We start from the raw sequence: 121,896 nt of genomic DNA, 5'->3' as shown, positions 1-121,896 counted from the left end.
ATATATTCTGGCACTATAATTTTGTCAGATATTTTTGATTTGCAAATATTTTCTCTCATTCTGTAGGTTGTGTTTTCACTCTGTTGATAGTGTACTTTTATGCACCATTTACAAGAAATTTGGTGAAGTCTAATTAATCTACTCTTTTCTTCCGTTGCTTGTGTTTTTGGTGTCAAATCTAAGAAATATCATTGCCAAACCCAGGGTCATAAAGATTGATGCCTGTGTTTTCCTCTAAAAGTTTTAGAGTTTTAGTTCTTATATTCAGCTGTTTGATTCATTTTGAGTTAATTTTTGTGTATCATGTAATTTTGTATATGGTATTGGTAAGAGTCCAATTTCTTATTCTTCTTCCTTTTTTTTTTTTTGGAGACAGGGTTTTGCTCTGTCGCCCAGGCTGGTGTGTAGTGGCGTGATCTCAGCTCACTGCAACCTCCGCCTCCTGGGCTCAAGCGATCCTCCCATCTCAGCTTCCCACGTAGTTGAGACTACAGGTGCAAGCCACCACATCTGGCTAATTTTTCTATTTTTAGTAGAGACGGGGTTTCACCATGTTGCCCAGTTGGGTCTGGAATTCCTGAGCTCAAGTGATCTACCTATGTTGGCCTCCCAAAGTATTGAAATTACAGGCATGAGCTACCGCTCCAGGCCTCAGTTTCATTCTTTTGCATGTAGATATCCAGTTCTCCCAGTACCATTTGCTGAGGAAACTTCTGTCTCCATTGAAAGATCTTGACTATAGATGCATAATTTTATTTCTAGACTCTCAAGTCTATTCCACTCATCTATATGTCTTTATATAAATACCATAGGTTTTTTTTTTTTGTTTTAAAATTACTGTACCTTTGTAGTACATTTTGAAATCGGGAAGCATGAGCTTTTTAAATTTTTGAGTCCTGTGCAATTTCATATGCATTTTAGCATATGCTTTTCCATTTCTTCGAAAATGTTGTTGATTCAAAAATTTCCCAGATGGCTATCTGGGAAATATAGCCACCTTCACAATATTATGTGTTTGAATCCGTGAACATTAAATGTCTTTTCTTTTCTTTTTTTGTTTTTGTCTGAGGAGTTTCACTCATCCCCCAAGCTGGAGTGCAGCGGCGCGATCTCGGCTCACTGCAACCTCCACCTCCCGGGTTCAAGCAATTCTCCGGCGTCGACCACCCGAGTAGCTGGGATTACAGGCACCCACCACCATGCCCAGCTAAGTTTTGTATTTTTAGTAGAGACAGGGTTTCGCTAGGTTGGCCAGGCTGGTCTCAAACTCCTGACCTCAGGTAATCCACCCGCCTCAGCCTCCCAAAGTGCTGGGATTACAAGTGTGAGCCACTGCACCTGGCCATGTCTTTTCATTTATTTAGATTTTCTTTAATTTTTTTCCAGTAGTGGTTTGTGGTTTTCAATCTATAAATCCTGCACCTTCTTGGTTAAATTTATGCCTAGGTATTTTATTCTTTTTGATATTATTGTAAACGGAACTTTTAAAGTTTCCTTTTCAATTGTTCATTTCTAATACGTTGAAATGCAACTGATTTTTGTGTGTTGATCTAGTATCTTGCATCTTTGCTTATTTCATTTATTAGCACTAATAGTTTTTTTTTATTTAGGATTTTCCATATATAATATCATGTAATTGGTTCCTTTTGTTGGAAAGGGATATTAAGAAATCAAGATCCAGGTGCTAAGTGTACTCATAGCTACTTTGATATAATTGCTTCTAGGACCTCTTAGCAGACAGAGCTAGATAATACATACATATACACATACTTATATCTATTTTTATATATTAAAATCCATGAATTCTTACTGATTCGGCCAACTTTAATTCTATTAGGAAAACTGGAGGCGGAACTCTCCATGTTGCAAGTAGCAGTGTCAGAAAAGCCCCAGGGTGGGAAGCAAGAGGTATACTGTGATCGATTCTGTGGCTGGAGTAAGAAGTGGCGTAGAGATGACTTTGAACTGGCACAGGAGATGTGTTCAGTATACTTAGTTTCTGTAATAACACTCTCCTTGTTTTCTTCCTACCTCTCTGGATACTCTTTTTTTGGATTCCTTTTTGAACTTCTGTTGCTCATGCCTTAAATGCTGGGTGTTCATCTGGGTTCTGTAACAAGCCTATTGCCCTCTCAGCTCACTTTCTAGATTAGCTCATTGATTCTAATGCCTTCCAGTACCTTTTCGGTAATAGCTACAGCACATGTTTTCTGTGCCTCAGATAGGCCTGTTTGACTATATACTAAACAGCTTCACTTGGATATTCTGTTGGTGCTAGTGTGTCAAAATGGAAATGTCCTAAACTCATCACTATGGCCTGTTTCACCCTTCCTCCTGGTTGCAACTAGGTTTTCTTCCTATTGCTTAATGGTTTCTTGTTGCCTAAACCAGAAACTGGGCATCCCCATGGACTCCTGCCTCTCTTTCACACCCCCACATCCCAGTCCTCTTGATTCACTCTCCTAAATATGTCAAATATGTCCATTCATCTCCATCCTTATGGCCACTGCCGTAATCAGATCGCTATTATCCCTCACTTGGATTACAGCGTGCTAATTGACCTCTCAAACCCATTCTTAGTCTTAGAACCATTAACAACATGAGTTCTGAGTTTTAGGCCTGGCTGTGCCACTTATTAGCTACATGATCTTGGTCAGACTGCTTAATCGCTTTAGGACTCAGTTTCCTCATCTGTAATACAGAGGCAAGAATAGTACCTACTTCATAAAGTAGTTGTAAGACACATATGAGGTGATGTAGTCAAAACTATTAGCATATTGGCTGACTCATAGTAAATGATCAAGAAATGTTAGTTATTATCATGATCATCATTGCAGGGTTATTCACCGCACAGCCTCTGTTATTTCTCCAATTTCTTTTCTGATTGCTTTCAGTCTTTCAGCTTTTCTGAACCTCTTCCTGTTGCTCCAGTGTTGAATGCTATCTTTTGCTTCCAGGCCTTCCCTCTGCTCCCTTTTCTTGGAATTCTCTTCTCCTTTGCCCCTTGCCCTCATTCATTCTAAGTTTATCCGTAACTTTCTCTTGATTTGGTGTCATTTATCTGTGCTCCAATAACACTCTTTAACTTCCTTTATTGAGGCTCTTATCTCACTACTGGAGTTGCCTACTTATTCGTTGGTCTCTCAAGTAAGTCCTGAGGTCAGGGACCAGTTTACCTTGTTTACTAATAAGGTGCCTGACTTGATGAATGAGTGAATGAATAGGTGATGAATGGGCCATAGCACCATCCTAGGTTTTCTGATCTCCTGTCTGGTATACTCCTGGTGGGAGCCCTGCCTGGCCACAGGAGTGGGGAAAGCTGAAGGGGGGCTTTCCCTGTGCCATATCAGCCGTTAGCAATTACTACATTATTGGTTTCCCAGATTTTAGCTCATCAGTGATTCCCAGGACTATTCCTCTGGACATGAACATGAGGCTACTTTTTCCCTTTTTTTTTTTTTTTTGAGACAGAGTCTCGCTCTGTCGCCCAGGCTGGAGTGCAGTGGCGCCATCTCGGCTCACTGCAACCTCCACCTCTCGGGTTCAAGCGATTTTCCTGCCCTCAGCCTCCTAAGTAGCTGAGACTACAGGCGCGTGCCACCATGCCCGGCTAATTTTTTGTATTTTTAGTAGAGACGGGGTTTCACCGTGTTAGCCAGGATGGTCTCGATCTCCTGACTTCGTGATCTGCCCGCCTCGGGCTCCCAAAGTGCTGGGATTACAGGCGTGAGCCACCTAACCCGGCCTTTTTCTCTCTTAACCTCACCAACAGTCTGATGGCCCTTCTCTCACACAGGAACAGCTCTTGAAGTTATCAACCTGTTATGACATCTGTTATCTCTAAACCCGAGTTTACTGTGTTATGTTTGCCTGGAAATGTTATATGAAATGTATGAAATTGCCCACTGTTGGTAATTTCATATGGTTCATCCTATATGTGATTTTGTAAATTGGACCCACCTGAGAAGCTAACTGCTGTAATGCAAACTGTGAGTAGCTACAGACTGGAAAGGTGATGGAGTTGGCCCGGTGGGCCTGCGACAGCTGGAATTTGCGGTGGAGGTAGACACAAGTTAGCGAGACGGCTTAGAAGGCAGAAGAGAAGCTGAACTAAGGCCTTTCAACATTTTACTCTGCTTTGAAGTGGAAACATTTGGTTCAAAGGGCCTTTGCCTTAGACTCCACAGGGGCATTCCCAAAGGCTGCTGTTCACACCTCCTGGCCACTGAGATGGATGAACTTGGCTGCCTCTGAGTGGGAACCACGAGGCCTGACCCCCTAGGCAGTCCCAGGTTCACTACCTCGAAGGCCCGAGCGACACCGTCGGCGTTGGGAGAAGAGAGCCGCTGGGTGGCAGCAAAGGCGCGCAGGTTTCTTCCGACAGAGGCGGTTCCTTAACATACTGTAGTTTTCTTCTTTTTGAACTCCTTGCTCTAACACTCTTAGAAATTTACAGTGGTTTTATATTCTTGAATTAGACAGTGTGAGCAGAGACTCCGTTTGCCATTTCCTCTCAGAATTACAGTGATTTTTTTTCTGCGAAATTTTTTACTTATTTTTCTCCATATTATTTCCAGGAATCCTGGACTTTCCCTTGCCCCGGAAAGGCCGTGTCCAGGCCGACCTAAGCCAGGAGCCGCAGGGGCGGGAAGCCGGGGGCAGGGCCAGGCCTGGGACGCCGCCTCAAGAGCCGCGCGGACTCGGGAACCTCGGGCGGGGCCGGCGTGAGTGCGCCCGACACCTCCGGCTGCTACGGTGGCGACCGTGAACTGATGCCCTGGAAAACACCTTTAGAACATGGCTTTTTGGGGAGGTGAATAGGGGAGAGTCCCCAAACGACACCTCGCCGCGTACCGGTCCTTGGTGCGGTTTGTAAATGTCCCTCCTGTGTTCCAAAACGAAAACACTCCTTTATCTTCTAGGGCCTTCCAGAATGGGGCAGTGGAAACTAGTGTTGGGACAAAGGAGGCGAGTGGGGCCTTTTCAGGGCTCACAGAGGACCCCTCGGAGGCGCGGCCGCCGGGGGGAGCGCGACAGCACCCCGCCCCCCGCCAGCCGGGTAGGAGCCGCTCCCGAGGTGACAGGAGGCGGCGGGAGGTGGAGGAGAGAAGGTCCCGCCCCACCTCGCTCTCCTTTACGGGAAGTGATGTGGGGCCAGGCGGAAAATACCCGCCAACGACCCAAAAAAGGCCGGCGGCGGGTGGACGCGGCGCGCGGGGACCCGAGCCAGGCGGGGACAGGACGGCGGGGCGAGCCAGGTGAGGGGGCCTGAGAAGCGGGAGGCGCGCAGCGGATCCGGTCCCTCCGGGAGGGCTGAGCGAGGCGTCCCCTTGGGGCCGTCCTAGGGTTGGGGTCGGAGGCTGCGCCGCCCTTCCTCCCCGCCTCCTGGCGCCCGAGCCCGCCTGAAAAGTGGCTTCTCTCCCATGCCCTCAGCGCAGACCCCAGTGATGGCAACTGCCTGGTGCTGGCCAGGTGCGGTCCCAGGTCCGGCCAGGGTCTCAGGTCGCCTCCGGGTTGCATCCAGGTGCGAGGGTGCCCATCAGTGTTAGGAAACTTTCCAGGAGGGAAAGGAGGAAAGTCTCCGACCTCCCGCACGCCCCCCGGTTCATTCCTCCCTCTCTTGCTTTCAGTTTAACTGTTTAACCTGGTTGCCCTCCGGTTGGTGAGGGTCTGGACTGCAGACTAGCTGCGAGGGAGGGGCTCTCCCTTCTCCTGTCAGACTGAAAACTCTACCCGGCAGCCAGGCCCTCCGGTCGGGACTGGTGGTGGGGCAGATATGATGACAGGCTTTGGTAACTATTGCCAAAGCCTGTCTCTGTCCCAATAGATCACCAGTTCAGCAAAGTCAGGCCTGAAGCGAAGGGAATCTTATGAGCCCTGGACTGAGGAGCCTTCCCAGCCTTTCTGCTCCTGCTGGCCACCTGGGCCCACATGGCCTCAGGGTCTTCTGCCACAGGGTCCTCTTCCTTACCCCTACAGCTTAACAGTTGTTCTTTCCTTCTGGATGGATTCTCACTTTTTATGGTTGGTTGATCAGTCAGATGTTGGAGTTGGGGGTAGAGGGATTATAGAGTTGTGCTATGTAAGTTTTCTGTAATCATTGCTAATTAAATTTGTTGATTCTCCACTCACTGTTCTTGTTCTTTTTTTTTTTTTTTCGGCCTTCTTAAAAACTTGCTTTAGAGGGAAAACACAATCTGGAAAACAGTTTCTGCAGATGGTTAGAAGTGAAGAAAGATTAACATAATGCTGAAGGAACTTGACTGATGATCATTATTTTCTGTATTTTATGTTGGTTGATGTTGTTTTATGTTTTCATTCCTACTTTTTTCTTCCTTCCTTCCTACCATTCTCTCTTCCTCCCTCCCTCCCTTTTTTCCTTCCTTAATTTCTGTGACCTGCCTTGATTTTAAATTTTGTTGAAGTATATTTAATCTATTTTTCCTTTTTTTTTTTTTTTTTTGAGACAGAGTCTCACTCTGTCGCCCAGGTTGGAGTGCAGTGGTATGATCTTGGCTCACAGCAACCTCTGCTTGCTGAGTTGAAGTGATTCTTTTGCTTCAGACTCCAGAGTAGTTGGAATTACAGGCATGCGCCACCATGCTTGGCTAATTTTTGTATTTTTAGTAGAGGCGGGGTTTTGCTATGTTGGCCAGGCTGGTCTCGAACTCCTGACCTCAAGTGATCAACCTGTGTCAGCCTCCCAAAGTGCTGGGATTATAGGCTTGAGCCACCGCACCCAGCCTATTTTTCCTTTTGTTGTTTGTGCTTTTGATGTCAAATTTAAGAAAACATTGTCAAATTCAAGATCATGAAGATTTATACTTATGTTTTCTTCTAAAAGTTTTATCGTTTTAGCTCTTACATTTCATTCTTTGACCCATTTTAAGTTAATTTTTAAATATGGTGTGAGGTAGGGGGTCTAACTTCAACCTTTTGCGTGTGGATATCCAGTTCTCTCAGCACCATTTGTTTAAAACACTGTTCCTCTTTGAATAGTTTTGGCACCTCTGTTGAGATAAATTGACCATGAATGTAAAGGTTTATTTCTGGACTGTCAATTCTATTCCACTGATCTGTATGTCTGTCCTCAGGCTAGTATCATACTACCTTGATTATTGTAGCTACATAGTGTTTTGAAATCAGGATATGTGAGTCCTCCAACCTTGTTCTTTTTCAAGATTGTTTTGACTATCCAGTCCCTTGAATTTCCATATGAAATTTTTTTTTTTTTTGAGACGGAGTTTTGCTCTTATTTCCCAGGCTGGAGTGCAATGGCACGATCTCAGCTCACTGCAACCTCCGCCTCCCAGGTTCAAGTGATTCTCCTGCCTCATCCTCCTGAGAAGCTGGGATTACAGGCATGGTGCCACCATGCCTGGCTAATTTTATATTTTTAGTAGAGACAGGGTTTCTCCACGTTGGTCAGGCTGGTCTCGGACTCCTGATCTCAGGTGATCTGTCTGCCTCAGCCTCCCAAAGTGCTGCGATCATAGGCATGAGCCACCGCGCCTGGCCTTCCACATGAAATTTAAAGTCAGCTTCTCAATTTCTGTTGTTTTGGTTCTAGAAAGATGTAAGGGTTTTGAAGTGAGCAACAATCTCTAGGAGCCAGACTTTTGAGTTTTCTCTCCCAAAGCTGCTTTTCCCTCCCAAAGCTGCTTTTCCCTAATCTTCTCCATCTTAGTGAATGGCAACTTCACTCTTCCAGATGCTCACACCAAACACCCTGAAATCATTCTTGATTCTTTGTCTTATACCCCACATTAAATTCCTCAGCAGGCCGGGTGCGGTGGCTCATGCCTGTAATCCCAGCACTTTGGGAGACAGGCGGGTGGATCACAAGGTCAGGAGATCAAGACCATCTGGCTAACACGGTGAAATCCCATCTCTACTAAAATACAAAAAATTAGCCGGGTGTGGTGGTACGTGCCTGTAGTCCCAGCTACTTGGGAGGCTGAGGCAGGAGAATTGCTTGCAGCCAGGAGGCAGAGGTTGCAGTGAGCTGAGATCACGCCGCTGCACTCTAGCCTTGGCAACCTAGTGAGACTCCATCTCAAAAAAAAAAAAAAAAAGAAATTCCTCAGCAAATCTCACTGATTCTACTTTAAGAATATATCTGGCTGGGCGCGGTGGCTCATGCCTGTAATCCCAGCACTTTGGGAGGCTGAGACAGGTGGATCACCTGAGGTCAGGAGTTCAAGACCAGGCTGGCCAATATGGTGAAACCCTGTCTCTACTAAAAATACAAAAATTAGCCATTTGTGGTCGTGTGTGCCTGTAATCACAGCTACTCAGGAGGCTGAGGCAGGAGAATGGCTTGAACCCAGGAGGCGGAGGTTGCAGTGAGCTAAGATCATGCCATGCACTCCAGCCTGGGCGACAGAGTGAGAGTCTGTCTCAACAAAAAAAAAAAAAAGAGAGAGTATGTCTAGGATGATAACCATTTCTCACCACTTGTACTGCTTCCACCAAGTTCTATCATCTCCATCACCTGGATTACTGCAAAAGCCTCCTGAAGGGCTTCCCTGCTTCCACCCTTATTGCTCCACACTCTATTCTTAACACAGCAGCCAGAGTCTATTATGTCACTCTGCTTGAAACTCTCCAATAACTTTTTATCTCAGAAGAGACGGAGTCCTCACCATGGTCTATACAGCCCTTGCATGGAGTGTGGCTTCATCTGCTATCACTCTTCCTTTTTTGACTCTGCTCCAGCCATACCTCAGGACCTTTGCACTTGTTTCCTCTGCCTGGAATGTGTTTCCCCTCAGATGTCTGCATGGCTTTCTTATTTATTTCATTCAGGTGAAAAGTTATTTTTCTGGAGAGGCCTTCTTTGACCACCCTATCTAAAATAGTATCCCTCACCCATTCCATCATTTTCTGCCCCCTTACCTTGCCTTGTTTTCTTTAGAGTATTTATAGAACTGTCATACACAAACCAGCACACACACACAACATTTGTCTTTCACTGGTAGAAGACAAGCTCCAAGATGGCCAGTAATCTGCCTTGTTCACTGTGATGTCCATAGCACATAGAATGGTTTCTGACATATATTAAGCACTCAAAAAGATATGTGTTGAACTAATGAAAAGGGAATGGAAGATGGAGCAATAGGGATCATTCTGCCATTTCTCCCATCCAAGTACTAACCAGGCCCAACCCTGCTTAGCTTCCAAGATCAGAGGAGATCGGGCACATTCAGGATGGTATGTCTGTAGAGTGTTCTGCTATTTCTTTCCCACTATTCCATCCATTTTTTTCTAAGAGAAGCAATGTCTATAGATACACCAACATCTCCTAAGTCTCTCATCTTCTGTCCTACTTTCCCAAAAATAATAGTCTTATCTTCCTTAAAAAGGGAAAGGTCAAATAAGTAGAAAGGTGAGGCTTTTGGTCCTTCCCACAGTGGCAGACCGGAGCCCTCTGTCTGTATCCTGGGCAAACTGGACAGGGCCATTCAGTGCCTATCTCCAGGGTGTTGGCCTCTTGTGCTGCTTTAAGAAGAGTGATGTTTTTTGGGAATTTAAGAAACTGGAAATTCATTTCTTATTTATTTATTCAATAGAAACGGGGTTTCACCATGTTGGCCAGGCCCCTAAGAAGGGAAATTGTCTTGCCATTGCTAAAACAAGATTGGTTCTTAAAGAGAGTAATTTTTCCCTTCTATAGCCTTCACTTTTTATGCCGCTTACAGATTTTGCTTGGGCCATATTTGTTCTTCTGCCTCTTGGTCAGGAAGTTTGAGTTTATGATTTGGTTTCCCTTAAGCTAGGTGCAGACATGAGCCCTGAGCTGGAGGCAGAGATAAAGGGTTTGTAATTTACTATGTTCGTAGGGTAAGGTGTGTAGAGTAGAGAGCATTCAGCTCTGTTTGGACTCTCTGGTTGTGCAGGTACTTGTATGATTGAGGTCTAGTAACACTCATATTTTATTTAGTGTCAAGTAAAATTAGATGCCTCTCTTACTCAAGAGGAATGCTGGAAGTTTTGTTCCTCCTTTCCTGTTTTCATTTGTTTGTTTGTTTGTTTTTTCCTCTGTATATGTTGCCCTTAAACAGAAGTTTACTGTGTAGTGCTTTAGTCAGCCAACCTCCCATGTGTGTGGAGTGAGAGTTTTGATTCTAATGTGGGGATGGAGGTGGGGTGCCAGATTTAGCAAACTAAAAAAAAGTTAAATTTGCATTGCAGATAAACACTGAATAATTGTTTCCTATATCTTATGCATTATTTGGGACATACTTTTACTAAAAAATTGTTCTTTATCCAAAATGCACATTTAACTGGGTGTCTTGTTTTGTGTCTGGCAGCCCTAGCTGGAGGTTATGCTTATGCATAGGAAATGCATCGATTGTGAAAATGTTGAAAGAATGATTGAGCCATGGCTGATTTTTGGTGATTGTGCATGTATCCAAAAGAGAGGATTTGTAAACCCAAGGAGTATTAGAATTAGAAGGAAGTTAGAGAACATTTCATTTTACTCTAGTCTTTTATAGTTAAGGGAATTTACTCCAGAGAGGTTAAGTCACTTTGTCAAAGTCACATTGAGTTAGTGGCAGAGCTGGAAGTGGGACTCTGGGACCAGCGGTTGTTCTGCTGCATAATCCCTTCCCTTAAGAGGTCATGAAAAAGTTGCTTATGTTTTCATGTTGACCTTTAGTCACATCTCTAGCCATCCACTCAAGATCACCTCATTATCATACTGTCCTTCAGTCCCCAGATCCAACATGTGGCAGCCAAAGCCATTCTCATGAGACACCTTGACTTTTCTCTGAGAGCCGCATGACTGTTGAAAGCCGCATGTGGTTCTTGTCCCTGCTGTTATGCCAGAAAGCCTGTAGTTCAATGTGGTTTTTTTTTTTTATGGTTTTGTTAACACTTTTGACTCTCTGGAGTATTTATTGTAAGGTGCTTTGATTAAGGTGGTCTTACTGAGTATAATTCCACAACAACTAAGTGTTGTCTTATGGAAAGCCTGCTTGCTTTGAGTGGCCTATTCCCACAAAATTCCTCACCCCTTTTTATTTTGGTAGAACAAATATGGAAGATATACATATGACAAGGACCAAGGTAGATAGACAGGTGTATGTGACTTGCTCACTAGAGATCTGTTCTTTTTAAACAAGATTTTATTATTTTTTATCGTAATTATTTGTACCTATTTAAAAGAAAGCAGCCTTGAAAATGAACTGCTTTCTCTAACTGCTGTTTGAATACCATATTTCAGAACCACTAATCTTGTTTTTTCATAGTCTCATTGGTTAATTCATATAAAGTCTTACCAGCTGCCAGGTCAAAGCATAATAATAAAATTGGTTGCCAAGAGACTGAAAAGTCTGTTCATTCTTATTTGCTACAGTTTATCTACCTTGGCCTGATCCCACCACCTGGGAGGCTGGTCAAGTCCTATCAGGGTATGGCTAAATACTAATCTGCTGTGTATTTGTATCGTTAAAAGCAAAGTCAAGGTCTAAATCAGCTAGTTGAACACAATAATAGGATACTTTTATTCTTGCTGTACTAGCCCTAATAAGGGGGGAAATGAAACATACAGAAATAGGTCATGACTTAAATGTTCATTTGCAAAACTAAAGAATTTTAAAATATAACCTATGATTGTGGTCAGGATTTCTTTGTTTCTTGCTAAGAAATCATTATGAAAATAGTGATTTTCATAATAAATCTCATCATTACAAGGAAACAACTCCAAGAATGAGTGAAGAGGTGTAACATTCCTTGAAAAGATAAGACATTGTCCTCACAGTCAAATACTGGAGACCTAATGTGGCTTTTCTCATTAGGGACAAGGTCAGTTGTCCCAGGTCCCACAGCTGCCCTAGGCTGTGTAGTGAAGTGGGTTGTGTAGTGAAGTGGGTTGTGGTATTTCCTCAGGCGGTGGCTCATTCCTGTGTTCCAGAGCTCCTGCTTGAGTGTGGAAGAATCAACACAGTCAGGAATCAGTAGGTCGGTTTTTAGTCTCCATATTCCTGATTATTAACTATGTGATATCACACCAGTGTATGTCAGTTGGGGGTGATTTTCTTCCCTGCCCCACCCCACATAGGACATTTAGCAATGCCTGGAGACATTTTTGACTGTCACAACTGGGGAGTTACTCCTGGCATTTAGTGGGTGGAGGCCAGGGATGCTGCAAAACATTCTCAGTACACAGGACAGCCCCCAACAAAGGATTGTCCTGCCTAAAATGTCAACAGTGCCGAGGCTAAGAAACCCTGCATTAGACAACTCATTCAACCTCTTTGGCTTGCAGTTTCCCAAGTGACATGTGCTCTCCATCATGTAAAACTAACTAAGCCTAACTCTACCACTGTTGTCTTTCTAACCTCTCCCTCACCCCAATTCTAAGTCAGTAAATGTGGGGTAGGGCTCAGGCTGTTATTTATTTATTTATTTATTTATTTATTGTCTCCACACGGGATTCTGATGGGCAGTTGCAGTTGAGGCTGAGAACCACTGCCCCCAGGGATCATGCGAAATGGGGTTCTCGTGGAGGTGCGAGGTTGGCCATAGGAGAGGAGTGGACCCTTTGGGAACAGCCTACCAGCAGGAGGAAGTGACAGGCTGGTCTTCAGTGCCTGTCTCTTGTGTGCTTCCACATGAGAGCAGGGGACCACAGAGAACGTGTACCTGAAGGGTTACACAGGGACTTGGGTTCTCAGTCTCTGCACGATAAGCTCTCAGCTGCCAGGAATATCTACTTCCCAGATTTCCAGCTGACCACCATACCCTGGAAAGGAAATAATAAAACTGGACAGTTTCTTTATTAACACCCTGATTCTAGCTTCCCTAGAGCTTCTCTGGGAGGTTGAAAATCTGTAACAAAAAACCTTACCCTGAGTCATCAGCCCATTTTGCCACCCAGATAAGGAAACCACATTTGTTACACTTACAGAATTGTGTAATTTAAGAGCTAGTAGGGACCTTGGAAATTGTAGCCCAGGCTCCCCTCCCAGAAATCCAGAGCTGTGCCTCAGGTCACATAGCTAATTGATGGCAGGGATGGTTCCAGAAGCCCGGTCTGATGGTTCCCTGGTATGTTCTTTTTATGTTCTTATTCTAATACTTCTTGATTGGAGCCAGTTGTACTGTGGACAATCCAAAATTGTATGTGTTGTTCAAAAGAAGTGACATCTAGATGGAACTTTGCTAACACCCAGAGTCTCTTCCTTGAACTCCTCTGAAATACATTAGGAGGTGAAACAAGTATATTATGATTTCCCTATGTTAAAGCAGTGCAGAAATATCCAAGTGCCTGCTCTGTGCCAGCTGCTGGTTAAAGGCCTGTACTGCTACTTTTCTGTTCCAATTCTTGCCCCTCCCCGCCATAGCCCATTCTTCACACAAAGCCAGTGATGTCCAAAAAAAGGAATTCACACTCTTGAGGAGCATGAGACAAAATTTTAAAAATTAAAGGAATTCAGATCATATCTTTCTGCTTAAAATCCCCTAGTTGCTTTCATTGTAATAGGTATAAGATCCAAATATGTAGCTGTGGTCTGTAAGGGCCTTTGGTTTCTTTTTTTTTCCTTCTCCTTTCCTTTCCTACCTTCCTTTCTCCCTTCCATTCCCCCTTCCTTTCTCTTCTTCCTTCCCTTCCCTTCTTTCTTGTCTTTGTCACCCAGCTCACTGCAACCTCAACATCCTGGGCTCAAGTGGATCCTCCTACCTCAGCCTCCCAAGTAACTAGGACCACAGGAGCGTGTCACCATGCTGGGTTAATTTTTGTATTTTTAGTAGAGATGGGGTTTTACTATGTTGGCCAGGCTGGTCTCGAACTCCTGACCTCAAGTGATCTGCCTGCCTTGGCCTCCCAAAGTGCTGAGATTACAGGCGTGAGCCACTGTGCCTATCCTGGACTTTATTTTTTAAATGAAACCAGAATGCCAGTTTATTGATATATGAGAAATGGAACTGCTAAGCAGAGTAGATTCCTTTCTTTGAGGACAGTGTATGCTTCCTTTAGGAAGAATAGCCAGGTGAAGCAAATATAAAAGGAGAAGGCTACTGGATAAGTATAGACTCAGGACTCTGTGAATTGGAAATCAAAAAGACCCAAGAGCTTTAATGCTGGAGAAAGATTACCATGTTAATGCTTCCTCAAAACTGGCTATACATGAAAATCACACAGGGAGCTTTTGTTTAAAACATGCTCACAAGAGAGTGTAAATTGGTTCAACCATTGTGGAAGACAGTGTGGCGATTCCTCAAGGATCTAGAACTAGAATTACCATTTGACCCAGCAATCCCATTACTGGGTATATGCCCAAAGGATTATAAATCATGCTACTATAAAGACACATGCACACGTATGTTTATTGCGGCACTGTTCACAATAGCAAAGACTTGGAACCAACCCAAATGTCCATCAGTGATAGACTGGATTAAGAAAATGTGGCACATATACACCATGGAATACTATGCAGCCATAAAAAAGGATGAGTTCATGTCCTTTGCAGGGACATGGATGAAGCTGGAAACCATCATTCTGAGCAAACTATCGCAAGGACAGAAAACCAAACACCACATGTTCTGACTCATAGGTGGGAACTGAACAATGAGATTACTTGGATACAGGAAGGGGAACATCACACACTGGGGCCTCTAAGGGGGCAGGGGCTGGGGGAGGGATAGCATTAGGAGAAATACCTAATGTAAATTATGAGTTGATGGGTGCAGCAAACCAACATGGCACATGTATACCTGTGTATGAGGCCTGCACATTGTGCACATGTACCCTAGAACTTAAAGTATATATATATATATAAAAAAACCCACACCCACAGGAAACAACAACACATTTTTCAGTCTCTCCTTTGGTGATTCTAATTTATTAGGTTTGTGGCTAGGGCTTGGGAATCTATATTTTATTTTAAATACTGCTCTAGTGATTGTTGGTGGACAACCTGGTTTGGGAACCAGTGCCTAGCTCACCTTTACTCCCAGCCTGAGTAAACTCAGGCTGGAAGAGATCATATGTCTCATACAGAGTCAGACAGCAAGTGAGTGGGAAGATAGAACTCAAATCTCCCTGTCCTCTCTATGCATTGTTCAAACAACATAGTAAGATTCTCAGGGACAGAGGCAGCACAGCCTCAGAAATTGTTGGTTTCTTGGTTTTTTTCTCTATTTACATGAAACTAACCAGTCTAGTGGCAAACAGGAAATATACACAGCATAGTTTTTCTTTTTTTATTGCAAAGTGTCAGATTAGGACCAGTAACATCAGCACCACCTGGGAACTTAGAAATGCAGATTTTCAGCCCCACTCCAGACATACTGAATCTGAAACTCTGGTGGGGCCTAGAGTCTGTGTTTTAAAACCATCTAGGTGACTCTGATGCACCCCAAAGCTTGAGAACCACTGCTACAAGTACATTTCATGACTCAATCGCTGGTTAAGGCTGCTGACCTCGGCCTTTGTAGTTGATGAGTCATTAACATTGAGGTCTTAACTTTCCTAGCCATCTGCTTTCCTTGGTGATATTTATTCAAAACGGGTGATATTTATTCAAAAACTATTGTTGTAAGTCTTCATTAGAATGCCATACACAAGCGAGGGAATAGACTTTTATTGAGCACCTGCTGTATGTGAGACAGTGTGTGTGAGGCTATTACTTATTTCATTTGATTCTCACAACCACCTTGCTAGGTCAGTATTATTATCCCTATTTTACAGATTTGGTATCTGAGGCTAGTAGAAGTTAAATATGATCTTGATGTACAGGCTATTTGCCTAACTATAGTTGTACATTTTTGCCATCTGTTGTCTCCCTAGAACAGTGGCTTACAAACTTGATTGTGTATAACCAGAAAGCCCCTGGGAAGCTTGTTATAAATGCAAATTCCCTAGGCCTGCCTTGCAGAGATCCTAATTCAGAGGCCTGAATGGGACCCAGAATTTTGCATTTTCATCACATACCCTAGGTGATTCTGCTGCCAGTCCTGGATCCATTTTCACCTGCCCTAATTGGTTGACCAGTTGCCCCTCAAGGCTTCTCTGAGGTTCTGTGTTCTCCTGTGTTTTGTGGTCACAGGCCTTGGACACTGGGTGGAGAAGAAATATGAGTATGGGAGGACAGGCCATGGGAGCCTTTATTAAGAGTCTTACCTGTCTGGTTCTTTCTGCTGTCTCTACTGCTTCTTAGAGGGTTCCTAGGCCATATTTTGGCTTTGAGTAACTTGTGATTCTTTCCATTATCTATCCCAAAGTTTGGAACTGTTCTTTTAGCAATTGTGCCCTTTTGTCTGTGGGGTGCATAGATGTGAGCAATTTCCTTCAGGCTGTAATTAATAACTGTGGAGTAGGGAGTTGCTTCAGCTTTTGAGTTCAGAAATGGTATTTCATCTGTTTGGTGATAAAAGCTCTTATTTTTCAGGGATATAATTGACATATTTAGTGAATGACTTGGTTTAGAACTTAGAAATGCAGATTTTCAGCCCCACACCAACATACTGAATTCACTAAATAATTAGAAGACTGGGTCAGGTGCGGTGGCTTACGCCTGTAATCCCAGCACTTTGGGAGGCCGAGGCGGGCAGATCACGAGGTCAGGAGATCGAGACCATCCTGGCTAACATGGTGAAACCCTGTCTCTACTAAAAATACAAAAAATTAGCCAGACGTGGTGGCAGGCGCCTATAGTCCTAGCTACTTGGGAGGCTGAGGCAGAAGAATGGCGTGAACCCGGGAGGCGGAGCTTGCAGTGAGCTGAGATCGTGCCACTGCACTCCAGCCTGGGTGGCAGAGTGCGACTCCATCTCAAAAAAAAAAAAAAAAATAATAATAATTAGAAGACTGAATAATCTGGTGCTATTATGAAGGAAATAAGTGAAATGGAAATTAAAAACAAATTTCAGATATGATGCCTCTTCTTTGTGAGGTGGCAGGCTGATTTCTGTTCACAAGTTTAGAAGCGGCTACTGACATAAATACCCCAGGGCTCCCATAGTGTAAAAGGGTCATGTCTATGAAAATATAGTGGAAACCTGCCAGGCATTTGTCCGGTAGAGAAATCAGAAATGTTGAACTATTAAATTTCTTTAATATGTTTTAGTCCCTGAAACAAAATGTGTGTAACGAAATGGGAAGGAAATTCATAAAAGCAAACATTGCAGCTTCCTGAAGTCTACTATATATAAAGCAAATTACAGGTTATGTTTCTAAGAATACTTTCTTTTTCTACCTGATATTAGGGTTGATAATAACAATATGCAAGTGACTATAATAGCTACAGCTACCATACGTGTCAAGAATTATATAAACATTTTCTCATTTAATCCTCAACAATCTTTCAAAGCAGATATTATCTTTCATTTTACAGATGATGAAACAAGTTGAAGAAGATGAAGTAATTTGCCCAATGCTGGGATGCATGACTTTCAGCGCTATAACTCAGTCCCCACTAAACTGGGATGGTTGGTCCCACTAAGTGTCACCCAGCCTACTGACCCATAGTTGATAGTAAGGCCAAAGGGTTCTGAGTTGGACAGATGGTTAATGTATTGAAAATTGCCAACCTGCATCACAGAGCAACTTTCAGAACATTTTTTGGTGCCCATTTTTCTTCATTTTATACATAGTTCTAATAAGCTTGGTTATTTGGTTTCCAGGTGCCTTGTCAATTAAAAACAGTGCATCGGAAGGGGTAGGGGTTGTCACAGGAAGGCACACTGATTACTGTGGTGAGGGATAGCTGCCTGACAGCAAAGGTGAGGGGAGGGAGAAGGAAATATAAATTAACAAAAGACACGAAATCAATACAGCGGTCAGGAGCCATTTATTATGGAGGCAAACAGGCTGGTCTCGAATTCCTGGCCTCAAGTGACCTGCCCGCCTCTGCCTCCCAAAGTTCTGGGATTACAAGTATGAGCCATCATGCCCCGCCAAATTTACCAAAGTTATATGTGGACATTGTTCTACAAGGGCTGTTACAAAAAACCAGTAGACTCCTCTCCCCCAGCCCATTTCCTGCTCCCCAGAGTTAACCACTGAAGTCTTGCAGTAGTTTACACATCTAGTCTCTAAATGACACATTTATATTTCTGTGGTCAGTTTTTCAGTTTTAGTCATTATCTATTGATACTTTATTACAGAAGAAGAGAATTTAGCTCATTCCTCCATCCACCCCTGCCACAAGTATGCCATTTTCATCTCCTTTTTCTTACCTGAGTTTGTTCATTTGTTCCTATGTTTGTTTGTTCGTTCTTTCCTTCCCCTACTTAACAATTTATTTTTAAAAAACTACTTTATGGGAGGTATTATTGACAGATAAAAGGCTGTACATGTTTAATGTATACATCTGGATGAATCTGGGGATATTCACCCATGAAACCATCGCCACCATCAAGGCCATAAACGTATCCATCACCTCCCAAAGTTTTATCCTGCTTCCTTTATTATTATTATTGCACTTTTCTGTGTGTGTAGTAAGAACAATTAACACTGGTTCTATCTTCTTAGCAGATTTTCAGTATATAATAATACAGTATTATTAGCTATAGACACTATACTGTATAATAGCTTTTCAGAACTTATTTATTTTGCATAACTGAAACTTGTTCTCTTTAACTATGACCTTCCCATTTCCCCCTCCTCCCAGTCCCTGGCAACCAGCATTCTGCTCTCTGCTTCTGGGAGTTTGAGTACTTTTTTTTAAATTAAAATTTTTTCTTTTAGAAACAAGATCTTGCTCTGCTGCCCAGGCTGGAGTGCAGTGACGTGATCATAGCTCACTGCAGCCTTGAAGTCATGGGCTCAAGCAATTGTCATGCCTCAGCCTCTTGAGTAGCTGGGGCTACAGGAGTGGCCACCATGCTTGGAGAGTTTGACATTTTAGATTCTATATATTAAATATATGGGAGATCACATAGTATTTTTATGTGTCTGGCTTATTTAACTTAGTATAATATCTTCCACCTATCCGTATTGTCACAGGTGGCAGGATTTCTTTCTTTTTTAAGGCTGAATACTTTTTCATTGTATGTATAGACCACATTTTCTTCATTCATTCATTGTCAATGGACATTGAGGTTGTTTCTAAGTCTTGGCTATTGTGAATAATGCTGCAGTGAACGTGGGAGTACAGATATCACTTAGAAGTCCTGATTTCAATTCTTTCAGATGTATTATACCCAGAAGTAGGATTGCCAAATCCTATGGTATTCTATTTTAAAATTTTTGAAAACATTTTTTTAAAGAAGCTCCATAATGTTTTTCATAGTGGCTGTACCAATTTGTATTCCCACCAACAGTGTACAAGGTTCCCGTTTCTCCATATCCTTGCCAACACTTATCTCTTGTTTTTGTTTTTTAAAATTAGCCATCCCAGCAGATGTGAGGTAATCAAAATCATTGTGGTTTTGATTTGCATTTCTCTGATGATTAGTGATGTGGAGGACTTTTTCATATACTTGTTGACCATTTTTTATATATTCTTTGAAAAAATGTCTATTCAGGTCTTTTGCCCATTAAATTTTTTTTTCTTTTGGGGGGTGTTTTATTGGTATTCAGTAGTATGAGGTTCTTGTATATTTTGGATATTAACCCCTTATCAGATTTACATTTTTTTTCCCTCTATAGGTTGCCTTTTCTTTCTTTTTTTTTTTTTTGAGGTGGAGTGTCATTCTGTCACCTGGCTGGAGTTCAGTGGCACAACCTCTGTTCACTGCAACCTCTGCCTCCCGGGTTCAAGAAATTCTCATGCCTCAGCCTCCCTAGTGGCTGGGATTACAGGTGCTCTCCACCACGCCTGGATAATTTTTTTGTATTTTTAGTAGAGATGGAGTTTCACCATGTTGACTAGGCTGGTTTTGAACTTCTGACCTCAAGTGATCTGCCCGCCTTGGCCTCCCAAAGTGCTAGGATTACAGGCGTGAGCCACCGTGCCCAACCTCTATGTCTTTTAATTGGAGAATGTAATACATTTACATTTAAAGTAATTATCGATAGATACGGACTTACTATGCCATTTTGTTCATTATTTTCTATTTGGTAGTTCGTTCTTTCTTTTCTTCTTCTCTTGGTGTGCTGAGCTGCTTTTTAAGCAGATGACCACCATTCTGTCTGTTTTGAGTCCCTATTTTACTGTCCCCCAAATTCCAGAAGTTTTGGGGTTCTGAATCCCTGAGACTTTCTGGAGATTCTGTGATGAGTTCCTTCTTGGATTTCCCTACTGGCAGATGAAGAGTCAGCTTTCCGAGGTCTGCTAATCAGTTACCTCTAGTCCATCTACTCTCTAGCTTCTACCATTCTGTTGCTTCCACTACCTGATCTTTGTCCTTGTGAGTTTATGTCTAAAAGAAATAAAACATTCTTTATTGTTATATTAGTGAGATTTTGGGAGGCAGCAGAACCACATGTACATGTTGAGCATGCCATCTTTATTCTGAAGTCTGAAAGATATTTTAGAAAGCTTTCAATACAAAAGCATCCAAAAAAGGTTTTGTTGCTTTAAGCCGACTGTGAAAAATGGTATTGTCATAATTTTACTTGCCATTCAAATTATAGTTCCAGAGTTAGGAATGTTAGTATTACCTGGGCATCACCTGGGTGCTTACTAGGAGAAATACAGACTCCTGAGCCCCCTACAGGATTTTTTTGTTTGTTTTTGTTTTTTGAGACGGAGTCTTGCTCTGTCACCCAAGCTAGAGTGCAGTGGCGCGATCTCGGCCCACTGCAAGCTCTGCCTCCTGGGTTCACGCCATTCTCCTGCCTCAGCCTCCCGGGTAGCTGGGACTACAGGCGCCCGCCACCACACCCTGCTAATTTTTTGTATTTTTAGTAGAGACGGGGTTTCACCGTGTTAGCCAGGATGGTCTCAATCTCCCCCTACATGAATATTGGATCAGAATTAGCATTTTGAAAGATCCCTAGGAGATTCCTATATATCCTGAGGGTTGAGAAGTGCTAATATGAACTTGTAATTAAAGGAAGCTAACTCTGATGAATTTTAATCTGGGATTTAAAAATCTTGATACATTTTCTTACTAAATTGTTCTCAAAATTCTCGAGGTTGCTGTGTGATATAAAAGAGAAAGGGGTGCATTTTCATGAGATTTTCGTCAAGTGTGAAACAAAAATTCCATTTCATTTACCGTGAGAAGAGATGTCAGACTGGTTGTGCTCAGACTTTTCTTAGTTGCCCACAGTTCTTGAGGCCAGTGGTGGTTTTTTTAGATTGGACAGATTGAGTCTTCAGTCACACTTTGAGCTGCCAAAATGAAAGCGTAGCTTCTCCTAGAGGCAAGGGTTAGATTGATTAGTTCTATGTCCAACATTTCACCCAATAATTCATAAGTGCTCAATAAGTGATTGTGGGGTGAATGAATAAAAAACAAGATACAACCCCTGTCTTCAAGATTGTCACAAAACAACAACAAAGACCAAGAAATAAATTGAATAATTAGCATACGGGGTGACCAGTTCTAGAAACAGTAAGCACAGGGAAGGTGTATCCAGCTCAGCATTGCTGGCACAAGGAGCTAAGGAGCTGATTCTCTTAGTAAACAGAGCTTGGTGGATTTAGAGCAGCAGCTCCCACACTTTAGTGTTTATCAGAATCACCTGGAGTGCTTGTTGAACCACAGACAGCTGTGCCCTGTCTTCAGAATTTCTGATTCAGTGGGGTGGGCCCAAGAATGTGCAAATCTAATAAGTTCCTAGAAGATGCTGATAATACTGGTCTTGGAACCACAGTTTGAGAACCGCTTAACTTAGAGAATTATAAAAAGTACTGATGGCTGGACTCTAGCAGCTAATAGGAAGGAGGCAGGTGATACTGAAGGCAGAAGCTTAAGGAGTAGGGATTTTATTGTGGAGATTGTGGGGAGCCATTAACAGGAGAGTAATGGACTCTCATTTGCCTTTTGGAAAGATCACTTTGGGTGTGGTGTGGAGAATGGATCAGAGTCAAGAATACGTGGGGACCAGAAAACCAAATAAGTGGTTTATTATAGCCATCCAAGAAATAATGAAAACTTGGAGTAAGAGCAAGAAGATGAATATCCTTAGGACTTGGTGGTCAATTGGCAGTGGGAGGGGCAGAGAGGGAGGAGTTAATGAGAACCATCAGATTTCTGGCTGTGTTGGGATTGTGTGATTCAAGACACAGGAAGAGAAGTGGGTTTGAAGCAAGGTTGTGGAGAAAAGCAAAGGAGGTGAGTACAGGACATGTTGGATTTGAGATGCCAGAAAGATATCTGGGTGGACTCCCTTGTAGGCAGTTTTACTTATGAAATTGGAGGCCAGCTGCAAGTAATCTAGCCCCATCCCTCCTGCCACTTCCATTTGATCTCCCATATTGTTTGTTTGGATCAGGCATTGTATTTGTAAGCAACAATACGAATATAACCTTTAAGGGCCTTGAGAATATAATACTTTTCTAAATGTTTTCTCAAGAAAACAAATGTCCTACTTTTTTGATTCACGGGGTAGGTGGGCGGAAGAAAGAGCTGAAGTGCGAGTCTTCTAACACCAGAAGAGGTTAATAAAGCCACCCTCTGAGTGGCCAGTCGAATTGGAACTTGGTAAGCTTGAAAGGGGCAAAAATCACTTGACTGGTCTGCAGTGCCATATGACAAACAGCTGAGACTAATTAGCTGGATTGTGGGTTTTTACAGCGATGCCTGTTTTGAAAGTTGATGGAGCGAACTGCTTTTCCAAAGACTCTTGAAAAACTTTTTAAGTAGGCCATTCTGACTTTAACATTTCTCTTTGTCTTAACATTAGACAAAAAGTAACCTTCCCGAAGAGGACATGTGATTGGAAGTTTTCAATTGTTGAAGCATTGGTAACTCCAGTCTCTAACGTTTTAGAAAATAATAACAAGCGGTTCTCTGCCCTGTAAAGGTATGGTTTTGTATTTATCTTTTTTTTTTTTTTTTTGGTAGTGGTTTTGAGCTCTGTCATGTCAATTTTCATGCACTTAAATTATGTGCAATATAACATACAATACCATTGCACGTACTGTTTTTAAACTAAAGACTTAATGATGTCTACTAAATTTCTTGGGATTAGTTTGAAAAGTGCATTTTCAGTGACCAGGGAGTGGGTATGAATACTGACTCCATTCTTCCTTTCTTTTCTGTACTTGAATAAAGAAACATAGGTGTTTACTTTCAGGAAATTGTTGAATATGAGAGCTGATTAGGAAATTGAATTATTCTGAGAGTCTTGCTTATCCTCTGAGGGTTGTTTGAGAAAATTCAAGCTTATTGGTGTTTTGTTTTTGATAGTGTTAATAGCTTTTTTTTTTTTTTTAATTTGAGACAGAGTCTTGCTCTGTCGCCCAGGCTTGAGTGCAGTGGTGCAATCTCGGGTCACTGCAACCTCTGCCTCCCAGGATCAAGTGATTCTCCTGCCTCAGCGTCCTGAGTAGCTGGGACCCCATGCTACCATGCCTGGCTAATTTTTGTATTTTTAGTAGAGATGGGGTTTCACCATGTTAGCCAGCCTGCTCTCTAACTCCTGACCCCAAGTGATCTTCCCGCCTGGGCGTCCCAAAGTGCTGGGATTACAGGCATGAGTCACCGTGCCCGGCCTAATAGTGTTAATAGTTTTAATAGAGGAATGTAAGTGTGTGTTTTAGTATAAGGTTTATTTCTTCTGGGAATTAAATCTGCTTTTAAATTAGTGTTAATTCTGTTAGGTTTGATAAGGGTATTGTTATGTAAGGAAATGTCCATATATTTTAGAAATACAAAATGAAGTATGCCAGAGTGAAAGATCTGGGTGTTGAGTGTGATGGGAGATTTCATTATATAATTCTACTTCTGGATATTGTATTAGTTTACTAGAGCTGCCGTAACAAAGTACCATAAACTGGGTGGCTTTAAAACTGTGTGATTTCAAAAACAGAAATTTATTGCCTCACAGTTCTGGAGCCTGAAAGTCTAAGATCAAGATGTCAGCGGGGTTGGTCCCTTTTGAGGACTGTGAGGGAGAATCCGTTCCAGGCCTTTCTGCTTAGCTGTGGATGGCTGTCTTCTCCCTATGTCTCTTCATGCCATCCTCCCTGTGTTCATATCTGTGATCCCAGTTCCTTTCTTGTAAAGAGACCATGAGGGTGGATTAGGACCCACCCTAATGACCTCTTTTTAACTTGATTCCCTCTATAAAGGTCCTAGCTCCAAAAAACATTGTATTCTGAGGTACTGGGAGTTAGGGCTTCAACACGTGAATTTTAGGGGGACACAATTCAATCCATAACCGACATGTCTGAAAAGCTTCATAATATGACATTTTAAAGATTTGCCTCAAAATGCATGCAGTAAACATTTGTTAAGCCCAGTGCCTGGACTGGGCTGGATTTTGAGTGTGTGAAGATGCATAAGATATGGTTCCTGTCTACTAACCCATGGTTTAATTAAATATAGGGATCTAACTTTGTGAGTGTGTATGTGTTTACTTATTGCTTCCATTGAGTTGTAGCCACTCTCACACTTGTGTGTCTCTAGGGGCACAATCAGGGTCCTGACACATGGACAGCCTAACCACAAGAGACACCTGGAAGGGTTCCCATGCTCTGAGCACCCATAAGCATAGGTTAAGAGAGTGGAAGGACTTCATATTCACTCAGTCCATTCTTCTCATTTTACAGATGAAGAAATTGAGGCTCAGAAGTGCTAAAGTCATTTGCTAATTTGTATTAGTGCCAAGGCATCCTTCAGAATATCCTGGCTTCCATTCCAGTGTGGTGACCAAACAATACTGTTTTCTTTGCCACAAACTCATGCTTTTCACCTGGGAATGAACCCCAACCCCCATTATCAGAAGTCACTGTGGGAAAGAGCCTTGAGAAAAAGCTGACATTCTCTGTCAAGGTTCTTGGATTATAAATACCAAAACAACAAAAAAAAGATGTTTTGGGGATGAGTGTTTATTCATGAGGGCATTTTATCCATAGAATGAAGTTGGATTTAATACATTGCAAAGGAGTTTACCCCCATCTTGGCTGCTTTCTCTGTCTCTTACCACTTTCTCCTTGTCACTTGTAGAAATAGTTAAGTCACAGAGATATGACCCTGCAGCCATAAGAATACAAACAACCATTTTTCTTCTTTCTTGGTGCTTCTGCTGCCCACAAGACAGGAACTGTGGCAGAAAGGGAACGGTCTGGTGAAACCTTGCTGGCTGGCAGGATGGCACCATGGTAACTAGGCTGCCTCTCTCTGTGGCTGTTTCAGCTTCCGCCCTCTCTGGACCCTCGGTACCTGAGTGCTCAAAGGGGAAACTGTCTTCTTCCTGCCTCCATTTCTGTTTTTCCTCAGTAGGATTAAGGCTTCTTGAGCTATCTGCTCATCTTTTGCTATTATTCCTTTCTTCCTCCCTTTGAACTTGTTTGATTTAGAGCCAGAGCTCAGGCTATAGCATACATGATAGCTGATGAGTCATGTGAAGCCCATTAAAAACAAAAGCTGATTATCACAAGAGCCATTATTTATTTGCGCTGTCTATGCAACAGCATGTTTTCCTGTGCGCTTCTGGTGTTGCTGCAGTGTGGCTGGAGCCCTGCCCTCTTGGCAGAGCAGAGGTCCCATGGTGTAGGCTGGGGGGGCAGGTAGGGGAAGTGGGTGATGGATGAGATGGGGTGCTGCTTGAGAAATCAGCTAGCTTTGCTGCTGCTTCTCTGAAGGCAGAATCTGCTTTGCTCAAACACTGGTATAAATCATCCTTTCAAGAGCTGAGAGCATCCATTTTTGTTTGTTTTTCTTGTTTTCCCCATTTCATGCTCTATCAGGCCTCCTTTCTTGATGACATAGTCTAAGCTGGAGTCTTTTAGCTATCTTTTAGCTAGATGGTAAATCCAGCAAATAGCTCGATGATAAGTCCATTCATCCAGCAAACAGTGAATGGATTTGCCATTTTCACATGGAGAAGGTCCAGACCACTTCAAGTTTGTACCTCTGTGGTGTGGCAACTGAGCCAGCCTGTGGACAATCACTGCTTGAAAAATCTCCTTCCTAGTGTCCTTCTTGTATCTGTCTTGCTGCTCCTTACATTTTTGTTCTCTCTTCACTCTAAATGTCCATCTCATTTTTCCCATGGCCTCAAGAAATACAATTATGTTGATGACACTAAAATTCATAGCCATATTCTTCTTGTGAGCCCTAGGTCTGTTTTCCAAATGCAAATTAAACACAACTCCCTTGATGTCCCTCAGACATGAGAGATGTTTAACTGGTTGTGTACCATACAGTGTAATGTGGTAGTTGAGAGTGTGTCTGAGTTCACATCTTGGTTCTGCCATTTCTGGCTGTGTGACCTTGGGCAAATTTATTAACCTTTCTGTGCATTGGTTTTTTTCATCTGTAGATTTAGGGACCTTAGACAGTTGTTGTGAAGACTAAATGAGTTAGTGCTTTAAAGGATTTAGTATAGTGCTCAGTGTTAGTTATAATAATTATCACCTTCTCAAACCATCTTTTCCTTTTTCAGTTAATGATATACCATTTATTTACCAAACTAAAAGTTTCGGTTATCTTTAATTTCTATACTAGTCTTTTAAGAAGTTATATTGATTTCTACCTTCTAAATATATCTCAAATTAATCACTTCTTTTTCATCCCTACTGTCACCAACACAATTCAAACCCTCAAAATCTCTCTCCATATGTCTTAGCCAGTTCAAACTGTTATAACAAAGTACCATAGACCGGATAGCTTGCAAACAACAGAAATTTATTCCTCACTGTTCTAGAGGCTGAAAGTCTGAGATCAGGGTGTCAGCATGCTCAGATTTTGGTGAGAGCTCTCTTCCAGGTTGCAGACACTTGACTTTTCACTGTATTCTCACAACGCAGAAAGGTAGCTCTCTGGCCTCTTCTTATAGGGGCACTAATCCCCTTCATGAAGGATCTATCCTCAAAACCTAATTACTTCCCAAAGACCTGCCTCCTTATACCATCACATTAGGGGTTAGATTTCAACATACAAATTTTGGGGAGGCACAAACATTCAGTCGGTAACATTAGAGCCTCCTGATGCTCTGTGTATTTCCAGTCTCCATGTGGCTGCCATAGAGATCTTTCTAAGGCACACATCTCATGGTCCTCTCCTGCATAAAGAGCCCTTGGTGGCCTTCCGTTGCCCAGAGGATAACACACAAACTTTTTAATGCCATGTCACAGTCCTTTTAGGCCCAGGTCTCAAACACTTTCCCATGTTTTCAGCCTCTGTTCTGGATACATTCTCCCCTACCTCCATGCATCCCTTCAGCCACGTCCACTGCTGAAGGCCTTTAATGCATCCTAAGTAACCTTAGCCCCTTATACCTTTGCAAATGCAAACCCTCAAACCCTTACCTGCCCGCATCAGTTAGCCCAAGGTGTGTTCCCTCCTGACGGATTTAAACCTGGTCTATTTTTTTTTTTTTAATTTTGAGCCTCAGGCATTCCTTACCAAATTCCATCAAAACTCAGTTACATGTTTTGGATTGGCATCAAGAATTATTTGCTTATAGTTTCTGTTAGCTTGAAAGGATAATGCTTATTTGGCTGACATGTGAGGTAAAGTCGTTCCCCACATTATCTAGTGCACTGTGTAATTTTTGTCCATTCACATTTGTCATTTGTCCTTCTGTGTGCCTGGACACTCACATTCTGACTTTAGTCCTTGGCTCAGATGCTCCTATGTGAAGTTTTCCTGATTCTCTCCTTAGACATCGTGGGCTCCTTCTCCTCCCTCTCGTGCTATCTCCCCAGCCCTCCCATCTCCCCAACGGCTTGCGTATACTTCTGTTAGAGTTCTTTTTTTTTTTTTTTTTTTGAGACAGAGTTTCACTCTTGTCGTCCAGGCTGGAGTGCAATGCGCGATCTCGGCTGACTGCAACCTCCACCTCCTGGGTTCAAATGTTTCTCCTGCCTCAGCCTCCCAAGTAGCTGGGATTACAGGCATGCGCCATCACACCCAGCTAATTTTGTATTTTTAGTAGAGACAGGATTTCTCCATGTTGGTCAGGCTGGTCTTGAACTCTCAACCTCAGGTGATCCGCCCACCTCGGCCTCCCAAAGTGCTAGGATTACAGGCATGAGCCACCATGCCGGGCCCTATAGTTCTTTCCATGCATTTTCCTTGGGCATTTCCACAAACAGCTTACCCATTAGACTGTTGCTCTTCTAGAGCCACATTCTTGGTGCTTAACATAGTGGCACGTCCACAATTCTTGTTTGTTAGATGTTTAATTGATGTGCTCATAAGCTACTGCTTAAATGACTGAATGAATTTCAGTCATTTAAACCAGGCTGTCTCCCTCCTCAGTGGCATCAAGCTTTACTAGTATATCTTTGGATTATTGGTGGAGGCCAATTTACTTATCAAACCTCATTTAAAATTATTAACAGATTTTGGAGAGGTATATGTATGCTATTCTGCATTTAACTTCTGTTATATTTGAAGTACATTTAATATATATTTTTTGGGAAATAGTTTCCTGTGTGTTGTGAGCACTACAGCCCTTTCCCACATCCTTCTATGCTTCGTAATTTTGATAATTTCACATTTGTCATTTGAGCCAAGTTTATTTTTCTCTAAAACAGCTTAAAATTTCTGTTAAAAAACAGATCCCCATCTATTCTAGCTTATAGATGTTGGAAAAATGTTTAAAATCTAAAAGTGATTAAAGGTTTGTAGAAATCACAAAATAAAGATTTTGGCCGGGCACAGTGGCTCACACCTGTAATCCCAGTACTTTGGGAGGCCAAGGCCGGCTGGTCACCTAAAGTCAAGAGTTTGAGACCAGCCTGGGCAACATGGCGAAACCCTGTCTATACTAAAAATAGAAAAATTAGCCGGATGTGGTGGTGCATGCCTGTACTCCCAGCTACTTGGGAGGCTGAGGCACAAGAATCACCTGAATCCAGTAAGCAGAGGTTGCAATGAGCCGAGATCGTACCACTGCACTCCAACTCCAGCCTGGGCAACAGAGCGAGACTCTTGTCTCAAAAAAAGAAAAAAAAGAGTAACCCTGGCTATAGTTGAGGGACTCTTTAGAGTCAGGTGTGGACTAAATGTTGTATTCTCTTATGATGTTTAATATGGTTTTTTGTAAGACTAAAGACTCCAGAATTCTGTTACAGAGTTGTTTGCTGATTTGTTTCTTTTGTGTAAGTGCCCTTTTCATTTCTAGATCATAGTTACTCTAACATCTTCCCTCAAATATATGCATTTTATGGAATTAAATGAAGTACAGACTTTAGGACAATTAAATATAGACTAATGAAAAAAACTTGGCAAAGTTTTTTTAAGTGGGTCCTAAATTATTAGCTAGAATTCAGAAATTTGGGTTCGGCTTCTTTAATTTTAAAATTAAGAAGAGACATGGGCTGGCCTCTTTAACATACAGTGTTGAATTACAGAATGCATAAACGTTATTCCTTGTCTCTCTTAAGATACTTGGCATTTTTATAATCTAGTACCCTACTTTCTAGGTATTAAATGGGGGAACCCAAGTGCTAGTAGTTAAATATAGTACTGTGTTCAAAAGAAAATTCGGATGATAGCTAATGCATTTTCCATGTTTCTCTAGAGGATGAAACACCATTTCTGTTTAAAGCATTCTACTATAATTCTTCCTCTAGTGACTGCATCTTAAGGAACTTTTTTTTTTTTTTTTAAGCCCAAGATAGGAACGACTTATATAAATGTAATATGGCACATTTGAAGACTGGTTTTGGGTAAGGTCACCTCAAGGACCTGGCACCTGTTAGGTATTTTACTTTTTAGCCATTCAAATATTTATTGATTACCCTGAGAACTACCTCCCTTTGATCTCCCCTACCCCCGGTGAATACAAAAGGAAGAAACAGAATTACTTTGAAAGAGAAATTCTAGGTAGAAAGTATGAGAAAAGAGCAGAAACCAGGAAAGTGAGAGAAGAAGCTAGAAGAAAGGAAAGAAAAATATCAAAGGCGGAATAAATATAAAAGCTGGTAAATTAACAGATTAAGGGGAAAAAGTAGCAGTCTCCCTGATACATGCTGAAACAAAATGTGATAAAGTTGACCCCCATTCATAATACTCATATTTAGCAAACTAGGATAGATGAACTTCCTTAACCTGATAAAAATATGTACCAAAAATCTACAGCAAATGTTATTCTTAACAGTGAAACGTTAGAATCAAGACGTGACGAGACTGGGCTGGGCGTGGTGGCTCACACCTATAATCCCAGCACTTTGGAAGGCTGAGGCAGGTGGGTGGCTTGAGCCCAGGAGTTCCAGACCAGCTTGGACAAGGGAGGCTGGGGCGGGACAGTCACCTGAGCCTGCGAGGCCGAGGCTGCAGTGAGCTGTGATTGTGCCATTGCGCTCCAGCATGGACAACAGAGTGAGATCTTGTCTCAAAAAAAAAAAACAAAAAAAAAGAAAAAAAAGAGATAAGACTACCTGTATCACCATGTCTATTCACTGTTTTTTGTTTTTTTTTTTTGACCTTTTTTTTTTTTTTTTTTCTTTGAGTCGGAGTCTCACTCTGTCGCCCAGGCTGGAGTGCAGTGGCGCGATCTCGGCTCACTGCAAGCTCCACCTCCCAGGTTCACGCCATTCTCCTGCCTCAGCCTCCCGAGTACCTGAGACTACAGGTGCCTACCACCACGCCCAGCTAATTTTTTTGTATTTTGAGTAGAGACGAGGTTTCACTGTGTTAGCCAGGATGGTCTGGATCTCCTGACATTGTGATTCGCCCACCTTGGCCTCCCAAATTGCTAGGATTACATGCATGAGCCACCGCGCCTGGCTGACTTTTTATAATTAGACTAAAAGGTAAGATTAGAAAGGAAGAAGTAATTTATTTTTACCTAATATGTTTAACAAATTGCTGGAATTAATATGGCTATGTAAGAAATAGAAGATACATGTTTAAAAGTTATCACAGTAGTGACAAAAACAAAGTATCAATAAGTTGAAAGATGTACAAGATCTTCATGAAAAGAGTTTATTGAAAACTTTTTTTTTTTTTTGGGGGGATGGAGTCTCGCCCTGTCACCCAGGCCGCAGTGCAATTGGGCATTTTTGGCTCACTGCAACCTCTGTCTCCTGAGTTCAAGCAATTCTTCTGCCTCAGCCTCCTGAGTAGCTGGGATTACAGGTGCATGCCACCATGCCCAGCTAATTTTGTATCTTTAGTAGAGATGGGATTTCACCATGTTGGCCAGGCTGGTTTCGAACTCCTGACCTCATGATCCACCCACCTCAGCCTTCCAAAGTGCTGGGATTACAGGCATAAGCCACCGCGCCTGGCCCGAAAACTTTTCAAAAAGATGCTTTTCTCTTTGTTTTTTTTGAGACACAGTGAGCGATCTCGGCTCACTGCAACCTCGCCTCCTGGGTTCAAGCTATTCTTCTACCTTAGCCTCCCAAGTAGCTGGGACTATGGGCACACGCCCCCAAGCCTAGCTAACTTTTTTTTTTTTTTTTTTGGTATTTTTAGGAGAGACGGGTTTCACCGTGTTGGCCAAGCTGGTCTTGAACTCCTGACCTCATAATCCGGCTGCCTTGGCTTCCCAAAGTGCTGGGGTTACAGGTGTAAGCCACAGCACCCAGCCAAAAATATGCTTTTCTTAGAGTTTATTTATTATTTTAATTTTTTTTGAGACAGAGTCTCACTCTGTCACCCAGGCTGGAGTACAGTGGCACGATCTTGACTCACTGAAACCTCTGCTCCCCGGGTTCCAGCAATTCTGCCTCAGCCTCCTGAGTAGCTGGGATTACAGGTGTCTGCCACCGTGCCTGGCTGATTTTTATATTTTAGTAGAGACGGGAGTTTCAACTTCTTGGCCAAGCTGGTTTTGAACTCCTGACTTTGTGATCCACCTGCCTCTGCCTCCCAAAGTGCTGGGATTACAGGCCACCATGAGCCACCATGCCTGGCCGAGTTTATTTTTTAGAGCAGTTTTAGGTTCACAGTAATACTGAGTAGAAAGTACAGTTTTCATATATTCCCTTCCCTCTCAAACCCCCCAACATGCACAGCCTCCCCCACTATCAACATCCCATACCAGCATGGTACGTTTGTTACACATGATGAACCTCTATTGACACATTATCATCCAAAGTCCATAGTTTAGATTGGAGTTCACTCTTGGTGTTGTACATTCTATGGGTATGTATACAAATGTATAATGACATCTATGTTATAGTGTCACACAAAATAGTTTCACTGCCCTAAAAATCGTCTGTTCTCTGCCTATTCATCTCTTTCACTTCCCCCACTCCAACCCCTAATAACCACTGATCTTTGTACTATCTCCATAGTTTAGCCTTTCCTAGAATGCCACGTGGTTGGAATCATACAGATTGGCTTCTTTCAGATAGTAATATGCATTTAAGTTTCTTCCATGTTTTTTCATGGCTTGATAGCTCATTTCTTTTTAGTGCTGAATAATTTTCCATTGTCCACAGGAAGGGGAACATCACACTCTGGGGACTGTGGTGGGGTGGGGGGAGGTGGGGAGGGATAACATTGGGAGAGATACCTAATGCTAGATGACGAGTTAGTGGGTGCAGCGCACCAGCATGGCACATGTATACGTATGTAACTAACCTGCACATTGCGCACATGTACCCTAAAACCTAAAGTATAATAATAATAAATAAAGAAAAAAATAATTTTCCATTGTCTGGATGTACCACAGTTTATTTATCCATTCACCTACTGAAGAACATCTTGTTGCTCCTGAGTTCTGGCAATTATGGATAAAGCTGCTATAATAAATATCAGTGTGCAGGTTTTTGTGTGGGCATGAGTTCTGCCTTCATTTGGGTAAATACCAAAGAATGTGATTGGATTGTACGGCAAGAGTAAGTTTAGCTTTGTAAACAACTGCCAAACTGTCTATAACAAAGGGCTTGTACCATTTTGCATTCCTACCAGCAATGAAGGAGAGTTCCGGGTTTCCACATCCTCACCAGCATTTGATGTTGTCAGTGTTTTGGATTTTGGTCATTCTGATAGGTATATAGTGATATCTCATTCTTGTTTTAATTTGCAGTTCTCTAATAACATATGATGTTGAACATCTTCTCATATGCTTATTTGCCATTTGTATATCTTCTTTTGTGAGATTTGAGAATATTTTTAAAGGCACTAAAAATACATAAATAGATGGAGAAATATGCATGTACTTAGGTAGGTAAATTAAACATCATGAACATGTCAATCTTCTTAATTTGATCTATAGATTCATGCAATCCCAATGCAATGCAATTCCAATAAAAATCCCCATATGGTTTTTGAGGAACTCAGATGGAAATGTGAAGGGTCCATGTCCTTGGTAAGGTGGGTACCAGTCTTACCAGATATGAAGTTATATTTTAGGGTCATAGTGATTAAGGCATTGTGGCACTGGCCCAGGGATGGTCAAAATGACCAATGAAACCAAATGTAAAGCCCTGAAACAGATCCATTCATTTATTGCATATCACTCAGCAAAAGATAATTTTACACAATACATGGTGCTATGACAATTGTATATACTTAAGGGAAAAATAATGAAATTGGATCCCTCATATACCTTGAATTCTCGGTGTATTAAAGACTTAAATAAAAAGGCAGTATCTTTATAAACATAATATAAAATAATATCTTTATTGCTTTAGATAAGAATTTTTTGGCTGGGCATGGTGGCTCACACCTGTAATCCTAGCACTTTGGGAGGCTGAGGTGGGAGGATCACTTGAGACTAGGAGTTCAAGACTAGCTTGGGCAACATAGTGAGACCCCCATCTCTACAAAAAAGAAAATTAGCTGGGCATGGCGACTCATGCCTGTAGTCCCAGTTACTTGGGAGGCTGAGGTGGGAGGATCACTTGAGCCTGAGAAGTTGAGGCTGTAGTGAGCTATGATTGTGCCATTGCACTGGAGTGAGACCCTGTCTCCATTAAAAAAGAGACTTTCTTGATATGATATAAAATAAATAACTATAAAAAAGAATAAATTTGACTATTTTAAGATTAAGAGCCACTAAAAAAGTGAAAAGACAAACCAAAAACAGTAAAAATATATTTGCAGCTTACGTAACTGATAAATAATATCCAGAATATATGAAGAACTGCACATCCATAGAAAAAGAACCTGGCTGGGCGTGGTGGCTTATGTCTATAATCCCAGCACTTTGGATGGCCAAGGTGGGCGGATCACTTGCCGCTAGGAGTTCGAGACCAGCCTGGCCAACATGGGAAAACCCCATCTCTACAAAAATTAGCCAGGTATGGTGGTGCGTGCTTGTAGCCCCAGCTACTTGGGAGGCTGAGGGATGAGAATCACTTGAATGCAGGAGGCGGAGGTTGCAGTGAGATGAGATTGTGCCATTGCACACCAGCCTGGGCAACGGAGCAAGACTCTGTCTTAAAGAAAAAGAACCCAATAGAAAAATAGGAGAAAGATAAAAATGTGCATTTTAATAAGAGGAAACTAGATGGCCAAGAAACTAATAAAAGATGCTCACACTCATTAGCACTTAGAGAAATGTGAATTTAGATCACAATGTGTTACCATTTTGAGAAGTCTGACAACAAGCACCAAATGTTGGTGAAGATATGAAGTTGGGAGTGTAAAACAACTATATTGGACAGCAATTTGACATTATCTTGTATTACTGAATATGTGTGCATAGGTATAGCCCAGGAATTTCATGCTTTGACGCCTACCCTAGAGGAGGTGATCTCCCCCCTGGTGTGCACTGAATTGATTCAGATGTGTTGAGATGTTGCACCCTTTGTCCCTCAGGGTGGCTGGACAGGGCCTGGCCTTTCTGGGGCCCTCAAACCTATTGCCTTTGATCAAGAGCATATGCCCTGGTAGGTCATACAAATATCATGAACAAGGTTGGAAAGCAATTTTCTAGAGAAACTCTTGCTGGTGTGCATTAGTAGACATGCACATACATATAGCAGTGTTAAGTGAGACCAAAAACAGGATAGACCTGGTATAGGTAGTGAATTCTCCTTCTAGGAAAACACAGAGACATTAAGTAATTAGATAAGGGTAATAAGAGAAGGGTTCTAACCTCTTATTTCTTAGTGTCAGTGGTTTCAAGGAGAGTGAGAGGGGCAGAGAAGGAGCTGGAGGAAAATGATACTACAACTCCTCTTCACTGTGTGTTTCCTTTTTTTTTTTTTATACTGAGTCTCGCTGTATCACCCAGGCTGGAGTGCAGTGGCACAATCTCAGCTCACTGCAACCTCCGCCTCCCAGGTTCGAGCAATTCTCGTGCCTCAGCCTGGAGTGCAGTGGCATGATCTCAGCTCACTGTAACCTCTGCCTCCCAGGTTCAAGCAATTCTCGTGCCTTAGCCTCCTGAGTAGCTGGGATTATAGGTGCCCACCTGCACACCTGGCTAACTTTTGTATTTTTAGTAGAGACAGGGTTTCACCATGTTGGCCAGGCTGGTCTCGATCTCTTGACCTCAGGTGATCTGCCAGCTTTGGCCTGCCAAAGTGCTGGGATTACAGGCGTGAGCCACCATGCCCAGCCAGTGTGTGTTTTCATTGAGATACATTCAGATGGGTGGTGGATGATGATGGGCAAGGCTTAAGTTTGGAATCTGAGGTGCCTATTGCAGGCTCCTAGGAGGAGTGAATGCTGTGCAGGACATCTAGCTGTCTTCCCTGACATTTCCTTTTTACTCACTGCCATATAAAGAACTTTACAACAGTGAGATAGTATCTGGAAACCAAGTTTAATCAGAGCAGCAGGGACTGCCCATCATGTCCTGTGTAATTGAGTTTGGCTGAGAGCACCCTGCTGTTATCCTTGGTCTTGTTCATCCTGAACTAACAGCATGTTCCCTCTTCTGTGGCTTGTACAGTCATGGCCCTCTTTTTGGAGCTTTCACTGTTGGCCACTCTGCCTCTGTCTCAAGGACAGAGGTAAATGTGGGCCACAGGGAATGGGGATGATTTTCAAGCATTTCTCGTTCATGTGGCTTTGATGATCTCTCACACTGAACCTGCCCCGATCCAATCTCATCATCCTTCCCTTCCAAAAATCTGATACCACCCACAAACACCTTATGCCCATTCCAACTCTTTCCCTTCCCCACTTCAAATGTCCTGCTTCTGTTGGCAACATTAGTTTGGCCTCCTGGCCCCCTAGGCTTTATTCTTTGGTGTTCTCTTTGCTGTGTCCTTTTCCACCTGATGTGGAACTCTGTTCTATTATTTTAAAATTAGTGTATCTTGGATCCCCTTGTTCCCATTCCTATGCGGCTGCCCTCATCTAGGCTCTCATCTGCAAGGAGTGAGAGGTGATAGAAGGGACAACTGTCACCATGACTCCACTTAAATTTCTCATGGCTAAGCTTTGAACTTTGAACCTGGAATCATACAGCATAGAATGTCTGTGTTGGAAAGAGACCATTGAGGTCAAACCTCTTATTTCATATTTGATAAAACAAGGCCTGCAGAGGGATGGTGACCTATCCTGGGTCTACACAGATGGTGGCAGAGGAACCCCATATACCAATGGATTAGTCGTCCTGCTCTCCTCAACTTGCCACATTACCTCATAAGCATTCCTTTGAGTTTACAGCCAGTTTTGTACTTAGAGGATTATATCTTAGGCACGTTTGTATCCTTTGAAATGATTAGCAAGCCTCCTTAATACTCGTTAAATTGAAGTCAAAACATGCCTTTGCGTGAAACATGCTGTGTATCCTATTCTTCACTATCTAGCTAAATCTTGCCTGGCTTTGAAGAAGGTGCTCAGCTCAGGTCCTGGCTCTTGCTTTGAGTCATGGTCAGATTGCTCCCTCTTTCTTTCTTTTTTTGAGACAGGGTCTCACTCTGTCACCCAGGCTGCAGTGTGGTGACACAGTCATGGCTCACTGCAGCCTTGAACCCTTGGGCTCAAGTGATCCTCCCACCTCAGCCTTCTGAGTAGCTGGGACTACTGGCACAGGCCACCTCACCTTGCTAATTAAAATAATTTTTGTACAACAGCATCTCATTATGTTGCCCAGGTTGGTTTTGATCTCTTGGGCTCAAGTGATCCTCCTACCTCAGTCCCTTGAATAGGTGGGATTACAGGTATGAGTCACCATGCCCGACAGATTGCTCCCCTTTTCTGACCTCCCAGGCTCTACTTGACTTCTAAAACAATGATCTTACATGTACCCGGTAGTTTACAGTTTATAAAATGCATTTCACATAATGTACCCTTTAATCCTTCCAATAATCTTGCTAGATAAATATTCCCATATTGAGGAAACAGTGTGAGAAAGCTGTCTGGCTCACCACAGGACACATAGCTAGGAAGGAAGTAGCAGAGTTCAGGTATTTTGACTTGAAGCCCCTTTCACTTTTGATTTCTTGTGCTGGCTGGTGCACATGGTGTACCAGACGTTTTTCTCCCTGATAATATGTCTTATCCGTCCTTTTTTGTAAATGAGTACATCATTCCACCTCACCCTGATTACCAACTTCTTGAAGGGAGCAGTTGGATCATGTGTTTCTTTCATGCCATTCGTAGTTGCTAGCACAGTACTGGAAAGGTAGTAATTGCTTACCAAATACTGTTGAATTGGATGTAAATATGGTTTAATTATCAAAAAAGCACAGCTATCAGTGAAGTCCCCAAACACTTTTTGAAGCACTCCTAAATAAAATTGGCAGGGAATAGAGGGAACCAGCGGAAGGAAAAGGCTATTAGAGAAAGCAGATGGTAGACACAATTAGCATTTGAGTGACAGCTGGCCAGTTGTCTGTCCAGTGGTGAGGGGTAGTGGAGAAGCAATACACAAAATGAGACTCTTCAGGAAATATGCAACTGTACCAAAGAGATGAAGCACACCCATGAGGTGGGAATGGGGTACTTAAAAGTGGCAGATGACCTGTACGAGTTAGCCAAAGCATTCATTCATATTAATAAACATTGATTAAAGGAATACCCCGAGGAGGATGGATTTATGAGAACAGGCTTCCAGCGTGAGAGTGGAAGGGATAAAGGTGCAGTTTGGTTTCAGTTTATGACCATTCTGTTAATTACTGGAGCCATGAGAAAAGAGACATAAGTAGGTGAGGATGTTGCCGTTGAAATAACTTCTCTTCCCTTTCTTCTACTATGTACAGTCAATAGGACCTCAGCCCTGAGCCCCGGCAGTCAGAAGTGAAGGAAAGACAAATAATTGCTCATGTCATCTGTGCATAGAGGTGTGTAGTGATGAGCAACTTGTTGGATTTTCTGGTACTGCCTCCTTTAACATATTTTTGTGCATTTTCTTCATAAATCAAAGAGATGCTTTAAAAGTTCTAATACTTGGACAACTAAATTGTGTTTCCAACTCTGCCTTTTCCCAAAAGGGTCACAAAAATCCATAGACATAAGCCCCATATTTTGGTTTGGAAAGTCATGCTGCATTTTATCTTTATGTTTGGGCTGCTCCTGAGTTCATAAATATTTTGTGCCTGAAAGAAATGTAAAACCCCTTCCACTGTAATATATGTGAAAAATGTCCAATTTCTTAATAGTAGAAGCCAAACATTTTCTTTTGTGAGTTTCTGTCTCCTACAGAGAACATAAGATGGAGGGCTTTTAGATTAGAAGTAATAGAATTTTAATATCTGTTCCTTCCTGTGTCAGAATTTTTCACAGTTTATAAGTATATTATAAGAGCTAAAGGAATGTATATCTAAAATGCTTACAAGCATCAGAAATTAATGGAAATTATTTCAAATTAATTAAAAATTATAATTTTTATGCAGAATAATTTTATCATGTTGTATGCTTTAGATTCTAAAAGAAAAATAAAAAACTTTTATTTCTTGGACATTCATATATGGTTTTAAAGTGATATATCTAGGAAAATAGATTAGTACCATGAGGCCTATTGTTAGATGTGTTGGTTTATTTTTAATGCTTGATGGCTATATAGCAATTATATTTTTTATGTGATAAGCTAGTATATATAGGAAAGTAATAAAAGGAATATCATTTTAATATTTCTTTCTTTAAAAAATAGGAAGGTATTTCTCGAGGTCAAAACTCAACTTACAAACCTTGCAGCCAAATTTGTTGGTAAATAAAGTCTAACTTTATACTTTAAAATGGGGACATACTAAAATGTGATTGTAGAATTATGAGATTGATTTTCATGTGTGGCTTCTGAAACCTTTTTTACTACTTTACAGTTATCTCTCATGCAGAATCTCATTTCACCCTCATTTAAAAAATTAAGTGTAATGTTACTTGTTTTTGTGATTTCCCCTGAACACTCAGACGTAGTTTCTAAAGACTTACTTATTACTTATCAATTATCCATGTTATAAACATGTGGATACTTACATCTTCATGGTTTATGCTCCTCTTGTCTACAATTTCCTTTATCCTCTTGTGTTGTTCTCTTGGTGATTCATAGTCTCTTTGCTAACACAAAGTCTTTATTTCTGTGTTAGTAAATCTGTATTGAGGTTTATTCCCCGAGTCTTTTTTTTTTTTTTTTAAACAAGGCTCTTGTTCTTTCTGAGTCACCCTCTTGCCTGCTTATTTTAGCCCTTATGTTCTTAACCTCTAGGCTTCAAATATCTTTCTCAGAGGCATGTTAAGAAAATAGGAGCTTTGTTTCCATAGATGGCCTTATCCTGGGCTTAGCTGAGGACAGAGACAAGGTATGGCCTTGGGGGACTAAGTTCTAACCTGGATGCTTGGCTTTCCATCTGCCTAGGCAGGAAAAGGAAACCTAGTGAAGGAACCTAGTTGGAATAGTTAGGGAGCCTTTCTTTTTTTTTCCTTTGAGATGGAGTCTCGCTCTGTCACCCAGGCTGGAGTACGGTGGCACGATCTTGGCTCACTGCAACCTCTGCCTCCCCAGTTCAAGTGATTCTCCTGCCTTAGCCTCTGGGGTAGCTGGGATTATAGGCGCCCACCACCATGCCTGGCTAATTTTTGTATTTTTAGTAGAGACGGGTTTCACCATGTTGGCCAGGCTGGTCTTGAATACCTGACCTCAGGTGATCTGTCAGCCTTGGCTTTCCAAAGTGCTGGGATTATAGGCATGAGCCACCATGCCTGGCCATTAGGGAGCCTTTCTTTCTTTCTTTTTTTTTTTTTTTTTGAGAGACAGAGTCTCGCTCTGTCACCCAGGCTGGAGTACAGTGGCACAATCTTGGCTCACTGCAACCTCCGCCTCCTGGGTTCAAGCGATTCTACTGCCTCAGCCTCCTAAGTAGCTGGGATTACAGGCACACGCCACCATGCCCAGCTAATTTTTGTAATTTTAGTAGAGCTGGGGTTTCACCATGTTGGCCAGCTGGTCTCGATCTCTTGACCTCGTGATCCGTCCGCCTTGGCCTCCTAAAGTGCTGGGATTACAAGTGTGAGCCACTGTGCCCAGCCACTTGGATGAATAATATAGTGGTAAATTCTGAGATTTTAGTGCACCCATCACCTGAATAGTGTACATTGTACACAATATGTAGTTTTTATATCCCTCACCACCCTCCCCCGGTCTTTTCCAGCTACTGTTACTTTGGGATCTAATGAACTGTGTTGTCTGCCCAGATGTCCTCTTGAATTCTTGGAATGCTGACCTCCAAGACTCCCAGATCCATAAACTACTCTTCCCCTTTGTTGACCTGCTCCTTAGTCTCTTGGTGTTTGACCTTGATATGACTTTGAACACCTGTCTGAAAACTCCCTTTGTACTTAATCCCTGTGGGTTGGAGTTGATTTTGTGCTGCCTTGACATGAAGCCAGGTAGGGAATGCTAGGGGTTTCTCTGTCCCCTCTACCTCATGCTGCTTTCTCCTTCCCTGGAACTTTGTAATGGTTTTAAGCAAGGGTACTTTCATATAAAACACTCCTCGTGACGCAGCCATTAGCTGAGCCTAATACTAGAAATTTCTTCTGAATTCATAGAAAGAAAATGAAGTTAGAAGAGAAAATCTGAACTTTTACTTAGATCAGTATTTAAAAAAATTTTTGTACCTCTTTATTCTCTCTTGTGCTATAATTTAGTATGAAGTGGCTTCTGATCCAGCACAAAATAATATATTCTCAGTTATCTTAAAGTGGCTATACCAACATTTCATTGTGTTCTTCAAACCATATCTTGACTTTTGAGGGTTCCATCCAGATATAGATTTTTGAGCCCATCAGGACTAATCTGGTCATATTTTCTGATGGCCTCAAAGTGTCCATTTAGATACAAGAAAGGATCACCAATGTAGCTGGTTACAAATATCCTCCCTGAAGTTTTCTCTCTTGCCCCTTTAAGGACACCAGTTTCCTATCCCATGGTCGATGCTGCTTCTTTGGTTCCCTTTTGGGCAGTTTGGCCTTGATTTTTCCAGGACTCATTTCCAGGACCCTTTCCCCAGGAATGACCCAATGATGGTTGTTCTCAAGACTCTTCCTATGGTCTCGTTTCATTTTCTCAAGCTTTAAATAGCTCCTCTTGCAGTTCTCACCAGGGACACCCAAAGCATTTCAAATGCCTCCCAGATAAGAAGTGTGTTAAGGTGATATCTGAGAGGTGGCATCTTTAGGAGACACTGAATAAAAGAGTGTGGCAGACCTTACAAATGAGCTGTCAACTGAAGTGGTTAGGCAGAGAGGAAGTGTTTAGGGACAAAGCCAAAGGCAAATGAGATGATTCAGAGCTGCATTGTAGGTAGACCTTTCTGCAATGATTTTCCAAATGTGTACAGTGAGATTCTTCTTATGTCCTTGTTGGGTCTATGGGCGTTGGTGTCTTAACCTTCACTCCTTTCATTAGAATCATTCTGCTGCCATCTATTTTATATGTTGGGGTGCCATGTAAGATTTTATTTGAAGAAACAGTTTTATTGCTAAAGAAAGTTTGCAACCAGCTGGGCCAGAGCAGTTTTCTGAGGCAATGAAAGGTTTGTTGCAATGACATTATGTAGGTTTCCTATGCAGGAACTGACTGTGAAGACACTGATCTGCTATGAAAAAGAAGTAGCCGAAACCTAGAATAGCCCTTTCATGCTTCTAGAAGTCAGACAACAAGCTTCCCAAAGAATAATCTCTATAGTGATCTGTAATAAAATGTTATGATGCAACATGTTGTGTTCATTCTTTATTGCTCAATTGACTGTTGTAACAGGATGAAAGCAAACATCTGCTGAAACATGTGCCTGAGCCTTGACTGCCGTTTATTGAATGTAGTTCACGTGTGCTTCCTTAAATAATTTCACAATAGACAAATTAATCCATTCTGATTAAGAAAAGGAGAGAAGTCTAGTGCAAAGTACGGTCTTCTCAACTAATAATTATAGGAATTCCAAATAACATGTATACATTAAAGGCAGCCATAAATAGCTTAACAAAGTAGCATAAGTAAATAACTTGGAAGTCTCTAAATTTGGTATATAATTTATTTGACTATATACTTCTTTTTATTCCAGTTTTTAAAAAACATAATAGAAGGAGTCCAGGCATGGTGGCTCACGTCTGTAATCCCAGCACCTTGGAAGGCTGAGGTAGGCAGATCACTTGAGGTCAGGAGTTTGAGACCAGCCTGGCCAACATGGTGAAACGCCATCTCTACTAAAAAATACAAAAATTAGCTGGGCGTGGTTGCGCAGGCCTTTAGTCGCGGCCACTCGGGAGGCTGAGGCATGCGAATTGCTTAAACCCGGGAGGTGGTGGTTTCAGCCCGGGCATGGTGGCTCATGCCTGTAATTTCACCACTTTGGGAGGCTGAGACAGGAGGATCACTTGAGCCCAGGAATTCAAGACCAGCCTGGGCAGCAACATAGTGACACCTTGTCTTCCAAAAAGAATTAAAAAGAATTATCCATTTTTGGTGGTGCATACCTGTGATCCCAGCTACTTAGGAGGCTGAGGTGAGAGGATTGCTTAAGCTGGGGAGGTCAAGGCTGCGGTGAGACATAATTGCGCCAGTGCACTCCAGCCTGGGTGACAGAGTGAGACCCTGTCTCTAAATAAATACACTTAATTCCTCTTAAATTCCACCAAATTTGATGTTATGCAGACCACATTTAGTGATCACAATGCAATAAAATTAGAGATGGACAACAATAATAGCAAAAAAGCCAACTGTAATCTGACAGGCTGAGTTAGAAGCTGGCTGGATGGCTGTGCATTGTTGTTCCTCAGTCATTTTGCATAAGCAAACGCAAGTCACACCCCATTCTATAAACAGCTGCTGATAGAAATGCAAACAGTCAGTTCTGAGACTGCATACTGAATAATAGGTGAAATAAGGAAAGACTTTGAGAAGCAATAAGAAGTATATCTGATTTGACCTTGTCCATTAGGTGAGTTTCCTTTCTTTTTTTTTTTGTTCAGTTAAAGAATATGATATTTAGGGAACATTTAAACATGTGTTGTAAATATATATTAATGGAGACAGTAGACTTGACAAATACCAGAAAGATCTATATATAGCTGGCTGTCTACAGCTTATTGACAACAAATGGAAGAAGCTAAGAATCCTGGCATCATTGATTTAGTGGTATGAAAACATCAGGAAAAGCCTTGATTTTTCTGAGCCTAGTTTAATGTTTTTAAAAGAACTAAGTTGGTATATAATAAACATATTTATAGATACTAATATTTTAAACACGTGACCTATTTGTATCAGAATGCTACCTTTTCATTAACATTATGGTGAAACCCAAACTGGCATAGTATTAAGAAACACTTGGTTTTCCAGAGTGGCTCTTTTCCCAGACTTTGCAGGGGAAAAGCTCTTCCTGATTGGAAAAGTGGGAGTCCCTGAAGACACAGCAGCATTATGAATTTATTGAGGAGGGTTGAACACCTTGAAGTTGATATAGCAACTCAGTGTGTTACAAGAAAAGCACTAGTATTGTTAGTTTCATGTCACTTTTTGCACATGCAAACTGGAGTTTGGCAACAGTACCTGGAGATGAGGGACAGGAAAGCTAGAAGAGGAAGAAGACTGTAGAGAGGCTATGGCACCCAGATGATGGTTGGAAGTGAGGCTGTTGGAATACAGCATGGGGTGTGGTAGGGTGGATGTTTGACTATGGAAATGAAAATCAGCTGTGAAGAGATGGAAGTCCTGTGTGCTTTAGCATGCCACTGTGTACCTGAAGAACATATTCCTGTGGGCAGAGAATGTAGCTGCTTAAATGTGGTTAGTGCCTGTAGTCCGGGTGAGGTGGCGGGTGCCTAGAGTCCCAGCTGCTTGGGAGGCTGAGGCAGGAGAATGGCGTGAACCCCGGAGGCGGAGCTTGCAGTGAGCAGAGATTGCGCCACTGCACTCCAGCCTGGGCCACAGAGTGAGAGTCTCAAAAAAAAAAAAAAAAAAAATGTGGTTAGTGAGGAAGAGGTTGTTGGGTAGGCAGGACAAGGGAGGCATGAAGCCATACCTGGTGCCTCTTAGTAGTCTTTGTAAGTATCTATGTGTCAAACTGATGGTACTCACATTCTCATTTTTTACAAAGTCAATGATAAATGCGCCCCTCTCTTCCCCAGTTACTGCCAACTCATGGATATTTGTCTAATTGTTTTTATTATTTGGACAGTCATCTTTAACACGTCTGGCTGCTGCTAATTCATCATTTTTCTTGGAAGGAAAGAAGTATCATTGCTCCTTCAGAAAGCAAAGGGTTTGCTTTTTGAATTGGTGCATTTCCCTAAAAGATTAACATCTTTCCTGTGTTGCAGCAAACAGAAAACCTGAGGAAGGTGAGATGCAAGAGGGTAGTCAGTCTGTGTTGGTCAAAGGCTTTCCATGCATGTTTCATGTTGTAGGAAGATGAGTCTTGGCAGATTCCTTGACACTGTTTTTAGGTCTGTGGTTTGCAACTTGGAAATTCTCTTTGCAATGTGAAGTCCTTTGAGTGCTATCTGATTTTTTTTTTGTTTTGTTTTGAGTGCTATCTGATTTGTAATTCTCTCAGTCCTGGCTGTGGTAGCAGTGCTGTCATTTCTATTTTTTTCTGCCTTTGAGCCTTGGGCCCACAAGTTTGGTGGCACTCTGAGATAACCAAAGCTTTTCATTTTACCTCTTCAGAGCTTGTTAATACCAGAATTCCCTGTACTTACCAGTTGGACTTGCAGATGTTCTACCTTCCAGGTAGCTTAAGTTGTTCCTGCTTTTTCATTTTCAGGAAATAGTTCCACTCCATTCTTTGATAGCTTTATGAAGTCTCAGTGTCATCCTGAAGGTAGAGTGGAAAAAGCACCAGGCTCAGTGCTCAAGCCTGATTTAAGCCTTAATCTGTCATAATCATAAGAATAGGTATGATTCATTGATCTTCATCAGGCATTTTGCTGTTCACTTTGTACAGGTAGGAGGTGGTATACTATTATTTGAATTTAGGAGAACTTGACTCCGAAGTCTGTGTTTCACTGTCTTCTATGTGCTCACAAAAAGCAACCACTCAGTGGGAGCATACTTTATAGGTTTTGCACTCATTCCAAATTCTTGGAGACTGCTTGCTTCTTGGTGGTGTTAAGAGGCATGTTTAGCTATGGGTTGAGCAGACTATTGGAGTGTCGAGTGGTTGTGTCCATTCTGAGACTGCTGTCAAATTATTTGAGATATTACTAAGCAAATCAAACAGCCACACCTGTTTCCACTGTATTGCCTATGTTTTACCAATGACATATATTCTATGTGTGCTTTTTTTTTCTATTACGCTATATCTATGAAGCAAGAGGTACTTGTCACAAGCTATAAGTACTATAAGACCCAGTGTTTTGGTGAATTTACCTTCCATAAATCTCTATAAACATTCATATTCTGATCCTGGAAGAGCCTTGGGTAACAAATAATGTCTTTTGGGTAAATGAAGTCAGTGGTTTCCATAAATTAAAAAAAAAAAAGCCGATATCTCATTTGAGTTATTGACATTGGTCTTCCAGAACCTTTTCTGCTTTCAGGAATCATTTCAATGCTCTCTTGTTTCCTAACATATAGTTGTTTGTGTTATTTGCCTACTGGGTTATGTTGGTCACCCACTGAGGTGATGGTAACATTTCAGAAATAGTTCATGGATTTCTGGGCTATGACTGCTTATTTTTTTCTTCATTCTGGTCTTTCTCTTTAAGAAAAATTATGAACATCTGGAAGATGCTGTTAAAAATGAGGTGTGTTTTGGTGTTTTGGAAGCATTTATAAATGTATATACATATGTATTATATATATATCTATATCATATCTATATCATATATATATCTTAGACGAAGTCTCACTCTGTTGCCCAGGCTGGAGTGCAGTGGCATTATCGCCCGTGAACCTCCCAGATTCAAGTAATTCTCCTGCCTTACCCTCCCGAATAGCTGGGACTACAGGCTAATTGTTTTGTATTGTTAGTAAAGTCAGGGTTTCACTATGTTGGTTTTGAACTCCTGACCTCAAGTGATCCGCCTGCCTTGGCCTCCCAAAGTGCTGGGGTTACTGGCATGAGCCACCATGCCTGGCCTGGAAATGTATATTTAATTCAACAGTATTTACAGATAATTTTATTTTTTGTCTGAAGAACTCGCTATACTGGAATATCACCATCTGCTAGAAGTCGATCTAGCAGTTTTCTAGCAGTTGGTGAGGGAAATGGAATATTCCTATATAGCAGGTGCATTTATAAATATTAAGCCAAATGCTATACAACTTAAGATCTCAACAGTTTCTAGCCATGAACTTCTCTGCTGCCTCAACATCACTGTTAAGGATGGACTTATGTTATTATTATAAAACACTGTACTGATAGGAATGCACTTATGAATCTTAGGTTATAGGTGAATATAAAATGCAGTTATCTAAAATTCTGAATTTAGATAAAATCAAACTCATCTTTTAATAAGAAACAAGAAAGAATATATTCCTGTTTCCTTCTACTTTTCAAAGGTGTTAGATTTCCATTTCTCTCCACCTGAGATTTTGCACAAACAAGACGAGCTCTTTGTTTATAACGTCATTTTTTCCACTCTTGACATATTAGGGAGGGCACAACCATATCTACGCACATCTAGACCAGAAGTTGAGATGAGTAAACTGCACGGAAGACATAGGCTGGCTCCACTTAAGGAAATGGGGTTCCTGCTATTGGGCAGTATGCATCTTGCTTTTGAAGTGAAAGTAGCTGTGTTTCACCTCAGGGTGCAGGAATTGTAACGGTCTATGAGAGTTGTGGCCAGGGCTCATTTGGTAAATACAAGTGTCTCTACTCATGTATCTTGGTACATTATAAAATGCCTCTTCTAGCCTGCCTCATGCCGTGTGACTTCTCTTCCTTGCTTTTCGTGTCTCTGTTATGTGTTTCCTTCCAGAATGCCGGGTATGGGTCCACAGTGGAATTATTAAAACAAAAACAAAATAAAACAAAAAAAGGAAGAAAGGCCTACTGCTTTTTAATGTTAAACATAAAAGCACTGATAAGCTTTATATTTCTATGCCAGTCATCTGTATATGAACATTTTCTCCAAATGAATCACTGAACAAGGGGATGTTAAATTACATGAAAGAACATGTGATGTTATAATTCACATAAATGCTGATGTTCTGTGCTATCTGAAAAGTAATAGTTATATTCACCTACTCCTGTTTCTCTGCAAAAATAATTTTGTGCTGCAAGAAGTTAAGTCCATAAGCTACATAGGAACACTCAAATATTTAACCATTCTAAAAAATTCAAAATATTTTCAGATAAAAAATTCTTTATAATATACCTTATGTTTCTCTTTATAAAAATTTCTCCTCTTGAGCTCGGGAGTTTGAGACCAGCCTGGGCAACATAGGGAGACCTCATCTCCCCCTGACAAAAAAAAAAAAAAAGCTGGGCATGGTGTATGGTGTTGTGCACTGTTGTGATCCCGGCTGCTTGGGAGGCTGAGACTGGAGGATCACATGAGCCCAGGAGGTTGAGGCTGTCTCTTTCTTCTCTGCTGAGCTTTATGTGTTTTTTTTGTTTTGTTTGTTTGTTTTTTTGAGATGGAGTCTCCCTCTGTCTCCCAGGCTGGAATGCAGTGGTGCCATCTCTGCTCACTGCAGCCTCCACCTCCCAGGTTCAAGTGATTCTCCTGCCTCAACCCCGCTGAGTAGCTGGGATTACAGGCGCCCAACACCACACCTAGCCATTTGTATTTTTGTATTTTTGTATTTTTGTATTTTTAGCAGAGATGGGGTTTCACCATGTCAGCCAGGCTGGTCTCGAACTCCTGACGTCAAGTGATCCACCCTCCTCAGCCTCCCAAAGTGCTGGGATTACAGGTGTGAGCCACTGTGCCCGCCCAAGCTTCACACTTTTATTCCTTTTGCATGTTTATTCCTTCTGCATCTTTGTCAAACATGTGACTTAGGATATGAATTTTGATGTCATATTGTGTTATGTTTAAGAGAGAAGCTTAAAATGTTCAGAAAGATTGACTTATTTGAAAACCCAAAGGCAGGTATAGTTGTTGGGAGAAGTTAGACTGGGACATGGCTAAAACTATAAGGTCTAAGGTAGGCAAGAGTAAGAGATTTTCCACATTGAATATAACTGAGTTGGATCCCCATTGTACCCTGGCACCCAGCATATAATAAGTATTCAATCAATATTTATTGAATGAAGGAAAAAGAGAACAGGCCAGAAGTGTCCTTACAGAGACATGATGTCAGAGAAAATAATGTTTTTTTTTTTTTTTTTGAGATGGAGTCTTGCTATGTCGCCCAGGCTGTAGTGCAGTGGTGCGATCTTGATGTTATTCTCCTGCCTTAGCCTCCCAAGAAGCTGGGATTACAGGTGCCTGCCACCATGCCCAGCTAATTTCTTGTATTTTTAGTACAGACAGAGTTTCACCATGTTGGCCAGGCTGGTCTTGAACTCCTTACTTCAGGTGATCCACCTTCCTCGGCCTCCCAAAGTGCTGGGATTACAGGTATGAGCCGCTGTACCTGGCCTCAAATAATCTTATTTGAGAGGAAAATACTTATTTGAGAGAGAAAGGGCTGAGCAATTCTACAGGTAAATGAAAAATTTCATGATTGCTCTGCTTGCTTTTCATTTTGAAACCATAGGAAAGAAAGATGATTTATGGGATATGGTACAAGTATTAAGAAGAGTTATTTTTTTTTTCTTGGATTTGCAGTGACCAACAAGAAGCAGACAAGCTCCCAATTTATGACTTCTGTCCTTGGCAGAGCCCATCAGGATGAAGGGCTTCTTGATAGACGGGCTCTGAGGACAGAATTACAGATCCCTCAACCCAAGTTCTCTGAGAGCCCAAGCCTTAATTGTAAAGCATTTTATCACTGCTATAACAGCTGGCACTGAAGAAAACTTTTGATTCTTGAATTCAAGCAGCTATAAGTGAGGTTTCTCGCTCTGAAGGAAGGAATACAGACAGAAGAAAAGTATGCATACATGACTAGAATTTAGGAGACTTGAGATGTAGATTAGCCCCATGTCTAACTAGCTGGTTTATTTCAGACTATTCATCCGCCTTCTCTGGGTTTCAGTTTCCTCTTCTGGAAATTAGAGCATTCAACTGATGGGTACTCCTAGGTCTGAAATTACCAAAAATCACCCAGATACAACTCATTCTTAGATTGGAATGCCAAGATAGATTTTGTGATGGACAGGGCACCCCAAAATCATTGTACTTAAATTGAATTTCTTTCTATGATTTTTCTGAAGGTTCAGGTACTGGTTACATTAAGAATAGGCTATAAAATTACATGCCTTGCTAATGAAGAACTTGGTGAAACTATTAATAATAGTGTTTTTAATAAGTCTCAATTATTGAACACTTAGCACAGGGCAAACAATGTGCTAAAAGCTTTCTGTGGGTTATCTCACTTAGTCCTTAAAACAACTCAATGAGATTAGTACTGTTATTATCTCCATTTTACAGTTTAAAGAATAAGGCTTAGTTTAAAAAACTTGGATCAGATCATACAAAGTAAAAAAGTCAGAATTTGAACTCAAGCCTATTTGCCATCACAGTGAGAAAACATCACTCTCTATATGGTATGAGTCTTGTCCAGACATGAAGTTCTTTTTAAGGATGATGAGCAGATAAAATAAAATCAAGTATATTTATTACATGTAGCTGTTCAGTTAGTATTATTCCTCCCCTTTCTTTTGCTCTGTACTAGATATGAGTAATAGAGGGAAAATTTGGCTTTCAGAAAATGGCTGACCTATCTAGAGTAGTTTTAGAATGATTCTGCCTAATAGTGGGGGATCCTAAGGTTGGAGTCTATGATTCACTTTAATATGACACTTCATGGAAAATGTGGGCTGTGATATGTCTGTGTGTGAGACAGAGAGAGAGAAATAGAACTAGATCTTTTCCCTTTGCTCTTGACTAAATCTACTCTCTTCTATCTTATTTCCTAAAAAACACTTAAAAAGTATTTTTAAAAACATTTAAAAACCTTTAAGTGTTTTTTCCTTCAACTTAAGTTCAGGGGTACATGTGCAGTTATTTTTATTTATTAAATAAATTTATTTAAAGATGGGATGTTAATCTGTTGCCCAGTCTACAATGTAGTGATGTGATCATATCTTACTGCGGCCTTGAACTCCTGGGCTTAAGCAATCCTCCTGCCTCAGCCTCCCAAGTAGCTAGGACTACAGGCTAATGCCACCACACCTGCCTAATTAAAAAAAAAAAAAAAAAAAAAATATATATATATATATATATATATATATTTTAAGAGATAGGTCTTGCTAGTTGCCTGAGCTAGTCTTGAACTCCTGACCTCAAGACATCCTTCTGCCTCAGCCTCCTCAGTCAGTGGTATTACAGGTGAAAATATGTTTTATTTTAAAAATAAGGAAGATGATAGACTTTCTCTCACCAGGCAATTAACACCACATAGTACATGTTGAGGAAATGGGTGTTCCTTGCTTTCTATTGTTAATCTGATGATAGTGAGGGTGGAGAGCACTTTGAAAAAATATTTGTATAAGGAGGAGAGAGAGAAGTGAGCTGAATAAGAAAGTCTTTTGCATATCCCAAATTAAGGTAATTCTTGACTTTTTAGAAGATATTTCCTTGAGGTAGATAGCACTTTTCTCAAGGCGGTACAGAATTTAAATATATAACCTTGGCTTCAAATACTCTTAGCAGATCCTTATTTTTAAAAATTAATTTTTGTTTTAGGGGCTCAATGTACTTTCTTATACTTCTAGGAAAGAAAAGAACATTGCCTGCATATTGACCCTTGGAAGCCAGATTTCTGGATGCTGCTGCTAATAACAGCTAATACTTACATAGGACTTACTATGTCCTGTGCACTGTTCCAAACTTTGTGTGTATACACTAGCTCAGTCCTCACAATAGCCCTCAGAAATAGCTTTATTATTGTGCTTCATTGAGTCTAAAATATATTGATGATGCATTCTTGACCTTGCTAGAAGATGCTAACAAAAAGCTTTTACACAACTGTATCTCTAGTGACACCTGATTTATAATAGCAATTGCAAGATGTCTTGGATTGTAAGACTGAAATGTAAGATGCACCCCAATTTTAAAGAAGTTAAAATAAGAAAGCATGTTAGAATTGATAAAATAGAATCTCTTTCCTGTTTTACAGATGAGGAGCCCAAGGCAAAAGAGACTAAATAAATTTTCCAAAGTTACATGACTGGACTTGAATACAGGTGGCTTGGTTGTAGAGTTTCTGCCTTTAACCTCCATTTTTTTTCCTGTCTCTCAACAATACATTGGAATTGCACCCATGCTAATATGTGGGTAGACTGGCCAAGACCCAGTTACTTATGCCCTCATTGAAGCACTTATGATAGAACAGCCCCAGATCTTTCTAAGGGAGACAGTGTATATGCTATGTATAGGGCAGTGATGAGGATTGTTGTGCTAATGTGTGTAAAGTGCTTGACATGTGGGCGTCTGACCTAGGTTTCAGACCCATTTTCAGCAGGAGAGTGTCAGAGGGAAACCCTTGCGAACCGGCTTCCCAAACCTCAGTAGGCTGGAGTACGAGCAGGAAATGGTGAGCATACAACGTTGTTTGGGTGCCCCAAATGTCAAATTCTGGTACTGTGCGTTCTCACAGTTTACTCCTTCCTGAAATGAAATGCCAACACAAAAATCATTTATGTTATTAGATTTCTGTATTTGAGGAGTGGAGTATTTTCTTTCTGGAAAACAGGCCCTAGGAGTACTACTCAGGACCTGAGTAATAAATAAGAGAACAAAAATTATTTATATGAAAATATACCATCAATTGAGACTTAACATTAAGTTGTCTTCACCTAGTAGTGATAAGTAGTGATGAGAAAACCACGTATGGACTTGCAGGATGGAGGTGGGAGTATAGTCTACTATAGACTAGAATGATTTTCGTCTAAAAGAGGGGGTAATTCCACTAACTCCAGGCTTTCACTAATTGGACTGCAAGCTCAGATAAGAAGGCTGTCACCCTCAACACCATGCCCAAACCTTGAAAGATCTGTTATTTTTAAAACCTGCCTGCCCCCAACTCCCTTTATTTCTCTGAAATTTTCTTATTCTTTGGAATTCTGGTCTCTGTTAACCCAGACCAGCCTGGTCAGCGTGATCAGTTTTGAACAAACTCTAGACAGCCTCCAAATTTGCTAAAGGTTTTCCCCAATCAAAATCTTCATTGTTGGGTCATGGGTGAATGTTTTGCTGCCAGGTCTTTCAGGTAAAATGGGAGGTGAATTCTCAATCCAGGAAGCCTGTGTCACTCATCACATCTTTCCCTGTTATCTGTCATCTTCTCCTATGCCAGTGCCCCTTTCTCCCAATCCTTTACTGTACTCGAACACATACATGCTGTTGAAGTGTGATGATACAGTATATAATGGTGGAGATAAATTTTTGGATACAGAATATCTACAAATGAGGTAATTTAAAAATAAAATTTTAAGTTTGTTGGTTTGGCACAAGTTTTAAACACCAAACTGTTGTTTTTGGTGCTTCTGATTGTCATTTTACATTTCTAGTTTTGAACTGTTTGAACATCTGAAATTAACTGGAAACATTTCAGACTGTTTTGAACCAGTCTATATCAGTCTAAACCAGTAAAAACAATTTTATAGATAACTATAGTTATCAAACTAGTTTCCAGCAGTTTAATAGAGTTAGAACCAGTGTGACTCAATTGAAAGTAGATTTAATTTGTCAGCACAGTTTGATTCAGTAAAATATACTCAGAACCAACTAAAACTTACAGAAGCCTGTCAGAACCTGCATGTCCAAGTCAGAGCCTATTTGAGCTAGCTAAAACCAGTCTGAAGCAATTAACCCTAATTAGAATGAGACTCCAATAATTTTGGTTAGATACATCAGGTTTTAGCCAAAGTCAGAAAGTAGTTTTGTAGGAGAACCTCTTTTAACTCACCGTAAAATAATATGAACCAGATTCTTTTGAACAACTATGAACTTGCTAAAATGGATGGGTATATTTTATACGGATTTGAACCAGTTTTTAAGTTGATCAGAACTCTTTTGAAGTAAACATATCTGTATTAAATGAATTGCAAATGGTTAGAACCAGCCAAAAAGGATCAGAATTATTTGAAAGTGATCTTTGTTGACTCAGCCGACCACTTTGAGCTAGTTAGCAATCGTTTGTGCTAGAAAGACATGTTTTAAGCTGGCCAGAGTCAATATGAAATTTGTTCTAGATCTTCAGACCCAGTCTGAACGTCCACAATCGGGAGAATAAAGTGAGCTAACAGTTAAGTACCCAGTATATGCCAACCATTGTGCTGGGCACTCCATAAACAGTATCTCATTGAATCCTCAGAACAATGGTGTGAGGTAGTGTATATTCTTTTTTATAGAACAGAAACCTGGAAATCTAAGGCTCAAAGACATCCAAGTAATTGGTATCTGGGAGATTTGGGATTCAAACCCAGCTCTGCTTGACTTGGTGAGTTTCCTATTAGGTTACCTTGTAAGATACCATACTACTGGTCACTTTAAAGCCCAATGTGCATTTATAACAAAAATGAGTAATGGATATGAAACTTGGGGTAGAATAGGCATTGGACTTGGAGCTAGGAGATCTAGATTCTAGATCATGCAAATCAGTCTACCTCTCTGGGTTCTGTTTTATCCTTTAGAAAACTGAACCCAGAGAGTGGAAGGTCTGAACATTTATTTTCAGATCAAGAAAGCAGATAATTGTCTTAAAGATACAATCTGAAAAGTGCAAACTATGATTAATATTGATGGTGGTGTCTATACCTTCAGTTTGCGGTATCTGGTTTGTTAACAGTCCCTTTATGATTACTTGGTCAGTATTGCTATTGTGAATAGAAAACAAAACTCACGAAGATCATTTGTAGACTTACGTGTGTGATTACCCATGGAAATGAAACACATTAGAGATAGTTTCATTTAAGTCTTTGAATTTCACTTGTGAGTTTAGAGAATTCTAGAATATGATGCCATTGGTGACAGCATTTTTTCCTGTACCTTAAGTGATGTAAAAAACATAGTTATACCAGCTTTTTTTTCAAATTAAAAATAAATAGGAAATAAGGTAGCCATAGTGTCTTCTTGCATCATTCTCACTGCAGGATCGGTATTGTTTTCTGCTGCTCCATTCAGTTTGAGGTGAAGCCCTCAAATGAGTCAACATTATCTGGATTTGCTTTTCAATTCTTAGCTCTTGTTTCCAATAACTTAGAGCCAGGTGTGATGCTGTGATGTGACATGCTGTAATGTTGATGTCCAAGTTGTCGTTTTTTGGAGAGGAATTCTGTTATATGTCATTAATACTGGTGACCTACACTTGCAAATATCCAAGCTATAAAGATAGGTAAGGCATCATCTGTGAAGTGTCACTCTTTATAGTGTGCAAATAGAATTTTGAATGTTTGTAGAGGCTCTGCCCTTATTCATGGGCTAGCCATACCTGAAACGTGAGGTTGCAGATCTGCACTGAAGCACTCTGAGGAAACACACTGCAGTGGCTCTTGGGGCTCAGCATTCAGGAATTTTCAGCATAAGGTGAGTCCCCAAGTTGAGGATGGGGTGAGGGAGGCAACACTGAAAACCAGTAAATATCCTTGTCTGAGTTTTTATTAATTTTATGGATACATAGAAATAGTCCTACAGGAAGCACTGAGTATGGCAGCCAAGTTTCTGGATATGGGGCTGGGTAAAAAGGGGATAACGCCGGGAGTCAGTAGCATCTAATGTAGGACATCTGGCATGTGTATAGATGGATAAATATGTATGTTTGAATAGTCATGTAGAGTCGTCAGTGTCAATGAGATAGCTAGTTATTTTTATGATTTTCAGGAGAGTTTATTGGCATTGGCGGGGGGAATGGAGAGAGGTTGGTTAATGTGTACAAGCATATGGTTAGATGGAAAGAATAAGTTCTAATGTTCAACAGTAGACTAGGGTGACTATAGTTAGCAAAAATGTATTGTGTATTTTAAAATAGCTAGAAGAGAGGACTTGAAATGTTCTCAATGCATAGAAATGATAAATACTCGAGGTAATAAATACCCTAAATACCTTGATGTGATCATTACATTCTATGCGTGTAACAAAATATTACACGTACCCCATAAAAATATACAAATATTATGTATCAATAAAATTTTAATAAAAAAGTAAACCTCCCCTGGAGAGAGATCCCATTTCTAGTTGGGCTGATATTTTGGGTTTGAATCTATTTAGAAGGTAAATACAAATCATGAAAAGTGCTGATTGCAAAGAACCAAAAATAGCCATGGTTAGGTATTGCTGATATAAATGAATTTTTCTTCTTTAAGGTGGACTTTTGTTTTAGTCTGTATTGAAGAGCTGAATTTTTAGCAGTTCTTGATAGAATACCCAGGTAAATATAGGTAAGCGAGCCCTTGGTTGTGGCACTATGGTCTCTGAGCAGTGACTGTTCAAATCCGGAACTCAGTTCCCAAGTGAGCAGTGATACTCCAGAGAAGACTGACTTAATATGTGGTACATATTAATAGTAATATGTAAGGAAGCAGGGACTAAATTTACTTGTGAAATAACAGTGTCTTTGAAGGAACCGTAATAACATGTGAAAATGAATAGAATAAATGAAATTGCCTAGATGTCCATGTAAAAAGAGAGAAAAGGCAAGGTTGTAGCACTAGGAGACTTTATTTTTTTAAATTTCCATAGGTTTTTGGGGAACAGGTGGTGTTTGGTTACGTGGATAAGTTCTTTAGTGGTGATTTCTGAGATTTTGGTGCACCCATCACCCAAGCAGTGTACACTGTATTCAATCTGTAGTCTTTTATCCCTCACCCCCCTCCCACCCTTTCCCACTGAGTCCCCAAAGTCCATTGTATCATTCTTATGCCTTTGCTTCCTCATAGCTTCACTCCCACTTATGAGTGAGAACATATGATGTTTGGTTTTCCATTCCTGACTTACTTCACTTAGAATAATGGTCTTCAATTCCATCCAGATGCTGTGAATGCCATTATTTCGTTCCTTTTTGTGGCTGAGTAGTATTCCATGGTGTGTGTGTATATATATAGATAAAGAAATTGTGGTATACCACAATTTCTTTATCTACTCATTGATTGGTGAGCATTTGGACTGGTTCCTTATGTTTGCAATTGCAAATTTTAGCACTAGGAGACTTTGAAAAAGGAGGGGAAATTGGAACCACTTGCACTCTAATGATTACTGTTATTCCTTATAACAGTCTCCTTCCTCTGTTTTTCTTGTATTAGTTTTTGTTCTATACGGTCTACAGATAAGACTTAGTGACTGTTACCTTCTTGTTGATTATCATTCCCGCTTGGAATTTTTGTCCTAATGGTACTATAATATGTATGTTTTTATTTTTATTTTTATTTATTTTTTTATTTTGAGACGGAGTTTTGCTCTTGTTGCCCAGGCTGGAGTGCAATGGCGTGATCTTGGCTCACTGCAACCTCCACCTCCCAGGTTCAAGTGATTCTCCTGCCTCAGCCTCCCGAGTAGCTGGGATTATAGGCATGCACCACCACGCCTGGCTAATTTTTGTATTTTCAGTAGAGATGGGGGTTCTCCATGTTGGTCAGGCTGGTCTCGAATTCCCGACCTTAGGTGATCTGCCTGCCTTGGCCTCCCAAAGTGCTGGGATTACCTGTGTTAAATTAAAACTACACTGTTAATTACTATTTCAATAGCTTCTCATCTAGCTAGTTATTAGGACTTCAAGGATGGTAAACAATATGTATGTAACTCTCTTTTCATACAACCCGTAGATATACAGGTTAACATTAGGTGTTAAACTGAATATTGTTGTCACTTTTTTAATGGATAATTATTGTTTTCTAATGGATTTTAATTAAAAAAATTTCTGTGTATTTTACAGGTGAACTACTGAGTTCTTCATTATGTCTGATGGAGATTATGATTACCTCATCAAGTTTTTAGCTTTGGGAGACTCTGGTGTAGGGAAGACCAGTGTACTTTACCAATATACAGATGGTAAATTTAACTCCAAATTTATCACAACAGTGGGCATTGATTTCAGGGAAAAGAGAGTGGTAAGTTCTATATCCTTCTATGTAAAAATGTAATCGTTGAGTCAACATTTGCTGGTCTGTTTAGTTTACTTTGTAGGAATTAGGAGGACAAAGGTTGGGATCTGAAATTAAAGGTACATATGAAAGTGAGTTATGTTCCATCCAGGCAACATGATTGAAAAGGCTGTGCTGACAGCACATCATATAAAACCAGGCAGACACAGTGGAAGTGGACAGTTCTTTAAAATGTCACCTTGGTACTCTTTTGGCTTGTATCTTCCCTCTGAACTCCAAAAGTTATTTGTCTACGTTTGTCTTGAAGCCTGCCAATCACCTTGCCCCTCATACTCTTGTTTTATGGGCTGTGTCTTCCACCTTTGGTATCTTATTATTTTTAATGGCATTTCTCCTAATAAAGTCTCAGCAGTTCCACATGGAACACTAACTGGCAGAACTTATCACTGCTGCCAGGAGGGTGAGGTTGGAGTAGGAGTGGGGAATGCCAGTACTTAATGTGATGTTCTGCAGAATGTTGAAGGGAGAAACTTTTATTTATTTATTTTTTTAAGGACTTTGAGACTGAAAGTTATTCTAGCGTTGGAGGGGAAGGCAGAAGGTCATGGTGTCACAGTTGCAGATGAGGAAAGATGGCTTTCTCCTTAGACTACATTTCTTGCTGAAAAATCCATTGTTAGCCTGAAGCAGGTAGACAAGTGGTCAGGAAATTAATGACAAAGGTCCTTTAATGGATCATATTCTGTCAGGGGGAAAGGTCCCTGGCTTTTAAGACAGAAGAACATTCCCTTTTGCCCATTCTAGTATTTTATTCTACTACCAGAGAGGCTTATAGAGATTAAGACCCACGGAATAACAATAGGGCCCTAATGAAATTTTTAGTATTGACGTGTAGTTGATAGAATCTATATATATATGTATGTGATTGTTTTTGTTGGTTACTTATTGTATAACTTAAAAAATAGATCTGTTGAGATATAATTCACACAAAAAGGAAATCCATCCATCTAAAGTATAAAATTCAGTAGTTTTTAATATATTCGGAGTTGTGTGGCCATCACAGCCATTCAGTTTTAGAATAGTTTCATCACTTTAAAAAGAAACCTCATACCTATTAGCAGGCATCCCTTTTTCTACCTCCCCTTAGCCACCATGAATTTTCTATCAATGGCTTCTGCACACACCATATAAATGGAATAATATATGGCCTTTTGTGTCTGGCTTCTTACACTCAACCTGATGTTTTCAAGGATCTTCCATGTTGTAGCATGTATCAGGACTTCATTACTTATTATAGCTACATAATATTCTATTGTATTGATATACCATTTTGTTTATCCATTTGTCTGTTGATAGATATTGTGTTGTTTCTTTTTCTATTTTCTAGTGCATCATTTTAATTCCCTTTTTTTGTTATATGTTTTTGAGTTCTTTTTTAATAATTCCCTTGGGGATTACAATTATCTTAATTTTTCACAATCTAATTTTGATTAATAGCAACATAATTTTAATACTGTGTAAAACTTTGCTCTTATGTGGCTCTGTTTTCTCCCCTCTTTTTGTGCCATTATTGCTACACAAATGACATCTTTCTACATTGTGTGCCATCATCAATACAGCTTTACAATTATTGCTGTATGCAGTTAATTTTTTTTTCTTTTTTCTTTTTGAGACAGGGTCTCTCTCTGTCGCTCAGGCTGGAGTGCAGTGGTGAGATCTCGGCTCACTGCAACCTCTGCCTCCCAGGTTCAAGCGATTCTCCTGCCTCAGTCTCCCAAGTAGCTAGGATTACAGGCACCCGCCACCACACCCGGCTAATTGTTTATATTTTTAGTAGTAATGGGGTTTCGCCATGTTGGCCAGGCTGGTCTCGAACTCCTGGCCTCAAGTGATCCACCCATCTTAGCCTCCCAAAGTGCTGGGGGATTACAGGCATGAGCCACCACTCCCAGCCTGCAGTTAAATTTTAATCTGGTGAAGGAAAAGGGCTACAAAGAAAAACACGTTTATACTGTTTTTTTATATTTACTATGCAGTTACATTTTTACTGGTGCTTATTATTTCTTTGTGTGGATTTAAGTTACTGTCTAGTGTCCTTTCAGCTTAGTCTTGAGAGTTGTCTGTAGTATTTCTTGTAGGATAGGTCTGCTAGAGATGACTTTTCTCAGTTTTGTCTTAATTTATCCTTTAATTTTAGAGGACAGCTATGTTACTGATTTTTAAGTTCTTTGAATATATTTATAATTCCTGATGTAAAGTCTTTGTCTAACAAGTTTAACATCTGGGCCTCCTCAGGAATAATTTCTATTAGTTGTTTTTCTCCTCCACGTGAGCCATACTTTCCTGTTTCTTTGTGTGTCTTGTAAGTTTTGCTGAAAACTGGACATTTACAATAATGTGTCTATTCTAGAAACTCAGATTCTTTCCCCTACCTGGGTTTCTTGTTTTTACTGCATATTTATTTATTTTCATTGTTGCTGTTTGCTTAATTATGTTTCTGGGATAATTCTGCAAAATCTGTATTCTTTGTATGCAGCTACTGAAGTCTCTGCTCAGTCAACTTAGTGGACAGCTAATGAGTGGAGAGAGTTTATTAAATTCCTTGAACTAATAAGTCTCAGCTTTTTCTGAGAGTCTCTGTGTGTTTGTTGGGGTATGTGTTTAATACTATTGCAGGCAGTTTACAACTCTGCCTTAGCTTTTATTTTCTGCCTGAGAAGAACCTCAAAGTCAGTCAGAAGTGAGAGATTAGGACCTTTTTAGATCTTTCCTGGGCATTTGTAGAGCCCTGCCCATGAACATGGCCTTTTAGGTTCCAAGGAATATTTGGGAGCATTATAGAAATCTCATTTCCTATTTTTTTCTTTAAATTTTTTTTTGTTGTTGTTAGACTTTTGTTAGCCCTAACTGGCATTGCTACCTCTGGTAGCTGTGATGTTAAATAATTACTGCTGATAGTTTTCAACAAATGCCCTCGGGATAGGGCTGTTCTCAAAGAGCAAGCTTTGAGTGAGGTCAAATAAAGACAAAGCTGGGACATGGAGCTTTTCAGGGGCTTCCTGACAATTTTTCTCAGTATGGGACTTTTAGGGAGCTCCAAACCTGTTGTTCCTCCGCTGTCCACAGTGGTGGCTAGGCTGATGTTTTCACAACTACCACATTTATGCAAATGGTTTTTAAGTCTACTAAAAGCTTGAGTGAGGGGGATGGGAATAGGGCAAGGTAAAAAACATCTCAAAGCTTACTGTTTTTACTGATATTCAGCTGTTTTTCTTGAATAAATGCTCCTTGGAATGTTGCAAGTCTTTGTTAATTTCTAGAGTACTGAAAAAGTTGATTTGGACAATTTTTACCACTGTTTTTGTTGCTATTGTGGAGGAAGAAATTTTTGATGGTCCTTTCTCTGCTGTTCTAGGAGTGTTGTCTATAAAATTATTTTAAGAGCACTTTTAAAATTTGGGATGGGACAAGGGAAAATTGTTCTACCAAAAATACACCTGCACTCAAACGTTTATTGCAGCACTATTCACAATAGCAAAGTCATGGAACTAACCTAGGTGCTTATCAGTGCTGGATTGGATAGAGAAAATGTACATATACATCATAGAATACTATGCAGCCATAAAAAAGTGAAGTGAAATTATGTCTTTTGCAGCAACATGGATAGAGCTGGGGGCCATTATCCTCAGTGAGTTAATGCAGAAACAGAAAATCAAATGCCACATGCATTCTCACTTATAAGTGGGAACTAAACAATGGGTATGCATGGACATAAAGACAGAAACAGAAGACACTAGGGACTCCAAAAGGGGGAAGGGAGTGGGACAGGGGCTGAAAAACTACTTATTGGGTACTACGTTCATTGTTTGGGTGATGAGTTCAATAGATGCTCAAACCCCAGCATTATGCAATCTATCTACGTAACAAGCCTGTACATGTACCCCCTGGTTAAACAAACAAAAAAGATGAGATTGGGAAAAGCCATAGAAATGTAATATTTCCTGAAACTATTGACCCAAGAGAACTTTGAGGAAAGGTAAACTAATTATTATATTTTATACAAGTTGTTTTGTATTCATATTTTACAATATATTTATAAAATATATATGTATATATTTCAATATAACTTATTACATTACCTGGATATAATTATTTGACATAAATACAAACATGGTTGTATTCCAGATGGCATTCTCTTTGAAAGTTTAGATGCCTTAGGGATTTGTATTGAACAAAAAGTGAGAAGGGTTCACTGGTGTTAGAAGTTCTCTTTTGTTTTCTCTTTCACTTTGCTGTTTTAGGTGTACAGAGCCAATGGGCCGGATGGAGCCATTGGCAGAGGCCAGAGAATCCACCTGCAGTTATGGGACACAGCAGGGCAGGAGAGGTATGAGATCTTCAGTTATGTGCTCCTTACTGAAGGAAAGGGAAAAATAGTTACATTCTTCAAACAGTGACCTGAGCGGGAAAAAGCCAGCCAATTCGTTGGTTTGCACTTGAATGCTGCCAAATTAGCAGGAAATTTGTCAGTCTGAGATGAGAATGGTGGCCTTATTTCATACAAGGTCAAAGGAGAGGTTAGGATTCTTACTTGTGGACTTTTTTCTTTTCCTTCTTTTAATTTTTTTTACTTAGATACTTTGCTCCATTTCCTTTTGCTATTTACTCAACCACAAGAAAGCGGCCAAGTTACATGCATTATTCTTACCTGATTGTTGAAACCTAGTGGGATATCTGGTTGGCATTAATTCATATGACCAGGGGTTACTTGACCAAAATAAGCCACATGAAATCTTGATATAAAGTTGCTTTCAGTTAGCTAAAACTTCTGTTTTCTTTCACAGCCACCTTGAAGGATTTTGTTTTTTAACTTTTTATTATGGAAAACTTCAAGGATATTCAAAAGTGGAAGGATTATATGATAAACCCATGTACCCATTACTCAGCTTCAACAATTATGAAATTGTGGCCAACAGAATTTCATTTATACCCCTTACCTCTTCTCACCCCCACCCCCTTACCATATAATTTGGAAGCAAATTCCAGACATTATATTATTTCATTTTTAATACTTGTGGTATGTAGCTCTAAAAGATAAGAACTCTTTTTTGTTTTTTTTTGGGGGTGGAGTTTCATTCTTGTTGCCCAGGCTGGCGTGATCTCAGCTCACCACAACCTCTACCTTGCTGGTTCAAGTGATTCTCCTGCCTCAGCCTCCCGATTAGCTGGGATTACAGGTGTGCACCACCACACACAGCTAATTTTGTATTTTTAGTAGAGATGGGGTTTCTCCATGTTGGTCAGGCTGGTCTCTAACTCCTGACTTCAGGTGATCTGCCCGCCTTGGCCTCCCAAAGTGCTGGGATTACAGGTGTGAGCCATGGCCCCTGGCCAAGAACTCTTTTTAATAAAAGCATTGATTAAAAGTATTTGAGAAAAACCTAATATTGCTGATTAGATGACAAATTCAAACCAATATTTTCTTCCCTGGAGCCTGCCTGTCAGTTACAGGTTTTACATATAGGCAAAGACGAGAGGAAACTGACTGGTGATAGGGTGGGGTTGGGGGTGGGGAGAGAGAGAGAGAAGACAGGGAAGACAGGAGGATAAAGCCTTGGAAGGCAGAGTACCAAGACAGAATAAGGTCTGAGTCAAGAGATTCTTACCTTCAAGCCAAACAAATGGCTGTCAGAGATAAGAGATCTCTGCATATTCTGAAATTAAAAGATCATGGAACACATTGTAGTGTCAAGTCAAGCTTTCACAATAGGAAAACATACACTATATTGCTTTTGGCCAAATTAACTCATAATTGTACAATAAATTCTTGGCTGAGACTAAGATTACAAGCTGGTTCTTGTCATCCCTCTCCAGCAGGCTGGATTTTCAAATCACATGGTCTGTTAACACTTAAACTGATATAAGTGATAAATAACTATCCTATACACTTTTGAAATATCACCATGTAGCTTGTTATTGGTAAACTTTTGTAAGAGGCTGAAGGCATTGCTTGTAGCTTTATATTTCAGGAGTGGGGCCATGGTTTAACTGACCATTCTGCTTTTATGTTCCTAGGTTTCGTAGCTTAACAACAGCGTTCTTCAGAGATGCTATGGGTTTTCTTCTACTTTTTGATCTGACAAATGAGCAAAGTTTCCTCAATGTCAGAAACTGGATAAGTAAGTGTTATTGTTCCCCAGTGTCCTGCTACACACTCCCCTCTTATTTATAGAATGCCCTCTTATGCTCTACTTCTGTGACAAATTGTTTTGGAGGAGATCTTAGTGCAAATACTATTTTAAGGAGCAAGGTTTTTAGTTTAGGGACAAAGATAATTGAAATTCTCTGCTTCTCCCTGGTACTGATAACTTTAATTTGTTGAGTACTTCCTGTGCTCCAGGTACAAGGCAGCACTTTATGTGTGCTCTCCTCTTCAGTCTGTCCCACAGAAGAGACTCTTATTCCCATTTCATAGATGAGGAAGTAGAAGCCTAGAGAAGTTAAATCTCTAAGTATCTGCTTGTCTATTGTATGCTATCAATTCTTATATCATCTCTGGGCATTAAATGGATATTGCATAGATGCAGATAGCTTTTAAAGACTTAATGGATCATACCCCTGGCTTCATGTCTTTTCTGTGCTTAGAGTACCCTTCTAGCTTTTAGGGTTAGAGCATCTTTCAGGAGGATTCTGCCATGGAAAACTCTACATCTGCATTGGTAAAAGTGGTCACCAGTGCAGTATATGTCAACTTTTATTTTGGAGAGATTTTAACCTCCTGAATGATTGGTTCGTAGCCATTTAGAATTCTGCCACTTGACTGCATAACAGCTTTCAAATGTATATTTTCTCTGTTTGGTCATGTTAGTGTAACCCTAGAGAATCTATTAGGGAAGGCTGTAATATTAAATTCTTAACATCTAAATCTTTAAAACACTGATTTAAAAAGATCTGCTACTTAAACATTACTTACTGTTTTGGGATTATGAAAGGGTAATTGGCTGTAGTTTTGATAGTAGAAAACCTTAGTTTAAAAATGAGTTTAAAAATAATTTAGTGCACTGTGGTTTTCACATACTTTGTATCTGATCCTCACAATCACCCTGGGCAAAGATTCGGGTCAGTGTTGTGTCCTTATTTCAGGAGAAGGACATTGATCCTTAAAAAGTAATAGACTTATCCAAGGATATGAAGCTTTGGCTTTCAGTTTAATGGCCTTTTTTTGCCCGTTCTCATGTCAGTTGGCCACTAAGAGTTGAGGAGCTATTAATTGCTTTAAATATGAGTTCCCCAAATATAGTAATGCTTACTGGGGCTTCACTTCGCTAGATGCCTGGCTAAGTTGCATACCTCGTTATTTCCCTTGTAGCTGAATGACAGTGGCTATTTATGGTCCCTTACTTTCAGCCCGTGTTCATCATCCCTCCTTTGCATCATCAGAACAAGTTCTGGGGCTTTTTAAAATCAACTATTTTATAAGGATCACTAGAGAGTGCTCATAGAATCTTAGCATCAAAAAATAACCCACCTGTTTTTCATAGGTAGACACTAAAACTCTGAGACATTAGATAAATATTGCCTATCCTGGCTAACTAGTTGGATAAAGAACAAAATTATGTGAAAATATGTATACATATGTATGTATTTTGTTTTGTTTTCCTTAGAGAGTAAAAGAACCCTTATTGCTCAATTAGGTAAAGAACTCTTATATGTATTGAAGATTTTATGTCTTTAATAGAAAGTATTCTCCACCCCCTACCATTTAAACAAAAAGGTATAATGTTCAGGGTCAGAAGTGGTAATATCAAATCTTAATTAGGAATAAACATTTGTTAATTATCTGTACTTTTATTTTTTCTTCTTCCTGTCAGCCTTTTGAGTATTACAACGATCATTCATTTCTTACCTTTTTTTTTTTTTTTGAGATGGAGTTTCTACTCTTGTTGCCCTTGCTGGAGTGCAATGGTGCAGTCTCGGCTCACTGCAACCTCCGCCTCCTGGGTTCAAGCAATTCTCCTGCCTCAGCCTCCTGAGTAGCTGGGATTACAGGCGCACACCAACACGCCCAGCTAATTTTTGTATTTTTGTAGAGATGGGGTTTCACCATGTTGGCCAGGCTGGTCTCCAACTCCTGACCTCAGGTGATCCGCCCGCCTCAGCCTCCCAAAGTGCTGGGATTACAGGCGTGAGCCACAATGCCTGGCCCATTTCTTATCTTTTAATAAAAATAATAGCTTAATACACACAAATACACACTCACACACACACAAATATATAAAAATCAGTGGTGAGTGTCAGAACACAGTGTTGCATTAAAGAAGTAGCTGACTCGTTGGCCCTGATTGGCCTGGGAGAGGAGAGCAGGTCTATATACCCTCCCCTTTCCCTTTGCTCCTTGCAGACCCTTCCCTCTCACTCAATTTCTCCAGGCCCTCTTGAGAAGGGTGACAAAAGTCTAAAGTAAGCCCCACTCAGTTGAGGAGACAGAACAGAGTCTGAGTCCTCTGGGCCTGGATTGAAATCTGAAAGGAATTTGGTAGTGTGGTAGTCACTGTCCTGTCTTCCTGGATTTCAGAGGAGTAAGCAAGTCATGCCCAGAGTCACTCTTCATCCAGTGCTAGTGTGTTTCCTAAGGAAACTTTAAAGTAGCCTACATTTCTAAACTTTCTTCTGTAGAGTCACATAAGTGGTGCAAGAACCCAACAGTATATATTTTACATATTTTTACCTCTTTATTTTTTATTCCCATTATTCTCTCTGTCTGAAAAACCCTTTCCATACCTGCCCCCATTTTTTAACCAACTGGAGTTCTGCTTATTCTTTAAAACTTAGCAAAGATGGCCTCTGTGAGATTTTCTGTAATAAACTTAGTTGTGTTAGATGTTTTCCATCCTTTTAACCCCTGTTACATTTTATACTGTGTATAGGGTCCTTACCACATCCAGTATCAGATTGTAGTTGTTTATGTAGGTGACTTTTTTCTTAGTGAAGTTTTAAAAATAACTGATTAATTTGCTTTTTAGATAAGCACAATCTTAGTAGAAAAATTAGGAAAAATGAGACAAAAGGAAGAAATCACCAATAATCACGCTTCCTAGACTGCCCAAAATAAATACTGTTAACCATAATTACTGGTGATACTTACATGCTCTTCTAAATGCTTTAATATATTAACTTAGTAGTTCTCAAATGTGAATGTGCATCTCAGTCACCTGGAGGACATTTTAAAACACAGATTTCTAGCCCCATTTCCAGCATTCCTGATTCAGTAGAGCTGGAGTGGGACCTGAGACTTGCATGTCAACAAATTCTTAGGTTATGCTAAGGCTGGTGGCTCACAGTCTTTACCTGCAGAATCGTTGGATTAATTCATTTTAATCCTTACCTTGACTGTATAAAGTAAGTAGTATCATTATCACCATTTACAGATGGGGAAATTGAGGCAGTCAAATAACTTCATCGGGGTTACACAGCTAGTAAATGGCAGAGCCAGGATTCAACCCTAGGTACACTGGATCCTGAGTCCGTGCTCATAGCATGACACCGGGCATAGACCTATAACACCTTATAAGGCATTAACAGAGCACAGAGCCACTCTGGAGACCAGAAAGATAATGAGGTAACCATGAAGCAAGTCTTGAAGGAAGGTTGTGGTTAAGTATTCAACGATGTGGGAACAGCGTGTGTAACAACCTGGAGGAAAGAAAGGGCATGGCTTTTCATGAAATGGTACACAGTTTAGTCTCTCCTCTGTAGGTCTTATTACCCCAGTTGCCCCATGAGGGCAAAGAACTGTTGTGAAATTCCATGCAGAGTATCAGGCCTGTGCTAATGCTCAGTAAACACCTGCCTACTTGACTTTCTCATGATAAGATATAATGAACACGACTTCATAATGAGGAACTAAAATGTCCACACTTTTCTGGTTAACCATGATGAAAAAATAAATTAGGCCATAAACTTTGAAGTATGTCTTACTGTGAACGTTTAGGCCTTAATTTTATTCTGGGGTGTGATGGGTAAGAAATGAGGTGTTATTTTCCTACTTTGAAAGATTGAACTATTTAGCTTAGTGAAGCTCTTTGGTTTGAGTCAATTGCTTTTTATAATTGTGCCTATTTGCAGGTTTTCAGGTGAAATAAGTCCTGCGGAATAAGAATTATAGTCCTCTGCTTCCACTTGGTTTTGGTGACAGAATCACTTACTGTTTATTCTGGGTCTTTTCTTCTCATTGAAGGCTGTATCTTGTTTGTTTTAAATGAATTGATTCTGCCCTAGGATAATAGAAAAATGTGAAAAACATTTTGGACAGAAATAGATTAGTTTGGAGAAAAACAATTCTTTTAGAAATGTCATTGCTATGGAGAAAAAAACACGTAAAAACAGTTTTAAGATTAGCAGTAAACCCTAGGAACTCCTCCAACTTTCTTTTCAAATAGCCTTCATAAAAAAGAAAGGTGTTTTGTATGTGTGTGTGTGCATGTGTGTGCGTGTGCACATGTGGGCCCTCACACTTGAGAGGTAGCACATTCTCCTATGAATTCTCCGATAAACTGGGGTATGTGCTTAAGAATGGTTTTATAGGCTGTGCGTGGTGGCTCAGGCCTGTAATCCCAGCACTTTGGGAGGCCAAGGCGGGTGGATCATGAGGTCAGGAGTTCAAGACCAGCCTGGCCAATATCGTGAAACCCCGTCTCTACTAAAAATCTAAAAATTAGCCGGGCGTGGTGGCGGGCACCTGTAATCCCAGTTACTCAGGAGGCTGAGGCAGGAGAATCGCTTGAACCCGGGAGGCGGAGGTTGCAGTGAGCCGAGATCATGCCACTGCACTCTAGCCTGGGCGACAAAGCAAGACACCATCTCAAAAAAAAAAAAAAAAAGAATGGTTTTATATTTCTGCCCCAACTATTCAGCTTTACAGATAAGATTACTGATGCTTTGAAAGCATTATGTCAATTCCCAATATCTATATATACATTGTAGTCTTCAAAGCACTTTTGCATGTGTTTGTTCACTGATCATACACTTATATTATTATTTATGTATATAATAAACTTTCTTATATTAATAGGCCAGCTACAGATGCATGCATATTGTGAAAACCCAGATATAGTGCTGTGTGGAAACAAGAGTGATCTGGAGGACCAGAGAGTAGTGAAAGAGGAGGAAGCCATAGCACTTGCAGAGAAATATGGGTGAGTATTTTTGTGGAGAAGTCTAGAGAAAACATTTTCAATATAAACATTAGCAGGTGAATGGTAATGAAAAAGACAGAAGTGGAAAATTAAAGCAAAACCTCAGCCATAGGCCTTGGGGCATGTTGAATGTGTCCTTTTTATACGATATGATAGTAGGATCCATTGAAAATGCATGTGGCAAGGACTTCCTTCAGTGCTTTGGTCCCATTTTCTCAAACTCTTGGCATTTGCAGAGAGACAACTTTGAGTTGTCTCCGAGGCACCTTAAGTATGTAAGGCCTTCTTTCCAAGATGCAAATAGGAGACTCCTGGGGTAAAGAAATCCTCCATGTTGAGCAACGAAATTTCTTTTCTCTTCCTTTCTTATTTATTTATTTATTTATTTTTTTGAGACAGAGTCTCACACTGTCACCCAGGCTGGAGTGCAGTGGCACAATCTCGGCTCACTGCAACCTCTGCCTTCCGGGTTCAAGCGATTCTCCTACCTCAGCCTCCCAAGTACGTAGGACTACAGGAGTCCACCACCATGCCCAGCTAATTTTTGTATTTTTAGTAGAGACAGGGTTTCATCGTATTGGCCAGGCTGATCTCCAACTCCTGACCTTGTGACCCACCCGCCTCAGCCTCCCAAAGTGCTGGGATTAGAGGTATGAGCCACCACACCCAGCCTCAGCAAGGAAATTTCAAAGCCACTTCATGTACTATTGTAGAGAATGCTAGCATATAAGAAGGGCTTATTGGTTATTGCAGACTAGGTGCTGGTTTTGAAATTTCTATTCTGGGAGAGGAGTGTGAGATCTCTTTCAGCTTAGTCTATGGTCTTGTGGTGGAGGGTCGGCAAAATACTGTTGTTCTCCTTGAGTTCTGGGAATAGGATCATAGCAGCAGCAGCAGCAGCAGCATGAATTGGACATGAAAGAAGTGGTCAGCTGCTGCTTATTAAAGTATTAAAGCGTTAAGGGTGCCTCTAAAAGGAATTTTTACTTTACTTTTTTTCTGCCTCTCACACAATGAGAACCCATATGTAAATTCATACCCTTACTAGCATTAAAAGAGGAAGGAAGCAAGTGGGTTGAGAAGGGAGGGGAGGGAAATAGAGATGGTGTAGATGGTGTAGGGGATGTTACCCAGCTTTTGGCCTTGGTGGTTAGCAGAATCCAAGGAGGCCAAGGGAAAACCTTTCACTTTTTATTGTGTGATCACTGCTTTATTCTTTCTTTGGTTGATGGAGGTTCAGAAAGCTGGTAGGGTTTATACTGGGAAAAGAGGGGGAGGATAGATTGGCCAGGTAGGAAGAAGCCAGACTCTGGAGAGGTTTGAATACCAGGTAAGGAGATTAGATTTGATCCCTGGGGGACAGGGAGTTGCTGAAAGCCTTTGAGCATGGAGGGATGTTATGTTTACATTTCCAGATCAGTCTAGAGGCTATAGGTGGGGAGGGAGGAAAGACTAGAGATTGATAGATTGCAGTGGTCTGTGAGGTGGGCAGAGGCTAGCTTTGTGAAAAAGGAAAAGGAAGAATAAATCAGGAAAAACACATAGAGTAGGGCAGGATTTTAGGTTTTTCTCAAGACTAGCTTAGTGGAAGGATTCCCATCCACTATAGGCTTACTCTGGCAAGCATTTGCAATTGCACGTAGAGGTTTTTACCCTAGGGCAGATGGTGTTTAACCATGTTAGAAACATCCAGAGAACTTTTAACACATTCTCATGTCTGGGCTTCACCTCTGACCATCAGACATAATTGGTCTGGAGGAGTTTCTCAGGCAGGGTTCAACTGAAGAAGCATACCTATACATGAAGGGATCTGTTACAGGAATTTGAGCATATGCAATTGTGGGAGCTGGGTAAGTAGTCTCTGTAAGGTGTTGGCTTTGTGTCTGATGCTGAAGCTTGAAGGACAGGACAGGCAGACAGGAAGGGGAGAAGGATGTGAAGGGGAGAAGGGAATGGATGGAAAAAGTGAGAACCAGCTGGTGCCCATGATGAGGGACTAAAACCCATGTCACTTCCTGTTGCCTCTGACCTGGCTGGTGTGGGTGTCCTGCAGAAACTGGGGCCCTTTGTCACAGGGCTAACAACATTCACCTGGTCCAGGTGCAGGTCTAGTTGCAGGTTTATGCCAACAAGATGAGCCAGCAGATAAGCGACAATATATGAGGGCTATGAAATGGATGTTGCTTCACTTCCCACCCCCAAAATTGCCCCCAAATCTCTTTTGTGGCCCACCCTAACCAGAAAGGGCATTCTGGGAAATGTTGTTTAGCCTAGCCAAGCTGACTCATTACAAAGCCTGGGCATTGGTATCTTTTAAAATCTTTTAAAATGGTTGAGAACCAGTGACTTAGGTGATTCTGAGGTGGAGGTTGACAGAGCCTTACTGGCCATTCTGAAATGCCCCCCTGCTCCCCTGAGAGGCACTCATGTAATGTAGTGGAAAAGAAACAGGGAGAGATCAAATACCACAGAGAATACTGAAGTGTTGAAACTGTGAGGTATGTTGCAATGGGTAAGGAGGAAGTAAGTGATGAAGCAATGGAAACCATGGATCTAGAGCATTCTTTTGAGAGAATGTCAGTAAATGCAAAGAAAAAAAAAAGAAAAAGGCAGTTAGAGGAGTTAGCTAGATCAAACAAGCACATTCAAGTATATTCTCAAGTACTGGGGGAGGGTCAGGCTTGATTTCTTGCCCCTGTGGGCTTTTTCAGCCCTTTGCTTGTTTCCTGTGCCCTGGTTCTTAGGATTCTACAGCCTGTCTGGTATCACAGAGCCTAACCCTGCCTTCTGTCATATGGGGTATCTGAGGGATGTAGGGGACTATCTTTCACCTGTGCCCAGGTCATGATGGTTATGGAGTATTTCATAGAGAGGAGCTCAATCTATAGTTTTCGAATTGACTTAAAATGAGGAAAGAAGATTTAGCAGATAATGATTGAAACTCTTGAAGAAAGGAAAGGGCTGGAAACAGAGTCCCTTAGGATACAGAGAGCATAACATGTAGTTTGGTAGGCTGTTTGACACTTTTAGAGGAAAATATGTTGGAACAATTTGGTTCACATGCATTTCACAAATACGGCATATAACTTTAATGATTATTTTCACAGATGTTTTGTTTCATTCTTAGAACATTTACACTGGTTGCACATGCACTAAAGGACTATATTGTTTAGTTTATCCATGTGCTAACAATCAGAAAACAGGATAAAGTTTATGGCATATCTTCATATAATTTGTATGTTGTTTGATAAATTTACATTTTTTGTTACTATTATGCTGTCTTCTGTTCTCAATTCATAAAAACAGATCATTGGGGCCAGGTGCGGTGGCTCATGCCTGCAATGCCAGCACTTTGGGAGGCCAAGGCAGGTGGATCACCTGAGGTCAGGAGTTCTAGACCAGCCTGGCCAACATGGTGAAACCGCATCTCTACTAAAAATACAAAAAATTAGCCTGGTGTGGTGGCGGGCACCTGTAATCCCAGCTACTTGGGAGGCTGAGGCAGGAGAATCGCTTGAACCCTGGTGAGGCAGAGGTTGCAGTGAGCCAAGATCGTACCATTGCACTCCAGCCTGGGCAACAAGAGCAAAACTCTGTCTCAAAAAAAAAAAAAAAAAACCTAACAAAAAAAAACTAACAAAAATAAACAAAAAAACCCCAGATCGTTGGTTTACAAGTGGTTCTCTAGAATAGACATACATTCAAAGAATCAAACACCATGTCTCAGAAGAACTTTGTAAGCCTAATAAACAACACTACAGGCCGGGTGCGGTGGCTCACGCCTGTAATCCCAGCACTTTGGGAGGCCGAGGCGGGTGGATCATGAGGTCAGGAGATCGAGACCATCCTGGCTAACACAGTGAAACCCCATCTCTACTAAAAATATAAAACATTAGCCGGGCGCGGTGGCGGGTGCCTGTAATCCCAGCTATTCAGGAGGCTGAGGCAGGAGAATGGTGTGAACCCGGGAGGTGGAGTTTGCAGTGAGCCGAGATCGCGCCCCTGCACTCCAGCCTGGGCGATACAGCGAGACTCCGTCTAAAAAAAAAAAAAAAAAAGAACACTACAGTGCGAATATGGAATATTAATCTGTGTGTGCTGAGACAAGTAAATTTGAGAATGAGGACTTCATACAACAGACAAAAATGTAAAGGGCAAATTGTATGCATGATAATGAATATCAGAAAAAAAAATTTGTAGTGGCCTAAGAGTCTACCCCTAATTTTCCATGGTTTTTTTTGTTGTTGTTGTTTGTTTGTTTTTGCTGTGAAACTTGGTTAAATTGTAATATGAAGCTCTTAGTTCACTTCCTAACAAATCAAAGTGATCTCTATGGTAAACCAATTGAATTTTCTTGGAACAAATGCAACATAATCGTTTCCAATATATTATATTGAGTGACATTGTCAATGAAGTTAGAGAAGAGAATAAAACAGAAAGTTGTTCAAATTTGCACTCCTGCCAGCCAAGTGATTATAGTTCACATGATTGCTGAAACACTTTAAAAAGATAGCTACGAAGTCAGTGACAAATAGAAGAGAAAGCAGAATGAAATATTGGCAACATTCCTCTTTTGGAAGACACTATTAGATCTCAAGCTTCAGTGTGCATCAGAATCAATCACCTGAACACTGGGTCCCACAGTTTCTGATTCAGTAGGTCTGGGTTGGAGCCCACAAATGTATACTGATGATCAGTTTCCAGATGTTGGTGCTGCTGGTTCAAGACAACACTTTGAGTTCCTATCAAATACGCATGCTAGCAGACATTTTGCTTGACAGGTGAGCGTGCTAGCAGATATTTTCTTTGGACAAAGTCATTCTTGTACAGGATATGAACCAGTTGTCTACTTGTGCCATGCATGAGTGAGTGAAATATGCTCAATGACTTCTCATTGGAAAATCCATGCTAAAGAGAGGAAGTTTTTTTTCTCACCCAGTTAATTACATCACCTATGATATAGGCTGGGAAGGGACCTTGGCATTGGTAGTGAGGGAGCACCAACCACAAGTGAGTGGACAAGGGCTTCACTCTGTGACTAAATATGGTTGCACTGAAATGTCTGTCCATACTTTATTCACAAAGGATAGTTGGTGGTCATAATAAGCCTTTGTTCTTGATTCAGAGTTGAGGAAAATAGAGAAAAATGTGAATATTATCTAAAGCCGGGCATGGTGGCTCATGCCTGTAATCCCAGCACTTTGGGAGGTTGAGGTGGGTGGATCACCTGAGCTTAGGAGTTCGAGACCAGCCTGGCCAACATGGTGAAACTCCGTCTCTACAAAAATATAAAAATTAGCTGGGTATGATGGTGGGTGCCTGTAATCCCAGCTACCTGGGAGGCTGAGGCAGGAGAATCGCTTGAACCCAGGAGGCAGAGGTTGCAGTGAGCCAAGATCATACCATTGCACTCCAGCCTGGGCAACAGAGTGAGACTCCATCTTTAAAAAAAAAAAAAATGAACTAAGAATGACAACTGAATGTATGTATTTTGTGTACGATGCAAAGAAATGGGCAACAAATTTAAGATGATGTTCTCCCTACTGAAGGCTGCTGGTTATTGCTGAGGAAGATGTTCAAGAGTTTCTGGAATGAAAGAGGAATTAAAAATATTTATTTACAACATTAATAATATCAGTATGGATCATTTCAGGGATTTCAAGTAGCTTAGTTCAACAGCATGCTCAGTGTCTTCTCCAGTTTGAACTAGATGAAATGTGGTACAAATAGCTTGATCTCTAATAGTTTAATTCTTTACAAACTTGATTACATCTTTTCTTGATTTGAGAAATAGCGATGTAGCATTGGGCATGTTTGAAAAGTACACAAATGTCATAATCAAACGTACAAGACTGATTTGCAGAGCTCCATTTAACTCAGCAGAGGATCTGGATTTCATTTGCTGCAATCTCCCAGGTTCAAACAGTCAGCACACCAGCCATTTCCTGGAAATGTTGTTCAATTAGCATCCAACAGACTATGAAAAGTAGTGTGAAACTCACTTCTCACTTTAGTGAGACATTTGTTCATAATTTCTAGATCCACATGTGAGCCAAATGTCTAGAGCCATTTGACAGAACCACCAAACATACTTGCTGTTATTCCTGGCAACCTCTAACTGAGATTTAGGATCTTCTAGTTTTGTGAGAATAAATAATGGAAAAGAAATCAGGATGCTGACCTACGCCACAAGCAAGATCTTGGTGAAAAACTGCTAATGCTCATGCCCCTGTCATTGATTTGAATCTGTTTACTTAAATTTTTTATTTTAAAATTTATGATTAATCTATTTTTGGAAAATGCATTATTATTAATGGTCTGCATGTACTCCAAATGGCCTTTAAGTGGCCACTTACAGACTGATAATATGACTAGCAGCACTGAATTTTTTCGTCTTTGGCAATACGGCTCCATGGTGGTGCTACATTAGCACCACCATGTGGAGAAAAGGAACAATAGCAATCTTTCTTTGGTTAAAATGGGAACAATACATCCTCTTGAATTTTTTTTTTTTTTTTGAGATGGAGTCTAGCTCTGTCACCCAGCTGGAGTACAGTGACACGATCTCGGCTCACTGTAACCTCTGCCTCCCAGGTTCAAGCGATTCTCCTGCCTCAGCCTCCTGAGTAGCTGGGGCTACAAGTGTGCACCACTGTGCCCAGCTAATTTTTATATATATTTTTTAGTAAAGACGAGGTTTCACCATGTTGGCCAGGTTGATCTTGAACTTTTGGCCTCAAGTGATCCACACATCTCGGCCTCCCAAAGTGCTGGGATTACAGGTGAGCCACCGTGTCCAGCCTGGAACATCATTTACTTATGGAAAGAAAGTCTTAATTCAGGGTCTTTTCTATGGCTCTCATCTAGTTTGCTAGATGAGATTACAGCCCAATTACTGGCACAGAGCTGAGAGTGGAGTGAACTCTATTCACTTATTCCTGTAGAAATGAAAATCTTCCTGCCTCAAATTGCTCAGGAAACTCTGAATGATTAGTCTAAGGATTTTAAAGTTGTTAACCTGACTCCTGGTCCCATGACCTAGAGGTTTACAAATGGCAAGAGAATATACTTTTAATTGAAAGAAATTTGTTACTTGAATTTGGAGTTACAAATCTAAACTATGTCTTTTTAATATTGTGCATCTTTTAGCATGAGTAACTTGAAAAGTTAGAGCTCTTATACGTTGAAATTATACCAATTAAATATTTGCTTAAGTTAATAAACATTGGACAGTAGCTCACAGCTCTGCTAGAAGCATCATTTATACCTCAGTATTAATCAGTAGAGTGAGATCCATTTTCTTGCAGCATTTCATGAAGATTGCTTGGAAAGTGAGGAGTTTAATGAGGAGTAAGGGAGGCAAATGTTTTGGGGCACAAAGCACTTTGGCCAGGACAGGTCTGAGTGCAGCATCTCTGATGTAGGGAGGCATGGTCCCAGGTACCAGAATTAGAGCAGTATTGTAGATTTTATAGATCAGCTACATTGTGGATTAAACCAGTTTGTGGGTTAGTTTGCAAATTTATTTTTATTTTTTATTCTTTTTTTTTTCATACAACATACAGATTGAGAATTTAATGTTTACCATGTTGCTAGTGACATTGCTTTTTTGGGATGATGTATTCTGAGTTTTTGTTTTACTTTTCTGAGACAGTCTCCCTCTGTTGCTCAGGCTGGAGTGCAGTAGCACCATCTTGGCCCACTGCAACCTCTGCCTCTCGGGTTCAAGAGATCCTCCCATCTCAGCCTCCCTAGTAGCTGGGACTACAGGCACGTGCCACCATGCCCAGCTAATTTTTGTATTTTTAGTAGAGATGGGGTTTCACCTTGTTGGCCAGGCTGATCTTGAACTCCTGACCTCAACTCCGACCCTGCCTTGGCCTCTCAAAGTGCTGGGATTACAGGTGTGAGCCACTGTGCCTGGCTGTGTTCTGAGTTTTAAATAACATCATTACAAATAAGCTTTTATCACCTAACCCAATTCTGTGTTGGAAATAAGAAACATTTATTGTTTGTACTTTGTGTCAGGTTCTGATCTAAGTGCTTTAAATATTAACTCATTTAATCCTTACAAGAAGACACTGATGTTATTTGGTATTACAGATGAAGCAGCGGAGGCACAGAGGTTAAACTTTTGTCAGAATCACAGTTGGTAAGGTATACTACTAGGATTTGAAGCCAGGCAGCATGACTCCAGAGGTTATGACCTTTTTTTTTTTTTTTTTTTTTTTTTGAGACAGCATCTCCCTCTGTTGCCCAGGCTGGAGTGCTGTGGCATGATCTCGGCTCACTGCAACCTCCACCTCCTGGGTTAAAGTGATTCTCCTGCCTCAGCCTCCTGAATAGCTGGGATTATAGGCGCCTGCCACCATGCCTGGCTAATTTTTGTATTTTTAGTAGAGACGGGGTTTCAGGTCTTGAACTCTTGACCTCAGGTGATCCACCCGTCTCAGCCTCCCAAAGTGCTGGGATTACAGGCATGAGCTACTGCGCCCGGCCTGAGGTTATGACTCTTAACCATTGATCCATGTTGTCGATAACTTCCATGCATAGGTTTTATAGTTTTCAAAGTACTTTCACTATGTTTTCTCATTTGTTCCTCAAAAATGATGGTGAAGTAATTTTCAGGAGCTGTGGAGGAAAATTAAGGAATCAAATGAGGCTGGAGACTCTGGAGTTGGAAAGATATTTGTAACTGATTTTGAGAGAATGTTTAAAATGAAGTATACATTATTGTGATTTAGCATTTTAAGAAAGCTTACTGTTCAGCTACTTTTTAAAAATTTTCCAATTTATTCTGTTGCAGGAGATCTGAGTTTTTCAACTGCTTTTTCCTATAATGTATTTCTGAAAGGTGATAGAATGGTCAAGCCCTCTCCTTAAGTATGAGAAATGTTCTGTGGACATTAACTGATTTTTAATGGATATAATTGAGAAAGATCATAATGAAGAAAATGTAACTATTTACATTTTGAAAAATCTCATTCTAAAATTCTATTCTTGAAACAATGGCATCACAAGCTATCCCCAGGATTTTAGCTCAATGATGTTATAGATTCTTGATAAATAAACACATATTGACTCCAGTCACAAAGGATTGCCTCTTCAAATTGTGAATCAAATATTACATGTGACTAGTGGGGGACAGAGATGCATTATCTCCATTTTGTGGGCAAGGTGATAGATGGAGGAAAAAAGATTGACAGTAACAAAGAGGTAAGCAGGAGGTTTAAAAACTGCGAAGACCATGTCATTTTTCCCAACAAACTTTTTTCTGATTAAGATATTTTAGAGTCAGCAAATAAAAGGATGATAGAACATGAGCATGGTGGAGTTAGTGGAGCAACTCTGCCTTGCAGAACTCACAGGTGGGTGGATAAACACTCAAATGAGGTGATAGTTTCTCAACCAGTTTTTGTTGTTGTTGTTGTTTTGAGACGGAGTCTCGCTCTGTCGCCCAGGCTGGAGTGCAGTGGTGCAATCTGGGCTCACTGCAAGCTCCGCCTCCTGGGTTCACGCCATTCTCCTGCCTCAGCCTCCCAAGTAGTTGGGACTACAGGCGTCTGCCACCATGCCTGGCTAATTTTTTGTATTTATAGTAGAGATGGGGTTTCACCGTGTTAGCCAGGATGGTCTCGATCTCCCGATCTTGTGATCCGCCCACCTCGGCCTCCCAAAGTGCTGGGATTACAGGTGTGAGCCATCGTGCCTGGCCTCAACCAGTTTTTAATAGCTGTGCTAAAACAGAGAATTGCAGAGATTCAGTTGCAAGGACTTATCACCTCCTGGAGGAAGTTATCAAATAATAAGACAGCATTACTGAGGAATCATAATGGAAAAATAGCCTTATGTCCCTACACATATATCCTCTAAATCAGTGGTCCCCAACCTTTTTGGCACTGGGAACTGGTTTCATGGAAGACAATCTTTCCATGGACCAGTGGAGGTGGGGGTGGTTTCGGAATGATTCAAACAGATTACATTTATTGTGCACTTTATTTCTATTATTATTACATTGCAATATATAATGAAATAATTATACAGCTCACCATAATGTAGAATCAGTGGGAGCCTTGAGCTTGTTTTCCTGCGACTGGACAGTCCCATCTGGGGGTGGTAGGAGACAGTGACAGATCATCAGGCATTAGATTCTCATAGGAGAGTGCAACCTAGATCCCTCACATGTGCAGTTCACAGTATGGCTTGTCCTCCTATGAGAATCTAATGATGCTGCTAATCTGACAGGAGACAGAGCTCAGGTGGTGATGTGAGTGATGGGAAGCAGCTGTAAATACAGATGAAACTTCGCTTGCTCACTGGCCCCCTGCTTACCTCCTGCTGTGTGGCCTGGTTCCTAACAGGCCGTGGATTGGTACCAGTCTGTGGCCTGGGGACTGGGAACCCCTGATCTAAATATGCTTCTTAGTAACATCAGAAGTGAAAAAGTTCTGAAAAGATCTGTAAAAGCATTAAGAAGTTAAAAAAGAAAACTTTACCAAGCTCTCATATAGAAGCTGTTACTAGCCAAGAAAGAATAAAAGAGTAAGGTAAATTGTAATCAGAGTCACTGATGTAGTTGTTAACATGCTATGAGAATATAGAAAAACAAAAACATTCTTCAAGAAAAGTAATCATGGAGGACTTTAAAGTTCTAATAAATTTAAAAAATACTTTACTGAATTCAGTTGCAGGACTCCCTGAGATGATAAAATAACTGCTTTGTTGTTTTGAAATTCTAAGAGCGTGTTGGTTAGATTCCTCACAAATGGCGGCAATGAAGTCAACAGTTGAAGGAAATACAATGTTATCACGACTTTCATGGCTTTATTGAAAAGCAAGATGAATTTGTCAGTTGATTAATCCTGTTGCAAAGACCATCTCAAATGTATAAAGGATGACTTCGACAAGAAGACTGATTTCTTAAGATTATGTGAAAAACAGCCATACGGTTTTGAAGCAATGCTTTGTGAGTTATTTAAAAATTATACCTGTACCACAGGTCTTTGGATAACAAAACAAATATATACTTAAGATTTGATGGGCTGGGTGTGGTGGCTTACGCCTGTAAATCCCACACTTTGGGAGGCCGAGGCGGGTGGATCACGAGGTCAGGAGATCGAGACCATCCTGGCTAACATGGTGAAACCCCGTCTCTACTAAAAATACAAAAAATTAGACAGGTGTGGTGGCGGCCGCCTGTAGTCCCAGCTACTCGGGAGGCTGAGGCAGGAGAATGGCGTGAGCCCGTGAGGCGGAGCTTGCAGTGAGCCAGGATGGCGCCACTGTGCTCCAGCCTGGGCAACAGAGCGAGACTCCGTCTCAAAAAAAAAAAAAAAAAAAAAAGATTTGATGCTCTTGAGCAACTTGATGCTGTAAAATTCAGAATGTCTTCAAGTGTATGGTCCAGAAACATAGTCTGGAGTTGGTAAGTGGCAAAGCCTTTGATGAACATGGCCAGTGACCTCTGATTACTCCCCAAAGCCAGCGTTTTTTTCTTGTGCAGTGCATAAGATTTATTTATTTAAAAAATCCTCATACTAGTTTGGAACCAGTAGAACCTATGGTTAAGCTGGCTGCATTGGAATTAGCTGTGGACCCAAATCCTAACTCTGCTACTTTCTAGCATTGTGAATTGGGCAAGTTCCTTTCATCTTTCTCAGCCTTAGTTTAATCATTTGTGAAATGGGAATATAGTGTACCTGAATACAGTAGTGGTTATATTTAGTGAATTATGCATGTAAGACACATAGTATTGGGTAGCTCAAGAAATAATTTTTGTTATTTTTTATAATTTTATAATTTTGTTATTTTGTAATTTTTTTGTTATTTTTTTCTTCAATTTTAAATGACTCATATATATCAGCTTGTTTCAATTCAGGCAAACCAGAACACTTTGAAGAGCATATACAGGAAATCCCTAAAGCAAAAAAGGGGGAAAAGCTAAAAAAAAAAAAATAGTTATAGTCCAGAAAACTCATTTAGTGAAATAGCGTGTTGCAAAAATTTGAATTCAGCCAGTTTTTTTTCTTCTAGTTAGTAGTTTTGGAAATCAGTATTCTATGAACTAAACACTGAGAAGACATTTCCTGTTTTGTTTTACAAGACGTAGTGTAGTATATGAGGACCTGCACAGGAAAACAGGAAGAGCCTGCTTGCTTCTCTGTCATTCATTAGCTGAATGGCATTGATCAGACTGCTTAATTTTTCTGGGCCTTCTTGCCACAGGCCTGCTTTAAGAGTTTTTTTCTAACCTGAAGATTACACCAAAAAACATTTAGAACTGATCAACAAATTCAGTAAAGTTTTAGGATACAAAATCAACATACAAAAATCATTAGCATTTATATACACCAACAGGGAACAATCTGAAAAAGAAACCAAGAAAGCAATCTCATTTAAAATAGCTACGAAGAATATAAAATACCTAGAAATCAATTTAACCAAAGAAGTGAAGCATCTATACAAGGAAAACTATAAAACACAGATGAGAGAAATTGAAGAGGACACCAAAAATGGAAAAATATTCCATGCTTTTGGACTGGAAAAATTAATATTGTTAAAATGATAACACTTCCCAAAGCAATTTACTGACTCAATGCAATCCCTATCAAAATACCAATAATCTTCACAAATATCGAAAAAAATCCTAAAATTTATATGGAACCACAAAAGACCCTCAATAACTGACACAATCCTGAGGAAAAAAGCCCAAAGGTGGAGACTTCACACTGCTTGACTTCAAAGTTTACTACAAAGCTATAGGAACCAAATCAGCATGGTATTGGCATAAAACAGACACATAGACCAATGGAACAGAACAGAGAAACCGGATATAAATCCATGCATTTACAGACAACTCATCTTGGACAAAAGTGCCAAGAACAATGGGGAAAGGACATTCTCTTCAATAAATGATGCTGGGAAAACCAGATACTCACATGCAGAACAATGTAACTAGACCCCTATCTCTCACCATATGTAAAAATCAACTCAAAATGAATTAAAAACTTAAATATCGGACTTGAAACTATGAAACTACTAGAAGAAAACATTTGGGAAACACTCCAGGTCATTGGTCTGGACAAAAACTTTTTGTATGAGACCACAAAACACAGGCAACCAACACAAGAATAGACATATGGGATTTATATCAAGCTAAAAAGCTTCTACACAGCAAAGGAAACAACAAAATGAAGAGACAACCCACAGAATGGGAGAAAATATTTGCAAACTACCCATCTGATGAGGGATTAATAACCAGAATATATAAGGAGCTCAAATAATAGCAAAAACAAATAATCTGTTTTAAAAATAGGCAAAATATCTGAGTAGACATTTCTCAAAAGAAGATCTGCAAATGGCAAACAGGTGTATGAAAAAATGCTTAACATCACTACTCAGAGAAAGGCAAAACTACAATGAGATAACATCTCATCCAGTTAACATGACTTTCATCCAAAATATAGGCAGTAATCCCCCCCCTTCAAAAATAAAAAACCCAAATACAGGCAATAGTGGATGCTGTGAGGATGCAGAGAAAGTTGAACCCTTGTACATTGTTGGTGGGAAAGTAAATTAATATAAGCACTATGGAGAAAAGTATGGATGTTCTTAAAAAAAAAAACTAAAAATAGAACTACCATATGATCCAGCAATTCCACTAATATATATATGTATATATATATATAAAATAGTGGAAGTTTTCTTAAAAGTTTTATATAAGTTTTCTTTGGAGAGATATATATATATCCAAAAGATATATAGAGATGTATATCAGATATATCAAAAAGATATTTGCTGTCTGTACTCCCATGTTTATTGCAGCACTATCCACAAGAGCTAAGATATGAAATCAATCTAAGTACCCATCAATGGATGAACGGATAAATAAAATATGGTTTATATATACAGTGGAATATTATTCCACCATAAAGAATGAAATCTCGTCATTTGCAGCAGCTTGGATGGGACTGGAGATCATTATGTTAAGTGAAATAGCCAAACACAGAAAGACAAATGTTGCATGTTCTTATTCATATGTGGGAGCTACAAAGGTGGATCTCATGAAGATAGAGAGTAGATTGGAGAATACCAGAGGCCAGGAAGGGTAGGAGGGAATGGAGGATGAAGAGAGATTGATTAATAGGTACAAATATATGGTTTGATAGAAGAAATAAGATGTAGTGTTAGAAGGATCAGTAGGGTGACTACAGTTTACAACAATCTATTGTATATCTTGAAATAGCTAGGAGGGAAAAATTCAAATCGTTCTAGTATAAAGAAAAGACAAATATTTAAGATTATGGCTATCCCAAGTATACTAATCTTTACAGATTATATCAGTGTATTAAATGATCATATTTACTCTGAAACTATATTATGCATACATAAAAAATAAAATTTTCTTACAGATATAATTGAAGCTCCTTTTAAAATTCCTTGCTGATTCCATTCTCCTTCCTACCTCCTCAGAGGGAACCACACTATGTCTGCTTCCTATAGCAGATGTTGTTGGTTGCCTAGACAATATTCATGCCTTTATTTATAGAATCTCAATTTTCTTTAGCTATCTACTCTGCTTCTAGAGGACCTGCTACTTAAGAGAGGCAGGTGCCAGCCACCAGCCCAGGAAGACTGATTGGTTTAAGCCAATGATGGTGGTGTACCATTCCTCTTGCCAGAGTTTGGTTTAGGCATTGGCATGTGATACAGTTTTGACCAATGAGACATGAGGGAAAGTCTTCCAGGGACTTCTGGGAAAGATTTCCTCTCTCCTGAGAGAGGCACACAGAGGAAGAGTCCTTTTTTCCTTGGAACTTTGGTGTGTTGAGATGTGATGCCTGGAATGTTTTAACTTCTGGGGTCATGAAGGGAGTCAGACTGTGGACAAAGCTGACATGTGGAGGATGGCAGAACAGAAGGATGAGATGAATCTAGGCTCTTTGTTTCTACTATTCGGTGACCGAATTAACACTGGAAACTCTCTAGTTCTGTGTTCATTATGCATGACAATAAATTCCTACTTGTGATTCATGCCAATTTGAGCCACAATTTTCAGTTACTTTTAGCTAAAAGCAGTCAAAATGATATATTTCTAGTCCAAGAAGTTGTACTTTTACTACATAGATGTTTTTATAATGATGTGTAATTATTTTGTGTTCTTCACACAAATGATCTTGTATCATACAAGTTGGTTTTTTAATTCAACATTTAATTTTTGCCATGTTGGTACAGTTTAAGCATTGTATAATTCATTGTATAAAAATATCACAATTCATGCGCTTATTGATGGACATTTAGGTTAATTTTTTCCCTATTACAAATAGTTCTGCAATATCTATTCCATTAGATGATGCCACGTGTACATATATGAGAGCTTCTTTAGGGCTGCACTATCCAGTATGATAGCCACTAGTCACATGTAGCTATTTAAGTTAAAATTAAAAGTTCAGGTTTTTTGGCCAGGTGTGGTGGCTCACGCCTGTTATCCCAGCACTTTGGGAGGGGAGGCAGACAGATCACTCCAGGTCAGGAGTTTGAGACCAGCCTGGCCAACATGGTAAAATTAGCTGGGAGTGGTGGCATGTTCCTGTAGTCCCTGCTACTTGGGAGGCTGAGGGACGAGAATCACTTGAACTTGGGAGGCAGAGGTTGCAGTGAGCCAAGATCACACCATTACACTCCAGCCTGGGCAACAGAGCGAGACTCCGCCTCTAAAAAACAAAACAAAACAAAAACAAAAAAGTCGCGTTTTTGGTTGCATTAGCCACATTTTAAGTGCTCAATAGCTACATATGGCTAGTAGTTATTGTACTGGATGATATACATATGGAAAGTTCCTATCACTGTGGGAGGTTCTGTTGGATAGTGCTGCTCCAGGACAGGGTTTCTGAATATTTTTCATAGTACGGCACCTGCAGAAAAGGATAATATTGGTACAGCTCACTGGGATAAATAGATAAGGCTGCTCAAGGTTGGAGGAGACTGGTTCAGCAACTCTGGCTGCCCGAAGACCTTCTCAGTTGCCCTAAGGACTGAGGCATTGCTGATGTCTCAGGTATCCCTGTAACTCATTTCCTGCCCATCAACATGCCTTGGCTCTGCTTTAGATGTATACCCAGGAGTGCTGTTGCTGGGTCATAGTGCATGCATGTTTCTATTTTACCAGATATTACCATCTTATTTTCCAAAGTAGTTATAACAGTTTATACTTAACATAAGCAGTAAATGCAAGTTCCTCTTTTCTTCTCCTTGGCAATACTTGATATTGGGAGATTTTTATATTTTTGCCAATCTGATGGGTGTGAGTTAATATACCATTATTTTAACTTGCATTTCCCTTATTTTGGGTGAGGTTGAACATTTTTTCATAAATGTAATTTCTTAGAATTTCCTGTGCATATCCTTAGTCTGTTTCGTATTATCTTGTTTATTACTTTAATTCATTTGAGGAATTATTTTTTCGGATGCTAACCCATTTGCAAGTTATATGAAACACCATATATTTTGGCCTGTCGCTCATCTTTTAACTTTGCTTATGATATATGTTGTGGCACCAAAGTTTTAAACTTTAACATTGTCAAGATTATCAAACTTGTTCTCTGTGGTTTGAGCTTTTATAGCTATATTAAGAAATCCTTTCTTATTCCAGTGTCAAAAAGATAAGTCTGTTATATTTTCTTCTAAAAGTTTTCAAGTTTTACTTTTCACTTAGAGTAATTTAAACAGCTTTCATACCAAGAATCAAGTTTTAAATTCTTAAAACTAGGCCGGGTGCAGCAACTCACACCTGTAGTCCCAGCACTTTGGAGGCCAAGGCAGGTGGGTAGCTTGAGCTCAGGAGTTCGAAACCAGCCTGGTCAACATGGTAAAACCCTGTCTCTACAAAAAAATACAATAATTAGCCAGGCGTGGTGGTGTGCGCTTGTGGTCCCAGCTACTGGGAAAGCTGAGGTAGGAGGATCGATGCCTGGGAAGTCACCTGGGAACTGAGATCGTGCCATTGCACTCCAGCCTGGGTGACAGAGACTCTGTCTCAAAACAAAAAACCCTCCAAAAACTTACAGCAAATAAGATTTAATTCTGTCTCTGTCTTCCAGAATCCCCTACTTATATCTTTTTATAAATTTTTTATAGTAAATCAATATATATTACCAAAATATATATTGCATAAGTATGTTCCTTTAAAAAAAATGAAAATTGATTTTTTTTTGAGACAGTCTAACTCTATTGCCCAGGCTGGAGTGCAGTGGCACAATATTGGCTCACTGCAAACTCTGCCTCCCGGGTTGAAGTGATTCTTGAGCCTCAGCCTCCCCAGTAGCTGGGATTACAGGTGTATGTCACCATTCCTGGCTAATTTTTGTATTTTTTGTAGAGATGGGGTTTCCACATGTTGGCCAGGCTGGTCTTGAACTCCTGACTTCAGGTGATCTGCCCACCTGAGCCTCCCAGAGTGCTGGGAGGTGTAAGCCACTGCGCCTAGCCGAAAATTGATATTTTGAAGAGTCTAAAATTTCCAGTTTTGCATATCTACTGGAAACGCAGTGTGAGTATTTTATTGTCTTTTTCACTTTTTAATGTACTCTGGGATGGTAAAATGTTTTGTCGTCTTGTATATTTGTATTCTATCGATTCTCTAATTTGAATTATCAAGAGCAAAGGTCACTGTCCTTTCCCTCCACATGTTGTTACCTAAGTTGTCTCTGTCTTCCAGAATCCCCTACTTTGAAACTAGTGCTGCCAATGGGACAAACATAAGCCAAGCAATTGAGATGCTTCTGGACCTGATAATGAAGCGAATGGAACGGTGTGTGGACAAGTCCTGGATTCCTGAAGGAGTGGTGCGATCAAATGGTCATGCCTCTATGGATCAGTTAAGTGAAGAAAAGGAGAAAGGGGCATGTGGCTGTTGAGAAGTCAAGTAAGCGACATAGTAGTTCAGGTGGCCCATGCCTGGGATCTTCTCTGTGATTGATACATGGCACAGTGAGAGATTAATGGGCATTGTGTACAAATTGCTTCTCACCATCCCCATTAGACCTACGAATAAAGCATCCGGTTCTAAAATTAATTTGTTGCAGCTTTGTAAATATTTCTTTAAGATTCAGCTTGTTAGGAGAAATATTTCGGAGCCAAAAGTGCCTTATAAAACCTTAGCCTATTATAGTAAATCATTCAAGGACTCAGAATTTTGCGTTCACAGAAGGGTGTATTTATTAGGTAGAATGAATGAGGGTACTGTCACCTGCCTTAATGTAGGTAGGCCCAGAGTCTTACATTTAAGATCTTACATGCAATTATAAAACCGCCACAGTCTTCAATCCAGATTTAAAGACTCATGCCACAGGTGACATTCTAAAATACCATTAAAGCCACTTAATATACATGCACATCAGCTCAATGTCTTTGAGTATTAATTTTATGTAAGCATTCTATTTAACATGAATATAGGACAAATCATGGCCATATCTATAGACCTTGGATAAACTGGATTGACCAATTGTACACTCATGGTGACTTTTTTGTTGGTGGGAAGGGGATTGGGGTGGGGCAGGGTGGCTTAATGTAATATGAGCAACCAAAGTGGGACTTCTGGCTCCCCGCTATATTCCCATTGCTCTGAATGGTTGATTGAAGGGTCAGGGAACTAGATTTTATGGCTTTAGTTCACTGTGATTGTACATTTATACTTGGCCTGTGTGCTGGCCACATCTGAACATAGCTGGTGCTTATGCCAAGTTACTTGTGATGAGTAAATATTTAGTTTCTTTTTCTTCATATTTATAATGTTGATGTGGCATCCTCAGGCTGCAGCTTAATTAGCTTATAAATTACTCATCTCTGTCTTTACCAGCAGGCTCTGTATTGTTGATATTTGCAACTTGTTTTGCTTTTCCATTGGTGGAATTGAAATAATTAGTTTTTAATTACATAAGATGCCTGTTTGCTATTTGGTGGAAGATAGATGTTCACATTGAAGCAGTTACATTTGTACTGTAGTTCAATAAAAGAAAAATGAAGTATTCTGTAGCTTGTATTTTTCATAGAGCTCATGAGCACTTACTGTACTTGCTGGGTCTTGCCAAGATCATGTATTCTGCTGCATTGCCAAAGTGTCTTCATACCAAATTAAACGTGGTTTTAATATATGTTTCATGGAAGTCGTTTATAAAATTCAAAGATATTTCATTTAGGTGAAAAGTCTTATTTATTAAAGTGGTTTGAATAAAGTAGATCAAAACTTCCAGAGACCTTAATGGCTATTTAGGAAGAAATATCACTCACCATAATTTAAATAAAGAATAAAAATACATGTATTTTGTGGTGGCAAATGTTTGGTAGAACTGTAATTAGAAAAATATAAGTATATTTGGGTGATGGTTACACTAGAAGCCCAGACTTTATGACTACACAATATATTCATGTATCTAAACTGTACTCGTACCCCCTAAATTTATTTTTGAAAAAGGAAAAATATAAGTATAATGAAAAAGCCTATTTTTTTTTCCACTGTCCTTGCACTACTCCCATAACAAACTTAGCCATGGTTGGTAACATTTTACATATTTCTATCCTTGAAATGAAGGCTTCTTTTAAATTCCAAAGAAGTCATGGAGGCCTGTGCATTTGAATTGTATATGCTAGTGAGGAAAAGATTTAGACATTTCAAGAGCAGGTTTGGCCGGGCGTGGTGGCTCACACCTGTAATCCCAGCACTTTGGGAGGCTGAGGAGGGTGGATCACGAGGTCAGGAGATCGAGACCATCCTGGCTAACACGGTGAAACCTGGTCTCTACTAAAAAAAAAAAAAAAAAAAAATGAGTTGGGTGTGGTGGCGGGCACCTGTAGTCCCAGCTACTCAGGAGGCTGAGGCAGGAAAATGGCGTGAACCTGGGAGGTGGAGCTTGCAGTGAGCTGAGATCGCGCCACTGCACTCCAGCCTGGGCGACAGAGCAAGACTCCATCTCAAAAAAAAAAAAAAAAAAAAAGAGCAGGGTCATAATCACACAGCAGTGCCTTATATAGTTGCCATAAGACTTCAGTGGAGTACAATATAATTTTACAGCTACATATCAGGGCATAGTCTATATGGCGTATTTGTGTTAGAATAACACATTAAATGTCTTTAAACATAAAAATAAGAATGTTTGCATGTTTCAGTTTTCAAGAACCAAATGAGTAATTAGCTATAGATTCCACTGGCCTTAAACATACAATTAAGTGTATACATGATATAGCGCACACACAAGAGCCACCTTTAATTATTGAAATAACCTGTATTCTTTTTGGAAATCATTTAAGTTTGGTATTGAAGTACTATATTTTTTGTGCATCAGTGTATTTTTCTATTTACAAGCCTATGTAAAAGTGAAGTGTATCTTCAGTGAACCATGTGCCAATTAAGCTGTAATAAAAAAGTGGTCTAGTCTGTCAAATTTGTGTGTGAATGTAACTTTATTATTACAAAGTTTTATAACAGAGGTTGTAATGCCAAAGGAAATGAAATTCAGGGATACACGTTCCATTAGGTGCTCACTGAGGGGCCAGCCAAGACAACATATTCTGGAAAAGTAATTAAAAATGTTATCAGGCTGGGCGCGGTGGCTCACGCCTGTAATCCCAGCACTTTGGGAGGCTGAGGCAGGCAGATCACCTGAGGTCGAGAGTTTGAGACCAGCCTGACAAACATGCAGAAACCCCATCTCTACTTAAAATACAAAATTAGTTGGGTGTGGTGGCACATGACTGTAATCCCAGCTACCTGGGAGGCTGAGGCAGGAGAATTGCTTGAACCCAGGAGGCGGAGGTTGCAGTGAGCCGAGATTGCGCTGTTGCACTCCAGCCTGGGCAACAAGAGCGAAACTGTCTCAAAAAAAAAAAAAAAGTTATCAAACGTGTATTGAGCACCTATATTTCGGAAGTGTTGTAGTAGACAATCTCAGATAAAACAAGGATGATTAAGGCCTGAACTAAGATCAGGCAGGGGTGAGAGATGATGCAAGAGACGCTGGGGAGGGTACAGTCATGGATTGGATGAGGAGGGTATATGTGGAGAGATGGCTTCTCTGACCTTCTGACCTTATTTCTTACCACTGTCCACCTCACTCTTCTCAGGCACACTGGCCTCCTTGGAGCAGTCAAGCATGTTCCTGCCTCAGATCTCTTGCATTTGCAGTTCCCTCTGTCTGGAATGCTAGTGTTCCATGTATACCTCTCCTATCCTTTAAGACTGTTCAAATGCCACTTTGTCCAAAGAACTTTACTGACCACCTTATATAAAAGAGCAGTCACTCCCCTTCATGGGCCCCAACCAGATTGTCACTCCTTGACCTGTTGTTCTGCTTTGCGTTTCTTCATATCACTCAATGTAAATATTTCACCACTTGATGTATTTACAATTATTCTTAGCCAAGAGGCTGACATGTGATTCACTTGACATATTTATATATTTGTCTACATCCATTAAGATATAAGCTCCACAAACAAGGACAGGGATTTAGGTAGTTTTCTTCAAAACTGTTACCGTCACTCAGAAAAAGGCCTGGTACACAATAGGTACTCAAATGTTTGTTGATTGACTGAGTAAAGGACTTAAAGAGGCAGCAGGGTCAAGAGAAAGAGTTTTCAAAAGGGGCCACTGTTAATGTTAAAAGACAGAAGAATACAATTTGAAAACAAAAACAGCGTTAAAAATGTTTAAAAAGGTTCACATATAGTAAGTCCATACTAATTTATTGTAAGAAATCAAGAAATCTAGGCCAGGTGTGGTGGCTCATGCTTGTAATCCCAGCACTTTGGGAGCTGAGGTGGGTAGATCACCTGAGATCAGGAGTTGGAGACCAGCCTGGCCAACATGGTAAAACCCAGTCTCTACTAAAATCGCAAAATTAGCTGGGCGTGGTGGCTTATTCCTGTAATCCCAGCTACTGGGAGGCTGAGGCAGGAGAATCGCTTGAACCCGGGAGGCAGAGGTTGCAGTGAGCCGAGATCATGCCACTGAACTCCAGCCTGGGTGACAAAGCAAGACTTTGTCTCAAAAAAAAAAAAAAATTGAGAAATCTGAGAAATAATTTCTGATCTTTTGAAGTTGATGTCAAGATGGCTAACAATCTATTTAAGACATGTTTCACTTGGTATTTTTATAAATTGGAAATCTCTATGGTGGTATTTCCAGCTCTTCTGTTATTGGTAATATAGGTATTTATAAAACTAATAAGCTCTTCCATTATAAGATACTTAGATAATGCTGGATAAAGTATGAACATATTTTTTAAAAATGTACCGATGATTTCTCAAAAAAATATGGGCAATGCCCTAAGACCACCTCCTTCCCCTTAAAAACAGACAACAGATGGAACTTAAAACAACCTGATGCTGATTGTGGTTTGCTTTTGGTTTGGTTTTGCCAGTATCGGTAATCAGGATGCTTTGTTATAATAGCTACAAAGAATTAGTAAAGAAAACTTTGGGCCTTTTGAGAATAGGGTGCTGAAACTGCAGCCCTCTGTCCCCAAACACACAGAAATCCAGGACCTGCTCTATGGTTTTTTTTTTTTCTTCTTCTTTTTGAGATGGAGTCTTGCTCTGTCGCCCAGGCTGGAGTGCAGTGATGCGATCTTGGCTCACTGCAACCTCTGCCTCCCGGGTTCAAGCAATTCTCTGCCTCAGACTCCCGAGTAGCTGGGATTACAGGCACCCACCACCACACTCGGCTAATTTTTGTATTTTTAATAGAGATGGGGTTTCATCATCTTGTCCAGGCTGCTCTTAAACTCCTGACCTCAGGTGATCCACCCACTTTGGCCTCCCAAAGTGCTGGGATTACAGGCGTGAGCCACCATGCCCGGCTGACCTAGTCTATGTCTTTAATCTCTTGTGAAAATTTACAACCACAAGTCGGCTTGAACACAGGTTTAAGGTTAAAGTGTATAATACCTAATTTTTCTGGGTATGTTCAATCAAGAAATTAACAAAAATTAACATTTTAAAGAAGTGATTTGTTCTGGATTACTTGGTGGAAGCAAAGCAAAAATGTTTGCAGATGGAACATTTCTGCACAGGCCAAAAAACACCCTACTATGGATGAGATTACAATGAAAAATTACAATCTATTTCTTCCTCATTCTTACCTCCAATCATTAGCAAGGGCCAGCAGACCAAACAGCCAGCAGGATTTGGCATTTAAGAACCTCAAATAATATACTTATCAGAAGCAGACCATAAAGTCAAAGTGTTTAAGATAATCACAAACATGAAAGGAACTAAAAAATCCTGAAAAGAAGTCAATATTAAAGATACCAGACTGGTTTGAATTAAAAAAAAACAAAAACTTCCAACAATGAAAAATATAGCCATTGATATTCAAAACTTAATGGTTAGAGGTTAAATGACAGGTTTGACAGAGTTGAAGAGGAAATTCTAGAAGGCAGGTCAGAGGAAATTACCCATAATTCAGCAGACAGAGATAAGGAGAAAGTCCTGGAGGGGTTAAAAGACACAGAGGGAAGAAAAAAAGCTCCAACTTATATCTAGTAGGAATTCTATAAGGAGAAATTAGAGAAACTGAAGGAAGAGGCAGTATATGAAAAGATAATAGCTGAGAATTTTCCAGTAATGATAAAAGACACATACCCTTAGATTTAGGAATCATAAACCCTAAGAAGGATAAATGGAATCATATTTCCAAGATTTCAGTTCAATCTTGCATTCCATTAAAATAGGTGGAAAGAAAAGAACAATTTCTAAGGCTGGCTATACACGCACTCATTCTAAAGTGAAGCACTGAATGTGTTCATAGACTGAAGGGAACAAAGTCTCAGATGAAGCCTTAAGGTATGGAATTAAGAACACAGATAAAGGATGTGGCCTCTGACATCAAAGGTAAGAGGGTAAACCTGGGTGTTCATGTATATGGGAAGGGTATAAAATTTCTTGAAGTAGTAGGAGCAAACTGAGAGTTGGGAAGGAACTGTGTAAAGTTTGCAAAGATTGGTGAGGCTCTTCCATAATTGTTGAGGAGGATAGGAGAGGAAGAATAAAGCAAAGTAAAATAATTTTCAGTCTCTTGGTTGACAATAAAGTATTGGGCAGATGTTTATTACTAAAATTTCTGGTATGTGCCTTTGTTATTTAACATTACTCTGGAATTACTGGTTGAATGACTAGACAAGAAAAAGTATCCAATAAAAGGAAAAATGTGTGTATTTGAAGATTATAACTATACAAACTGATTCTAGAGTTAAAATGAAAAGATAAATGTTGAAGAATAACCAGATAAAAAATGAATAAAAGGACAAGGAAGGAAGGGTGATATGGTTTGGCTGTGACCCCACCCAAATCTCATCTTGAATTATACCTCCCATAATTCCTATGTGTTGTGGGAGGGACTTGGTGGGAGATAATTGAATCATGGGGCCAGTTTCCCCTACACTGTTCTCATGATAGTGCGTTAAGTCTCACGAGATCTGATTATTTTAAAGGGGTTTTGCCTTTCATTTGGTTTTCATTCTCTTTGCCTGCTGCCATCCATGTAAGACATGACTTGCTCCTCCTTGGCTGCTGCTGTGATTGTGAGGTGTCCCCAGCCATATGGAACTGTGAGTCCATTAAACCTCTTTCCTGTATAAATTGCCCAGTCTAGGGTATGTCTTTATCAGCAGCATGAAAACTAATAGAAAGGGAGAGGAGGTAAACCCAGTTATTCAAAAAATGACAATAATTTAAATATTTGGGGAGTGGCACATTAATAAATAAAATGATGGAACCGAGTCCAGAAATGGAGCCATAGATGTGACATTATGAGTGAGTGGGGGAAAGGATGCTTTATCAACATACAGCACTGAGGGAAAGACACTGGAGTCCTATATCATTTATACTTAAATTCCAGACGAGTTGAAAATTCAAATGCAAAAAAATGAAACTACAAAACATAAGAGAAAACATTTTGAAAAACAATTTTGGAGTGAGAAGTGCAGTTTAAAGGAAAGTACCAAATCCAAAATCATAAAAAATTGGATAAATCTGAATATATAAACAACATATTTCTGCATGGAAAAATACCATGAGCAAAGCTTAAAACATTGATAGGGAAATAATTTCTAAATGCATGTCAGCAAAGGACTAACCTTAACGTGTAAAGTGCTGTTGAAAATCAACGAAAGAATAGAAAACTACGTAGGACCTGAACAGGCAATTCACAGAAAAAAGTTGAAAAACATTGTGAAAGATTCTTAACATCATTTGTAATTAAGTTCAAGTTGAAATAATAATAAGATAAATTTTCATCTCAGGTTGGCAAAGATCACTTTTCACAGCCGTGTAGTGAAACAGACATCTTATTTGTTGATGCTGAGTGTTAATTGGTAAAAACTTCTGGAAGGCAATTTAGTATTATCTGCCAAATTTTAAAACTATATATCTATATCCAGCTCCTCTGATCCAGCAGTTCTACATAAACCCTCTCTTGAAAAAGCGTACCAATAAAGATACTTATTATATCAAAAGATAAGAATGCCCATCGATTAGTAACCAATTAAAATACTTTCATACAATGGCATATATATATGAAAAAGAATGTTAAATACCCTTTTACAGTAAAATATGTATCAAATGCCTATTATGTGCCAGGGACTATTCTAGATACTGGGATGCGGTTGTAAACCAAACGAACTGAAATCCCTGCCCCTCATGGAGCTCACATTCCAATGAAGGGAGACAAGGTAACAGCAAGATGCAGAAAAGAGTAAATAGCATATTAACTAGTATTATAAAGAAGAGGACGTAGAGACAGGCAAACACACAAATATACATGTTTGCCTATGCACAGAAAAGCTCTGGCAGGTAAAAAACGGAACTGTTTTGCCCCTGGGGAGGAAGACCGCAGGTCTAGGGAGGGAGTCGTAGTTTCCGGCGAAAGTATTTGTTTACTACATATGTATATTAATTAAAATGGGGGGTAGGCGGATAACACGATTTTATATTAAAAAAATTGCTGGTAAAGTCCTTGGAGCATCAGCTACTCAACCGTTTTCATTGCAATGTTCGAAGCAACGCTGGATTGCAGGGTCTTCGCCGCTTATACCCTGCAAATCACTGTGGGACGAAAATCGAGGGCTGGTCTAAGGCAGGCAGCAGACAAATGAGTTAAGAGAGCGCTCTCGAGAGCACTCCGAGGCGAAGCACAAACCAAAGATACATAATACGTGCATAAATGCCGACACACAGAGAGAAAAAACTAGGCGCTGTGAGAGCAAGTTCACAAGGTGGCGCAGAACCACATTTCCCCAAAGTAACAGCGAACACGTCTGGTCTGCAGCTCTGCGCCTGCGTCAAACGGCAGCGCTTTTGACCACACGACCGCCGGAGGCACCGTCGTGTTCGCATCTGGTCTAACAGACCCGCGAGAACGAAGGACGCTTGCCTTTTTCCGGTCGGGGAAGAGGGAAGAAGGTAACTTCCGGTGACGGGGTTGCATCACTTCCTCTCAAGCTTGGCGTTTGTTTGGTGGGTCCCACGCCGGATCAACATGCGTATCGAGAAGTGTTATTTCTGTTCGGGGCCCATCTATCCTGGACACGGCATGATGTTCGTCCGCAACGATTGCAAGGTGAGGCGGTCGACACCAGTCCTTACTTCAGCCTAGCTCCCGTGGTTCCTGGGCGCGGCGGCTCGGTGCCGGGTGCATCTGCGTCTGCCGTGTTTGGCCCGGTTTTCTCCCGTTGTTCCCCTGGGAGGGTGGCTTAACTGGGTCTCCGTTCTCAACGTTCCGCTTCGGGAGTTTCTCCTTGCCCGTCTTCCGAGCGGCGCTGGCCACCAGGCCACCCTTGGGTGGCGTTGGCAGCGAGGAGTTTCGGGAGCGATCCCAGCTAGCGCCTACCAGGAATCTTAGATGTCTGTGAGGGCTGTTTGGCCACTCATGTACGTGGGCCACGTTCTTGAATCCAGTAAACTTTGTTGAGTGTATACCCTGTCAGGCATTGTACTAAGGTCCATACTAAAGTGTAGAGGTTGATGGAAATGTTCCGTATTGCTTAATGGTAGAGTTATGTATTAAGTTACTGCAGGTGAGTTGGGGAGGGTCCTGTACGGAAAGACTCAGCATGGAGGTGATATTTATCTTGGATCCTGAATTTTGCGGAAGAAAGCGGAGGGGGGCCTTCTAAGTGGAAGGAAAGTGAACATTTTGAGAAAAGGCAGAGAGCGGAGCAAATACATTTGTCTGAGGAAGTGACTGGATTGTAAATGATGATAGAGCCTTGGGCGTAGGGCCACAAGTATAATAAGTCTGTAAACGTAAATAATAAATATGAGTCCTAGTTGTGAAAGACGTTTTGAATGGTACATGAATTTATCCTGTCATTACAGAATGAATCCCGTTCCTCTCTTTCTCAGAGAAACACATTGTTTCTCAGAATTTGATCTCTTACGTTTGCTTCTGAATTACTGGGCGTTTACAGATTCCTGGTTTTCACCAAATCTATTGAGTTGGAATCTTTGGGGGAGGGGAAGAGGGTCTAAGAATCTGTATTTTAAGGTAAATTTGACATGCTAAATAATTACAAGTCTGACTTCATCACCTTATATCTCTGTAACAGATCAAAGATATTGACCTCATTAATTAGATCCAGGGGATTCAGCTGAAAGTGAGGGACCAAAGCTATGTTTGATAACGTAAAAGAACCTAGAAGATTTTGAATACTTGCTCTCAGGAACATGATAAGTTTATAAAAATGAACCAAAAGGTTGCCAGGTTGGGGTCTAATTCAGAGTAGGCAGTATGGTTTTATACATGATCTCGTTACGATTTTGTGATTTTCGTCCAGGATGCTTGTCGGCTGGATATTGGAATTAGAACAACAGATCGTGAGAATTGTCAAGACCTGGGTATTGATTTGGTAGACACAGTGGAAGTTAAGTTGATGAAGAATAAGGACAGTGTAGAGTTGGTTGGGAGTCACCAGTGGATCCAGAAGAGTTGTTGGAGGAAATAAAAGAGGGCCTGAAGCACTAACAAAGAACAAGTATCTAATCTTTTTTTATTCTTGATTTCCAAACCTAAATCTCTTGAGCTCCAAATCGGAATTTTCCATTGGATGTACCTAACAGTAGGTACAGTGGGCCTACTGAAAGAGCATTCCTTAGTACCTCAGATCTTTTTGCTCTGTGAGTTAATACCACTCTTAAGTGCCCGGATAGTTTTGCTAGAAACATGAGAGTCATCTGAATCTTTTCACCTTTTATATCTAGTTATCAAGTCTTACCTATCCTGCCTCTGCAAAGATAGTGGTGGCTTTGCCTTCTTTCTACTTTCCTGTCCTAGTTCAGATTAGGCTCTTACCACTTTTATAGCCTCTTATCTAGTCTTTTTTTTTTTTTTTTTTTTTTTTTTTGAGACAGGGTCTCACTGTCTATTGCCCAGGCTGGAGTGCAGTGGTGTGATCATGGCTCTCTGCAGCCTCAGTCTCCTGGACTTAAGCAGTCCTCCCTCCTCAGCATCCTGAGTAGCTGGGACTACAGGTGTGCACCACCATGCCCAACATTAAAAAAAATTTTTGTAGAGACGGGGAGATTAACATTGTGTGTGTGTGTGTGTGTGTGTGTGTGTGTGTGTGTATAGGTGTGTAGAGACAGGGGCTTGCTATGTTTCCCAGGCTTTAACTAGTCTTTCTGCCTTTATTCTCTTAGTTTCTAGACTGTTTTTAATAGAAACTTCACCTTTTACTCTTCTTAGGCATAAATGGGTTCAGGGTAGAATTAATGCTAATTCTCCATATTTGCACATACTTTGCAAACAGGGAAAATACAGTCTTAATGAGGGCTTAATAAACGTTGAATTAGTGGAATAAGAAAGGTTTGAAGAACTTTGAGTCCAAGGTATGGGGCATCATTTGTTAGCATGTTAGCATTTGGGGGACTAAATTAAAAGAGAAACTTGAAACCATAAAGCTTTGCCTGACACATAAGCCGTCCACCTCTTACCCCGCCACAGATTTAACCACTTCCTCATATGTGTTTACATATTACATTATACATGATTATAGCTTTATCCCATTGTTTATATCCTAGTCAGATCTTGATCTTTCTTGATTGCAAAGTGAGATTATCACATTGCTAGACTAAGCTTCTCAAGGTAGAGTACCGAATTTTAATTGTTCTTGTATCCTTAGCACTAGTACAACATCAGGCACATAGATGCTCTTTATTTGCTGATTGAATCTCCTTTGCACCTCCTCTGGTTCCAGGTCTCTTTAGATCCTTCATTGTGCCTTTCAGGTAATACCTATTAGATAAGGAACCAAGTAGATTCCTCATTGGGTCTATTTGGAATTGAGAGGAGCCAAAACAAGTTTAGTCCTCCCATTAGATAAATAGTAGAAAAAGGAATTTGCCTAAGGGTTATCTAGTAGATATTAAATGTGGAAGGCTTTTGCTTAAAAAAGTAATAGTATTTTGGGCTGCAAATACTCAATTGAAATATAATTCATTTCACAATGATTTTCATATATTCATTTTCTATTTATGATTTTATAGTAGGCTACTCCAGGAGACTAGTAGTTCTTATATTTTCTAGTCTATTGGAAATGAACTCAAGGATATAGACATGCTTTCACTCTAGTCTCTTAGGAGAAAGCTCTGTAGGAGGTATGGGCTTGGATCAGATTAAACTAATAGCAACAGTTTCTAAGAAAACTGTCCTGCTGTGTGTAGTGACCTATTTGGAAGTTCCCTATAGGGCAACATATATAAAAGGTGAAAAGTATTGTGATTTGTGATACATACACAGGCTTATTTAGTTTGAAGTGTTTGTACTGTTTATTTTGACCTATTTAATTATCTGTCATACCTTTTAGGTGTGATAATTCAACTTAATTTTCTTTACCAAGATCCACAAACCCCAAATAATTACTTTTTCTCTTCCCATTTCCTCCAGGGCATACACAAATTGCAGTGTGTTCTAAGGCATTACAAAGTAACAAAATAATACTGTTAGATTTATAAAATGAGTCCTAATAAGCCATTTCAGAAACATGTTGAAGCGTCAAGTTGTAAGTTAGCACTATTAAAGGATTAAATCCTTTAGGATGAAGGTGGAGAGTTAAAGTAGTAAAGAATCTTGCTAGCAGATCTATGAGTAAGTCAAAAACAAATCTGTTGTATCACCAGTTTTAGTTGCTTTTGAAATTATTTTGTGCTTTCAACAAGGAAGATGGAAAGACTCAAAGGAGATTTCAGAATGGTTGTTTGATACTTTTATCCCCATTGAGGTATAGAGACAGTGAATTTTGAAAATTATCCTGAATTAAGAAAGGACTTAAATAAATGACTTTACTTAAAACCGTTCCCTTTATTTGAAATAATTTTACTGTTATTCTATATAAATGATTAGTAATTTAAAATAATATTTTCAGGGCCCCTTAGCCTTTGCTTGGGATGATGTTTGATAGTCAAAAAATAGTTGTTTCCATTTAATCTGATATCTCTTACACATTTCTAAATGGCAGTTTAAGTAGAAGGGAAAGTATTTTTTGTCTAGTAGGGGTAACGTCTTATGCTAGAAAAGTTTTTAATGTTGACTTCTCAATATTTTAACTTTTCTTGTAGGTGTTCAGATTTTGCAAATCTAAATGTCATAAAAACTTTAAAAAGAGGCGCAATCCTCGCAAAGTTAGGTGGACCAAAGCATTCCGGAAAGCAGCTGGTAAAGAGCTTACAGTGGTGAGTATGGTTAGCTATCAATATAGTTTTTACACGTTTCATAGTTTTAGTATTTGAAGGGTGTATGTCATCTAATGAATCATAACAAGGCCTCCTATAACATGATTAATAAGTGCCTTATTTGTATTTGGCTGTGGAAATAATCTCATTCTCATGTGATCCTTAAAACTGTAATTCTGTGGAGCTACTATTTTTAGCTCTTGCAGACAAAGAGGAAAATCACTTAAATGGCTTGGGATGAAGTTGGGAATTGCTGCTGAAAGATTTTGAGATGAAGTTAAGAGATAAAGGATTTCTGAACAGCAGTCAAGGCTCAGGTGAAGTTTATAATAGACTCATTTATCAGTTTCTGGATTTCCTTAGCAGGATTTTGTATCTGAGAGCAGAGAAATTAGTAGTGTTGGTGTGAGGAGAACTAGAGAGAAGTCAGGGGGAAAGAGGATTTAATGGAGTGAGCCTCCATCATTATATTGTTATATTGAATTGATAAAAGGATATTTTGAAGCTGTCCACGTTCAGTCCCTGCAAAGGAAGGAGATGAAAATGCAGTACAGGCTACCTTTGAGGGAGGAAGATCTTTTAAACTGTCGCCTCTGTCCATGGCCTCCTTTACCCACCAAACCTATGACCCCTTTCCCACCTTTTTATTGCTAAAGGGCAGTATCTACAAGCATTTTCCATGAAGCCCTTTCCTGACCTCCTTAATACCAGAGCTTTGCAATGAATATAAAGACTATTGTTTGACCAGATGCAAGGCCAAATCATAATTACTGTCACAAAAATAATTTTCATTCTGGATGAGAAGAAGCATAGCAACCCAAATGTAAGTGGCAACTGCCTGAGGAAAGACTGCCAGTTACAGTCATTTACTGATTGCCATTTACCTTGTGGTTGAGGTTATTATGATCTGAATAAAGGTGTGTATATATAAAAGAAATAGTAGCTAAATCCACAGGTAGTGCTGTTTTATATGCCTGTCAGATAGATTTGAGAACCAAGAAATACCTGTAGCTTTTCCAAAATTGTTTTGTGTGTTTTAAGATTAAAAGGATCATTAACTGTAAAAATACGAGCCACTAGCAATGGTAACCATGTTTGGAGGGGATCTGAAGAAATGTAGGGCCTGACTTTTATTTTGCAGAGTAGCACCTCATTTATTTGAAGATATATGTAGTTTTCATACCTTTTTGCTATAACATAGATATTTAGGTTGAACCCATGAAATTTTCTCTCTCTTTTTTTTTTCATCTCCTACAGGAAGGACATGGAATTCTTGATGTTGACTTTTTTTGATCTGTAAAAAATGGCAGTTTCATATGATTCAACATAATTCAAAGTTTTCTGGCTTTGAATCTTATCTGGGAATGGGACATTGGGAAGGTTTTTTAGTTCGTAATCCTGATAATTGTTATATGCCCTTCTGAGGGATGGGGGTGTTACTGTCTCTTCCTTTCTCTTTGAGAATCACTAGTATATAGAGAGATGTTTCAATAGGGAGGTGTGTAAAGGAGAAAAAGTTTGAAAACCTATATTCTCTAAGATCACCCTGAGGGGTGAATCTAGTTGTATGTTCATTCAGAACACTTACGAAAAGAAGACATTTTAAGAAATATTTCCTTTCTACCTTTCTTAAAACCTTAAATTTATCTCCTCTGTTCCCTCTTACAGGATAATTCATTTGAATTTGAAAAACGTAGAAATGAACCTATCAAATACCAGCGAGAGCTATGGAATAAAACTAGTAAGTCACAAAGAAATACCAGTAATTTTGAGGAGAGACTGGTTTGGGATAATACTATAACTTTAAGTGTCAGTTTGTTGTTTAAATATTGAATTTTCTGTTTATCATTCCTTGGCTTTTATTATTTTATCCTCATTTTAATGGTTCTGTTGTAGTCATATCTTTCATTTTTTTTTTTTTTTTGCAATTGGCTGGTGTGTTCATTTTAAAATAATGTAATTATTAACTTTGGTACTACTTGAAGTGCCCACACAGAGATGTAAAAACATAAAAATGGCTGAAAAAAATAGAGACAGAAAATACTGTTTTAGGGTGAGTGTGGGACAGTTAAAATACACACAAAACCTAACACACTTTACATGTTTAGACCATGTAGTTTAGGATATAAACTTGTATTCTGTATACCTTATAAACTTCAGTGCTTCTTAAAAAGTGTAGTGCTTAAGGTCATCATTACAAATGTTCTGAGAGAATTTCTAAGTGTTTGACTTAGGTAAAAAATGAAGTTATAATCTTCTGAAATTCAAAGCAATAATATCTAGTTTTTGTTTTTTTTGGTTTTGTTTTGTTTTGTTTTGTTTTCCCTGAAATAGGCAGAGACTTTAATGAAAAAAGTCTCATATGTAGAAAAAGTTAATCCCTTGAGCTAGCTTGTAGATTCTACCACATTTGTGTATGTTTGGATGTTTGGGACCCTTGGCCCTGCCTTTTTTTTTTTTTTTTTTTTTTTTTGGAGTTGGAAAGTCTAGCTTTGTCCCACCGGCTGGAGTGCAGTGGCGCAATCTTGGCTCACTGCAATCACTACCTCCCAGGTTCAAGCAATTCTCCTGCCTCAGCCTCCCAGGTAGCTGGGATTACAGGCACATGCCACTATACCTGGCTAATTTTTGTATTTTTAATAGACAGGGTTTCGCCATGTTGGCCAGGGTGGCCTTGAACTCCTGACCTCAAGTGATCCTCCCACCTTGGCCTCCCAAAGTGCTGGGATTACAGGCGTGAGCCACCATGCCTGGCACCGGCCCTGCCTTTTCTTCCCATGGCTACCTTTATGCAGCCTGTAGCTATTTCTAGTATTGGGTGTGGGGGTGATGTGGTTTGTTAACCAGAGTCTGTAAGGCTTAGAATTCCACAAACATTATTACTCTGCTGATGGATTATAGGCAGGGCATCCCTTTCTGTACTCCAGTCAGTCATGAGACTTCAGGGGAAGAAGTGTAAATTTGTGGACTTTTGTAGTAGTATTTACACCTTCTAAACCAGGGGCATCCAATCTTTGGCTTCCCTGGGCCACATTGGAAGAAGAATTGTCTTCGGGCACACATAAAATACACTAACACTAATGACAGCTGATGAGCTAAGGGAAAAAAAATTGCAAAAAAATCTCTTTATGTTTTAAGAAAGTTTACCAATTTATATTGGGTTATGGGTTGGTCAACCTTGTTCTAAAGCTTTGTTTACCCTGGACCATGTGGAGAAACTGGAGTTTAGATTTGGAATTGCCTTTTCTATGCTTAATCCTAATTATTGTACCCTTTGGGTCTCCCCCAGCCCCTTTTAAAAAAATAAGGTCGTTTCCTTCTGCTTTATAATTAGAGGAGGAGTTAATTTCTGAAAAGCAGTTGATTTTTATTGGGTTTATTTGGTAAGGAAGTAACACTTATTCAAACTCAAGGATTTCTAAAGAGATTAACTTACAGGATTCTTGAATTGATTTCAAAAGGCACCCTTATCACGACATTATTGGAAAGTCCTGAAGCATTTCTTTTTTTTTGAGATGGGAGTCTTGCTCTGTCACCTGGGCTGGAGTGCAGTGGTGCGATCTCGGCTCATTGCAATCTCTGCCTCCTGGGTTCAAGCAATTTTCCTGCCTCAGCCTCCCGAGTAGCTGGGACTACAGGCACACGCCGCCACGCCCGGCTAATTTTTTTTGTATTTTATTAGAGACGGGGTTTCACCATGTTTCCCAGGCTGGTGGTGAACTTCTGAGCTCAGGCAATCCGCCCGCCTCGGCCTCCCAAAGTGCTGGGATTACAGGCGTGAGCCACCGCACTCGGCCAGTCCTGAGGCATTTCTGGACTTCATTCGGTTTTATTTCATTTTGACCTTTGTTGTTGTTGTTATTACTTGAAGACAGCAGCTCCAGATCATTTTTACATATTTTGTAACTACTTTTACTTAGTGGGTATTTAGGTTGTTGTTGAAAAGAGGTGCATATCCAGTTTTAGCGATACGTGAATAATCAGTTCCATGGTCCTCCATGCTGGTGTCATGTTATTTACATTGCTTGAGAGAAATACTGCTGTGTTCTGTATGACTTCACATACTGTAATGGTAATGTTCTCTGCAGTTCTTAATTTATTTTAATTCAGTGCACATTTATTAAGCACTGCCTGTGGCATACAAAGATGAACAGGTCACACACAGTCTCTGCCCTCTTGGTGCACTTACTGAGTACTCCTATTTTATTGTTTCTGTTAGGTTTTATTACAGAGTCTCATTCTCTTGCCCCCCACATTTATACATCTGTAAATTCTGTAAGAAGCATTGCTCTATTGATTTTTTTTTCCTGCACTGATTCTGCTTTCCTTTTTACTGGGATCCTAAAAATAGATTTTCCTAAGAAGATCTGCTAAGTGTACAGTATGAGTGCTAGGTATATAGTATGAGAATCTTTGGAATTTAAGATTGTTTCCTGGTGTTTTATACAATTAATAAAAGTTGTTTTCAGTAGTGTTCCAGAAAAATATATTATTCTTCTAAGAGATTTATTGATTCTCCACACCCCTCATATTTCAGTATCATTTTGTCTACAAACTAATCTGTTGACAAGAGTTGTATATTCATTACTTACATTATCAAATTGTGTGAGGATATGGATTAAACAACCTTTATTAAGTTACTGATGTCTGTAGAAACAGTAGTATGTTAGAATTTCAAAAATACCAGGAAAAATAGTTTGCACTTTGTCCCTCATGGCTGTCTGTGTTGCAGGTGAATTTTTAATGTCTGTCAGATTTTTTTTTATTTTTTATTTGAACTTTTTACATATTTTATTTTTGTTGAACTTTTTAAAATCTTAATAGCTTTTGGGGTACAAGTGGTTTTTTTGGTTACATGGATTAATTGTAGGTTGTCAGAATCAGATTTTAGTGCATCCATCACCTGAGTAGTGCACATTGTACCCAATCTGTAGTTTTTACCCCTTACCCCACCCCACTGCCCCTTCTGAGTCCCCATAGTCCATTATACCACTCTGTATGCCTTTGCATGCCCATAGCTTAGCCCCTACTTACAAGTGAGAACATACAGTGTTAGCTTTTCTATTCCTGGGTTACTTCATTTAGAATAGTGGCCTCCAGTTCCATCCAAGTTGCTGCAAAAGACATTATTTCGTTCCTTTTTTTGGGTGAGTACTATTCTATCATGTATAAATACCACATTTTCTTTACCCACTTGTTGTTCGATGGGCACTTAGGTTGGTTCCATATCTTTGCAGTTGTGAATTGTACAGTTAGATGCTTCTTAGGTTCAAAATATTTCAATATTCTGGAATATTTGGAAATACAGCATATTATTCTTCGGAAAGGATCGTCCTGCCACTTGTGTTTATTTCCCTTCTAAATAAGTTTAAAATGTGGAAATGCTTTTGAGTACTAGAACTTGTCCTTATTTTTGCTGAAAGACAAAAAAAGTTACATGTCCAGCATATTATTAATTCTGAGCTACAGCATATGCAGATTTATAGTTGACATTTTCTTAGAGTTATTTATACAAACATTGCTTTACTTTAATACTAGAGGTCTCAAAGATTGTCCTGGTGGTTTTTGTTAAAACGTAGATTCAGATATAGTAGGTTTGTGTGGGGCCTGAAATCCTTCATTTCTAACAAGCTCCCAAATGATGCCACTGTTACTGGTCCCAGGCTACATTTTAAAAGTTTTTATTTTGACCTAATTTCAGATTACAGAAAAGTTGCAGGAGTAGAGTTCTCTGATATCCTTCATCCAGACTCCCTGAATGTTAACATTTTGTTAAATTAATTTTTTCTCTGTCTCCTTTCTCCCTTTCTCCCTTTAGTGTATATTTTTCTGAACTGTTTAAGCATGCAAAATACTTCTTGATCCCTAGTTTAATATGTATTTCCAGAAATAAGAGCATTCTCTTACATAACCACACTGCAATTATTAAAATCAAGAAATTAACATTGATAGACTATTATTACCTAATCTTAGTCCTATTCATATTTCTCCAATTGTCCCAGTAATATCCTTTATAGCAAAATTTGTAAGAATAGTACATGTCATGTCTCTTTAATCTCTTGTAATCTGGAACATTTCCTGAGTTTGTCTTTATATTTCATGATATTGACAGTTTAGAACAATATGGGCCAGGCGTTTGGTATAAAATTTCTTAACTGGATTGTTTGGTGTTTCCTTCAGATTAGGTTTAGATAATGCACATTTGGCAAGAGCACCAGAGATTTGATGCCGAGTTTTTTCAGTGTGTTTTGTCCGGAGACACAAGCTGTCCATTAGTTCCATTACTAGCAGTGTTAACTTTGATCATTTGGTTAAGGTGGTGTCTGCCAGGTTTTTCCACTGAAGAGTTACTGTTTTACTCTTTTTAATTAATAAGTATACTTTTGGGAGATATTTTAAGACTATATAAATATCTTATTATTCTTTAGATCTACAGACTACACTTTAAAGAGCTAGATCAGAAGTGTCTGAGCTACTGAGCACTTGAAATGTGGCCAGTATAAATTGCGTTGTGCTGTAAATGTGAAATGAATGCTGGATTTTGAAGACTTAATATGAAAACAGGGATAAAGTATTTCACTAATAATTTTATATAGATTGCATATTGAATGACAGTATTTTGGAAATTTGGGTTAAATAAAATGTATCATTAAATTTCCTCCTGTTCCTTTTTACTTTAAAAAATATGGCTACTAGAAAATTTAAAGTTTCGTATGTGGTTTGTCTTTCATTGGAGAGTACTGATAGAGATTTTAGAGCATAGTTGGACTCAGCCCCCTTTTAGCCAACACTCCTGTAGACATTTTCTAAAACAGTTGGATTTTTGTGGTCGAGAACTTATTAGTATTGATTGTTTGGTTCATTCTGCCAATATCATGTGCTGACCATATCCCAGGCACTTTTAAGTGTTCATAACCAGAAAGATGCTGTCTTTATTCATGGAAATTACAAGTTAAGAATGCGATTAGTTGTCAATAGTCCGAGTTCTCTTTATAGTAAAATTTGAAAAGCATTGGATTGGTTTAAAGTGGAAGGAAAATTTAACAGCAGTAGAGACTTTTGTCAGATAAAAATTAGAGAAATGATACTTGTGAAAGAGAATGTTGAGAGTCATGATGGCCATGAGTATATACCTTCTTCAGCTTTTTGAGTAGGGATCCTTTTTGTAATAATTTTTTTCATGTAAATTCATTTCTAAATCAGAATAATAAAGAAGTGTTTGTTAATGCATTTGTTGATCATACCGCCTGAATGTGCATACATTTGCTAACTCTTATGAATTTTTTTGTAGTTGATGCAATGAAGAGAGTTGAAGAGATCAAACAGAAGCGCCAAGCTAAATTTATAATGAACAGGTATGAGTATTTGTGTGGAGTAACTTTTGGAAAATAATTACTAGTAGATATTTAGAGGCATTAGTATTTTTTTTAAATTTTTTATTTTGACATAACTTCAGACTTACCAAAAACTTCAAGGAATAATATGAAGAACTCTTGTATATTCTGCTAGCATTTTACATTTACTTTATCTTTGTCACAATGTATTGAAGACATAATGCTTTTTCCTTCTAAGTATACTTGTATATGTAACCTAAAAATAAGAACATTCTCTTAAATAAACACAGTGTGGTTATCTGTCAGGAAATTAACATTGATGTAATACTATTATATGATATATAAACCTTATTTAGACCTCATCAGTTATTCTGATTACACCCATAGCAACACAAAGTCCTTCATATTTCTTCAGGCTCCTTTAATCTGGACAGTTTCTCATCTTTATTTTACATGACATTGATAGTTTTGAAGACTATAGGTCAAGTTATTGTATAGCATGTTCTTCAGTTTGGGTTTGTCTGATATCTTTCTCATTAGATTTTGGCTAGGCACCTTTGGCAGGGATGTCTCAGAAATGATGGCGTATCCTTCTCATGCATCATATCGGGAAGCACATGATGTCACCTTGCTGGTGATGTTAACTTTGATCACTTGATTAAGGTGATGTCTGTCAGGTTTCTCCACTGGAAGATTACTATTTTGTTTTCCTTATAATCAGTACATATCTTGGGGGAGATACATAGAGATTCAATAAAAAGCCTATTACTCCTCAAACTTGTACCTACTGGTTTTGGTTTTCATTAGAGCCTTGCCTGAATCACTTACTACTATTGTTGTGATTGTTGCCAAATGGTGGTTTTTCTAATTCCATCATTTCTTCTACATTTTTTGGTTTTCTCATGTAAGAAAGAGCTTTCCCTTTTCCATCAATTTCAAGATTTATTCCTTTATTCATATTACATCTGTGGTATTCATGGGTTCTTATGGTATACATTGGGTTATAATTCTTTATTGTCATTATTTATTTTGATGTTCTAAGTGGCCCAAATTTGGCCTGTGGGAGTTCCTTCAGGCAGACTGTCATGTCATTTTGACAATTCTCATTCTTTGAGTGCATTCATGTTTTATAGCTAACAAGATGTTTCCTCTTCCCCAGCTTGGAATCAGCTATTTTTTTCAGAGCAGGACCATTAGCTTTTAAATTAATTGCTATGGAATATGTCATGGAAAAGAAGCACGTGCCAGCAGCTTTCTGGCTTAAAAATTTTAAAGCATTTCACAAAAATGTTTGAAAACTAGTCTGTTAGCATTTCTATTGAATATCATGTGTTTTGTGCTCTTGTAATTACCCAATAGTTTTTTAAAAATTATATAACAGAGACTTACCTATTTGAGGAGAAAAGATCTAGGCACTGTAACAGTTAAAGGTTGTTTTATGTAGTAGAGCACTACTTCTTTTCATGAATCACATCCTTCATTTACTCAGCAATTATGTATTGAGCTCTCATTTTGTGCCAGTCTAGGTACAAAGAATGAATGAACGAACAAGTGTTGTGGTAGGGTAGGAATCCTATTTCGAGCTAATTACGAACTAAAAAACCACTTTGAGTTTGAATTGTTAGGGAAGAAAAGGTACATTTGTGAGGGCTTAACAGGTGACCTTACCTTAGATTTGGGAATAAATGTAAGGTATATATCTCTTTTAGGTTAAGTTCACCACTTGCCATTTGGGAATAATGTGAGAGAACTGAGAGGCTCTGTTCACTTGGTGTTGATGCTCCTGCTGGATGGGGGCGTTGTGGGGAGAAGAAAGGGGAGTGAACAGAAGGACAGCCATCATGTTTCCATTCCCCATCTGTGGGGCTAACTTAAGTAACAAAATTTAGAAGCTGTATTGTGAATTGATGCCTCTTAAAGCAGTATTAGTAACTGAAATTTTGGCTTTAATGTGTTTTGTTGCAGATTGAAGAAAAATAAAGAGCTACAGAAAGTTCAGGATATCAAAGAAGTCAAGCAAAACATCCATCTTATCCGAGCCCCTCTTGCCGGTGAGTACTACTTTGCACATCTAGATTTTTGTGGTCTGTGTATTTGGGTGCCAACTAACTTTGAGTATTTTTTCCTTTAAATATTATCTTTCATAGTAAATTTATGATATGATTTAGTCTATAAAAATGTAATTTATTCAGTGTATTTCCCAGTGGCAGTCAATCTATTTATATGGTGTTTCTTTTTTCCCTTCATTGAATTCTATGTTCCATGTCCCCCCAAGTTATGCAAAATGATTTGAGTAATAATTTTGTAGATGATTTTTGTCTTGCAGTTGTATTGATTAAAGGACAATATTTTTTATTAGTGGTTCTCAAACTTTGGTTGGCATCAGAATTACCAACTTGGGGAACTTAGTATATAAATACATAGGCCCAGGCTCTTTGAGTCTGGGCCACTGTTCAGTAACATTGCAGATGATTCTGATACTAAAATTTGGACTACTGCTTCTTTTGCTCAGCTAACACCAGTACAGTCTCTTATGCAATTTACTTATGTAGATCACTTAAAGGGAAAGAAATCTTAGTAAAGGTCAAATTCTGTAATCACATGTTGAGTACATTTGTGTAAATCTACTTGTATTATTTTTGTACCAAATTTTATTAAAATAGACAAAATTCTGGAGCATTTGTTTCACATATACGTGATAACAAACTGATAGTCAGAAAGCACCAGAAATGAACCATTGTTACCTAATTTTTTAGGTAATCCTCTTTGAGGTAGATAGAACAGTGTTAAGAGCAGGCACCTTGGATCCAGGTGGCTGAGGTTCACATGCCAGTGCTTTGACTTACATGACTTTCTAGTTGAGTGACCTTCAGCAAGTTAATCTGTCTTTGAGCCTCAGTTTTCTCATATATAAAATGGGGGTTGTTATGAGGGTGAAATGAGCAAATGTATGTAGAATGTTTATTTGATGCATGGCATATCATAAGACCTATGTTAGTTTAGCTACTATTAAATTTCTTAGGAGTGGCTAATGTTACTTGAAAACATGCAAGATCCTTTATAAAGTGTTGATGTGAATTCTGTAAGGTCACATTGAATTAAGTTGTTTATTTTTTACTTATTTTTATTAAAGGCAAAGGGAAGCAGCTGGAAGAGAAAATGGTACAGCAGTTACAAGAGGATGTGGACATGGAAGATGCTCCTTAAAAATCTCTGTAACCATTTCTTTTATGTACATTTGAAAATGCCCTTTGGATACTTGGAACTGCTAAATTATTTTATTTTTTACATAAGGTCACTTAAATGAAAAGCGATTAAAATACATCTTTCCTACATTGCCATCTACATAATATCAGATATTACGGATGTTAGATTGCATCTCAGTGTTAAATCTTTACTGATAGATGTACTTAAGTAAATCATGAAAATTCTACTTATAGAAGTGAATTGTGGACGTAAAATGGTTGTGCTATTTGGATAATGGCACTAGGCAGCATTTGTATAGTAACTAATGGCAAAAATTCATGGCTAGTGATGTATAAAATAAAATATTCTTTGCAGTAAAATAAAATATTCCCTTTGTTAATGTTATGGAAGGGGGGATACAAAAAGGAACTAACAATTTGTAAGGCAGTGTGAGATATTATTTTTATTTTAGTATTTCCTGTTTTGGTTTATTTGCATCTTAGAAGAGCATACTGACATTGTTTGATGAAGCCTAATTATGCTGGACTGTTTTGACCTGGTTTAACCCTTCTGATAGGTAGTTGTGGATGTTGGGGATGAGAACTGAATAATCTTTTCCTGGAGTGACACTACACTCTAGAATTTCCACTTTGGAGAATACTCAGTTCTAACTTGTGATTCCTGGTAGAACAAACTTTATTTTTCTAGCCCAGCAATGATCTAGAAGCAGAGGAATCCCAGCGCCTTTTAAAAGTTATTATGTGGTTTTCTTTTAAAAAGCTCCTGTTTTTGGAAAGTAGAATTTATGGGTACAACATATGTTCATTATTTGTACATAAAATAAAACCATTTAAAAAGTAATGCTGATATTTATTAATTAAAGGCACTGAACAAAGATATGAAATACTGATTACCTGGAAGAAGAAATCTTCCCCCACACATCCCATTTAAGTAGGAGATACATTTAATTAAAGAGAAATAGATACTTAATACTTAATGTTTCTGTGTTTTTACATTGTTTACAGTTTTAAGTATGTTAAATACATTAAGTAACTATCAGTTTGCATAATGGTTTTTTAGGGTAGAGTTTAAAATCACTAATTCTTAAGCCTTACATAATTATAAAGTAATGGCTCATTTTTTGTTTCAGTATTAGATAGGAAAACTAAGGCTGTAGACCAATCCCTGGACCAAGTGTTAGGAGACCTGAGTTCCAGTGTGGTTTTGCCTGGGTATTCTTATTTGTAAACAATATTATTGATTGAAGATTAGGGGAAATGATACATGTGAGGAAAGACATTTGTAAAATTTCTTGAGTTTTTACTACATACCATATTCATTTTTTAAAGAAAGAAACATTTTAAAAGTTACATTTTATTAGGAAACAAGTGTCCTACCTTGCCAGCAAAGGAGCAAGCTGTCCTTGCAACCATCAATTTGGGGGAAATTGGGCTGAATTGAAGAGCTGATGTTGCATCTTAAGTTTAGCATCCAAACAGTTCTCTTCCTTGTCATGATTTCATAGTATTTTGAGAACCCAGATCTCATTCTAAACTATATGGATACAAATGCCATAATTTTTTTTTTTCATCCCACCATAACCCTCTAAGCTTGTTTGGATCACTTCCCATGAAAATGTTGCCTGAGAAGTTGTTATGGTATAATACTTTTAGGCTACCTTGTTTTAGCTTGTTTGGTAGAGGCCCGTGCTGAGTAGCTAGCAGTGAAACAAAGCATAATGTTTACTACAGGGAACTTTTGTTTTTTGAGACAGGGTCTGGCTGTGTTGCACAGACTGGAGTGCAGTGGCGTGATCTTGGCTTACTGCAACCCCTGCTTTCCTGGCTAAAGTCATCCTCCCACCTCAGCCTCCCAAGTAGCTGGTACTAAGGCTTGCACCACCTTGCCTGGTTGATTTTTGTCTTATTTTTTTTTTTCTTAGAGACAGGGTTTCACCATTTTGCCCAGGTCGGAACAATACAGGATTGGAAATCATGGGAAGGAATATCCTTAACACGTATACCTTACAATACCTTGTAAGAATACAGAAAAACTATTTTTGAAAATTCTTATTTTTAAAAATAGAAATCTTAGGAAGTTTATCTTGTAGATAAACTTCTGTATCTATAAAAGTCTGAGAAGAGTTTAGAAGAGTAAGTTTAGAAGAGTTTGAGAAGATTGGCTTATTTCACAGTATCTCATGAAGTAGATAGCATTATTCCCATTTAAATATATAGGTAGAAAAATTTGAGGACTAGGTAACTTGTTCCTTTACCACACAACTAGAATATCAAGGTGTTAGTGATTTGTGTTTATACAAGTCTGTTTCCCTGCATTTATGTAGGATTTTATCCAGAGCCTTGTGTATCAAGTCTTCACAAGTCCAGATAACAGCTAAGAGAGTGACACTCAACTTGACTGTGACTTGGTTTCTTCATCTGAAAAATGAAGATAATAATAGAGCCAACTCTGGAATTCTTTGCAAGGATTCAGTCAGTTAATACATGTAAAATACTTAAAGGTCACCACCATAGTAAGCTAGTGTTAAAATGTTAGCTATTAGGATTGGTTGTGTGTGGCCACACAAAACAACAGCAATGAGATTCGGCTTGGGAGAAAGGTGGAGAGTGTTAAGGTTTGGGGATAGCTGTGGCTAAATTGAGTGAAGTCCACTTAATCAACAAAAACAGGGACATGTATGGTTTAAAACGTCAATTTTAGCCTTTAAGTCAGCCAGAAAGTTCTGTTACTAAGAAGAGCATCTCATTGCCTCAGCATTTTCTGTTGTGAAGACTGGGAAGGGGAAATACATTTTTGGTTCCTCTTAGTTTGAAAAAATGAATAGTTTTCCTGTAATCTTAAGGGATAATTTAAGTGACATAAGGGAAGTTATTTTTCCCTCTGCCCTTTAATTTGCATTTTAAATGGAGATCTGGAAAAAGACATCAGACTTTAATTGCTCACAGCTTAATGTAAATTCTAATATCCAATGAAGAGTTTTGTGTAAAAGTTAACATGGCAGCTTGCTGAATTGTGTTGAAAAGACAAGGGGAAAAACATCAACATTAAAAACTTAAAAACTAAATTTCAAGGACTCTGGAAGGATTTCCCAGTCTATATTCCTTGATTAATATGTTGTAGGATTGAACAGGAGATCCACAAATTGTACCTTGCATGTCTTCATGTTTATATGAATCGTTTCTATAAAAGGGGAAATTACCTCTTTTGAAGAATGTATTCCTTATGCTAAATAAGAGTCTACCTTCTGGTGCTATAGGATGACCTCTGATTTAAGCTCTCCCGTTTCAGTCTTAATCAATTGAAGCTAGCATGTGGGAGAGGTGATTCTTCTGCCGCATAATCTTCCCTGGGGTACCAGTTACCTGGTCTTTTTCCTTAGCCTCTGATTGATTCTGTGTCTCCCTATGATCCTGCTAATAAGTTCCTTTTTATCAAAGTTTGCAGCCCAAAATCTTAACTGGAAGGCATCCTCCAACATATCCAGGTAATGCATTTCTATCATAATTTCCAAGAGTACAGGGACTGTTTCTTTCTTATCCCAGGCGTGTGTTGGGTACCAGGACCATAGAAGGTGCTCAGTCAATGTCAACTAAATGGAAAATGAGTGTGTAGCCATATGCTAGGTTTACATTGGTCTATTTTAAAAATAACCAGTAATTTGAAAGATACAAAGAATAACAACAGAGAGATATACCAAGAACAGAAGCAGCCTGTGTGACTCTGACATTAATGAAATCTGCTGTTGGGAAGGCTTGCTGGGGAGCGGTGCTGGCTTTAGGGTTACATACCTGATTTTGCTGCTTAGATCGTTATCGGATGGTAGTAAAACAAAGCTGCATTTCTGGGTCTGGCTGGAGCATTCACATGTCGAAGAATCCCAGGAAAGACAGCATGAGCTGTTTTTTTGGCAAGTTTCTTAAAGAACTTTTGTCTGGAACTTGCTTTGTTGATGGAAATAGTCCTTTACTTCAATAGCCAGAGTATAAAATTAGAAATAAGGAGAACGAATTAGGGAGAATCTGTTGAAACAGATTTTTTTCTTCAAGACAAAAATATAGGACATTGGCTCCTTAGTATTGTAAGAAACTCCTTGTTTTCAGAATGCCAACTGTTACATACTTGTTTTGTTTAGTGTACTATATTTTAGAAAGTGTCTATACATTTGGTTTGACACCAAGCCGTGGAATCTTAAGAGGAACACCAGTGAGAATGCTATTCTAATCAGTTGCCCCATACAGTTTCTTAGTCTATACTTCATGATTTTGTCACGTATTTCCTTTTCTGGTATCAGAAAATGCAATGCAGGCAGCAAGCAACTATTAAAGGCAGTTCACCTGATGAAAAGGGTACGCCATCCCAAAGCAGATGAGGATACAAAAGGCTTGTTCATGCTGTGTTAAGCTACAGTTGCATACAATCCTATCCCGAGTTTTTCTTCACTATTCTCAGATTCTTCATGCTGCCAGAACACAAGAGCTAGAAGCCTTTTGACTCTGTAGAGATACAATTTCTCCATTTCTAGAAGACACAAGAATTACCAGAAGATGCATTAAAAAAATATACAATGGAAATAGCACGGTGGCTCACGCCTGTAATCCCAGGGCTTTGAGACGCAAAGGTGGAAGGGCCACTTGAGGCCAGGAGTTCAAGGCAAAGCTTGGGCAACATAGAACCTGACTCTTAAAAAAAAAAATAGCCAGGCACCGTGGCACATGCCTGTAGTCCTAGCTACTTGGGAGCCTGAGGCAGGAGAATTGCTTGAACCCAGGAGATCAAGGCTTCAGTGAACTATGACTGTGCCACTGCACTCCAGCCTGGGTGACAACAGAGAGACATTGTCTGCCCCCAACCCCCCAAAAAAAGTGTAGGGAGAAAGCATCTCAAAAGATAAAGTATCTAGGTCACAACCTCTTAGTGCCTTTTATTACACATTTGCAAACTGGATATAGTACCCCCTAGTCCCAGAGTTGTGAGATTCCAGTGACAGAGCAATAATTAAGGCCAGGTACATTGCATATATTGTCTCCCAATATCAACAACCCCTCAAGTTAGCCCTTCTTATTGTGCAGATGAGAAACAGGAAAGTTAGAGAAATTGAATAACTTGATCTATGTCGCTAACAACTAGCAGAGCTTAGATTCAAGCATGGTCTGTCACTAGCCGATATCCTAAACAGCATCTAGCATGGGGCCTGCGTGGCACATGGTTGGTCCTCAATATATGTTTTTTATTCGTTGGAGGAAAAAAATCTAGCAGTAAAAGAAAATGTCTTGGGGAAATGATGGATTTTATGGAGTAGTTTAATTTTTCTTGTGACAAGAATGGATACTTTTTCTTACTATTTCTTTCAGGACTGACAGGATATCATTTGAGGTTAAGTATAATTAAGACAGCAAGTTTAATGAAATGAATTTTGAAATTTACCGTTCTTAAAAAAATTAGTACAGCAATGACATTAATTCTAGTATAATTGTTGGAGGAACTGTCTTACAGTCAGCGCTGAAATGCCTGCTAATCTTGTTATCAAATAAGAATTCTAAATTTTATCAATGCCCACTTTATGAGCAATTTCAGCATTAATTAGATTTAAAAATGTTTATTGTGTGTCTGCTATGTGTGAGGCATTGCTTGCCTCATTTAGCAACAAAATAATTAGTTCATGTTATATTTGAGAAATTTGAATCATAGGGAAGTGTATTCTAGTTATAGTTCATGTCTTTTAGGACCGTTTAAATCTATAGTTATTTATTGCACTTGTGCCAGTTTTCAAGTTCTCCAAATTGTTGAGATTATTGCCAATAAGAATATTGTCTTTGTTCCAGGGCATGAAAGTTTGGATGCTAAGTGTCAGGGTTCATCTAAGGTGAGAAGTAGGCTTTGAAGTTGCCTGATGTGTTACTTGATTTCTTCTTTAAAAAAAAATTAATTTTATTTTTTTTAGAGACAGGGTCTAGCTCTGTTACCCAGGCTGGAATGCAGTGGTGCAATCTCAGCTCACTGTAAACTCAAACTGCCGGGCTCGAGCAATCCTCCTGCCTTATCCTCCCGACTACTAGTGTGCCATTTGAATTGTCTTTCTAACAACTGATGTGGCAAAGAATCTAAGATGATGTTCTCTCAATGCATCACACAAATGACAATATTTCATCCCCACTGTTAGTTATATGGACTCACAGAAATAAAGTTTACCTTACTGAACAAGTTTTCTTTCTTTGAGTTGAGAAGTCTCCATTGGAGATTAGGTATCCAGGAAGATTTGGGTCAAAGCAGCAGAGGATGAGCTACCGTAGCATTGAGAGAGAGGCCTCAAATCTGAGTGCATATTAGAATTATCTGGGGCAGGTTTATAATTACCAGTGCCTGGGCCTCTCCCAGAAGAATTAAATGAAAATCGCTGGGATTGGGGCCCAGGTGCTGGTATTTTTAAAAAGCCACCAGGTGATTCTAATGTGTTCCCAAGGTTCAGAACTACTGATCGATGTAATAGCTGGAATTTCTTAGTTTAGGCAATTAATGTAAAGGTGTTTTCAAATAGTGCCTTTTCAAGAGGCATGTTGTGAAACACTGTATTTCTTTATGTTATCAAGTGGCTCACCAAAATAATGGGAACATTTTTAGATTGATGCTTGGATAACTACAGTAGCAGTTACATAATTTTCCAAATACCTAATATGACTGCATTCTGATAGTTAGCTGGATGTTCCTTGAGCTGTAAAACAGGGTACAAAGACAATCATTTTCATTTTTTATTGGAGTTTGATTAATATTCTCTCTGGGTCGATGTGACCTTGGAATTAAACAGTGAGGACTGCGTGGTCCATTTGCCGGGATCTACATATTTTATCTTTAATTCTCCCAATTATGAAGGCCTGGCTAAGACTTCTGCTTGGATCCTAAATGAGGCACTCATCATAATCTTGCCCTTCCATTGGTGCATGGTTTATCACACACACACAGTTTTAAAGTTAGTTTTAAAACTCACCTAACTTTAAAAGGAGGTGAAGAGGGCATATGCAGGGAAGACATTGGGGTTTTTATTCCAAAATAAGTGAGTTGTACCATCTGTGGTCAGGCATAGCAGAAAGTGGAATATTACTTGAAGCATTTTATCAGAACCTCTTTGCTACAGTTTGGATGTTTGTTCCCTCCAAAGCTCATGTTGAAATTTGATTGCCATTGTAATAGTATTGAGACACAGGGTCTTTAACAGGTGATTAGGCCATGAAGGCTCCACCCTTGTGGGTGGGTTTAACGCCTTTAAAAAATGGCTCTGGGAGTGGTCTCTGTCTCTCCCATGCGCTTTCTTGCCCTTTGCTTTTCTGCCATGGAATGCTGCAGCTAGAAGGCCCTCACCAGATGCGAGCCCCTCAGCCTTGGACTTCCAGCTTCCAGAACTGTAAGAAACAAATTTATTTTCCTTGTAAATTACCCAGTCTCAGGTAGTCTGTTTAGCAGCGGCAAACAGACTAAGACATTCTACCATCAGATTTGTGTTTCCCCAATGACATTGGAGTTCAAGGTCCATTAGTGAGATATGGACAGGTACAGTGTGTTAGTGCAGATGAACTATTCAGTCTCATTTTGGAGGGTTTCCATCATAAAACACAAATGATTTAGTCAAAGCAGCATCTTCTGAATTTCTTAGCTGACTTGTAAAAACAGATAAACCACTTTCTGTCTTTATTATTTTCCTCCCAGGAGGGAGCTCTACAGTCATGAGGGTAGTAAATAAGTATTACTTTTTAAAGAAGCTCTGGAGCTATGGGGATTTAATAAATAGTTCATTGCTTCCCTATCTCCACCAAAATCTCTTCACTCTTAACTGCAGCCTTGAGACCCAAGTGTTTGGGTTTGGACTTTTTTTTTTTTCTTTTTACTTTTGAGATACAGCCTCACTCTTGCCCAGGTTGGAATGCAGTGGCACGATCTCGACTCATTGCAACCTCTGCCTCCTGGGTTCAAGCGATTCTCCTGCCTCAGCCTCCCGAGTATAGCTGGGACTACAAGCGCCTGCCACCACCTGCCCAGCTAATTTTTGTATTTTCAGTAGAGATGGGGTTTCACCATGTTGCTCAGGCTGGTCTTGAACTCCTAGGCTCAAGTGATTCACCCACCTCAATCTCCCAAAGTGCTGGGATTACAGGCATGACACTGCTCCTATCTAGGTTTTGGACTTTCAATCTACCTCTTCTTAATACCCTTCCCTCTTCTCTAAAAGCAAGATATGTTTATAGCCTATTTATTACTTTGGGATTAACTTCAAATGTTTATTTTTGGATAAGATGAGTGAGTTACAAAACTAGCAACCTGCAAAGTGTTTGAAAGTTTAACTGCTATTTTTTCACTTATCCACTCACCCATTCAATAAATATTATTGAGGTGCTGCTATGTGCCAGGCACTTCTAGACATGGTGGGGATGTTATAGTAAATGGAACAGATGGCAATCCTTGCACTCATGGAATAGTGAGGGAGAGAAAGTCACAGAGGCTGACACCAATCACAAATGGAAAATGATACAAGGTGTGTCAAGGGTTTTAAAAGAAAAATGACACAAAAAATATACAAAAACTTGACTCAGAAATCCTACTTAAGAAATAGATCCTAAGGAAATAATTATGTGCCCAAATATGCACATACAAAAATATTCACTATATTTTTAGCACAACATTGAAAAGAAGAACCGGTTAAATAAAGTTAAGGACTGATTAAGGGCTAGTTAAATTAGATGCTGCAGTCATGTTTCTAATGACATAGATGCTTACAATACATTAAATGAAAATTGCTGGTTTCAAAATTGTATGATATGATTCCTCTAAAAGAGTGGTTTTCAAGCAGGAGTGATTTTTTGCCTCTGAGGGGCCATTTGTGAATGTCTGGAGACACTTTAGGTTGTTACAAGCAGTGTGGAGGTTGGTGCTCCTGGCCTTTAGTGATTAGCAGTCAGGCATGCCACTGAATATCCTGCAATGCACAGGACAGCCCCCTACCACAAGTAATTATTTGGCTCAAAATGTTAGTAGTACTGAGATTTAGGAATCCTGCTTTTAAACAATTACAAATACCATTGCAAGGACAAATATTTTCTGAATAAATAAGATTATGGATGTTTTAAATGTTATTTTTCTTTGCGTGTTAATTCAGATGTTGCCTTAAGTGAGAAGTACTGACTTTGTAATTAAAAACAAAAACTATTTTAAAAAATGGTGCTAAATTTTTGGACCTATCTCAGCCTGAGAAGGTTTTTTTCTAAAAAGGTTCGGGCATTTTTTTCTTTTCCTACTGCTCTCCTTACGTGTGCATACCTCATTGCCTGTATCTGTGATGCCTCTATTTGGATGGAAACTGGGTTATGCCTGGGCCTGGTTTACTCCCATAACATGGGTTGCTGTACTTGCCCACTTAATTGTGAGCTCTATCCATCCAGGAAAGTAATGTGTTCCTTATTTTGAATAGCGTGTTCTTAGAAGTTCATGGGTTCTAATTGAAGGAAGCTAGAGGGACTCCTTCCATCCTTCAGCAAGGGTCCCCAAAGATAGGCAGGGTGCCCAGAGAATGCCTCAACTGCTGAGAACTCCACCCTTTCAGGTCCAATGCAGGCTCATCTCCAGAAAAGCTGGGGTAGAGTTGTCTCACTGTTTGGGTTGGAATATTGTGATTTCTAGGAGTCAAAATGCACTTGCTAATTTAGCTATCTGCTCTTTATAAGACCCTCATGGAAATAAAGATTAGCCATAAAATACCTTTAATGAGCTTCCACATTTTATCTGCAAGGAACCCAGGGCCGGTGGCATTACACTGGTTTGTAGAAGACTCCTGTGGTGTCTACAGAAACTTTCTCTGGTGAATATCTAGAATTTCCATTACTTTGAATGTGTACATGTTATTAATCAAGGAACTAATCATCCCCATTCTCTTTGATTGAAAGTCACATTACCTTGGAAGGACAAGGTGTTGTCAAATGGGCAAGGCAGATCATATGTTTTCTTTTACTGGACTCCTTATTTTTCTAATTACAGCCTGTGTATCCTGTGCTAGAGAGCCTCTTGAAATTAACTTAATTTACTATCACACTTGTAACATACCCATTTATTTGGGCCTGTGAATGTGTGTGCACTCCATTTGATTACATCTAATGTTCTCCCTAAATAAAGAGTACAATTAATTCATTAGAGGATGGTTTGTTTCCAGGGGTAAGTGCCAGTTTATGATGATTCCATCAACACTTGCACAACATTAATTTATTTCCAATTTAATCAGTGTTTAAATTGAACTGGGATCAGGCAGAACAAAACACATGGTTTTGCATAATTATAATGGAGCAAATGGAAATAGTCATAGCACTTCAGCAGTAGAAACCTCACTGCAGAAGCACAGATGGGTTAGGAGATGTTGATTAGAAAAGATGTCTAGGAATAAATCCTCTGTAAGCACTGTATTAAAATCCAAATGCCTGCAGGACAAGTGACTTTGCATTAATTACTTAAAAATTTCTTATTCTGGGTACAGCTCTCTGTAGAAATCCTACAGATTGAGTAAACTGTGGAGGCACTCCTTTTCATGCTCCATTTAAGTTAAATTATTAGGTGGTTCAGAAAGTTGTTTCTTCCCAGACTTGTCTAGGTAGTAAGTTCAATATTTAGCAATTACCCCTTTGTGCTTCTTGAACCTTCTCCAAGCCAGTGTCGTTGAAGGACAGATTTGCCATGTGGGAAGGTGGGCTACCTTTGAAAACAGATTTTTGGTTCGGAGCTTATCTGAAACTCTATAGATTAAGAATTGTGGCCGGGCGCGGTGGCTCACGCCTGTAATCCCAGCACTTTGGGAGACCGAGGCGGGCGGATCACCTGAGGTTGGGAGTTCGAGACCAGCCTGACCAACATGGAGAAATCCCATCTCTACTAAAAATACAAAATTAGCTGGGTGTGGTGGCACATGCCTGTAATCCCAGCTACTCGGGAGGCTGAGGCAAGAGAATCACTGGAACCCAGGAGGCAGGGTTGTGTTGAGCCGAGATTGCTCCATATTGCACTCTAGCCTGGGCAACAAGAGCAAAACTCCGTCTCGAAAAAAAAAAAAGAGAGAAAGAAAAAGAATTGCACTGGATGGGTTTGCTCCTTCAAAACTAACAGGAGAGAGAGGCTGAACAAATGGTGTTCTTCAGGCAAGGGGCTTCCTGACATGTAGTCATTTGTTAACTGCCTGAGTTTTCGTCTTAGAATTTCTTTTGCCTCTCCTCCTCTTCCTTCTTAATAAATCATCACAAATACAGTTGAAGTCTCCCCTTCCACACTGTGTTCCATTTCTCTCCATCCAGAGAACCCCTAGAGAACCACCCCCTTTTTTTTAAATTAAAATTCATTTTGAAATAATTTCAAACTTAGAGAAAAATCACAAGGACTGCGCAAAGAACTCCCCATATCCCCTTTAAAGGAATAATGATAATAATAAAGTGTTTTTAATTCCTGGCAGGTATTTTATTGGAGGCATTTCTGTGATTGGAACGGGAGTTGAGGCAATGTCAGATGTATTATAACGAAGTAAATTCCTTAAATTGTCGCGCAGTGAAACATTAACAACAATAACTACCCTTTCAAATTCCTTTTAGTTTTCAATAGAAAGGGCCAGAAAGTGCCTTTACATTTTTGTCTTGGAACAACTCTGCAATTTCATCTTGATTTAATATTTCTAGTAATAAAGCTTCTTCCAACTCCACATTCTTATTTCTGGGCAGACATTTTATTCTTAAGAATTGTAGTGATGGATAAGAAGCTAAATTGAAATGATTAACGTATCAATGATTAATAATTATAACAACATTCAAACACTTAGAAATTATAGTATTTCATCAGATGTCTTTTTAAAGAGGCATTTCTGGCCAGTTGTGGTGGCTGATCTTTGGGAGGCTGAGACGGGTGGATTGCTTGAGGTCAGGAGTTCGAGTTGAGCCTGGCCAACATGATGAAAAAACCCTTCTCTACTAAAAAAAAAAAATACAAAAATTAGCCGGGCATGATGGCAGGCACCTG

General features: G+C 39.7%; 2 protein-coding genes across 10 annotated transcripts; both read left to right on the top strand.

The window, feature by feature from the left end:
- Nucleotides 1-4,093: 4,093 nt before the first annotated feature.
- RAB27A (RAB27A, member RAS oncogene family) lies at nucleotides 4,094-89,049 on the top strand. 9 transcript variants are annotated; one of them, XM_054531503.1, is made up of 9 exons: nucleotides 4,094-4,863; nucleotides 22,751-22,870; nucleotides 38,085-38,165; nucleotides 53,733-53,821; nucleotides 57,248-57,422; nucleotides 61,718-61,803; nucleotides 63,492-63,595; nucleotides 68,488-68,611; nucleotides 86,328-89,049. In XM_054531503.1, exons 5-9 carry the CDS (start codon nucleotides 57,270-57,272, stop codon nucleotides 86,524-86,526), a joined length of 666 nt encoding a protein of 221 aa, XP_054387478.1. In that variant the 5' UTR covers nucleotides 4,094-4,863; nucleotides 22,751-22,870; nucleotides 38,085-38,165; nucleotides 53,733-53,821; nucleotides 57,248-57,269; the 3' UTR covers nucleotides 86,527-89,049. The 9 variants fall into 9 exon arrangements, with proteins under 9 accessions (XP_054387478.1, XP_054387479.1, XP_054387480.1 ...); XM_054531502.1 differs by lacking the exon at nucleotides 4,094-4,863 and adding an exon at nucleotides 5,121-5,258; XM_054531504.1 differs by lacking the exon at nucleotides 38,085-38,165.
- A 6,022-nt stretch (nucleotides 89,050-95,071) lies between these two features.
- On the top strand, nucleotides 95,072-110,706 carry RSL24D1 (ribosomal L24 domain containing 1). Its single transcript, NM_001133709.2, is given in 6 exon segments — nucleotides 95,072-95,219; nucleotides 99,215-99,328; nucleotides 100,997-101,069; nucleotides 106,620-106,683; nucleotides 108,628-108,713; nucleotides 109,796-110,706. Coding segments are annotated over 6 exon segments (492 nt in total). The 5' UTR covers nucleotides 95,072-95,138; the 3' UTR covers nucleotides 109,870-110,706.
- Nucleotides 110,707-121,896: the final 11,190 nt, after the last annotated feature.

The sequence above is a fragment of the Pongo abelii genome, chromosome 16, assembly GCF_028885655.2.
Source record: "Pongo abelii isolate AG06213 chromosome 16, NHGRI_mPonAbe1-v2.0_pri, whole genome shotgun sequence".
In the NCBI taxonomy this organism is placed as follows: Eukaryota; Metazoa; Chordata; class Mammalia; order Primates; family Hominidae; genus Pongo; species Pongo abelii.
This window is presented reverse-complemented; position numbering and strand designations above follow the sequence as displayed.

Excerpts from the sequence above, each read along its gene's own strand:
- RAB27A (XM_054531501.1), top strand. The coding sequence starts at position 57,270 with ATGTCTGATGGAGATTATGATTACCTCATCAAGTTTTTAGCTTTGGGA. Across the intron at positions 61,804-63,491 it reads GACACAGCAGGGCAGGAGAG|GTTTCGTAGCTTAACAACAG; the intron begins GTATGAGATCTT and ends TTATGTTCCTAG. Across the intron at positions 63,596-68,487 it reads CAATGTCAGAAACTGGATAA|GCCAGCTACAGATGCATGCA; the intron begins GTAAGTGTTATT and ends TTATATTAATAG.